The sequence below is a fragment of the Cetorhinus maximus genome, chromosome 4 (genome assembly GCF_964194155.1).
Source record: "Cetorhinus maximus chromosome 4, sCetMax3.hap1.1, whole genome shotgun sequence".
Classification (NCBI taxonomy): domain Eukaryota; kingdom Metazoa; phylum Chordata; class Chondrichthyes; order Lamniformes; family Cetorhinidae; genus Cetorhinus; species Cetorhinus maximus.
The window spans coordinates 158,753,192-158,889,804 of NC_135882.1; the positions used below are offsets into that span (position 1 = coordinate 158,753,192).

Consider the following 136,613-nt stretch of genomic DNA (forward strand, 5'->3'; position numbering starts at 1 on the left):
ACAGGGTTTAGTGAGAGGGAGGAAATGAAAGAAATCAGTATTAGTAGGGAAATGGTGTTGGGGAAATTGATGGGATTGAAGGCCGATAAGTCCCCAGGGCCTGATAATCTACATCCCAGAGTACTTAAGAAAGTGGCCCTAGAAATAGTGGATGCATTGGTGGTCATCTTCCGAGATTCTATAGACTCTGGAACAGTTCCTACAGATTGGAGGGTAGCTAATGTAACCCCACTATTTAAAAAGGGAGGCAGAGAGAAAACAGGGAATTATAGACCAGTCAGCCTGACGTTGGTAGTGGGGAAAATTCTAGAGTCCATTATAAAAGATTTAATAGCTGAGCACGTGGAAAACAGTGGCAGAATCGGACAGAGTCAGCATGGATTTATGAAAGGGAAATCATGCTTGACAAATCTACTGGAATTTTTCAAGGATGTAACTAGTAGAGTTGATGAGGGGGAGCCAGTGGATGTGGTTTATTTGGACTTTCAGAAGGCTTCCAACAAAGTCCCACATAAGAGATTGGCGTGTAAAATTAAAGCGCATGGGGTTGGGGGTAGTGTATTGAGATGGAAAGAAAACTGGTTGGCAGACAGGAAACAAAGAGTAGGAATAAACGGGTTTTTTTCCTAACGGCAGGCAGTGACTAGTGGGGTACCGCAGGGATCAGTGCTGGGACCCCAGTTATTCACAATATATATTAATGATTTAGATGAGGGAATTAAATGTGATATCTCCAAATTTGCAGATGACACAAAGCTGGGTGGGAGGGTGAGCTGTGAGGAGGATGCAGAGATGCTTCAGTGTGATTTAGATAAGCTGAGTGAGTGGGCAAATGCATGGCAGATGCAGTATAATGTGGATAAATGTGAGGTTATCCATTTTGGTAGCAAAAACAGGAAGGCAGATTATTATCTGAATGGCTATAAATTGAGAGAAGGGAATGTGCAACGAGATCTGGGTGTCCTTGTACACCAGTCGCTGAAGGTAAGCATGCAGGTGCAGCAGGCAGTAAAGAAGGCAAATGGTATGTTGGCCTTCATAGCCAGAAGATTCGAGTACAGGAACAGGGATGTCTTGCTGCAATTGTACAGGGCCTTGGTGAAACCACACCTAGAATATTGTATGCCGTTTTGGTCTCCTTATCTGAGGAAGGATGTTCTTGCTATAGAGGGAGTGCAGCAAAGGTTTACCCAACTGATTCCTGGGATGGCGGGACTGATATATGAGGAGAGATTGAGTCAATTAGGATTATATTTGCTGGAGTTCAGAAGAATGAGGGGGGATCTCATAGAAACCTATAAAATTCTAACAGGACTAGACAGGGTAGATGCAGGAAGGATGTTCCTGATGGTGATATGATGCCCTGGATCTTACGTAGGCAACGCTGGTGAAAGACATCCACCTTACGTGACACCTTTGCTGTTCTCTTCCACGTGTCCCTGACATAGATTATGCCGGAGTAATTAAATACTAAACAAAACAACTCTGCCTCTGTATAAACCTTGGCCAGTTGGCCAGTAATCATCAACCTTATTGTGTTCAGTTGTGATCTCCTGTCATGGTGATGCTAAAGAGGCTGGCAAAGGTTCACAGGGTCACTAAGCTTGTTCCTATTAGAAAGGCCATGGTTTTCACAGTAGACTTAGAGAGCTCAGGTTTTTGTCTCTGGAAAAGTGCACACTCTAAGGAGATTTCTTTGAGGTTTCGGAAAATAATAGCTCAAATATTCCGTTCAGGGTCAGAACCCATATTCTTGAGTCTGATCAGACAAAAATATAGACCCTTACCTTCCTCTGATTTTTCTGGGCAATCTTCCAATGGAGGATCCTTCCAAACTGACTCAGTGCAGGAAACCTCGGAGACATCATTGAAGGGAATCCCTGTAGAAGCCATGCCCCCCACCCCATTTTTTTACAGCACTAGCTGCTGTATTCTGGTAAGTAGAGGGTTTAAATGCCCCAAAGCTGCTTTGAAAAGCTACGGAGAGAAGGTAAGTGGGTGAGGGGGTAGGGCAGATAAGGTAAGTGGATAAGTTGGTAGAATGGGTAAGGGGGTAGGGTGGAAGCTGGGTAGGTTGGGAGGAGGGTAGGGCGGTGAGATCAGAACGGGGGAGTTGGGGGGTCAGCGGGCAGTCGGGGGATCGAGTGTGTAGTCCAGTGGGTCGGGGGGAGTCCGGTGGTGGGGGATAGTCAGGTCAGGTTAAGGGGGAGTCAGGGCCCAGGTGGGCAGTCATTGGGTCGGGGAGGGCATAGTTGGGCCATGCGCATTAGTCAGGTTGGGTCAGAGGGTAAAAGCAAAATACTGTGGATGCTGGAAATCTGAAACAAAAAGCAGAAAATGCTGGAAAAACTCAGCAGGTCTAACAGCATCTGTGGAGAAAAAAAAACAAGAGTTAACGTTTTGAGTCCTTATGGCTCTTCTTCAGCTCTGAGTGAGTCAGAGGTTGGTGGAGGGTGAGGAGTGGAGTCAGGTATTGGGGGCTAGTCAGGTTGGATCGAGAAGAGGATTGGGGGGAGTCGGGTGATGAGGTCACATCAGATCAGTTAGAGGGAGTCGGAGGAGGGGGTCGGGTGGTCAGGTCGGATCAAGGGTGGAGTCAGGGTGTTAGGGTGTTGGGGAGGAGTTGGGAGGGTATCAGGAGGGGTTTGGGATGTTGAGGATAGCGTCAGTGTGAGTGATTGAGGAGACAGTTATGTAATTACCCAGGAGTTAGACTAGGTTTTAATCTGTCTAACATTTCCTGAGTAACTATCCAGGTAATTCAGAGCTGTTTGAAGTCTCTGACTCTAACTCAGAGTTGGAGACTTTTTGGATGGTCCTGGGAAAATGAGCAATTGCCCATCGGTAGTTCAAACTTCCCAGGCAATTCCCACAGAATCATTGCATTGGAATTCCGACAGGTCCCGTAGCGCATCTTCCAAGTGTACATTCAATCTCTGACTATCCGGAGACAGGAAGATCTGAGCCATTATAATGATTAAACATAATAACATAATAATTTGAGTCAGCCTATATGGATAGGCTACTCAAGCAAGATTGTTTAGAGAGAACTGGGGATCTAACTGTAAATGTTAGATGTTAGGAGATAGCTTCTTTCACAGAGGCATTGACCTCAAGATCAAGTTGAGGGCTCAAGCATTAAACTGTACGAGTTCCTTTAAGTAGCCAACATAACTGCAGACAGAAGGTAGGTGGGTCACTGAAGGATATGAAACACTTCCTCCGTGGTTTCCTGCAATTGTTTGTTCCTAAAATTTCCTGAGGTTTCTCTGCCTCCTCAGGTGATTGCATAACTGGTGACACTAGGGTGGGGGAGAGAAGGAGTTTGGAAGGGATGATACTGTACAGATGTTACGCCATGACAGTATAGGACAGGCTTGATGAACCAGCTGGCCTTTACCTGCCCTTTATGATAGGTCTGTAGGCTGCAATTATGGAGTCAGAGTGGGTCCTTCAGGACCACTTTGTGCATTGAGACTCCCTAATGAGGTAAGAATGCTCCTGCAAAGCAGAACAAGACCTAAGAAAGTGGAAATGATAATTAATGTGAGACTGGCACTTCATTCTCCTGAATTGTTTTAATTCTTCATTCTACATGATTGCTGGCCCAATATTTCATAATGGGAAATCATGAAATAAAGTTCCTATTAATAACTTGTAATTCTGCTTCTTTATATAATGGCTTTGTTGCAGTCCAATTAGTTTTAGTAGCAGAGCAGATTACTTTCATTAGTGATTATGGAAGCAAATCCAGTCATTAAGTGATACTTCACTCACCCGAGACTATTCGCCCTGGTTCAGAACCAACTTATGGTGAAATGAGCCCATTGTTCTGAGGGTTAAATATCACCCTGACAAATAGCAGGAGTCAGGCACAGCTGGTACAGCAAATACTGCAGCAGGAGGTTTCAGAGCCGATAACTTACTGGGCCTGTACAGTGATGTTGAAAAGTTCACCAGCGCTCACAGCCGGAGGGGAAACAGTAGTCCAGAACAGGAAGCAAACCATGTATTATTGTACTGAGGGAAATGTCATTTAGTTTAACAATTCCATATTTCCAGTATATTGAAACAGGCTTTTATTACCATTAATCACAAGCAGCTAATTAAATACAACCACAATATAATTACTGCTTGAAGCACCTTTAATTATTTAAATGCACAATTCAGCGGGCTGTTCTGACGGTCTACTGGGTAAAAGATCCTGAGCCTTATAGACCAGGCATATTTGTGCTAAGTCAGCTGAGGTGGCAGTAGAGACATTAGAATTGGTTTCAATGAGGCTGAAGTCACATCTTGTGATATTAGTAACAAGTGCATTAACACAATCATGATATATTTAAACCAAATTAACTTCTTTGATATGAAACACCCCACGCATGGACTTTCAAAGTGTGGGAATATTAGTAGGATGATAGACTGTTACTGATAATCTAGTTTCAAGGATTATGTACACAATGTTATCAGTCACAGGGCCAGGGAAGAGAGATCCCTTCTTGGTTTAGTTCTGTTGCTTGCTATAACAAAGAACAGGGATAGTGGAAATGATACACTGTACATTGAAATTATTTAGAAACAGGAAAATGCCATTATGTCCAACAAGCTGACACTTGACAGATTAACCTGACTGACGTGTCCCCTCACCATATTCCTCAGTCCTTTCTTTGAGAGGAATACATCACTCAGTAAGAATTTAAGAAGCAAGAGGTACTAATAACACTGTTGTCAATGATAAGTCTTCATCTTGATATCAAGCTGATATTCTAACATGTTTTCATTAAAATTCATTAAATAGTGCTGCTTTTTAAGTAGCAGTAACTGCAATGCTTCACCCATAATATAAAAGCAATTTAAGGTGACAGGTGCTAATAGTTCATTTCATTACAAATATTAAGGTTACTACCTGATAGCTCAGTTGACAAATTCACAACATTATGTAGTACATTTTTTCTTCATTTGTGGGGCGTGGGTGTTGCTGGCTAGGCCAGCATTTATTGCCCATCCCTAATTGCCCTTGAGGAGGTGGTGGTGAGCTGCCTTCTCAAACCGCTGCAGGCCATGCGGTGTAGGTACACCCACAGTGCTGTTGGCGAGGGAGTTCCAGGATTTTGATTCGGGGCAGTGGAGAACGGTGATGTTGTTCCAAGTCAGGATGGTATGTGGCTTGGAGGGGAACTGCAGGTGATGGTGTTCCCATGCGCCTGCTGCCCTTGTTCTTCCACGTAGTAGAGGTTGTAGATTTGGAAGGTGCTGTTAAATCAGTCTTGGTGAGTTGCTGCAGTGTATCTTGCAGGTGATACAAACTGCTGCCACTATGCACTGGTGATGGAGGGAGTGAATGTTTAAGGTGCTAGATGAGGTGCCAACCTGGAAGTCCGTGGTATATTCTTTTGGTCTCATGGGATCATACAGCACAGAAGGAAGCCATTGGGCCCATCATGCCAGTGTCTGGTTTATACTGAGTTAACTAACCCCAGCTAGGAACAATGGCACTACAATAGTTTCAGTGTTCCAGCAGAGATGGGGAAAAGTTCGGCCCAATCTGCTATCAGTGGTGGAGAGTTTGTAATCGTGACCACCGAGTGTGGATGGGATTAGATTAGGGGTGGGATTTTCCAGCCCCATTCAGCGCTGGGATGGTCCGGTTGAGCCAAATGGACTTTTGGCTAGGCAGCTGAATCTCCTGGTGCTATGACGGAGCCGGAAAATCCCAGCCTTGGTCTTGTGACCATCCCTCCCAAAATGAATTTGTCGCCTAAAGGAGAGAAGTGGAAGAAAGTGGGAAAACGCAAATATTCACATGCTATTTTTAATCACAATTATTATTTTATTAAGACATTGCATAATAAAACCTCCATTTGAAGAAAGGCTTGAGAAATTTTGGCTGTTTTTGTTGGAACAGAAGATAATGGGACGATTTGAAATTTGAAAGGATGGGACAGAGTAGATAGGAATAGGCTGTGTTCAGTGATTGAGGGATCTAGAATTGAGGGGATAATGATATACGGTGAAATGTAAGGATTATGATCGGGCGCATGAGAAAGCTTTTTACACAAAGAGTTGTGGGACTGCAGAATGCATTACTAGGGTTACTGATTGAAACAGGTACCATGAAAACATTTAAGAATAATTTAGATAGGTGGTTAAGGGAAAGGGAACTAAAGAGATAAAGGAAGAGGGTGGGCAGCTGGGAATAGGGTTCCTGCTCCTGCAGAGGCTAAATGCCAACACAAGCTAGTTGGGATGAATGGCATGTTTCAGTTTTGTTAAATTATATGCAATGCGACGTAAAAGGGCGTAATGCTGAGCATCCAATATGTTCCCAAAATGTACAATCTCAGACTAAACAAATGTAACCCTAAATAGATTAAGAAACAAATTAAAAGTGAGACCCAGAGAACCCGCACGGAGAAAAGAGAAGGGGCTGATTGGGGTGAAGGCAGGAAAATGCTGAGTGACTTGGGGGAAAAGAAGCACAGCAGCTCAGGCCATGCGTAATATTAAAAAGCTCTTTCAACACCCACAACCACAAGAAGGCAGTCAGAGAAGTGGTGAAAACCATAAAAGATGCAAACGGATTTGAAACTGAAGATGAACATAAGTGTTCTCAAGGGAAACGTGAGAAGCATACCCTCTCCAAGCTGTTATATTGCAAGTGAAATCAATGTCTTAAATGTAAATGAGATGAATGGTAAGAAACAGAGACGACATTCATACACTGGAGTCAGTGCAGAAAAGAGAATGAAAGCTGATCCCCAGTGTCACAGGTCTGGAACTCTGAGGAAGAGCTGGGGAAACTTGAGTTTTTCAACTGGGAAAGGAAGGAACGGAGAGATTAACTTAGAAAGGTTGTGAATATTGTTCATGGTATAAAGCTAATGGATTTAAATTGTGCAATTAGAAACAGGGGACATAAATTCAAGCCAGTAAAAGGTAACATGAGGATTGATAGTAGGGAATTCTTCTTCACACAAAGATCAATTTGTGGAATAAACTTCCAGCTAGAGTAGAGGAGGCTTAAAAACCTGGAATTATTTAAGAAATAATTAGACGTTGTAAAGCGGTTTTTTATAAAGAAATTCCTTAACGAGACAGGTTATTAAGTATTTGGAATAATTTTTTTTTCAACAACAAGCACATAGCTAGCTAGAATATCTGTGCAGTGCAATTACTGGCCCCTATTTGGACCAATTTGTTCAAGGCACTCTGCTGACTTCTGGATCTGATCGGAACAGGCCATTCGTTGTATTATTTTAAGCAGCTGCTTGACATCGCTGGCTGAACAGGACTTCCACCACGGTTGGGTCTATGAGGGTGGAAATATCCCCCAAATCTTTCTCATTGCAAGCAATACGCCTCAGGATGCGCCTCATTATTTTACCTTTGGAGAAGAAAGAAATCATTGATTAAAAATTTGTTCTGTTGTTAGCTGGACGCTTTTTACAACTGGTCATAGTTTCACATGCTGCAGTCTCAATACTTCATGGTGACGCATGGTTTACCTGAACGGGTTTTTGGGAGCCCAGGTGCATTTTGTATGAAGTCAGGCGTTGCTATTGGTCCAATCTTTTGTCGTACTACAAATTTAAAAAGAGATAATAAGAGATTTTAGTAAGTTTAACAACATTATTTTCTAGTGATTTTGTTTTGTTGTTTGTCTAGGTGAAGAGCATCAAATGAGTTCGGGCATCAAATGCTTCCAGAGCAGATGCAATACCATTTTTTTTATAGCAAAAAAATCGTGAAGGTCATAAAGTGCCACCCAATGTACCAGTGCAAAGTTTCCTTTCTCACATCTGCATCCTTGTGGCATGACTAATAAGTGCCACAAAGTGGGTAACTGAGACTTAGTTGGTAGCACTCTCGCCTCTGAGTTAGAAGGTTGAGAGGCCCAGCTCCAGAGCCCAGAGCACAAGAAGTAGGCTGATCCTCCAGTGCAATACTGAGAGTGTCAGGGGCGCTGTCTTTCAAATGAGACATTAAACCAAGCAGATTAGCTGAGCATTATCTCATTGCTGTTTGTGGGACCTTGCTTTGTGCAAATTGGTTGTGTTTTCTACATTTTTTTATTCATTCTTTCATGGCATGCGGGCTTCGTTGGCTAGGCCAGCATTTATTGCCCATCCCTAATTGCCCTTAAGAAGTTGGTGGTGAGCTGCCTTCTTGAACTGTTGCAACCCACGTGGTGTAGCTACACTCAGGAGTTTCAGGATTTTGACCCAGCGACAGGGAAGGAACAGTGATGTAGTTCCAAGTCCGGACGGTGTGTTCCTTGGAGGGGAACTTGCACATGGTGGTGTTCCCATACACCTGTTGCCCTTGTCCTTCTAAATGGTAAAGGTTCACATTTGGAAGATGCTGTCAAAGGAGCCTTGGTGAGTTGCTGCAGTGCATCTTATAGATGGTACACACTGCTGCTACTGTGTGTCGGTGGTGGAGGGAGTGAACGTTTGTGGATGGGGTTCCAATCAAGCAGGCTGCTTTGTCATGGCCAGTGTCAAACTTCTTGAGTGTTGTTGGAGCTGCAATCATCCTGGAAAGTGGAAAGTATTCCAACACACTCCTGACCTGTGCTTTATAGATGATGGGTAGGCTTTGGGGAGTCAGAAGGTGAGTTACATGCCACAGAATTCCCAGCCTCTGATCTGCTCTTGTAGCCATTGTATTTACATGGCTAGCCATGATATTTTTGGTCAATAGTGACCCTCAGGATAAAAACAGAAATACCTGGAAAAACTCAGCAGGTCTGGCAGCATCGGCGGAGAAGAGCAAAGTTGACGTTTCGAGTCCTCATGACCCTTCAACAGAACGAAGTAGAAATAGGAAAGGGTTGAAATACCCGCCCCCCCCCCCCCCCAACCCCCCTTCTTCTCTCCCCCCCCCCCTTAAACCAGCTTATATTTCACCCCTTTCCTGTTTCTACTTAGGTCTGTTGAAAGGTCATGAGGACTCGAAACATCAACTTTGCTTTTCTCCACCGATGCTGCCAGACCTGCTGAGTTTTTCCAGGTATTTCTGTTTTTGTTTTGGATTTCCAGCATCCGCAGTTTTTTGTTTTTATCTCTGTGGCCCTCAGGATGCTGAATGGTTGGGATTCAGTAATGATAATGCCATTGAACATCAAGGGGAGATGGTTAGATTCTTTCTTGTTGGAGATAGTCATTGCCTGGCATGAACCTTACTTGCCACTTATCAACCCAAAACTGATGTTGTCCAGGTCTTGCTTTATATGGACACGGTCTGCTTCAGTATCTCAGGAGTTGTGAATGGTGAACATTTTGCGAACATCCCCACTTCTGACCTTGCGTTGGAGGGCAAGTCATTGATGAAGCAGCTGAAGATGATTGGGCCCAGGGTACTACCCTGAGGTACTTCTGCAGCAATGCCCTGGGACTGAGATGAATGACCTCCAATATCCACAACCATCTTCCTTTGTGCCCGGTATAACTCCAACTAGTGAAGAGTTTTCCCCTGATTTCCATTGACTCCAGTTTTGCTAGGGCTCCTTGATGCCACACTGGGTCGAATGCAGCCTCGATGTCAAGGGCAGTCACTCTCACCTCACCTCTTGAGTTTAGCTCTTATATCCATGTTTGGACCAAGGCTGTAATGAAGTCAAGAGCTGAGTGACCCTGGCGGTATCCAACCCAAGCATCCATGAGCAGGTTATTGCTGAGTTAGTGCCACTTGATAGCACTGTCGACGGCACCTTCCATCACTTTTCTGACGATCGAGAGTAGGCTGATGGGGTGGTAATTGGCCAGGTTGGATTTGTCCTGCTTTTTATGGACATTACAACAATGGCTACAGTTCAAAAGTACTGTACTTCATTGACTGTAAAGTGCTTTGGGATGTCCTGAGTTCATGAACTGTGCTATATGTACTTTCTTTGTTTTTTTTTTCAGTACTTAGCTGAGTTTAAGTAGCAGATCTGAACAGCTCGTCACATGAAGCAGACAACATTCATAGTCTCAAGACCTTAGGAGTTATCCAGTCTTGGAACATGTCACAGATCCATTGCTGCCATGAATGGTATCAGGAACTTACAGCTAGGAATTTTAAATCAGTGAAGAAGAAACCTAATCACAGAAAATACTGGACATAACTGGCGCAGTCTGTCAGCAATTAGAAAAGTTCATCACAACACCCAGTGATCTCTCTTTCAGCTGATGGCTGACCTGCTGCATATTTCATGATTCAACGGCCTTTCTTTTAATTTAGCGGAATTTTAATTTCCGCTCACAAATTTTCAGCAGCAGATTCAGTTTTCCTTTCCCATTTGTCAGCACTTTCTCTCTGCCTGGTGATGCACTGCGGTCTCATTGTGAGTCTGCTGTTATTTATTTCCATTCCTCACTTCCACCCCACTCTTAATGGCATTGACAGCAGCTCCTTGATTTGTAGATGACATTAACCAGCATTAAGTGGCAGTTTCACAGCACAAACGTGCTGCACTCAACGCTTTCAGCAAAAGCACTGTAATTCAAGAGGGAAACATCAGAGAACGTGTTGCAAGGGGAGTGGAAGTAGAAGTGAAAGCTCCACTCCATGGTGGAGGGGGGTTCTCTGGCCCCGCCCATCGCCAGGATCGTCCAGTCCCATTGAAAGTCAATGGGCTTTTGGCTGAGCATCTGAATCTCCAGCGGCGGGTCCCGCCATGACGGGGCCCAAAAATCCCGGCCCATGACTCAGTGATCCCCAGGCTTTGCTGAATCAGCATGTTGCAGTGAGAGAGACCTCCAGCTCTCCTGGACTATGAAACACATCAGCCACAGCTTCTGCTCCTGATCACTCTCTAGTAGCTCTTGATGTAAAGTGTACACATGTGACTGAAGTTTATGGGCAGAATTGGCTCAGCCGTAAGGACGCTATGGCCTAATAGCCCACCAGCGGGCAATGCCCAGGTTCAGTTATGAAGAATGGCTAATTGTGCACCAATATGAGCTTGAACCTGTAGGTCGGGGTGGGGGGGTGGAGGAAAGGGGGAAAAATGGATAAACAGAGACATTTGAAAAGACAAAGCTTCCACTGGCACTGCACTAAAAGCAACTCATTGTATGAAATGCTTCCAAGTTATATCATGGCTTATCACATTGAAACAGATACAAGCTTTTTGTTGACATATGTTTAGAGGTCTGCCTCATCAAATTTCCTCCCCCTTCATGACTAATTTATCAGAGTTCATTCAGGAAGTAACAAGCAACGTGGATAAAGGGGAACCTGTGGATTTGGTATACTTAGATTTCCAGAAAGCATTTGACAAGATGCCACATCAAAGATTACTACACAAAATAAGAGGTCAAGGGTGTAGGGGGTAACATATTAGCCTGGATAGAGGGTTGGCTAACTAACAGGAAATAAAGAGCAGGCATAAATGGGTCGTTGTCACATTGGTAAGATGTGACAAGTGGAGTGCCACAGGGATCAGTGTTGGGCCTTCAATTACTTACAATCTATATTTATGATTTGGGTGGAGGGACTAAATGTGTGGTCATGAAATTTGCTGATGACATAAAGATAGGCAGGAAAGTAAGTTGTCAAGAGATTGCAGAACTCTGCTGTACAGAGGAGTCTGGATGTCCTGGTACATGAGTCATAAAAAGTTAATATACAAGTACAGCAAGTAATTAGGAAGGCAAATGGATTGTTGGAATATAAAAATAGAGAAGTTTTGCTATAGTTGTATAGGGCATTGGTGAGACCGCATCTAGAATACTGTATACAGCTTTGGTCTCCTTATTTAAAAAAGGACATAATTGTATTAGAAGCAGTGCAAAGAAGATTCCTGGAATTAAGGGGTTGTCTTATGAAGAAAGGTTGGACAAGTTGGGCTTGTACCCATTGGAGTTGAGGAGAATGAGAGCTGACCTTATTGAAACATATAAGATCCTGGAGGGTCATGACAATGTGGATGCTGAGAGGATGCTTCCCCTTTGGGAGAGACTAGAACTAGGGGACACAGTATAAAAATAAGGGGTCTCCCATTGATGACGGAGATGGCGAGAATTTTTTTCTCTCAGGGGGTCATTAATCTGTGGATTTCTCTTCGCCAGAGAGTGGTGGAGGCAGGGTCATTGAATATTTTTAAGGCTGAGTTACACAGACTCTGGGAGTCAAGGGGTATAGGGTGTAGACAGGAAGCAGAGGCCACAATCAAATAAGCCATGATCTTATCAAATGGTGGAGCAGGCTCAAGAGGCCTAATGGCCTACTGCTGCTCATAATTCATATGTTCATGCTCAAATTTTCAGGCAGAAAGCCTCTTCACCACTGAAAGCTTAGTAAGTGTATTAGTAAAATCAGATAGAAAAACAAAGATTCTCCATCACAGGAATATAAGGAGCTTAATGACATATTACCAGCTTTTGTACACACACTTAGGAGGGGGAAACTAGATCATCTCGTAGCGACTTGTAAAGCTGAAGGTAGCTGAGCAAGAGGGAGGCAAAGGAGGAATAACAGTTTAAGAAGCAGAATAGATATGAGAACAACACCAAGATGTTGACTGTTCTCAAGGACCATGAAAGCTGGAGAGCCATGATTGCAGACTTTGTCAAACATGGCACCTGAAAAAGAGAAGAACCAGCTTAAAAGAAAAGGACAAGTTTGTTAAATGGTGTAAAAGATCATCTCAGTCATGAAGGTATTACAGAGAGCCATACAGCTGAACCCTGGGCTCCCATCTTGTGGCTCCTGCTCGTTCTCCATCTACCTGAGCCGTGCTCACCTTTCCCAGTGGGGCAGCCAGCAGGCCCTTCCTACGGCCCCTTTGATTGGCCCTCCCTCGTCCATGTGCCGCCATCCATCCCTAATTCAATGGCGAACACAGAGGCAGCGTGCTAACTGGCTCCCTCCTGTAAAGTAAAGCCGACAGAATGCATGGGTGTCGGACCCTGATTTGGTCCCCACCACGGGGCCCCCAGAAAATTCAACCCATTGTCACTGACTCCCCAGCTATAGTGGAAGTAGCCCCATTCTGCCAAGCCTCTATTCGTTACTATTGTTTCCGATCCCTGCCATCATCCTGATGCAACATTCAAACACATTGGGCTGTCAGCCATGATTTTATCCACCCAAGGATCCTTAAGGAAGTGGGAAGTGCTTTGTGAGGCTCTTACCCATATCTGAAGCCAGGACTTTTCCTTGGACTTCAAGGAAGCTAACATAATTGCAATTTTTAAAAAGGATGATAGGCCCATTAGCTTGACATGAATAATAGGTAAGTTACTTGTAGAAATTATTAGGGTTGATAGAGAAAGCCTTATCAGAGACATTCAGCGCAAGTGGCAGAATAGTAGGTCATGTTTTATGACCTTTATGTTTTCTATCCTTCCCCCCCCAGCCCCCCACCCCACCCCCACAAGGGCCATCTGTTACTTGTTCATGTTGTTCTTTCACAGAGTGCTGACCCCTGTTCTGCTATTACCACATTCTGCTTTCTTATCTTTATGCCACCATCAGCACCTTTTTTAGCCCTTACCACTACCATTAATGCTCCCTTTGTCTTTTTGCCCATGACATCTTTGTCAATCTCTCCTTTGCCCCCACCTATCACTAGCCTTCTATCCAGCTTCACCTGCTCCATCCCCCTTAAACAGTATACATTTAATCACATTTCTACTTCTCTTTAGCTCTGAAGAAGGATCATACAAACTCGAAATGTCAACTCTGTTTCTCTCTCTACAGATGCTGTTAGACCTGCTGAGTTTTTCCAGCATTTTCTGTTTTTGTTTCAGATTTCCAGAAACTGCAGTATTTTGCTTTTATTGTCATGTTTTGTGAACTTGATTGAATTTTCTGAAGGGATCTCCAGGTTAGTGGATGAGGATAAGCCAGCAGATGTTATTTGCCTGGTCCTTTGGGAAGATTTTGACAAGGTGCCTCACAAGAGGCTTCTCTATCTGAGGTTGACTCTTGTGGAAGCAACGGCAACCTCTTGCCGAGGACTGAGAATTGGCTGAATTCTCTTCAGCAGAAAATTACAACCAATGCATTTGGTTCCGCTCAAAGACTGATTACCAGTGGTGTTCCCCAGGTATTGGTGCAGAATCTCTACTATTCACTATTTTTATGAACAATCTCAATGTTGGCATTGGTGGAATGATCCACAAGTTTGCAGATTATACCAATGTGCACATGATGGGGCAGTAGAGGATGTTTAAATACTTTAAGCAGATCTTTATGTATTGAAAGAAGGAGTCCAGATTTGGCAAATGATGTTTAAGCCTGGAAACCATAGTGTTGTGCTTGTAGGCAGATCAAAAATGTTAGGGATCAGGGCTCACACTAACAAAGTTATGCAAGGCCAGAACTAGGTTGGATGCTCAGCTGCCCTTCTTTTCTAAGAGAATAGTGACTTGTGGGACAGGTTGCCAGCTCAATCAGTGAATGCTGACTTGCTGTCTTTTTCTAGATCTGTTTCTGGCTTTGGGGGAGGCCACATTGTACAAGAGGTTGGTATCCCTATAATATAAATGATACGTATATGTGATCTCCTGGACCTGATTTGATTGCCTAATGGGATCAGAGAAAAATATTCCATATTTGTTTTTTCCTACTTATCTGGTTTGCTGCCTCACCCAGGAGATTATATGGCCCCAGGTGGGTGGGGAATGTCCATATTGTCAAGTATTACAATTAGATGAAAGAAGTTATATAGGCCAATGGATCTTTCCCTGTCCTTATGTCCTGTTGTCTTCTGCTACCCCTATGAGCAGCATCTCTTTTCCGTTGCCTCTGCTCCATCTCTCTCTGATGCTGCAGCCCAAAGGTGAACTGTAACTATGGCCCCCATGACCCGGAGTGCATGCTGTACCCAGAAGCCTTATGTCCAGCACTCCTCCCTGCAGACTTTACCAAACTCTGAGCTCTTCCAATGACCCAGTACTCTGCAAACTCTGCAAAGTGCTGGTTAATAGTAATAAGCAACTAGTTGGATGGATCCCTTTAAATAGCACAGATGAGCAACCTGTCATGCAGCCGAACACAAGTTCAGCTGTGTATGTGTTAACTAGAGCAGCAAGTTTGAAAATGGTAGTGCTGGTTCAAATCAGCATTAGACTGCGACAGACAAAGCAATTTGCCTACTCTGCATTCTTCTTAACACCACACTATCTCTTGCAGCAGTGTGCGCAACCCACCACTCCACTATTTTTCATTTCAACTGGCACCAGTAGCACCAAAACCGCTCCCGTTATGGTGCTGCATTTTCTGTCCTATGTATTTTCAGTCTCAAGTTTCTCCACACTCTTCACCTCTTTCCATTGAGTGTAGATTCCCATTCCTTGCTTTTTCACCCTAAACACATCAACACTTCAGGAAGGACTGAAAAATATTAATAGGTAAGCAACTATATGACTAGAATCAGGAAAACAGGCGGAGGGGTGGGAAAAAAACATGGATTAGACAAGCGTAAGATCATTTAGATATCTAAGACAGTCACAGGCCTATCAAAGAATACAGTCCAAAAGATGGGAATGTTAGGAAAAGTTTACACTTGTTAATCTAAAATGAAACATGAGCTCTGGGAGCACACAAAGGACAACAAATCAACAACAGAGGTGTAGAGCCAGCCTCCTCCCTGCCACCATCGCCCCACCCCCCCAACTCAACATGCACTATGCTCTGTCAAGGAAACTATACCCAGAATATCAGCTTGTCTCCCCTGACACATCACTTAAGACGGAGATGTGGAGTGATTTCTTCCCTCAGAGAGCCATCAGAGCCTGGAATTCTCTTCCCCAGAGAGCAGTGGGGGCTGGGTCATTGAATATATTCAAGGGTAAATTAGACAGATTTTTGATCAACAAGGGTTATGGGTTAAGAGTTATGGTGGTGGGGGTAGGCAGGAAAGTGAGTCAAGGCCACAATCAAATCAACCATGATCTTATTGAATTGTGGAGCAGGCTTGAGGGGCCAAACTGCCTACTCCTCATATTCCTTATGTTCTTATGTCCAGCAGGCCCACCCCTATCAAAACCTCCCTCAACGTAAAGAAAATGTTGGATAAAGCTACAGGTTCTAAGTTTATATTGAAGTGTGTTTTTGCTACTGGGTTCCCCCATTTGGAGCCTCATGTCCAGTGCAACCTAAGCCCTGTCCTGCTAGGCAAAGTTACCTTTGTTTTTCAGTTCATCTGTAATGGCCTGAGTCAATTCTCTTCCATCCTTTAGGGTGACAAAGCAGTAGATACATTCTCCCTTCACAGGGTGTGGGTGGCTCACCACGGCAACTTCTGCTACCGCATTGTGCTCTGCCAGGGCTGATTCCACCTCAGCGCTGCTCAGCAGGTGACCTGTTGGTGCAGAAACAAAGATGTCAAAACACACATTGATGTGGTGAGTAGGACAAGTCATTTGCCGCAGCAAGATGATGTCCCCGACAACCTTCCCTGGGACCCGGTTTCGAAACCCACCACAGCAGATGGCGAAATTTGAATTCAATAAAAGTCTGGAACTAAAAGTCTGATGATGACCACAAAACCATTGGCCATCTGGTTCACCAATGTCCTTTAGGGAAGGAAATCTGCCGCCCTTACCTGGTCTGGCCTACATGTGACTCCAGGCCCACAGCTTTGTGGCTGACTCTTAAATGCGCTCTGAACAAGGGCAATTAGGGATGGGCAATAAATGCTGGCCTTGCCAGCGAAACCCACATCCCATGAATGAATAAAAACAAACGAGCACTACTTTAACTGGGATCCTAGCAGAGAAGCCTTCCCGCCAACTAAACTCCAGTCAGAGGAAGAGAAACAGAAAATGCCGGAAAAACTCAGCAGGTCTGACAGCATCTGTGGAGAGAAAATAAGAGTCGAGTCCATATGATCCTTCTTCAGAGTTTTTCCAGCACTTTCTGTTTTTCTTTCAGATTTCCCAGCATCCGCAGTATTTTGCTTTTATCCAGTTGGAGGAAGATCTGAAGCGGAAGAGGCAATTCAGATTACGCTTTTTACTGTCCTTTGTGGATCCTGTTAGGGCCTCTCAAGGAGGTTTTAGGTCTCTCCTACCTCGAACATCTGCTCCCCTCACTTCTCTAACAGGAGACGCCCTCCTGGAGTCATACACTTATCTGAGTGCAAGAGGGAAGCCAATGGTCACCAAAATATGGAGCATGTTAATGAGGTTTAGGGGTTAACATTGCTATAGGTCCAATCTGACATGGGCAGAGAAGCAGGAAGCCAGTGGGTTTCCTTTGAAAATCCATTGGTTGTTAAAGTCTGGTAATTGCTTAAGCATTCTTCAATATAATTTTTACTTAATCATTTTTCAGAATGTGTGCATACCTGGCCAGGCCAACATTTGTTGCCCATTCCCTATTGCCCTTGAGAAGGTAGTGGTGAGCTACCTTGTTGAACCATTGCAGTCTGTGTGGTGTAGGTACACCCACAGTGCTGTTATGGGGGTGGGGGGGACAGTCCAGTGAAGGAACGGTGATATAATTCCAAGTCCAGATGGTGTGTTGCTTGGAGGAAACTTGCAAGTTATGGTGTCCCCATTCAACTGCTGCACTTCTCCCTCCATGGAGGTTCTGCCAATGAAGCTTTGGCAACTTGCCACAACACATCCTGTAGATGGTAAACAGTGCAGCTATGGCACACTGGTGGCAGAGTGGGTGAATGTTTTAATTTCTGAATGCAATGTCAAGTTCCCTTTCAAGTCACGTGCCATCCTGACTTTATGATATTGTTGTTGGATTGTCCCCATCCAGGCAAGTGCAGGGTATATCATCATATTCCTGACATGTGCCATGTAGATGATGGAAAGGCTTTGAGGCATTGTCACAGAATTCCCAGCCTCTAGTCTGTTTTAACAGGCACAGTAATTATGTAGCTGTTGCAGTCAAGTTTCTGGTCAATGTTGATGGTGGGGGGATTTGGCAATGATAATGCCACTGAACGTCAAGAGGAGGTGGTTAAGTTCACTCTCATTGGAGATGGCCATTGTCTGGCAATTGCATGGGACCAAACATTACTTGCAATTATCAGCCCAAGCCTGAATGCTGTCCCTTCTTGCTGAGGAGTTACAAAAGAGGCTGAACACTGCAATCATGCAATGGTTTTATGATTGTGGGAGGATCATTAGGAAGCAGTTGAAGATAGTAGGACACATTCAGTCATGTGATGAGAGAGCTGGGAGTTAGCCAATGAGAGTTCACAAAGTTTATTCTTGTCTGTGTCACTATTGTTTTGGTTACGTAGCCATGGTGTCCTCACATCTTCCCTCTCTTCCAGCCTGACCCTCCTCCGCAGGGTGGGGTATTGTGAAGTTGGCGAAGGCCATGCATCACTAACTATGGCTGCCAGATAATCAATAATAATAATCAATCAATACACTTTAATTGTCCTAATGTGCTTACAATAGTTTATACATAACCAAAATAAAAAGAGTGAATTACATCAGCAATACAACACCCCATGCCGCCGCAGTGCAGCACCAACATCACAGCCAAAAAATGGAATAAAGAGAGGGGCAAATAGGGAAAGAGTCTGAGATCTTCATACTCCCTTCCCGGCACAGATACAATGGATACGAATGTGGCAATTTCCTCCTAAATTGCTCCTGCATAAGGTATTGGTGGTGCATTGGGAATGGAGATGAGGCAAAATGCAGAGTTTTGGGAAGCTCTCCCATCCCAGGTGGACACAGTTGTCAACAAACGCTTGGCCAACCTTGAAATCCTGATATTCCACTGTTCTGAAAAGCTCCAAGCCAAAGAGACTGCCCACTTTAGCTGGCCCAGCCCACCCTTGTACAGAGGAGTTCTGGCCCAAAAGCCCCCTGTTGAGCAGCAATGTGCCAGCACAGCAACATTCATCTCCCAGTCCACGCAGTCGCAGATCTAGTGCTGACCGAAGAGCTGAACCATAGAAGTGGGGGTGGGTAGGTGACCAATGCACTGGACACCTGAGTTACAGCTGATATAGCTACACTGAGCCAGGCCACTCCCGCGCTACGAATCACTGCCCCAGGGGCTTCATCTCCCAGCCCACGTGGAGCCTTCTCTCAACCCACCACCACTTTAAAAACGTTCCAGAAAAAAACATGATGCATGATGCAGGGAATAGGAAAAGAAACTGCCATACCAGTAGATTGCAGCCCCTGTGGCCCTTGTGGTATCCAGAATTAACAGGTATCTTTAATCCAAAGACCTAAATCCTAGAAATATGGCATAATATTGGAATATTACATTCAAAAAGACTTCCTAAATGGACAGGACACAAGTGCAGTCCACACTATCCACAGGCAATAAGTGATGAATTTCAACGACATTCTCTGGGATACACAGTGACTGCATGCTGTAATGTAGGAAGAAATCCATGGAAATAACATTTCAGCAGCTATCAGGCGTGACTCAGTGGTAATACTCTGGCCGCTGAGTCAGAAGCTTATGGGTTTGTGTCTTGCCCCAGAAACTTGAGTACGTAATCTAGGCTGACAATGCAGTGCAGTACAGAGGGAGTGATGCAGTATCAGGGGTACCGTCTTTTGGATGAGATGTTAAACTGATATTCTGTCTGCCCTCTCGAGTGTAAAAGACCCCATGGCACTATTTGAAGAAGAGCATGGGAGTTCCCTCCAGCGTCCTGGCCAAAATGTATCTCTCAACCAACATCACTCAAGCAGATTATCTGGCCATATCACCTGCTATTTGTAGGAGCTTGTTGTGTTGCGTTTGCCATATTATAACAGTGACTACACTTTGAAAGTGCTTCATTGGCTGTAAAGCACTTTGGAATATTCTAAAGTTGTGAAAGGCACTATCTAAATGAACATTTTTTTCAATATGTATACACACACAGATATTCCTATGCTGGTCAGAAATAACATTTGGCTGTTTTTGTTTCAATTACAACCAAGTCTGAACAAACTGATAACCTAGTTATGAAAGGCTATTAAAATTTCTACCTGAGACATTCAGCATATCATCTATCCGTCCAGTGATCCAGTAATAGCCATCTCCATCTCGCCTGCAACCTGGACAATAAATCTTTCTGTGAGAAACAGTGACAGTCACTTAGCTGCAAAAGATGCTCTTTAATTATTTATCCATGTCAGCTGACAGATTGTAAAAAAAACTATAAGGAATATATTTAAATGTCACTTTAAGTCACATTCATGCTTCACAAATGAATCACACCGGATGCTGTTGCTGCTCTTTAAATCAGTCTGAAACATTATTTCAGTTCAATCTGATTCATTAATAACACTTAAAGAAAAGCCAGGAATATACCTTTGACCCCCACCCACTAGGTGTTCCCCCACCAGCTCCTCACACAGTAAGGGAAAGCAAAGTCTGGAAAATTCCACTCCAACCCCCTCAGACAATCAAATTCAGGTACTTGAATTCAATCCAGGGGATCACAATGACCATGTGTATGTTAACTTTGAAACCAGTTACCTTCTACACGATGTGACCTCTGTCCGAGCTGGGAACCAACACTGCACAATCCAGCAATGCATTCCAGAGGCTCACTACTCTCTCGGGAAAAGGAATACCATCTGATATGTAAGTTTTTCCTACCATGTTTTAAATTCATGCCCTGCTCCTCCCCAATCTGTCCAATTAAACTACTTCAATACCTATGCAATCCAGTCTTCCCATTACTTTGTATAACTCTATCAAGTCTCCATATTGCTATAAAGTAAATAGGCCCAACTCTTCAAACATTCTTGCAGCCCTCCTCTGAACCTTTTCTAAGGCCATTACGTCACATATTGGGGTACCAAAACTGAGCCAATAAGATGTGGTCCAACCAAGGATCTGTTTAAGGACAGAATTACACTTCACAAATGACTTGTATTGAATGGCTCAAACTAAATTTGCATGGTGCATTCTGGGTGCCCTCTTCCAACTATTTTATCCCTTTGAGCCTATTTCCCTGCAGCCAGAGTGCACCTCCTGTTTGCGAGTTTTTGACTGCCTTTAAGTAGCATCAATCAAGTGTGGCTTCCTATCCCCATAAACAGATGCAGCTAAAATAAGCAGCGCAGGGAGTGCGGGTTGACTCATTGTAATGATCTGGCAGCATGTGGTCCCTGGTCCAGCCCCCCTCTCAGGCACAGTCGAATTTCCAGATCTATATCTTGTCCTCTGCTTATCTTCTCCCTGCTTTAAAGTCTGTTGAATGCTTTTAAAGGCCAATAATTGTAAGCAAGGCATTGTGTAGCCCAGGTTTTGAACTTTCATATCCACCATTAAATTATACTTGAATACATTAGTTATTGTCAATCTTGCTTGCTTTTATTATTGGGGAAGAAAAAAATTTTAAAATAAAAATTTAAAACAATTCCCTAAAGGTAAACTGGTCATTCAAATCAGAACATAAGTCCAAACATGCATCATTGAACACTGATGCCTTACACTGGCATATGTTGTACCAGCAGAATACATCCCAGTATTGACGCCAAAATTTCTTCAGGATTGTGATTTCTTGATATTAAGGAATTGGAAAAAGCATTTTCAGACACTCAGCTTTGAACTGAACACCTGTCACCCACCCAACAAATACGGGCTCAGCAAAACATAAGTTCATTCAGCTTCACACAGAAACGAAGGCCTACGTTTAATGTTAAAAGTCATTGAAAGTGAAATAGTCATTTACTGTCTCCAGTCAGGTAAAACCCTGGGAACTGCTTGAAGTACGTCGTCTCAAAGCGCTCATTGTCTCCATACACAGTACGCAGTATGGACGGCCAAGGTTGTTTGAACACCTGAAACAAAGATGAAACAGGATGATCACAGCAGTTAAAGAAAATTATCTTCATAGCCCTCCAGGAGCATTGACACATTGCGCAGTGTGTTTCTTGCTTACATTATTATTCTTATAACTGTATTACATCACTGCATCAGTACAGTATCAGCCCATGACTCAGTTGATAGCACTCTTGTCTCTGAAGGTTGTGTGTTCAAGTCCCACCCCAGAGACTTGAAGACAAAAATCTACCATGACGCAGTGCTGAGGGAATGCTGCACCATCGGAGATTCCATCTTTCACATGAGACAGGTCTCAGACTATCAACATCCTGGCGCTTACTATTGACCAGAAACTGAACTGGACTAGCCATATAAATACTGTGGGTGGAATCGTCCCAGATTTGCACCGAGTGCGGTAGGGGGCGGGAAAAAGAACGTTCTTCCCGCCGGCTGCAATGGCGGGTTTTCACGCCGTGTCATTCCAATCCCGCAGCGTTAATTATGCATTCCTGGGAAATATGCCGTTTCCATGGCGTGTGGGCTCTCATCCACTCACCACGCCACCACCTTGCCACTTCATCACGCTGGACACCATATTTAAAGTGCAGCCGCGCGCACACCTTTCAGTGCTTCCAGCCCAAGACTGCTGCACAGAAGACATGACCCCGAAAGGCAAGAAGACTGCAGCCTGCCCTGGTTTAATGACTTATCCCTCAAGCACCCTTTGGACACAGTGGAGGCCCACCGTGATGTCTTTTACCCCTGCTCTGGCCACAGGAGGGGCAGCGACATCATTAATCCAGCATGGGAGGCAGTGGCAGCGGTGGTCAGCGCCAATGCCCTGCAAAAGAGAACAGTCACTCTGGGCTGCAATGGGATGAATGGTCTCATCCGTTCTGCCACGGTAAGTCACTCTTCCCTTCATTCACAACTCATAAACTCACAAACTCAGGTGAATATTTTGCTAAAATTTCTATACTTATTTCAGTGCATACCATTGTTTATTCCCAAGTGTTTTTTTTTTGTTGCAATTGACCAATTAATTTCTTCCTTTATTTGGAATAAGAAAACACCTAGAATTCGTAAAGTTTTTCTACAAAGTTCCAAGCCTTTGGGTGGTTTGGCACTGCCAAATTTTCAGTTTTATCATTGGTCTGCTAATATCAGTAATATTTCTTTTTGGCTTCATTCAGACTCGACTAGTTTAGCATGGGTGCAATTGGAGGCAGCTTCCTGCCAATCCACATCTCTGCCTGCTCTGTTGTGCTCCTCCATTCCTTTCTCAACCAGTCACTTTTCTTCAAACCCCATCGTTAGACAGTCACTTAAGATTTGGACCCTGTTCAGAACACACTTTGGGCTGCAATCTCTCTCTTTATACAGCCCTATTAACGCAAATCATTTATTCCCACCTTCATTAGGAGATTCTGCCTTTCAAGTCTGGCACGCAAGAGGTGTTAAAACCCTTGCTAACTTGATAATATTTTTGTTTCTTTTGACTCTCTGTCTCTCAGAAATATGATCTGACCCACACGCACTTCTTTCACTATTTACACATCAGGTTTTGCGCACAAAAAAATCGCCCAGTTTCCCTTATTGCTCCCTAAATCACCGACAGATATTATGTTAGAATTAAATCCTTTTGTTAGGGGGGGTTCAGTTCCAAATCGTATTCTCTAATTTTTTTCACTACACTGCCCTTTGCTTTCTACCTTAAAAACTCTTTGGGAGCAAGATTTTGACTCAGGCTTATCAGAAGATAACTGGAAGCCTATTCTCTCTCTCCTCATCTGTATGTGCAAGACATGGGCTGCTGCAATTTAAAACCTAATATCGTATCCATCTATCCAAGGTGAAATTATCTAAGATTTATCCAGATTTTGACCCAACCTGTGATAAATGTCATACTGTCCCAGCCTCTCTAATTCATATGTACTGGTTGTGTCCTAAATTGGCTTTGTTTTGGACAAAGATTTTTAGAGCTCTCCCACATATTTTCAGTAGTGACATTGAGCCTTCTCTTATTACATCACTCTCTGGAGTGGAACCAAATGACATCCCTCTTACAAAAATTCAGACTGATGCACTCGCCTTTTCAACTTTATTGGCGAGACACATCATTCTATTAAATTGACCCCAGCCTGCCCCACCTTCATTTACTAATTGGATACGTGATCTTATGCAGAATCTTAAACTGAGGAAAATAAAGTATACTATAAAGAGGTTCCTCTGGTGGATTTTATGTAGCTTGGCAACCTTTCTTAGATTACTTTGGGGAACTGCAGCTCTCTACTTTCAGATTACTGACCCTAATTAGGTTGTTATGTATTATATCAGGTGAAACTATACCTGACCTATGATTGTTGTTGATTTTACTATTTAGTTTTTGGGGAGTTGGGGAGGGTTTTTTTTTTTTGCTTTCGTCCTTTATCTTCGTCTTCCTCCTACTTCTCTATTCCTTAAAAAAGTCACTCACAAACCCATCACACATCCACAGGGATCTTACATCTGAAGGGATAACACCACTAACTCTCTCACACACCCTTAAATCTCCATCAGACTCATGTCCTTTGGAGCTCGCGTCCTCACTCCGCCCATGGCTCCACTCACCACACAAACATTCCACACAGGGCCATGTGTCCTGCTCACACTCTCTCCATCTGTTTTCATGCAGGAGAAGCTGGCTCACAACAGCAGGGAGAGGTCCCAGATAAGGGATGGAGTGGCCCACATTAGGCCCCTCACTTACTTTGAGGAGCGTGCCATCGCGCTGACTGATGAGGATGTGGACAATGCCTATGATAACAACGAGGTCAGCAGCGAACAACCACGTGAGGATCCTGCACCACATCATCCCTCTCTCAACGCAACTGTGAGTGCTCTCGCTCCTGTTTTTTGACTCTGCTGCCATGCACTACTTATCACTACTTTTGTTCACAGGGAGCTCTGCCAAGCGACTGACACCCTCAGCCAGCCAGTCCCTCAGCTCCATCCAAGTCCTCACCTCCAGCCAAGAGGATTCCTCATCCATTGAAGAGCTGGAAATAAGCAGCTTGGAAGACCCATCACAGCGCTTACCCACACCCTCCACCAGCGCAGAGACACACACCTCGGTGGGACCCAGATCTAGAGCAGGCTCAGGTTCACAATCTGGTGGTCACTGAACAGACATGTGTCTGCAGCAGGAGGAGGCAGGTTCAGCCAAGCTCCCTGGCACTCAGAGGACTGCTGGGAAAGAGGCGTCTGTGAGGGCCAAGTCAGCCTCTGGATTTGGCCTGTCAATTCACCCTGGAGAGCCAGCAAAAGGTAGAAGAACATCACGCAGAGCTGTTGGACGCCCTCAAAAGAGTGGCACACGAGCCAGAGGAGTGTGCCTGCCCGCTCTCTGGGGAAGTGGTGCCCACATGTGTATGCATGGAGGTCTCCATGGGAAGGATGGTGGACGCCATGGAGACCCTGGCCCAGCAGAACGCAGATTTGCACGCAGACTTGGAGTGGCAACCCAAGAGGGAAATGGGGCACCTCAATGTCCCTCCAGCTGCTCCTTCCCCTCAAGGAGTCAGGCCGGGGCCCTCAAGCACCGGAAGGGAGGAGGAGCAGCAGCTGGACACCCCTGGGTCAGCCACACAGTAATCTCAGAGGCTGTCCTCTCCCTCCGAGTCCCCTTTGCCTGTGACACGGTCAACCTCACCCTCTGTCACTACAGAGGGAGCAGCTGGCCCATAGGAGGACAGCCAAAGCAAGCCAGGCCCCCAAGGCCTCGGCTCTCCAGAGGATCCAAACCAAAGGCATCAGAGGTAACGGGGACAACCAATGCACAAGCTGTCTCCACCCCTGCTGCGGATGTCAGAGCAGCAACTAGAAGTCTAAGGCATTCAAAAGTTAAGAAATTCTGATCACAGTTGGTTGCATGGGTGAACACATTTTGTCACTTTATAATCTGGAAATATATTCACTTTCACTGAATAATGTGTAATGTTGTCTTTCAGCTTCATTGACAGGCTTCATGAGTCCTCCCCCTACATCCCCTCCACACCCCACCCCCCACTAGCAGCTCACCTGCACGCTGAGTGATTCTGGAGGGAGAAGTGTGTGTGTGGCAGGGCCTTTTGGAGCCTTGTGCAAGCACTCTCTCCCATACACGCGGATCCTTCCTCCATCACACTCATCTCACCGTCCTGAGCATTTTCAATACTGCCTGCTGGGGTTCTCTTTCAGTTGTCCATCTGAGCTGACCTGCATCTCCACCCACCCACTGATCACACTCCCATGCAGCACCTGATGTTGCTCACCGCGACCCTCATTTCACTTTCGATTTGGACACCATGGTGCATCTAACATTTTTCTTCAGGTCTCCTGTCCTTTCTCCTCCCACAGTCACCCATTTCCTTTCCCCCATCACTGTCGACTCCACCCCTGGCATCACCTTCCACCTCCCCTCCGTGACCTACCAGCCACAACACTTGTCTTTCGGGGATGTCCAGGTGAATGTGCACGTTCCCTTCCTTCCCGAAAATCCCACCCCCATCCACATTCACCTCCCTGACCTCCTCCTTTCCACCCCAGGGTCCGTGTCTGCCTCCGAGTCCCCACCAACCACCCTCACTATCCCTTCTACTGATACCGCCACATCCTCACCCTCCCACACTACCGCCTCACTCTGCCCTCCGGCATTCTCACCATTCCCTCGTACCACACCCAGCCTCAGTTCGCTCCCCAGGAGGCAATCATGGATTCATCAGACCCCTCCCTAGCACATTCAACTGGACATTTCCCCCTCCGGACTCCTTCCCCACTTGGAACTCCTTCCCCACTTGGAACTCCTTCCCCCCCAGGACTACCCCCTGACCCTCAGAACCTTTCCTGCCCCCAAAGTCCAACCCCCTTAATCTTTCCCGACGCCCCCTCCAAGCTCCCCCACCCACAGACTCCTCCTCCTCTTAGTCCTTCCCCCTTCTGACTCCTTCAGACACCCTTACTTCTTCCTCCAGCCTTACCCCTTCCCCCTTCCTGACTCCTTCTTCCACCCTCACTTCTTCCTATACCCTTACTCCTTCCTCCTCCCAGACTCCATCCTCCCCAGAGACTCCTTCCTCCTCCCGAACTCCATCCTCCCTGCAGACTCCTTCCTTCCCCCAGACTCCTCCCTCCCCCCAGATTTCTTCCTCCCCCCAGACTCCTTCCCTTACACCTTCCATTCCCCTTACACCTATCTTCCCAGTTGCCGTCTTCTCCCCGTTACTCCTTTCTCCCCCATAGTCCCTCCCACTTCCCAAACTCCCCCCTGACGCCTTCATTTCCCCCCTCCAACTCCACACCCCCCAACACCTTCATTCCTCCACGTTCCTCTACGTCTCCACCACCCACCGGCACCTCTTCCTCTCCCAGTCGATTCCTAGACCTTCCTCTCCCACCCCCAGATACACCTTCTTCTCCCAAACACAGCTGGACCTTCCTCTCCACCCCCTCGACCATCATCTGTTGTGAACAGACCCTCAACAGTGACTTTCCATCTTCTGTGAGCTGCTTTGCAGTGGAGCCATGTCCATGACATGGACATTCCTCCTTCAACAGCACCTTCCAAACCCACGACTACAACCATCTAGAAGGACAAGGGCAGCAGATAGATGGGATCACCACCACCTGGAAGTTCCCCTCCAAGCCACTCACCATCCTGACTTGGAAATATATCGCCGTTCCTTCACTGTCATTGGGTCAAAATCCTGGAACTCCCTTCCTAACAGCTCTGTGGGTGTACCTACACCACATGGACTGCAGCGGTTCAAGAAGGAAGTATTACAGGGTGTATAAATACATTGCACCAGCAGAATATGCCCAATATTGACACCAAAATTTCTTCAGGATTGTGATTTCTTGGTGTAAAACAAATGGGAAAAGCATTTTCAGTCACTCAGTTTTGACCTTCTCAAGTGCAATTAGGGATGGGCAATAAATGCCAGCGACACCCACATCCCATGAACAAACAAGAGAAAAACATAACTATTTTGAAGGATAGTGGATTCTCTCTGGTGAATACTTATTCCTCAATCAACATTACTCAAAAAAAATATTTATTTCTATTCTTTCATGGGATGTGGCCATCACAGGCTGGGCCAGCATTTATTGCCCATCTCTAACTGCCCTTGAGAAGGTGATGGTGAGCTGCCTTCTTGAACTGCTGCAGTCCATGTGGTGTAGGTGCACCCACAGTGCTGTTAGGAAGGGAGTTCTAGGATTTTGACCCAGCGACAGTGAAGGAACGGCGATATATTTCCAAGTCAGGATGGCGAGTTATTTGGAGGAGAACTTCCAGGCGGTGGTGTTCCCATCTATCTGCTGCCTTTGTTCTTCCAGTTGGTCGAGGTTGCAGGTTTGGAAGGTGGCCATCAAATTCGACCCCATGGGTGCTGGAAATCTGAAATAAAAACAGAAAATGCAGGCAGCATCTGCAGTGAGGGAAACATTTCAGGTTGATGACCTTTCATCAGAAACTGAAACATTGCGCTGGATTTTCGCAGAATCAGGGAGACACTGGGGACCGTTGAAAATGGCAGCCGGGACCCGATTCCTGGCACCCACAATTTTCGGCAGCGCGGGCTAAGGGTGCGGTCTGGTGCAGGTCGCACGTCTGTACCGAGTACTTCAACCTGGCTGCCCCATCACGGGGATAGGCATCCCCTAGCCCTCCGCAAATCTCATGGAGTTGGGCCAGCTTTTCGATGAGCCATGATTCACGGTGCTTCAGAGGTGTCGGGAACCAGAGGGCGGAATCGTCCCAGATTGGCCCAAAGTGCGATAGCGGGCGGGAAAAAAGTTGTTTTACCCGCCGCCCGCAATGGCAGGTTTTCACGCCGTATCGTCCCACTCCCACCTCAGTGATTATACAGCCGCAGGAAACACGTTGTCTCGCTGGCGGGTGGCCTCTGATTTCCCGCCACTCCGTTATCGTGCCACTTCCTCACGCAGGGCACCACATTTAAACTGCAGCCGCACGTACACTTCTCAATCCCTGCAGCACAGAACTGCGCTGGTGAAGACATGGCCCCAGAAGCCAAGAAGAGTGCACCCCCCCCGCCCCGATTCAGTGAAGCATCCCTGGAACACCTTCTGGATGCTGTGGAGGTCCACTGCGATGTCCTCTATCCCCAATCTGACCACAGGAGGCCCATCAGTCTCACCACTCTGGTTTGGGAGGAGGTGGTCAGTACCAATGCTGCACACAAGAGGTCGGCCATCCAGTGCAGAAAACAGATGAATGATCTCATCTGTGCTGCCAGGGTAAGGCAACCATCTCATCACTTTAAATTCGCACATTCACAAGTCCATCACACATTCACTGGCATCTCAGTCACTGTCAGCTCAAGAGGCATCACCTCTCACTCTCTCACACGTACCCTCACATCTCCATCTGGCCTCATCTCTCCTGGAGACTGCCTCCTCAGCCCTCACCATCTTGAGGCCACTTGCAAAGATCAACTTGTACCCCCCACACACACCCTGGGATACCCCCCTTCCCCAGTACAGCCCTTGCCCTGCAGCCTCTTCCCTTGCCTGAGGTCACTTCTCCCCGTTCCCCAAGCAAGCCCTAGTCCTGAAGCTGATGAAAATCCACCCCTGCCTTATGGCTGGCCCGGTAGGTAAGGACCTGCCGGTGAGCCCCTGTAGAAGTGATGTGGTGCTGCCTGTGAAGCCTGGCGCTGATGACCGTGAGTGCTGCCCAGAGCAAGGTAGGCAAACAAACCTCAAAGTCCTACGTACATACGTACAAGTTAGGAACAGGAGTAGGCCATTTGGCCCCTCGAGCCTGCTCTGCTGTTCAATAAGATCATGGCTAATCTGAATGTAACCTCAACCTCACATTCCTGCCTACCCCCAATAACCTTTCACTCCCTTGTTTATCAAGAATCTATCTAGTTCTGCCTTAAAAATATTCAAAGATTCTGCTTCCACTACCTTTTGAGGACAAGAGTTCCAAAGGCCACAACCCTCTGAGAGAAAACATTTTCCTTATCTCTGACTTAAATGAGTGACCCCTTATTTTTAAATAGTGACCCCTAGTTTTAGATTCTCCCACAAGAGGAAACATCCTCTCCACATCCACACTGTCAAGTCCCCTCAAGATCTTAAAGGTTTCAATTAAGTCACCTTTTACTCTGCTAAACTCCAGTCCTGAGCAAAGTGCAGCTTGTCAGGCGTACATCGCTTAAGTACATTTGTGAAACATGTCGGTGTGCATTCACGCTGACATGCCCCGATGATCCAGTGTGGGTGGGGGGGGGGGGATGATTCCGGTGAACAGGGCTTATAATGAGATGCTAAAATATTGAAATTAGGCTCCCGGCGTGTGGCGGCAGGAAATGCAGCCCCGCCATTGACGGGTGGAGTGGGCGATCGCAAACTGGTTCCACGATGGCGGAAGACCGATTTTTGGCCTACTCGGCATGTTGTCATTCCACCCCCCCCCGCCCCCCCCCGCCCCCCCCGCCCGCCATGACGCCCAACGCCAACAGGGCCGGAAGGTTCTGGCCATAGTCTAGATGAGGGAACCTTCTGAAAGTTAAGTTGAAAAGCTCTTACCCATACCCTCCATGCCAACTTATGCCCCTCCACCCACCCCAATAGCCACTCATTCCCCCCCCCACATGCAAACCTAGAGAAAGCTGTCAATCAAGAGGTCTGTTGAAACAGCTGCGCCCAAAGGAAAACATTGCTCGATTGACAGCTTCCTGTCTTAGATCTATTTCTAAATTGCTCAATCTTTATTTACACAGGATAAAGAGCTGTCAAGTGTTTGCAGTTTCTGCTCTTTATACTTTAAGTTTGGTTGATTGACACTTTTGTAGGGCAATCGTAAAAGGAGCTTTTTGTAAGAAAAGTAAGAATGAATGACTGTATTTTTAAAGCTTTTTCACATATGCTATTGTTACTATAGGGTTCTTTGCTTCTGTACAGAGTGCATACTGGGTACATGGGCATTGAAGCGCCATAGGTTGGCATGGAGGGTATGAGGGGTCATTGGGGGTGGGTGGAGGGGCACAGGTTTGCCTGAAGTGTATGAGGGGCCATTGGGGGGGTGGGTGGGGGGCATGGAGAGGGCATGGAGAGGGCATGGTAATGGGGCTTTAGGGGTGAGGGCTAGAGCGGTTTTCTGTTTTATTGTTTTTACTGTTACTGGGATGAAGTCCCAGAGCGCTGAGGCAGGCCTTTTAAACAGCCCTTGTGGCTGCCTCTGCGCTGTTTCCGGGTACGGCCAAGCCCGATTCCAGTTAGCACCCACCCTCCCCCCTCCCCCGGGAATGAAAATCCCAGCTTTGCGGGCACTTCCTCCTGAGGCGGGCGCACCGAGCCAGGGAATTTCCCGACTCCCATTACCCACCTCTAGGATGATAACCCAGCCCATTAACTCTGTTTCTCCCTGTACAGAGGCTGACTGACCTGCTGAGTATTTCCAGCATTTTGTTTTTTATTTTATACTAACATGAAAAAGATGTAACCCTACATACGCAGCACACTATCAGCAGCAAAGGATTTCGTGCAACTTGTAGATCTTTTTCCAAGTGCGTTAAGAATCGTGATTTCTCTTGTGTACAGAACTATCTTGAACCTTACTGTTGTGCAATATGTTTTGCAATCAGTTCACAGGTTTAAGGAAGTCCTGGCTGAGATGAACTGAGCACCTACCAAGTAACCTTCAGCTTCTCCTTCCAGCTCCTCGCCATGTTCATTGAGAATTGCAGGGAGGACCCCAAAGAATGGAAATGTCTGGAGGAAAAAGAAACAAATGCAATTGATAGAATGCGTTTGTGCAGGAAGAAGGTGGCTCACACCATGTGAAGGAAAAGATTGAGGCAATTCATTGAGATAAAGCTTACAGTCGATCCCGGTTTCAATGGTGTAGCACCTGGCAAAGGAGACATCATTGGGCCACCCTGTACAGAAATACGAGACAATAAAGGCTCAGATCAGAGTTCGTTTAGCAACATTCTGATCATTGGACTTATGTTCAATGCTAAACCCTAGAATAGAGACGTTCTCAGCTGGTCAACACCATTCATCAGTGCTATTCCACGCTCAATCTACCTATGGGATACTCAAAGCCTTAAGAGACTGTGATGATTTAGAGACGAGAGGGCACACCTTTCTATGTTCAATATCTAAGCAGCAGTTTACTGATGTAGCAGTGCAGTGACCTCATCAGAAATGCTGTTTTAACAGGTGCTGCAGCATCAACTTGTGGTGGCAAAAGCAGTGAATGCTGGGTTTGCACCTAGTGTTATCCACACACGGAATGCCTAACCTTGGCCTAGCTACTGCAGGAGGCAGGGAGGTAAATTAATGTACACACTGATGGAGGGGGGTGTTTATCGCTCGATCTCATACAAGTCCAACTTCAAAGTAGCAAAGTCCCTCAACCTCTCCAAGTGCTGGTTGATTTTTTTCACCTAATTATTGTTTTTAATTCCTTACTCTGATGTTAAACTAACTGACCTGTAGTTACTAGGAACGCCTTAACACCCTTTTCTTGAATAAGGATGTCCCATTTTCCACCTTCCAATCTTTTGGCATGCTTTGCTTAACTAGGGAAGATTGAAAGATTGTGACAAGCCCTTCCACTATCTCCAAAACCTGGGAACAAAGTCAGCTTTATAATTATGTGAAAGATGGGAAATAAATACTTTAGAAGCTGAAAAATCTTTTTCACTATTTCCACACTTTATGTTCTGTGTATTATGCATCAACCCTCCAATTTTCTCCATGTGGCTTCAGAAAAGCCTGATCCTTTCAAAGAAATAAACACTAGTCACTCTCCACTGCCTCACCAATCAAGAGTCCGGTGCCATCACACCAAGCCAGCTGTAACGTCCCATCTTTACAACAATCACTTTACATCACTTAATAGCAAGCCTCCAACCAAGGAATCCCAGGTAAATTGCCCCTCCCCACCTTAAGGTGCCAAAGGCTAGTGCACTCAAAATACGTAAGCTCGCTCAGTGTAGACCAGGAATCAAACTTGGATCTTGCTTGTCTTCTTAGCTCAGTGCCAGACTGAGTGCAGACCGAAGAAGACTTTTGAAGAGGTAATATTCTGACAATGAATTGTGTCTAATCTATTTCTTGTATTGTACTTTGGGATCCTCAAAAGGAGCATCAACCCCCCAATGACAACCTTTAAATATTGGCGATGTACCAGGAACCTGATGCTACCCACATTAATTCATTGCCAATGAGCCAGGAAGTCCAGCCCACTAAGTCAACTTAATCCACAACAGTTTCAAATTCAGAATACGTAATCATGTTATAAAGAAGTATCCTGGCCTTCCTTGTATGTCACATCACTGGGATGAAAATACCATGCCACTCTCTTGAGTTCTTTCCCTCTTAAAGAAAACTCTGAGGGTGCTTCTTTAATAGGAATATTTACCGTTTCAGTCTGCCAAAAGGTATCCACAATGGGACACTGCCCGTTACCGACGATGTTATAATACCATGTCCAAGCTTCTGGGTTAATGGGCTCTCCAGCACAGCCCAGAATCCTCAAAGACTTGAGATTGAACCTGAAGCAGTCAAGTGAAAAAGGTCATCTGACGGGGTGGGAAAGGAGGATTTTTAAATCACATACAACACCCAAAATGATAAGTTGCAATATAACAGAAATTTGGTATTGAGAAGAGAAGAAAAAAAAATCGCTTAAGCTGGGAACTAAAATAAAACGTGAAAATGTCGGTAATCCAAAGGTCCATCTGAAACTGAAAGAGAAAAGACAAGTTAATGATTTAAGTTCCCTTTCACCAGCTATTTAGATATTTTTGAAATATTTGCAATAGAGAGAAAAGAAGATATTGGGCATTAAACACAGAGAATTCTCGGAATGCATAGTAAGCCAGTTAGCCAGTGTTGAAATGGAAAGGTACTATTCACTTTTTAGCTGTAACTTCTCAGCAAAACTTTTACAATTATTTTAATGTGACAGAATGGTTATTTTTTTAAACGTACTTCACAAATAATAAATATTAGGCACTAAACTTTATGTACTACTGATCTTAGTATTATACAAAATCACTATGGGCAGAGTCAAACAAGTTTTTGATGTCAGAGTTTGTTAACAAATGGAAATTATGATAAAACAGAATTGCAGTATAAGTGTTACAAAATTATCTTTCTGCTTCCTGGAACGTCTTTATCCTCTCTTGTACACAAACTGCACATGTTGTGAAATTGTTAGCCAGTGACAGCCTGACGAAAAACATTGTTGAAGAATTTCTCATGGGTTGACAGAAGGACTCTCACAGCTCATTACCATCCAGCGATTTCTGCTGGGAAAATGCGTGTATGGACATTTGTGTGAGTTCACTGAGTTGCCCTCTTAGTGGGGCAGCCTGTTGACACTCACGGTCTCAGCTCACTTGGATGAGCTGCTGGTGAGTTGCTGGCAACCATAGTATCACTGCGAGGAGAGGGAGGAGAAAGATTGGGGGGAAAGGGAGGAAGAGTAGGCAAAAAGGAGGAAAAGATGAAGAGTAGCTAAAAGAAGAGAGGACGATTGAAAAGAGCAGCAACTTTTCTTAATTGCAGACAAATAATTGAGAAAGAAATAGAGACAGTCACTACAATAGAGACTGTAAATGGGAGCACAGATGTAGACCTTGTTATGACCTGACATGACTCCAGCTTGTTCTCAGAAAGTGTCACTGTTCTCGAACCACCCCCACCCCTTATGGAAACTGCAATGGTTATTTAAATTAAATGTAATTTAAAGGTTTTAGAATAAGCTAGTCTGTTTCAGGGATCCAATGCAAACATCCAACTTTGAATAACACAGAAATTACAACATTGAAACTGGATGTTTGGTTCAGCCAGCCCGTCTTAGTGTTTATCCTCCATGCAAGCGGTAAAGGGAGAGTACAAAGCCCTTCACTTCATTTGGTCAGTCCACAAAATGCTCTAAAACATTAAAATTGCAATAACTAAGGGCATGGTTCCTTAGCACGTTTTAGCCCGATGACACTTCATATCCTTGGATACTTCATTTTACTGTTCATAGTAAATGTATCATATATTCAAATGGATACGTCAAATCCCATTCCTAACTTTCTTACTTTCTCACAGGTTCCTCTCCAAACTTCATCAACATCCTAATGACTGTGGGCGCTGTGTAAAGCTTTGTCACTCTGTATTTTTCAATCATTTCATACAGTCTCCCAACGTGTGGATACAGCAGCAGGCCTTCAAACTAAAATGGAGAGAAATTTACTGAAAATGTATCCATTGGAAAATCATCCAATTCGTGCACGTGCATTGTTATCTTTCTCAAATCTGGCAGCTCTGTCCTTGGGTTTTGTCGCTAGGCCTCTGGCATAACTCTAGCCTCTAGGCTGTGAGGGCGATCCTGTGATTTGGTGAGTTGAGAATTTCAGCCATACCATGTGGCAATGTACCAATCAGCAACCTCAGGTACCCTCACGGGTTTGGAGGGAAAACTGTAGTTGAGTCACCACCTCCCTTTACCAGCACATCTTCTCACATAGCTCTGTATGGGGCTTTGGAAGATGATTTGCAAAACACTGGGATCAGGCTGGCTGCCTGCTCTCTCTCTCTGTCTCTTAAACAATCGGGCCTGGCACAGGAAGATCCAAGGAGGGGAAAAAATACTACACTGTTACTGACTCTTTTATTTGGCTATATGTTCTTGTCTAATGTAAACAAAAAGTGCTGGAAAAAATCAGCAGGTCTGACAGCATCTGTGGAGAGAGAAAAACAGAGTTGACATTTCGAGTCAATGATTATATTCACTGGAGTTCAGAAGAATGAGGGGGGGATCTCATAGAAACCTATAAAATTCTAACAGGACTAGACAAGATGGATACAGGAAGGATGTTCCCGATGGTGGGGAGTCCAGGGGTCACAGTCTGAGGATACGGGGTAGACCATTTAGGACTGAGATGAGGAGAAATTTCTTTACCCAGAGAGTGGTGAGCCTGTGGAATTCTCTACCACAGAAAGTAGTTGAAGCCAAAACATTGTATGTTTTCAAGAAGGAGTTAGATATAGCTTTTGGGGCGAAAGGGATCAAAGTATACAGGGAGAAAATGGGAGCAGGTTATTGAGTTGGATGATCAGCAATGATCATGATGAATGGCGGAGCAGGCTTGAAGGGCCGAATGGATTACCCCTGCTCCTAGTTTCTATGTTTCTCTGTCCAATATGACCCTGCTTCAGAACCAGAGAAGTCATATTCGACTTGAGATGTTATCTCTGTTTCTCTCCACAGATGCTTCCAGACCTACTGAGTTTTTCCAGCACTTTCTGTTTTTATTTCAGATCTCCAGCATCTGCAGTATTTTGCTTTTATATTATGTATTCTTATACGTTCCCCTGTTTCTTTTTGTTTTAAGGTAGGAAGGTGCAAAAAGGTGGTTAATGAATCTGTTTCTATTATTTAAAAAAGCTAAGGCATTTTTTTTTACAAAACATAGAAATAAATTTAGAGGATACAACACTCATTGAGGATGTTGCCTCAGACCTCCCCAGCAGTACATCTGAATTGTGGGGGGCGTTTTCAATCTCACCTGAAACACAGGCAGCCAGCAGTTGAAAACTGGGGGTTGGGGGAAGGGTACCTTGGCTGCTCCCATTTACGTCCAGGGCCCACTGGTTGCACTTTTCGGGCAGCCTTAGAAGTAGCCTGTGCATGCTTGGCACCAGATGTCATGCACCTCTTTACAAACTGCTGGAGGACACTTGGGGAATAAAAGGGAAAACTTGGTACCAGTAATACTTGTCCAAACTGGTCTTGCATACCTGAAAATGGGACTCCAGTTGTACTGGTGCCAGTGGTACTGGTTTTTAGCAGTCGAAGAAGTTTTTAGTTTTATTTTTATGGGATCGGTAGAGGCAGAGTGCTACCTCCTTCTCTGCTTTAACATTCTATAATTCTACAAGTCTATGAGCTGCGCAATGATCACCAGAGCGCAAGGGGGCAATTTAACTGACCCCAATTACAATTCTGTTATTGTGGGGCTGTCTCAGGATACATTGGCTTCTTACTCCAGAAGAGATCTTGCTGGAGGAAGTGGTCTTTCATTCAAAACTCCTTTATTTACAAGGTTATAGAACATCACGACAGAGCTACAGCTCCTTTCAAATGTGCTTCTCACTCATCGTCTCTCAGTGAGTGACATCACTATGACATATCGTTATGCACATGCTCAGTAGCTATTATTAGAGTTTAACCCTTTCCAACAACCACCTCCAAAAGCTTACCACTCCATTCCTGCCTGGCACCACTTTATCTGGGCCCTTTGTTTAGGCAGCTGCAGCATTCTTTCAAGGGATGCGGGTGTCACTGGCAAGGCCAGCATTTGTTGCCCGTCCCTAATTGCCCTTGAGCTGAGCAGCTTGCTAGGGCCATTTCAGAGGGTAGTTGAGAATCAACCACATTGCCGTGGGTCTGGGGTCACATGTGGGCCAGACTGGGTAATGACAGCAGATTTCCTTCCCTAAAGAACACTGGTGAACCAGATGAGTTTTTACAACAACTGATAGTAGCTGTCATGGTCACCATTAGCTTTTTATTCCAGATTTATTAATTGAATTTAAATTCCACCAGCTGCTGTGGTGGGATTTGAACCCATGTCCCCAGAGCATTCAGCTGGGTCACTGGATTAGTAGTCCAGTGACACTGCTACTGTCTCCCCCATATGATCCATTACGACTTGAAAGGTATTGTAATTGACAATTGAGGGGCTGCCTTTAAACATTTAAACTCATTTTTTTGGGCCAGGAGTAAAAGTAGAGCTCCTCTGAGCCCCACGAGGAAAGTCTGGGCCTCAGCACTGTCAGGATACCCCCTTCCCACCCCCACCCCCACCCCCACTGACCCAATCCGGCAGCCCCATTTTATAAGAAGCTGCTAAATACCCTCATTAAATATTCCACAAATTCTGAATCAGTGAGGCCATCAGTAATGGCCCAAGTGAAGATACCACCAATGTACCATAGTGCCCCTGTCAGTCTGCCCCAGCCTCCTCTCATGCACCTTACAGCATAGCTGATAAATGTATATTTTTTAAATTGTGTAAGTTCAAGTACATGCAATTGTAAAGCTAAAGCCATAGAGAAGTAACAGTGCTGTAATAATTTGAATAGTTTACAGAGCTATGCAGAGGAAATCATATTTAACCAGTTTATTGGAGTTCTTTGAAGGAATCACATGTGCTGTAGATAAGGGGGAACCAGTGGATGTACTGTACTTAGATTTCCAGAAGGCATTTGATAAGGTGCCATATCAATTGCGGAAAGTAAAAGCTCGTGGTGTAGGGGGTAACATATTGGCATGGAGAGGAGATTGGCTTGCTAACAGGAAACAGATTTGCTGATGCAACAAAGATAGGTAGGAAAGTAAATTGTGAAGAGGACATAAGGACACTACAAAGTGACATAGATAGGTTAAGTGAGTGGGCAAAGATCTGGCAAATGGAGTATATTGTGGGAAAATGTGAAATTGTCCATTTTGGCAGGAAGAATAAAGAAGAAGCATATCATCTAAATGGTGAGAGATTGCAGAGCTCTGAGATTCAGAAGGATCTGGGTGTCCTAGTACATGAATGACAAAAGGCTAGTATGCAGGGACAACAAGTAATTGGGAAAGCTAGTAGAATGTTATTGTTTATTGCGAGGGGATTTGAATATAAAAGTAAAGAGGCTATGCTTCAGTTGTACGGGATACCAGTGAAACCACAGCTCTGTACTGTGTACAGTATTGGTCTCCATATTTAAGGAAGGATGTAAATGTTTTGGAAGCAGTTCAGAGAAGGTTTACTAGACTAATACCAGCAATGGATGGTTTGTCTTATGAGGAAAGGTTGGACAGTTTAGCGTTCTAAACATGGAGTTTAGAAGAATAAGAGGTGACTTGATTGAAACCTTTAAGGTTCTGACGGATCTTGACAGAGTGGATGTGGAGAAGATGTTTCCTGTTGTGAGAAAATCTAGAACTAGGGGTCACTGTTTAAAAATAAGAGGTCAACCTTATGAGGAGAATTTTTTTCTCTCAGAGGGTAGTTAATCTTTGGAATTCCCTTACTCAAAAAGCAGTGGAAGCAGTGTCTTTGAATATTTTTAAGGCAAAGGTAAACAGATTCTTGATAAACAAGGAGGTGAAAGATTATTGGGAGCAGGCGAGAGGATACAATCAGATCAGCCATGATCTTATTGAAAGGTGGAGCAGGCTCGAAGAGCCGAATGGCCTACTCCTGCTCCTAATTCCTGTGTTTATATGTAGCTATGGGGAAAGAGCAGGGGAGTGGGACTAACTGAATAGCTCTTTCATGATAGGCCGAATGGACTTCTTCTGTGCTCCATAATTCTAGGATTTTCCCAAGGAATTCGTGACCTCAACATTGGGACCAAATGGGGGTCCTGAGTCCACGGCTGCTGGGAGCCAAACTAGCAAGAGTTACTTTCCCAGAGGGACCCTTCTATTTCACTGTTCTGTTAAAGCCAGTGGATGGACTCCTGATGCTGCTGGTCCAACCATAGGGCTGGCATCTCTAGAGTCTATAGCCCCAGCAAGAGGGGTGGGCACTGCTGAGGCAGATCTGAGAACGTGAGGGCACCTGAAAGTGGAGATAACCTCAGAGGGATAAAAAAAAATTAAATATTTTAGACGGGGGGGTTAAGGCAGGGGCCCAAAGAATTGAGTGAAAAGACCTCCAAGGGGATTATCGGAGCAACAGGTTTGGCACTTCCCTCTTGCAACCCCGTCAATGGGGCATGGAATCTCTGACTCCAATGCCCCCTTGCTAGTGTGCCGCAGGGAGGCCGTTTACATTGAGCTGGTGGCCTACCCATACACCAGAGGTGTGGTTTGGTGTGGTGGGGAGCTACCCTACCACTAGCAAAAATACAGGTGAACGCCAATCATCCTTAACTGGGGCCTTAGTTAATTAAATTGGCTGCCCGCCTCTATTGATTGGACAGCTGATCCGTATCCTGGTTCCCCCCAACCCAGAAAACATGCCCGACAGCAGGAATGCATCGGGGATCCCTCCAAACCCATCCCCTCCACCCCCGCAGACTCAGCTGCTTCTAACCCCATCTCCACAGAGCCAGGAAAAAGCTGGCCCATGACTCTGACTCCCCAGTTGTATCACCTTACACTTTTAGTGCTGCTTACATCCCTAAATAAATTAAATAATACCGCAGGCATGACATTGGCTAGAGGCCTGGGAGTGAATTGCCTCTTAGGTCAGAATGGGACAATATCATCGAGACCCTCAAATGGAAAACATTACCTTTACAAGATGCAGACTTTTAGCTTCTATACATGAACTAAATTTGTTTAGAATATTTTTCCTGCTCCAGAAGGTGAACAGAATACTGTCTCTACTCACTAGAACGCATGTCGCACCATTTGCCAGTGGACCATAGATAACATATGAGTGTCCAGTAATCCATCCGATATCAGCCGTGCACCAGTACACATCATCATCATGGTAGTCAAAAACGTATTTAAAACTGATTGCAGTGTAAATCAGATAGCCCGCAACAGTGTGCAGCACGCCCTAGAGTAAAAACAAAAATAAAAGCAAATGTCAGTAACGTTCGCCTTGTGGTGACTTGATGAGTAATAATCATGTTATTGCCCTGTGGCAAGCTGTGAATTATCACTGGTTCCATGTGTAGTCAGTCATTCTTCACTATGGAGACTATAGCTCAATCGCTGCAGGAATTGATGCAAGCATGGCAAAATGACAGTAAATATGCCAGATCACAAGCCTCCCAAACCCCACCTTCCTGTGTTTACCTTGTTTGGCAACCTCTCGGAATTGAGTCTGAGGGTTTAGTTACAGACTGCAACAATTTGACATCTTTGCAATTCACAAACATCAGCTTAAATGTTGCGTTGATCTAAATAAGGTACTTACTCTCATTGAGGTAATTTAGGTACAGAAGAAGAAGAAAACTGCAAATGTATAAATCATTTAGTACATTTATTTATTAAAACATATTAAATTGCACTAACAGAAGCACTTTACTGACAAACTGTTTTTATTCATTCGCAGAATGTGAGCGTCATTGGCCGGGCCAGTATTTAATGCCCACGCTTAATTGCCCTTACGAAGGTGGTGGTGAGCCTGCTTGGTCAACCACATTGTTGTTGGTCTGAAGCCACATGTAGCCCAGACCAGGTAAGGATGGCAGATTTCCTTCCCTAAGTGACATTAGTGAACTCTTTGATTTTTTATGATAATCCAATAGTTACATGTGGTTGCCATTACTGATATTGGCCTTTTATTGCAGATTTATTTGATTAGTTTAAGTTCCCCAGCTGAGGTGGTGGGTTTTAAACTCATGCCCTCCAGCTCATTAGTCCAGGCCTCAGGATTATTAATCCAGTAATAGAACCACCAGACTACTATTCCCATACAAGGGCTAAGGATTGCAACACAGGGAACCACCATGGTGAAAATGAGCAGTGAAAAAGAGGTAAATTAGGAAGTAGTGATAAGGTGAATTAGATTTTAAAAGCTTGTAGGAGGAATGAAAGTCTGACGAAGTAAAAAATTCGACTATTGTGAGGCTGTGGGAAAGAATGCGTTAAATTAAGAGATGCTATACAGTAATCAGTCTTGATTTCAGTATAGTGACAATGCAAGAGAAAGGTTAGATGTTGTTGATTGGCATCCTGTAGCCCCCAGTGGGGAAAGGTCACATGCAGATAGAAGGCTTGCCTTGGGTTTCCCAGTAGACCCACTTGTATAGAGGATGAAAAGTGGATGTTCAGCATCAACCCATTCTGGCTCACACTGCTCACTGGCATCCTTCATTAGCACATCCCAGCATATATCAGTGTCACAGTTCCAGAATAACTATGAGGAAACCACAAAGAATAAGAGCATTAACATATTTCAGAACTTACCATTTTGTTGCTAGCTAAAATGCAGAATGAGAATTGTCATTTTATCTATCAAGCCCATTTCTTAACCCCTGGGCATTAAGCACCACCTGGGCAAAGCACAGACAGGAAAATCCGACAGGGAGGAGTGCACACCCTTTATTGATCCTGCAAGACTTTCCTTCCATTAATTTCAGTAATCAGGCAGGCACTGAATTCTTCTCAAACTTCACGAGGGCTCCTCCAAAACTAGGAGGTTAAGGAATGTCATTCAAGACTCTGCAATGTTCCCTCTTTAGTGCTGTGAATACATGATGCCTCAGTGTGACAACACAGCTAAGAGTGGTAAATAGCCATGCAGGGAAGTCACCTCCTCACACTCTGTCTGTTGGTGCTCCTTGAGTGCTGGTTGATCCTATGAGATGTGCGTGAACACACAGCTGAAACGTGTGTTCTGCCCTCAGTAAAAATGGTGCAGCTATAAAAAGGAATTAGCAAGAAGGACTTAAGCTCATTCCCCCATGTGTGCCAGGTTAACTGATCACCATAACACAATGATTGGACTCCAGGATTAGAAATGGGGAATTTGATCTGAATACCTACTCCTCATCATAATACAATAAAATTTCCTCCCAATTGTGTACTGTAGAGGCCAGTCAAGAGCAGGATCAGATGTGGTTACAACACCCTGCAACAGTTGGATAACCAAGGCCTGAATTTTTGCAGAGATGGAAAGGGTCTCTGGTTTAGCCAAAATGGTGCCACAGGCCTGATTCTGGGAGTCCCAACCCAACTTGAACCATGCTGGGGCCAGTGTCCTGGCAAACCCAATAACTAGGGCTGTAGAGAGGGCTTTAAATTAAATAGAGGAGGGGGAGGGTTCTGGAAAGTGGATACGTAGACTTACAAAGCAAAAGGTCCTGACAGCCTGAAGGGCAGTTATTTAGGTAATGATACCCAGATTGTCACAGGAAGGGACAGAGTGTACAAACATAAAAAAAGGCAGCAAATAGGGTCAAAGGGGGAAAAAATGGGAAAAAGGCAAAATTAATGGCCCTTTACTTAAATGCATGTAGCATTCGGAACAAAATAAATGAATTAACGGCACAAATAGAGGTTAATGGGCATAATCTTATGGCCATTACGGAGACGTGGTTACAAGGAGATCAAAGCTGGGAACTAAATATTCAGGGGTATGTGACCTTTCAAAAGGACAAGCAGGAAGGAAAGGGTGGTGGGGTAGCTTTGTTAGTACAAGATGGAATAAGTACGATAGCAAGAAATTATCTTGGATTGGAAGATGTAGAATCCATATGGGTGGAGGTTAGAAATAACAAGGGGAAGAAGACACTGGTGGGAATAGCCTATAGGCCCCCTGACAGTAACTATACTGTTAAACAGAGAATAAATCAGGAGATAATGAGGGCATGTAAAAAAGGCAGTATATTAATCATGGGTGACTTTAATCTTCATGTAGATTGGGAAAATCAAATTGGCAGAGGTAGCCACGAGCAACAATTCATAGAGTGTATTCTGGACAGTTTCCTAGAACAATATATTGTGAATCCAACCAGGGATCAGGCTATTTTGGATCTGGTAATGTGTAGTGAGGCAGGTTTAATAAATGATCTCAGAGTAAAGGATCCCCTAGGAAACAGTGACCATGATATGATAGAATTTAGCATTCATTTTGAGAGTGAGAAACTTGGGTCGGAAACAACTAAACTAAACTTAAATAAGGGTGATTACAAAGGAATGAGGGCAGAGTTGGCTGGAGTGGAAAGCAGTTTAGCAGAAAAGACAGTTGAGGAACAATGGCAGACATTTAAGAAAATAGTTCATGACTCACAACAAAGATATATCCCTGTGAGGAAGAAGGATTCAAGGAAGAGGATAAACCAACCATGGTTAACCAAGGAAGTTAAGGATATTATCAAATTGAAAGAAAAAACATAGAATGTGGCAAAGATTAGTGGTAAACCAGGGGATTGGGAAAGTTTTAAAAACCAACAAAAGATGACCAAAAAAATAAAGAGAGAGAAAATAAACTTTGAGGGTAAACTAGCAAGTAATATAGAATTGGACAGTAAGAGCTTCTTTAAATATACAAAAAGGAAGAGAGAGGCCAAAGTGAACATAGGCCCCTTAGAGAATGAGGCTGGGGAAATACTAATGGGGAACCAGGAAATAGCGAAGGACTTGAATAAATACTTTGCTTGAGTCTTCATGATAGAAGATACTAACAGCATTCCAAAAATACTAAATAATAGGGGGAAAAAGGAGGGGGGGAAATAAATACAATAACTATCACTAGAAACAAAGTACTAGGGAAACTAATGAGGCTAAAGGCCGGTAAGTCCCCTAGATCTGATAGGTTGCACCCTAGGATATTAAAGGGAATAGCTACAGGGATAGTGGATGCACAGGTAGTAATCTTCCAAGAATCCTTAGATTCTGGAAAAGTCCCAGAGGATTGGAGAACAGCCAATGTAACACCTTTATTCAAAAAGGGAAGGAGACAAAACAGATAACAGTAGCCAGTTAGCTTAACACCTGTCACTGGGAAAATGTTGGAATCTATTATAAAGGATGTAATAGCAGAGCATTTAGAAATACATAATCTAATCAGAGTCAGCATGGCTTCATGAAGGGGAAATCATGCCTAACAAGTTTATCAGAATTCTTTGAGGGGGTAACAAGCAGGATAGATAAAGAGAACTTGGATTTCAAAAAGGCATTCGATAAGGTACCACACATAAGGCTAGTTAATAAGAAAAGAGCCCATATGTTGGGGGTAGTATATTAGCATGGATAGAGGATTGGCTAACTAACAGAAGACAGAGAATTGGGATAAGGGGGGCATTTTCAGGATGGCAACCTGTAACTAGTGGAGTGCTACAGGGATCAGTGCTGGGGCCTCAATTATTTACAATATATATTAATTACTTAGATGAGGGAAGTGAATATACTATCAACAAGTTTGCAGATGACGCAAAAATAGGTGGGAAGGCAAGTGGTGAGGATAACACAAAGAGTCTACAGAGGGATATAGACAGGTTAAGTGAGTGGGAAAAACTTGGCAGATGGAATATAATGTGGGAAAATGTGAGGGTATGCACTTTGGCAGGAAAAATAGAGGAGATGAATATTATTTAAATAGAGAAAGACTGCAGAAGGCTGTAGCACAAGGGATTTGGGAGTCCTTGCATATGAATCCCAAAAAGTGAACATACAAGTTCAACAGGTAATAGGTAAGGCAAATGGAATGTTGGCCATTATTTCAAAGGGAATGGAGCATAAAAATAGGGAAGTTTTGCTAAAACTATATAAGGCACTAGTTAGACCACACCTAGAATACTGTGAGTAATTTTGGTCCCCTTATCTAAGGAAAGATGTGCTAGCGTTGGAGGCAGTCCAGAGAAGGTTCAATAGGTTGATCCCGGGTATGGAGGGATTTTCTTATGAGGAGAAGTTGAGTAGATTGGGCCTGTACTCATTGGAGTTTAGAAGAATGAGAGGAGACCTTATTGAAACATACAAAATTCTTAGGGGGCTTGACAGGGTAGATGCTGAGAGGTTGTTTCCCTTTGTGGGAAGTCGAGGACCAGAGGGCATAATCTCAGAGTAAGGGGGTGCCCATTTAAAACAGAGATGAGGAGGAATTTCTTCTCTCAGAGGGTAGTGAATCTGTGGAATTCTTTACCAGAGAGGGCTGTAGAAGCTGAATCAGTAAGTATTTTCAAGGCTGAGATAGACAGATTTTTAATCAGTAAGGGAATCAAGGGTTATGGGGAAAAGGCAGGAAAGTGGAGTTGAGGATTATCAGATCAGCCTTGATCTCATTGAATAATGGTGCAGACTTGATGAGCCGAATGGCCAACTTCTGCTCCTACGTCTTATGGTCTAATGGGGGGTTGGAGACGGGTGGATGCGGTGGTGAGTATGTCAGGGAAACGTGTGTTGAGTGTGTCAGGGAAATGTGGTGCACCCTTTTTCCATCTCGCTTCCATGTCCTGTAGCATTCACTTCTCTAAATCCCTGAGGAAGGTTCCTACTTGGATGCCTTCCTGAAGATGGCACCAGAAACCCTGTCAAGCGTGTGTCCTAGCTTTCAACCAGGCAATGACTTTGCCTCCACTGAGTTTGCTGTCCTCTAAACCAGTGATGTTCGATGTGTCTTATATGTGCCCCCAAGCTCTCCTCACCCAATTTTGGCAAGTGGGCTGTCTGAAACACAACTTGTGCACTTTAGACCTATCAGGATAAAGTCTCAGTTAGTTAGCGAAGTTCCTTGGAGAGGTAGGGCACTCTTTTGGATAGGTCAAGGAACATCTTTGGAGAGGTCAGGTACCCTTTGGAGGAGATAAGTTGCCCTTTAGGACTGTTAAAATTAGATATGAATGTGCGTAAAAAGTGCATAAACTCAGTGGAATTGTCAAGCTCATTGTAACTGTCAAAGGGCCTGTCAAGCTGTCAAAGGAACTGTCAAAGCTCATTGGAGCTGTCAAGTTGTCAAGGGATTTAAATCTCCTGGCCTTTTTTTTAAAAAAAAAAGCAGTTTAGAAGTTTTTAAAAATCAGTGCTTGCTATTTCACTCTGCTTGTTGACATTAACCTGAGGGTTATCGTTATAGGATTTGTGCTACAAAACTGATTTCACAACCTATCATTATCACATAGGGTGCTTGTCAGTTCACAGTTTGACTGACAGCTCCAAATGCTGATAAAGTTTTTGAAGTGGGACTATGAATACAAATGCTTGTTGTTAAAAGAGACTAGGTTGAAAACATTTAAATATAGCTAAATGGTTTTTATCAGGGTGTTTTTTTTTTGTTAAATAGTGAATTCATCAATAGACACATAAAACTTTATTTTATTTTCTCTCAGAATGAGTCCCTAGGTCTGCCCATGGTGTATGGAGGGTAAGGGCAAAGGGTGGTTGCTAAGTGTATGGATTGGCATGAGTTGGCACTAAGTTGGTATAGAGGCTATAATGGACCATAATAGGTTGGCAGAGAGGTATATGTTGGCATGGAGGGTCTGAGGATCCATGACGGTAGGTAGAGAGGCATAGGTTGGCACAGAAGATACGAGAGGCCATGGGGGGGGGGGGGGGGGAGGAGGGGTATAGGTTGGCATGGAGGGTATAAGAGACCATGGGGTGGGTGTGGGGCATGAGGTGGCATGGGTTGGCATGGATGGGGCATGTAAAGTGTGTGGGGCTGAGGTGGTACACAAGTAAATGCCAGCCACTAAAGCCACTAGCAACTATCAGCTATGAAATCATACTCCAGTAACAGAATCAACAACTTCCAGAGAAATGGGGACTGGAGAAAAGTGAATAGAAAAATAATAATTCTGGGTCTGAGTGGGCAAAAGAAATAAAACTGGTTATTCATTGACCTGGAATCCAGATCAAAGACGACAAAAATATTCACTGTTCTGTAGGATTTCAAAAGGTAGTACAGGTGGATTGGAGTCTTGAATGGGGGGGGAGAGCATGAAGGGTGGGGTTGTTTACAAACAAACATGGTCATACATAACTGTGGGTTGGGCAAACTTGAGGGACCAAATGATATTTTTCGCTATCCAAGATTCCCTGTATTATTATTCAGCATATCAACCATTAGTCATCACATAGTTTTTTTTATTTATTTCAGCATTTACCTGCAGGATGTTACAGCAAATTTGTCCATGGTTGTTTTTCACCTTGTCACCAAGGTGTTGTACCACAACACACTTTTTCATAACAAAATCCTCTCTGAAATAAATTACAAATCAAATTGTAAAGAGTGTTCCATTTTTTAAAAAATAGTTATAAGTGCAATATATTCTACTCATAGCAGGACTTCCTTTTCATATTATGAGATAATGCCCCTCGAATACCATATTTTGGTTGGTGGGGGTGGATTTTTTTTTAACTGCCCCTTTTTATTTAATAGTTATTTTGATTTTTGTCAGAATCACTGCTTTTCCCACAGTGCCACCATTGGCACTCTCTTTACTGGCCATGATTTCAATGTTATATTCCTTTCCCCATCATCTCCCAATGATGTGGACATGTTGTCTCCTTTTGATTTCTCTCCATCTCTGATCTTTTCCCAGTTTGTCAGCACAACTGCGTAAGCATTATTCATTTAAATTGGAAAGCATCAAACATAAATACCCTGTCACACAAGCTGATCAGAACAAGACAGCCAGTGTAACTCACACAGTAACGTTCAAGAGTGAATGTGATAAATGTGCAGGAGGAGACATAAGACCATAAAATCATAAGAAATAGCAGAAGGAGTAGGCTATTCAGACCATCAAGCCTGCTCCACCATTCCATAAGATCAAGGTTGATCTGATTGTGGCCTTAACTCCACTTTCCTGTCTGCCCCTCATAACCCTTGACTTCCATGTAGATCATGTAGATCAAAAATCTGTCTTAACAAACATGATGACTACATTAACAGGGAGTGATGTGCAGAAGTCACCATGGCTCACTGCATGATGCAGTGAAATACACAGAATTTGACATGATACAAATTTAATGCCAGTCATAAAGCAACTGCACAATCAAATCCATTTCATATGCAGCATCTTCATCTATCACAGAGTTCTTCTCTGTAATGGAAGTTACATTACGAACAACCAGAAGTATTTGCCCTTCTTTTGAATAAAAAAAAGGGGAGAGAAGGATTTGGGGAGAAGCTTTTCCTCAAAGTAACCTTGCAATTTATAAAATAAAGTGTTAAGATTTTATGTTAGAATTTAAGACAATTTTTGTTCACAATGTGTTAAACATACAAAATGGACTAGAACGTTAAGAAATTCTTGAACTGAATGTTTATTCCATTTGAGGAGATCTGTTTAACTCCATGGCTCATGTTTGGAGCCTCCTACATGCATGAAATTCAATATTCAATAATGCCCTCTGTAATATCCTCTCTTCATCAGTCACAATTCAGTATGGACTGAGTGTGGGGGTCTTACAGAACGTTGTCTCCCTCAAAAAAGTAATTTGACATGCTTAGGCATAAAAAGATGCTATGGCAGAAATCTCACTTGTCTTTGCACTTTTCCAAAGCATCGTCTGCAATCATCTTTAGGTTTACAAGCTTTTCTCCTCTGTAGAAACCATCTGAATGACAGAAAAATCAGAAGGGTGAAGTATCACGACTTTCTAATACTGATTCTCAAAGCTTTCTGGCATGACAGGTACAGCTACTCACTACAATAAGTCACAGCACACCGTGAATTACTATACAGGAATGACAGGGTCCTTACCTGCAGTAATCAGTAATATACATTGGGAGTCTAATATTCTCTCACATAGAGACTCAGCTGAGAAACCTGCAAACTAAATGATAAACACATAAAACAGCTGTAATGACTTCCATTGTTTAATCAGCACAAGGGACAAAGTGTTTTGTTGAGTACATTGCCCATGGTAGCCATTGAGCATAAATAGTGTGGCTGAGGCTATGTCTGAATTCATATCTTCTGGTTTAAGGTCTTTGCCCTGATTTGTTAACTGTTTCTCTTGCCACAGATGCTACCAAACCTGCAGAGTATTCCCTGAGATTAGGGAATGTGTTAAATGGGAGCCCATTTATTTTTCCCCTCACTTCATAACATTTTGTAAAATTTCTATAAGATGCGTGCTCCACAGTGCACAACTGAATAGCCAATTAGAACATCACAGCAGCAATGCTAAATCGCTTGTTAAGCTATTAACCATGCACTTCCTGAGATTAAAGCTATAAGACCTAACTCTTGTATTAGCGCATTACATGCACAACACAGCTGCAAATCCAGAATTCATGTCAGAAAATAGTTCTTCACTGTTAAGAAGAATTTATAGCACCCTTCATAACCTCAAGATGTCCTGAGCAGGAACATTATTTTTCTTTCAGGATCCCCATGTTAAAGGTTGAATTCAGATTCCAATAATTTATTAGACTAAGTACTGTAGAATTAATTTGGTACCAATTTCACAGGTGTAAGATCATGAAAACCATGTTTGCAATAGGTAATTTTAGAATAGTTGACAATATAATCAAGGATCAGCTATTATCACTGAATGGGCGCCCTGGACCTGCTCACAACCCCTGACCAGCTCATGACCCCTGACTGGCTCTTAATGACCCCTGACTGGTTCATGATCCCATGAAATTGCATTGGCTGCAAAGGTCACTGGGTCACAAAATGCTTTGCAGTCAATGAAATACATAGCTAAATGTAGTCAGCCATATCAGTTTCCATAAAAAAATCATTGAGTTGAATGACCAGATAATCTGTTTTTAGCGGTGTTGTTTGAGGATTAAATGTTAACCAGGACATCAGGAGAGCTTTTGTCATGAGCTCATTTATGTCAACCTGATTGGGTGCATGGGGCTTCACTTCACAATTCCCTGCCTTCCATGTTTCATATGCTCCTTGACTTCCCTTCCACTATTTTAACCTTGGTGGCGTATCTTACAATGGTTCTTGGCCCTGCACCGGGGTTTATTTATTTAAAAACAAAGTGCTCATCAAGCAGTTGGATATTCCATACGTACCACCACTGAGTGTACTGCTCCTATTCTCGCACACGCCAGCATTGCATATATCAGCTCTGGGATCACTGGCAAGTATATGGCAACCCTGTCTCCTTTCTGCACCCCTATAAAGAGAATAAGATGTTCTGCAGTTTATTTAGGATTGACTGAAAGATTTTGGATGTCAAATATTTGGAATTAAATCGAAAAGGCATAAGAAACTTGTCAAGAGTTCTGCCCATCAGTCAGCTTCCTGAATGACTGTCCCAAGCAGTAGAAAATTCTGTCTCTGTGTTCTGGCGTGGCAGATGATGTGTGCCAGGTGGATCAAATCCACGAGGGAAACTTAATCGCGCAGTCACAACTGTTTTGCAATTTGTATTTTATTTTGAGATGCGTGCCCTGAATTCAAAAGTGATAAGACTACCACTACATCAGAGGTTTTTAAAAAACTAAATTAAACATTTATTAACAAAAGAAAAGATTTCAAGCACATGCATAGGTCTACAAATTCTATATATTAATACAAATTACTACTATAATAACTCCTAAAACCCCTAATTAATCTGGCTTCCAGTTACACCCCCGTTAAGGCAACAGTGAAAACAAATAGATTTAAATAGACCCGGGCAAAGCAACACAATACCCTGGAAGGAGAATTCAAAGTGAGTTTTCTCAGTTTTAGTTCCTGTGGACAGCAACTTGATGCACAGAGGCTGGAGGCTTTTCGTTCTTGTTAGATTTTAGAATGACACACAGCCTCACCTCCTTTATACATATTTCTCACTTTTTAATGCAAATTCCCTTGATCTGATATGCCTTTGGAACTTTACCTTTTTCATAATATAAATCTGTTCATAGTATTCATATCATCAGTAACCTTTGGGAAAAATAAACACTGTTTGGCTTAGCTCCTTCTAACTAGGTGTAACATCTTTCCATCTATTTGAAATACAAACTACCCTAATTTATCTAAAAATGCAAATTTTCCTCACACCTCACAATAATATTATGAGCATTATTATCTTTTCATAACACTCTGTCTTTTTGTTCCATTTATGGCCATTCCACCAGGAATTTCTAGTTTATTTTCTCTCCAAATACATAAATACTTAGATTTACGCAAGGCGATTGTTGTGTAGGAGGTACAGTGCAGAAACAGGTCATTTGATACATCTGGTCATTCCAGTGTTTACATTTCACATGAGCCTCCTCTCACCCATTTCATCTAACCCCATTAATATCCCTTTTCCCTCACGTATATATCTAGTTTCCTCCTTAAAATACATACATGTCATCCTCCTCAACTGCTCCTTGTGGTAGCAACTTTCACATTCTCACCATTCTCTAGATAAAGAGGTGACAGCAACCCATTTGAGTGCCATCAATGGCTTCACCACCAGCCATCAGCTTTTCAAGCTGACCAACAGCTTTTAGGCCCATGTGGCAACTTGTCGGTTCTCACAAGGAAAGAACTGCCTTTTTCCCTCTAGCAAGATCAACAGCAACAAGAACCTATTGTGTAGAAAAGTATCCCAAAGCACCTCACAGAGACATACTGAGATAAATAGGAACACAGAGGCAAAGGGGACGTAAGGAGGGGTGACCAAAAGTTTGGTCAAAGAGGTTTTTAAGAATAACCTTATAGGAGGAGGCGTAGAGACAGGGAGAGAACCTTAAGATTTATGCCAATGCAGGGACGAGGAACAGGAGAAAGCCCAAATGTTCAGAGTCAAGGAAAGTTCAAGAAAGGGCTGGAGGCAGTTATAGAGATCCGGAGGGAGCGAGGCCACAAATGAATTTAAGCATAAAGATGAGAATGTTAAATTTGAGAGTTGGGGGACAGGATGACAATGACTGAATCTTACAGAGCGTGGAGGATACAGGGCCAGCTGGACAAGCATTGCAACAGTCTTGAGGCCATAAAGACATAGATGAGGTTGTCAGCAGCAGATGTGCTGAGGCAAGGGCAGCGATAGCACAGAGATACATGTAGACTATCTTTGTGATATTAAGTGCACAGGGTCAGAAACCCAGCTTGGTTTTGAATTGGTTATCAAGCATGCAAACAGCCTGACTCAACAACAACATCAACTTGTATTTATATAGTGCCTTTAACATAGTAAAACAACTCAAGGTGCTTCACATGAGTGTTATGAAACAATATTTGATATTGAGCAATTTAGGAGACATTAGGGTATGTAACCAGGGGCTTGGAAAAAGAGTTAGGTTCTAAGGAGGAGAGGCAGCTGGTGGGGTGCAAAGGTTTAAGGAGGAAACATCAGAGCTGAGGGCCCAAGTCAATGGCCTGGGAGGGGGATGGAATTGGTGAAGAGGGTTCAGAGTTTCTAACGTGGCATAATCAACCAATCAGATCATGAGCTGTTCAACTGGAATAGACCATATGGCCCCTCAAGGTGCTCCACTATTCAATATTCAACTCCACTTTCTCACCCACACCCCAAATTCCTCAGTTCCCTGACAGACCAAAAATCTGTCTATCTCAGCCTTCAATATATTCAATGATGGAGCATCCACCATCATCTGGGACAGAGAATACCAAAGATTCACAGCCCTCTGAGTGAAGAAATTTCTCCCCATCTCAGTCCTAAACTGTTTATCCTAAGACTGCGTTCCCATGTTCTAGGTTCCCAGCCAGGGGAAAACAACCCTGTTAAGACCCTTCAGAATCTCAGAAATGGAAGGGGATGGGCACTAGAAATAGCACCAGCAGCCTGCCATCCCACTCCATCCCACACCTGAACCATTCCCCCGGAAGTGGGAGGGCGAGGCAGTGGCAGGATGACCCTCCTGCACACGATGGGTAGTCAATCAGGCTCGTCAAAAAGCACTTAAGGCCAATTGAAGGAGTTCAAATGGGATTATCTATTCAGCCTCCTGACAATGAAACCTTCAGAACTTCCAGTTTCAGATGCAGAGAACAGTATCCTTCCCCTGATTATATTGTCCTCTATCGCTACCACATTCCTTTTCATTCCCCCCACTTGACTGGCATCCTGCACCGTGGTCCTCAGGTCAATTTATACAACAACGCTGTAGACCTTGTTCTCATCCACATAGGTAGCAAATACCTTGTACCTGTTCATCAAAGTTAAGGCCTGAAGCTCCTTCATCACTACATTTTAATTATTCTTTCATGGGATATGAGTGCTGCTGGCAAGGCCAGCATTTGTTGCCCATCCCTACTTGCCCTTGAACTGAGTGGCTTGCTCAGCCATTTCAGAGGGGAGTTAAGAGTCAACCACATTGATGTGGATCTAGAGTCACATGTAGGCTAGACCAGGAAATCACCAAAGCTCCTTAGACAGCATCTTCCAAACCCATGACCACTACCATCTAGAAGGACAAGGGCAGCAGATAGATGGGAACATCACCACCTGGAAGTTCCCCTCCAAGTCACTCACCCCCCTGACTTGGAAATATATTGCTGTTCCTTCACTGTCGCTGGGTCAAAATCCTGGAACTCCCTCCCTAACAGCACTGTGAGTGTACCTACACCACATAGGCTGCAGCAGTTTAAGGAGGCAGCTCACAACCACCTTCTCAAGGGCAACTAGGAATAGACAATAAATGCTGGCCCAGCTAGCGAAGCCCACATCCCATGAATGAATTTTTAAAAAGTTAGGGATGGCAGGTTTCCTTCCCTAAAGGACATTATTGAACCAAATGGGTTTTTATGACAATCGGCGATAGTTTCATGGTCACCATTACTGAGATTAACTTTCAATTCCAAATCTATTAATTGACTTTAAATGCCATCAACTACCATGGTGGCATGTTGGATCCCGATATCTGCCTGATTCGCAGCCACACTCCCATCCCTGACCATTTACCAACTTGAAAGTTCTATTAAGCTATGAAGTATGACTGCCTCTCAGAACAAAATGTCCAGAATTTAGTGAATAAGGGAGTTCGGTTTAGTAGGGGAAGAGGGAAGCAGGTATCTGACTGTTGGTGAGTATTTTGCTCATTTATCTTTCAAAACTCAGGTAATTTATCAGTAATTGTAAGGTTTTTTAGTATTCGTAAAGTTTACGCAGTATTAGAGGCCATTAAGAATAGTAAGGTTTATTAATTATAAATTAATTAAAACATAATAAAGATGGCAAGATAAGTGATATGTTGCAACTGAAGAATGTGGGAGCTCCTTACTACCAGTATGATCAGGGGAAAATAAGTCTGTAGTAAGTGTCAGCTGCTTGAGGAACTTTGGCTCAAAGTCATTGATCTGAAGGCTGAGCTGCAGACACTGTGGTACATCAGGAAGAGGCAAGGTTACCTGGTATGTAAGATCCTGAACTGTCTTGACAAGGTGGATGTGGAAAGGATGTTTCCTCTTGTGGATGAGTCCAGAACTAGGGGGGCACTGTTTTAAAATTAGGGGTCACCCTTTTAGGTCAGAGATTCAAAGAATTTTTTCTGTCAGAGGGTTGTGCGACTTTGGAACTCCCTGCCTCAGAAGGGGTCATTAAATATTTTAAAGGCAGAGGTAGATAGATTCTTGTTAGGCAAGGGAATCAAAGGTTATCAGGGGTGGATGGGAATGTGGAATTTGTAACACAAACAGATCAGCCATGATCTTATTGAGTGGCAAAGCAGACTCGAGGGGCTGAATGGCCTACTTCTGTTCCTATTTTGTATGTTCGTATGACTTTGTTCAGGGGGCAGTCACACTCCTTAGGTTAGGGTCTTCTGATTTGGTCAGTGGTCAGGGACAGCCAGGGTTTCACTGCCAGTGAAGAAAGTAGGGGGATTAAAAAGATGGATGTGGAGGACCCTCAGACCTTGCAAATGTCCAACAGGTTGAGGTCCTTGCAGCTTGTGGGGACAAAAGCAGGAGCTGCAGGGTGGATGAGCAAACTGACCACAGCACCTTAGTACTGGAAGCCATTCAAGTAAATAGGAAAGTAGTGGGAGTAAGGGACAGTATAGTGAGAGGAATTAACAGATTTCTCTGCAATCAAGAGCGAGAGGCAAAAGACAGCTGCTTTGCTTGCCCGGTGCCAGGGTTTGGGACATCTGCTCGAGGCTGGAGAGGAACTTGCAGTGGGAATGGGAGGATCCAGTGGTCGTGGTCCATGTAGGGACCAACAACATAGAGGTGAGGTGAGAGTGACTGCCCTTGACATCAAGGCAGCATTTGACAGAATGTGGCATCAAGGAACTCTAGCAAAACTGGAGTCAATGGGAATCAGGGGGAAAACTCTCCGCTGGTTGGAGTCATACCTAGCACAAAGGAAGACGGTTGTAATTGTTGGAAGTCAATCATCTCAGTTCCACGGCATCACTGCAAGAGTTCCTCAGGGTAGTGTCCTCGGCCCAACCATCTTCAGCTGCTTCATCAATGACCTTCCTTCCATCATAAGGTCAGAAGTGGGGGTGTTCGCTGATGATTGCATAATGTTCAGCACCACTCGTGACTCCTCAGACACTGAAGCAGTCCATGTCCAAATGCAGTAAGACCTGGACAATATCCAGGCTTGGGCTGACAAGCGGCAAGTAACATTCGAGCCACACAAATGTCAGGCAATGACCACCTTCAACAAGAGAGAATCCAATCATCTCCCCTTGATGTTCAATGGCATTACCATCACTGAATTCTCCACTATCAACATCCTGGGGGTTACCATTGACCAGAAACCGAACTGGACTAGCTAAATAAGTACTGTGGCTACAAGAGCAGCTCAGAGATTAGGAATCGTGCGACGAGTAGCTCAACTCCTGACTCCCCAAAGCCTGTCCACCATCTACAAGGCACAAGTCAGGAGTGTGATGGAATACTCTCCATTTGCCTGAATGAGTGCAGCTCCAACAACACTCAAGAAGCTCGACACCGTCTGGGAAAAAGCAGCCCTTTTGATTGACAACACATTCACAAACATTCAATCCCTCCTGCAGCGAAGCACAATAGCAGCAGTGTGTACTATCTACAGGATGGCACTGCAGGAACCACCAAGGCTCATTCAACAGCACCTTCCAAACCTACGACCATTAATTACCATCTAGAAGGACAAGGGCAGCAGATAGATGGGAGCACCACCACCTGCAAGTTCCCCTCCAAGTCACTCACCATCCTGTCTTGGAAATATATCACCGTTCCTTCACTGTCGCTGGGTCAAAATTCTGGAACACCCTTCCTAACAGCACTGTGGGTGTACCTACACCACATGGACTTCAAGAAGGCAGCTCACTACCACCTTCTCAAGGGCAACTAGGGAGGGACAATAAATGCTGGCCCAGCCAGCGAAGCCCACATTCCGTGAATGAATTAAAAAAGAGTTCCAAGTTAACTCTGTTTCTCTCCACAGATGCTGCCATAACCTACTGAGTGTTTCTAGCATTTTCTGTTTTTATTTCTGGCCTCCTCCTAACTCTGATGGGGTATATAGGAGAGATCTCCAGCGTACACAATCACAGATGAGATTATGTCAAATCTGCAATGTGATAAATAACAATTAAATTGCTAATATACAGATTAAATTTTATTTTCTTTGGCAGAATTTTCTGGGGCATGAATAGCTGTTGATTTTTACAAAGTTTTTATTTTGTCTTGTACACATAAGTTCAACTGCTTTCTTGAGATGGGGTGACTTTTTAAAAATCACATATGAGATATTGGCATCAAGACCAGCATTTGTCATGCTTGACAAGATGGTGATGAGTCATCTTCTTGAACCACTGCAGTCCCTGTGACATGGTTACATTCACAGTGCTGTCAGGCATCCGGAGGACAGCTTTCTCCTCAGTCTCGGAATTCAATTTTGCGAGCTCTTCCTTTTGGTCAGATGTTGCCTTGATGTCAAGGGCAGTCACTCTCACCTCACCCCTGGAATTCAGCTCTTTTGTCCATGTTTGGAACAGGGCTGTAAATGGGTCTGGAACTGAGTGAAGTGGAGCAGGAAGGAGCTACTTGGCAGCACTGTCAACGATATCTTCCGTCGTTTTGCTGATGATCGAGAGTAGGCTGGTGGGGCTGTAATTGGCAGGATTGGATTTGCTTTCTGTGGACAGGACATGGGCAATTTTCCGCTTTGCTGGGATGGTGCCAGTGTTATAGCTTTACTGGAACAGCTTGGCTAGAGACATGGCTAGCTCTGGCTCACCACTTCAGCACCACCACCGGGACGGTGTTGGGGCCCATGCTCTTTGATGCACTTGGGCCGTTTCTTGATACCATGTGGAGTTAACCAAATTGGCTGAGGACTGGAATCTGTGATACTGTGGACCTCAGGAGGAGGCTGAGCAGGTCAGTCTGGTTTTATTTTTATTATCGTTTTCCGTAGCGGTTTGATACAACACCAGTTGCTTGCTGGGACCATTTCAGAGCACAATGAAAGTCTGACATCACAGAAAAGCAGATTTCCTTCCCTAAAGGACGTGAGTGAACCAGCTGTGTTTTCATGACAATCCAGTCGTTTTATGGTCAACATAGCTTTTTATCCCAGGTTCATTTAATTGAATTTAAATTCCCCCAGCTTCTATGGGGGGATTTGAACCCATGGGGCAGAATGTTATGTTCTCCTGCTGGCGGCTTTGCAGGCAGGGAGGATCTGTAAAATTCCCCAGGTGGCCCTCCCACCTGCCCCGGCCTGCCCTAGTTACACGGTGCCCACTCACCCCCGCCCCAACTGAGGCCCTTAAATGACTTATTATTGACCACTTAAGGGCCAGCTCCAACCTGACCTCAAGTTTGAGGCTGGCAAGAGGAGATCAGGGGCCGGAGGTCGGGGGTGGGGTGGGGAGGTGGGGGTGGTAAGCTCGGCAGGTCACCCTGTTCGGGTCTTAAGCAGGAAAAGTGGAGGCACCTCCCTCAAGGGCCCCTTTCCACATCAGGTACCCCACCACCACCACAACAACAAAGTCTGCCCTGCAGGTGCACCCTTCCCACTCTGAACTCTCTGTCAAAACACCCCACCACCCCGCCCCCTCTCCTTAACACCACAAGCCTCACCTCTCCTGCCTGCCGTGTGACCCTCCGCACTCATCTGGTCCTGGATGCTGGAATTTAGAATCTGCGGACTGGCTGTAATCCCAGGCCTGGCGACTGCTGTCACTGGAGCTGCCGGCCAATCAGATTGACTGGCAGCTCTCTGAGGCAGGACCTCCGCCCGAGTGACAGGCACAAGTCCCGTCTCCAGCCAAGTAACATTCCTCATAGCGTCAAATGGCTGCAAAGCTGCCCTGGTCGGCAGGGATGCATCCCTCACCGACTCCCTCTGGAGCATTAATCCAGGCCCTCGGATTATTAGTCCAGTAACATAACCACCAAGCTACTGTACCATCTCCATTAAGTGTAACCCGATATAGAACCATAGAAACATAGAGAAGTTACGGCCCATTGTGTCTGCACCTGCCTAAATTGAAAAAATAATTTAAAAAACTAGCTGCCCATTTTAATCCCACCTTCCAGCACCTGGTCCATAGCCTTGCAGGTTACAGCACTTTAAGTGCAGATGCCTTTTAAATGAGTTGTGGGTTTCTGCCTCCATCACCAAACCAGGTTTATCAGATTTAATTTGACAAATTTTGTCACTACAGAGAATTATTATGAAATAAAACTGGGAATGAGTTAGTGATAATCATATTACTTTCTCCTCCTCCACCTGGCACCATGCCCTAAAGTGATGGAAGGGGTCATCAACAGTGCTATCAAGCGGCACTTGCTTAGCAGTAACCTGTTCACTGCTGCTCAGTTTGAATTCTGCCAGGGTCACCCAGCTTCTGACCTCATTACAGCCTTGGTTCAAACATGGACAAAAGAGCTGAACTCCCGAGGTGAGGTGAGAGTGACTGCCCTTGACTTCAAGGCAGCCTTTGACCAAGTGTGGCATCAAGGAGCCCTAGCAAAACCGGAGTCAATGGGAATCAGGGGAAAAACTCTCCACTGGTTGGAGTCATACCTAGCACAAAGGAAGATGGTTGTGATTGTTGGAGGTCAGTTATCTCTGTTCTAGGACATCACTGCAGGAGTTTCTCAGGGTAGTATCCTAGGCACAACCATCTTCAGCTGCTTCACCAATAAGCTTCCTTCCATCCTAAGGTGAGAAGTGGGGATGTTCGCTGATGATTGCATAATGTTCAGCACCATTCACAACTCCTCAGATACTGAAGCAGTCCATGTCCAAATACAGCAAGACCTGGACAATATCCAGGCTTGGGCTGACAAGTGGTGAGTAACATTCACACCACACAAGTGCCAGGCAATGACCATCTCCAACAAGGGAGAATCTAACCATCTCCCCTTGACATTCAATGGCATTACTGTCGCTGAATCCCCCCTGTCAACATCCTGTAGGTTACCATTGACCATAAACTGAATTGGACTAGCCATATAATTACTGTGGCTACAAGAGCAGGTCAGAGGCTAGGAATCATGTGGCGAGTAACTCACCTCCTTACTCTCTAAAGCCTGTCCACCATCTACAAGGCACAAGTCCGGAGTGTGATGGAATACTCTCCACTTGCCTGGATGAGTGCAGCTCCGACAACACTCAAGAACCTTGACATCATTCAGGACAAAGCAGTCCGCTTGATTAGCACACCTTCCACAAACATTCACTACCTTTATCACCGACGCACTGTGGCAACAGTGTGTACCATCTACAATATGCACTGCAGGAACTCACCAAGGCTCCTTAGACAGCATCTTTTAAACCAACTACCGCTACCATCTAGAAGGAGAGCGCAGCAGACACCTGGTAACACCATCACCTGAAAGTTCCCCTCCAAGCCACTCACCATCCTGACTTCGAAATATATCACCGTTCCTTCACTGTTGCTGGGTCAAAATCCTGGAACTCACTGCCTAACAGTACTATGGGTATACCTACACCACAGGGAATGCAACAGTTTAAGAAGGCAGCTCGCCACCACCTTCTCAAGGGCAATTAGGGATGGGCAATAAATGCTGGCCTAGCCAGCGATGCCCACATCCCATAAATGAATAAAAAAAGGGTCTTGGCTGTTGATGTATGGCTTTAAGGGAAACTAGAAGGATGTGTGTCATGCAATCCAATCTTAGTTTCACTTTTGCCTTTGAGCAGAGCACACACACACACACAGCTCTGCTGCTGATGTCTTCAAGCTTTATACCTGTGTATAAATGTTCTCATGTGCCTATTCTAAATAAATGAACCCACAATGTATTTACACAATCCCTTATGAGCAATTGGTGTTTATACCATTACAACAACATAACATGGTGCTCAGTGGCGGTCAAACAGCCTGGCAGCAAGATTAAGTAGAGGTATGACATGGTGAGCAGTCTTAGATCATGCTACTTGGCATGAGACAACCTTCAATGTTCTGGTCAGACCATAACGAAGTTGCACTGCCAGAGAGTGTTGAAACCACAGCGTGGTGACTGCACAGAAAAACTTTGAAGACACAGTGCTGAGATAGTGCTCAAATAAAGAGCTGGTAAGCAAATGGATCATTCACAGTGAGATTGCAGCGCATAACCTGCCAGTTCAGTGAGTGGGACAGCACGTCAAGAGGACCAGCAATGGGTTAGCTCAGTCAGGACAGGCAAGTGACCAGGGTGATATCAAGTGTGGGAGAGTCAAACAAAACAAAACCAAAAGCAAAGGTCATAAAAATTGGGCCAGAGAATGTTGCAACTATAGTGGGTGGAGCTTTGGAAAAGCACGTGGGAGAGGCTACTGAGACACTCATCCCAGAAGGGATATTCTCAAAATGTCTACAAAATTCCCCAGTTACAGTTGAGATGCAGCTGACCTGCTATCCAAATTCAAAATATTTAAACAACCTACAGAGCAATGGTTTCTTGATTCAGGTGTGTCTGAGCCAGACAAGCAAGCCACAAAAATTTACCAAGCAATTGGGAATGAAGGTGTACCTGTACACATCAGGATTAACAGCAGAAGAGCTAAAGGATCCCCAAAAGATATGGACAACATTGGAACACTGGTTCAGAACAGCCTATAGAATCCATAGACCACTTCATCAGAAGGTGCAGAGAAAAGGCTTTGTAATTTTTAAAAATGCAGAACTAACAAACAGTTGAGTTGGTGATCACATCCACTCTCATGGAAGCATTCCAGCAAGATCTGCTACACAAGCCCAAAACATATTGCATCGAAGAATTACTCAAGGATGGACGTAAGATCAAATTGATCCTCGCAGGTTGTTGAAGCTTACAGGTCCCAAGTATCACCCAAATTGTTGGCGTACTCACTAGCACACCCAAACCTAACAAGACATGTGGAAGGTGCGGACCTTCTACATGCACCAAGGAAATGCCCAGCTTTCCAGCAATTCTGCAAAGCCTGTGGCAGAAAGGGCCATTGGCAGTGGCAGTGCACTAGAGCAAACGCTGATGCAGCTACAAAGAGCCGTGCACTGATCCAAACAGACTGTACACAACAGGTACCTTCAAGCAATAACAATGACCATCTGGTGTCCTTTCAGAAACTTATACATGATGTGGTTGACAAACGAGAGAATTACAATGATGTGCACGACGGGACAGAGTGGTGAACACACGTTTCACACCATCAATCTCATGGAAAACATAGATGCCATCACACCACCCCAATTGTTTGCCAAGATTCGAATTACCTGTCCTAAAAAAGTTGGTAGCTTTTCGCTGTTGGCCAAGATTGACACAGAGGCAACTGCCAACACACTACCTCTGCGGATTCTAAAAGACCTGTATCCACAGACATGGAAGGCCATGGTGAAACTTACTACTGTGAAACTAATTCCATGTGCAGGATCCATAGTCCTGGAGTCCAAGTACAGTCAATCCTCCTGGGTGTCACATATGTTCTACATCATAGAGAATAAAAGCCCAGCAATCACAGGTCTACTGTGACCTTGCACTAGTAACAATCCATAGAATCAGTCAGGCCTCATATGGCAGATCAACCTCAGAAACTACTCCTATCACCTCAGTTCATGACCTAACATCAAAATATCCTAATATCCAGAATGTTTCAACAAAATTTGGCAACCATGGACTTCCACTGGATTGCACCATGATTATGCTTAACAAAGTGCTGCAGTGGTTTTCCATTGCCTTCTGCAGTATGGATGACCAGGAAACTCGCCCACTCTTACAGTCTGCCATCAGGTGTATTGGAAGGATTGGCCACATTATGAACATACCTTCCATGGCCATCAAGTCCTGAAGTGGGTCTTGAACGTAGAGCTCCTGGCCCAGAGGTAGAGACTCTATTGCTACACCACAAAACCTCCTCTGTGTTTCTTCACTAAACTAAAATAGGCATTCAGAATTACAATTCAAAAATGTCCATCTCTTCACCAAATCATGCCACCAGTACTCACATGCCCCTTGACTCATTTCTGAACTATCACCACTGCTAACTCAGCATGTGTGAACTGCAACAAAAGTGATAAAATGTTGGGTATATCTGCATGGTATGTTATGCCAAGCCTTAACTCCTTGTATTCTACTACCTACATCAATATAGATCTGTCAGAGTTGTAACCAAGGATTGGTATCTTCAGTGATAGCTTCTCTATAATTGCCCTTGAAAAGTTTAACATTTTCTGTTCTTGATTATGGTTTTGATGTCTGATGTTGTGACCTTACTCCTGAAGTGGTGCATGTTTATTTCAATGGCACCAGATTGATAAAAATAGCAACAAGGAAGTGAATGCTGCTAGTTGTGGGAGAATTCAAAACATAGGGGCCATAAATACAAGATAGATACTAATAAATCCAATTAGGAAATCAGGAGCAATTCCTTTACTTAGAGAGTCATTAAAATGTGGAAACCCCTATCAGAGACAGTAAATGAGTAAATAGCTTACATGCTTTCAAAAGGAAGCTAGACGAGTACAAGAGGGAAAAGAGAATAGAAAGATATACTGAAAGCCTGTAATGATGCAGATGGAATGCGAGGAGACTTGGTTCTTCTGTTTCTGTTTTCGTTGTGTCGGCATCACAGACTAACATCCGTATTCTGCCAACATCCGTATGGTTTGCATTAGCTACATCGAGCATGATCTGGCGAAGGAAGAAATCTAGACGTAACCCTGCAGTTGCTGCCCGGTTTGGCGCAAACACGCGACCGGTATGTTCTTATTCTTGCTTTGAGGCCTCCACAGGGTGTTTATGAAACTTTCCCACCCACTCTGCCGCCTCCATTACCCTCCTTGAGATTGAAAACAGCGCAAGTAGAGAGACAGTCGGGGGATTGAAAACAGCGTGAGAGGAGAGGCAGTTGGGAGATTGATAGTATTGCGAGAGGAGAGGCAGTCTTACCTTTCGGTTGCGAGCGGAGTCAGACCTGCATGGGAGCACCCTTCCTGAGCTGCTAGGTGGATTTGAAAAAAGGTGTGAGAGTGACATCACAGGAAAGTTGTGAGTTGATTGGTTCTTGAGCAGTTGCTGTTTGGGACTGTGTTTCAACCTCAGTAATTTTGAAAAATGTAAATTTCTAAACTAGCACAGGGAAAGTAAGAATTTATAGGGACAGGAGTGGGAGCTGATTTGTGAGCAAGGGCGAAGAATTTCTACTTTCTACTGATCTCCAATTTATAGTTAATAGTACAAGAGTATGTTAAAGCAAGTTAAAATAATTAAAGGTAACTAAAAGTTAAAGTAAACTAAGTGATTTAAAAGTTTAAGATTAAGGCATGGCAGGACAGCTCAACCAAGCAGAATGCCCATCCTGTGGTATGTGGGAAGTCGTGGACACTTCTGGTGACCCTGGTGAGCCCATGTGCAGAAAGTGTCACCGGCTGCATAAGCTTGAGCCCCACGTTTCAGAGCTTGAGCAGTGGCTGGAGTCACTGAGGTGCATCCGAGAGGCAGAGAACTATGTGGATAGCACGTTCAGAAAGGTGGTCACACTGCAAGTTGGGGGCAAGCAGGCAGATAGGGAATGGGTGACCGCCAGGCAATCCAAGAGAATCAGGCAGGTAGGTAAGGAGTCCCCACTAACTAGTTTTCCATTCTGGACATCGATGAGGGCAATGAATCCTTGGAATAGTGCAGCAAGAGCCAAGCCCGTGGCAGCAGGGGTGGCTCAGCTGTACAGGAGGGGAGGAAGAAGAGTGGAAGGGCAGTACTGATATGCGATTCTTTAGTTAGGGGATCGGACAGGCGTTTCTGTGGCCATCAATGTGACTCCAGGATGGTTTGTTGCCTCCCTGGTTCTGGGGAGGCAGGGAGGCTGCAGAAGGATTTAGACAGGTTAGGAGAATGGGCAAAGAAGTGGCAGATGGAATACAACGTGGGGAAGTGTAAGGTCATGCACTTTGGTAGGAAGAATAGAGGCATGGACTATTTTCTAAATGGAGAGAGAATTCAGAAGTCTGGAGTGCAAAGGGACTTGGGAGTCCTAGTCCAGGATTCTCTTAAGGTTAACTTGCAGGTTGAGTCGGTAGTTAGGAAGGCAAATGCAATGTTGGCATTTATTTCGAGAGGACTAGAATATAAAAGCAGGGATGTGCTGCTGAGGCTTTACAAGGCTCTGGTCAGACCACATTTAGAATATTGTGAGCAATTTTGGACCCTGTATCTCAGGAAGGATGTCCTGGCCCTGGAGAGGGTCCAGTGGAGGTTCACGAGAATGATCCCAGGAATGAAAGGCTTAACATATGAGGAACGTTTGAGGACTCTGGGTCTATACTCGATGGAGTTTAGAAGGCTGAGGGAGGATCTAATTGAAACTTACAGAATACTGAAAGGCCTGGAGAGAGTGGACGTGTGGAAGATGTTTCCATTAGTAGGAGAGACTAGGACCCGAGGGCACAGCCTCACAGTAAAGGGAAGACCTTTTAGAACAGAGATGAGGAGAAACTTCTTTAGCCAGAGAGTGGTGAACCTATGGAATTCATTGCCACAGAAGACTGTGGAGGCCAGGTCATTGAGTGTATTTAAGACCGAGATAGATAGGTTCTTGATTGGTAAGGGGATCAAAGGTTACGGGGAGAAGGCGGGAGAATGGGGTTGAGAAACTTATCAGCCATGATTGAATGGCAGAGCAGACTCGATGGGCCAAATGGCCTAATTTCTGCTCCTATGTCTTATGGTCTTATGGGGTCAAGGATGTCACAGAACGGCTACAGGACATTCTTGTGGGGGGCAAACAGCCAGAGGTCATGGTCCACATTGGTACTAACGATATAGGGAGGAAAGGGGATGTGGTCCTGCAATCTAAATTTAGGGTGCTAGGTAGAAAATTAGCAAGCAGCACCTCTAAAGTAGTACTCTACGGATCACTCCCAATGCCACGTGCAAGTGAGTACAGAAATAGGAAGATAAGACAGATGAATGTGTGGCTGGAAAGATGGTGCAGGAAGGGGGGCTTTAGATTCCTGGGACACTGGGACTGAATTTGGGGAAGATGGCACATGTACAAGCCGGACGGGTTGCATCTGAACAGAGCTGGGACTGATATAAAAACAAAAAAACTGCGGATGCTGGAAATCCAAAACAAAAACAGAATTACCTGGAAAAACTCTGTTGAAGGGTCATGAGGACTCGAAACGTCAACTCTTTTCTTCTCCGCCAATGCTGCCAGACCTGCTGAGTTTTTCCAGGTAATTCTGTTTTTGTTTGTGGAGCTGGGACTGAGTTCCTTTTGGCGCATTTTGCTAGTGCTGTTGGGGAGGGTTTAAACTAACTCAGCAGAGGTGTGGGAACCAGGAGAGAATATCAGAAAGTAATACCAGGGTGCGTGGAATGCTGGGAGAGGCAGAGAGCACTAAGATAGAGAATAGTAAGGTAATAGATGGAGTCGGAGTAAGGGAGATAGTAATGAAGTCTAAATCAGGATTACACTTCATGTATGTGAATGCACAGAGTATAGTTAATAAAATTGGGGAGTTACAGGCACAGATTGCCTGTTGGGATTATGATGTTATGGTAATAACGGAGACCTGGGGCAGGATTTTCCCCCCGTCCGGGGTGAAGTTTAAGTGCGAGCACGCGGAGGCGGGCCTCCAATCGGCACCCCCAATTGGGGGCGCACCACCATTTTACGCCTTAATTGGTCCGCCCAGCGTGACGTCCGCACGGAAGCACTATGCGCTCACTGTGCGGGCAGGGGGGAATCCCTAAACCTGAGAGTGCGCACGAAAGAATGCATTCATCTCCCAGAGGCTAAGTGCTGCCTCAAGGGGATCGTCTCTACAATAAAAAAATTTTAAAAATAGAAAACAAAAAATTCCCTGACGTGTCCCCTCATGTGACACTGTCACATGAGTTGGGACATGTCCATAACTTTTTTTAAAACTTTAACTAAATTTTTAAAAACCTACATGAAACCTCATCCCGCCCGTGGATGAGGTTTCATGCTTTTTTTAATTCCTGCCTGGACTCCTGGCCTGCCCGCCAACCTTAAGGCTGGACGGGCAGGTCCATTAATTAGCTAAATGACTCTGTCAATGGCCTCAATTGGCCATTGACAGGTCGGCGGGCGCACAGCTGATTTTGCTGCGCCCCACCTACCGGAAAATTTAAATGGGGCGCGGTGACACCGCGTGCCATTTTACGCATCGGCGAGCAGGCCCCGCCCCCCCCGCTCGCTGACAGGAAAATCCTGCCCCTGGTTTGAGGAAGGCCAGGTCTGACTGTTAAATATTCTTGATTACAAAATGTTCGGAAAAGACAAGAAAGGGAAAAAAGGAGGAGGGCGGCATTTTTGGTTAAGGGGAGTATTGCAGTACTGGAGAAAGAGGGTGTGTCAGAGGATTTAAGGACAGAATTGATTTGGCTAGAGCTAAAGAATAAGAAGGGTGCAATTACATTGCTCGGTGTAATATACAGACTACCAGCTAGTGGGAAGGATGTAGAGGAACAAATCTGCAAGGAAATTACAGAGAGGTGTAAACATCATAGAGTAGTTATAATAGGGGACTTTAATTACCCATATATAGACTGGGATAGTGGTAGTGTAAGGGGCAGTGAGGGACAAGCGTTCCTAGATTGTGTTCAGGAGAATTTTCTAGAGCAGTATGTGTCCAGTCCAACAAGAAAGGAGGCACTGCTAGGTTTTTGGGGATGAGGTGGGTCAAGTAGATCAAGTGACAGTGGGGGAACATTTAGGGGACAGAGATGATTGTATCATAAGGTTTAGGGTGATGATGGAAAATTACATTAGCAATACAGAGTAAGAATAATCAACTGGCGGAGAGCTGACTTCATTAGGGCAAGAACGGAGCTGGGCCGGATGACTGGAACCGAAGGTTGGCGGGAAAAACAGTAGCTGAACAATGGGCTACCTTCAAAGAGGAGATGGTTTGGGCACAGTCAAGGTGTGATCCCTCAAAATGGAAGGGTAGGACAAACAAATCTAGAGCTCCCTGGATGACAAAGGAGATAGAAATTAAGTTAAAGAAGAAAAAGTGTGCTTACGACAGGAGTCAGGTAGCAAATACAATTGAGCATCAAGCTGAATACAGAAGGTTCAGAAGGGATGTGAAAAAGCAAATACGAGAAGCAAAGAGGGATTACGAAAACAGACTGGCAACTAACAGGAAAGGAAGTCCCAAAGTATTCTATAAGCACATCAATAGTAAAAGGGTGGTAAAAGGAGGAGTAGGGTAGATTAAGGACCAAAAAGCGGATTTACACATAGAGGCAAGAGGCATGGCAGAGGTGTTAATGCATCTGCCTTTACCTACAAGGCAGATTCTGGCCATGATGACAGAGGAAGAAACTCAGTCACTAGAACGGTTTAAAATTGATAAGGAGGAGGGTTTCTTTTATTATTCATTGGATGTGGGTATTGCTGGCTAGGCTAGCATTTATTGCCCATCACTAATTGCCCTTGTTTAGGGGGCATTTTAGAGCCAACCACATTGCTGTGGGTCTGGAGTCACATGTAGGCTAGATGATTTCCTTCCCTAAAGAGCATTAGTGAACCAGATGGGTTTTTACAACAATCGGCAATGGTTTCATGGTCATCATTAGACTTTTAATTCCAGATTTTCATTGAATTCAAATTCCACCATGGCAGGATTCAAACCTGGGTTCCCAGAGTATTGCCCTGGGTCTCTGGATTACTAGTCCAATGACAATACCACTATGCCATTGCCTCCCTGGTACTTAAAGTTGATAAGGCACCAGGACCAAATGAGATGCATCCAAGAATATTGAAGGAAGTGAGAGTGGAAATTGCAGAAGCACTTGAATCTTTCAATGTTCCCTGGATTCGGGGGAGGTGCCGGAGAACTGGAGAATTGCAAACATTACGCCTTTGTTCAAAAAAGGTTGTAAAGATCTGCCTTGCAATTACAGACCAGTCAGTTTAACTTCGGTGGTGGGGAAACTTCTAGAAATAATTATTCGAGATAGAATAATAGTCACATGGAAAAATGTGGGTTGATTCGTAAGAGTCAGCATGCATTTGTTAAAGGAAAATTTTGTCTCTCACTAACTTGCTGGAGTTTTTTGAAGAGGTAACAGAGATGGTTGATGAGGGCAAGGTCGTTGATGTAGTGCATTTGGGCTTCCAAAAGGCGTTCAATACAGTGCCAACAGACTTGTGAGGAAAGTTATAGGTTATGGAATAAAAGGGACAGTAGCAACATGGATATAAAATTGGCTGAGGGGTAGGAAACGGAGAGTAATGGTTAATGGGTATTTTTCAGGCTGGAAGAAGGTTTGTAGTGGAATTCCCCAGAGGTTGGCATTGGGACCCTTGCTTTTCCTGATATATATAAACGATCTAAATCTTGGTGTGCAGGGGACAATTTCAAAGTTTGCGGACGAGACAAAACTTGGGAGAATTGTAAACTGTGAGGTAGACAGTGTAGAACTTCCAAAGGACATTGACACATTGGTGGAGTGGGCAGATAGGTGGCAGTGTGGAGAAGTGTACGGTGATACATTTTGGTACAAAGAACATGAAGAGACTATATAAAATAAAGGGTACAATTCTAAAGGGTGTGCAGGAGCAGAGAGACCTGGGTGTATATGTACATAAGTCATTAAAGATGGCAGGACAGGTAGAGAGAGCTGTTTCTAAAGCATACAGTATTCTAGGCTTCATTAATAGGGGCATAGAGTACAAGAGCGGGGAGGCTATGATGAACTTATATAAGACACTGGTTAGACCTCAGCTAGAGTATTGTGTACAGTTCTAGGCGCCACACTATAGGAAGGATGTGAACGCATTGGAGAGAGTGCAGAAGAGGTTTACGAGAATGGTTCCAGGATGAGACACTTCAATTATGAGGAAAGATTGGAGAAGCTGGGACTGTTTTCCTTGGAGAGGAGGAGACTAAGAGGAGACTTGATAGAAGTTTTCAAAATCATGAGGGGTCTGGAGAGAGTAAATAGGGAGAAACTGTTCCTGTTCATAAATGGATCTAGAACCAGAGGGCACAGTTTTAAAGTGTTTTGCAAAAGAAGAAAAAGCGAGGTGAGAAAAAACTTTTTCACACAGTGAGTTTGGAATTCGCTGCCTGGAATTGTGGTGGAGGCAGGTTCAATTGAAACATTCAAGAGGGCATTGGATGATTATTTAAATAGAAACAATGTGCAGGGTTACGGGGAAAAGGCAGAAGATTGGCACTAAGTTAAAATGCTCAGAGCCAGTACAGACACGATGGGCCGAATGGCCTCCTTCTGCACCGTAACAATTCTGTGATTCTGTGATGATCTGCCACTATAGTAGTCCTGATAATGAAAACCTTGTGCAGTGTAAACACCAGCACAGACTAGATGGAATGAATGGCCTGTATATGTGCTGTATATTCTACCTAATTCTATGTAAGGAAAATCCACACAAAAAAGGTTTAACATAGACACCATAAACAGTACATTTTAATTACTTTGACTTAATGTAAGATGAAAGTGAAAATTTTCTATTTCATATTGCAAACACTGTCGAATATTTTTTTTTAAAATTCAAGTTGGGTTGTTTTTCCCTCCCTCTTTAGGACCCTGAATTCTTTCAGGAAACTATTATCAATCACTTGGAGCTGTATAGTAGCAAGCCAACTTTGATTTTCTCCTTTTTCTTCCCTTCATTTCTGTTCCTGTGAGAAATATTTCCCGATTCCCTCACATGGCCTGGTTCAAGCCAGAAACAGACTGTGGAGAACTGTGGTCTCAGATACATCCTGCCAACACATTGCATATACAGTCACTAGCTGGAACTACAGAGCTCGCTCTTCACTAAATACCAGAGCTCTATTGAAATAACAGAGCTCTACTCACTGGAACAACTGAACTCTCTTCCCACTAAAATAACAGAGCTCTCTTCCCACAGGAGTAACAGAGTTCTCTTCTCACTGAAATGACAGAAATTTACTTACAAGGTTGAGGAAACTTTACTCAGTGGATTAACGGAGCTCCCTACTCACTGCTCCCTATACATGGCACCCAGGACGAACACCCCATCCACCACCTCAGACATTCATTCCCTCCATCACCGTCACAGAGTGGCAGGAGTGTGTACCATATACAAGATGCACTGCAGCAACTCACCAAGGCTTCTTCAACAGCACATTCCAAACCCATGGCCTCTACCATCTTAAAGGACAAGGGCAGCAGATAGATGGGAACATCACCACCTGCAAGTTCCCCTCCAAGTCACACACCATCCTGACTTGGAAATATATCACCGTTCCTTCACTGTCGTTGGGTCAAAATCAAAAAACAGCACTGTGGGTGTACATGCAACACATAGACTGTAGCAGTTCAAGAAAGTGGCTCACCACCACCTTCTCAAGGGCAATTAGGGATGGGCAATAAATGCTGGCCTTGCCAGCAATGATCACACCCATTAATACATAAAAAAATAAACAAATAACAATGATTTACTCCCTGGAATAACACAGTGCTCTACTCACTGGATTAACAGAGCTCTCTACTTACATGGACAAGATAAGAGCTCTCTACTGCTGCCTGGAAAAAGGAATTATTCACCTAAAGTCCGTAGGACATTGGCAAACTTGCAGACTTCCTTTAAGAGCTGAGAGTAGGTGATGGTGGTGCTGTCATCGGGCTCATTCCCTTCCCTGAAAAAGAAGTCAAAAATCATCCTGATTAAGAAAAAAAGTTACACCTCCAATATCATCCATCCATCTCTGTCCTGAATTCAACTAAATGCTTCAATTTATTATTTTTACTTCAATTCTCTGCATAGATTTTCTTCCCGCGCCGCCTTCCTTTAAGTTAGTGATCCAATCTCATTATGTGCGCTTGGCTGAGAGCCCAGGCCGCTATTAGAATACAAGAACACCTGCTCTCCAGTGGAACTATTGTTTGATTGACAGCTCAGGCTCTCTGATCCCTACTGTCAATTTCACAATGTTTGTTGACACAAGTATTTTCAAGGGTTTGTGGTTTGTGGTGCCAAAGGGTCTGGATGATTGTCACTTGTATTAGCTTGCTGTCCAGGCTATTTTTTTCAAGCATAGGAGAAAATTATCATTGGATTACATTTGCTCAAAGCTGTTTTTTTTACACATTCCACCATACACTATGGTGTTCATTGGCTCTAGAAGTGTACAATGGGATAATGGGCATGGATGTGCCAGAGCTTGGCATAGGGGGCATGAGGGGATATAGGGGGTGGTGGAAGGGCAGAGCTTGGCATAGGGAGCCTGAGGGACATGGGGGGGTGCATGGAGGGGCAGAGTTTGACATAGTGGGCAGGAGGAGCCTGATAGGGTGGGTGAAGGGACATAGCGTCACATGGTGGGGGACATAGGGAGCATGAGAGGCCTAGGGGGGGTGGATGGAGGGGCAAAGCTTGGCATAGGGGGCATGAGGGGCCCAAAGGGAAGGGGTGGAGGCATGAGGTGGTATGGATGGGGCACAGGGAGTGTTTGGAGGATGAAGGGGATGAGGGCTAGGAGGCCTTTGTATTTTTATTTTAACTGGGATAATGTCCCACTCCACCAGGATGCACCTTTTAAACAGCTTGGCACACGGCAGCCCCTGTGGCTTCTGCCGCACTTCTTCCCAGGTCGGCTGGCACAACTCCAGTCCCCAGCAATGAAGATCCCATCTTTGTGGGCACTTCCTCCCAAAGTGAGAGACTTGGATATTGGAACACAGGGTAAAACTTCAAAATTTGTGATGATACCAAAGTTGGAGGGATGGCAGACAATAAGGATGACACCAATTGATTACAAGAGGACTTTGATAGGCTAACAGAATGGGCAGACAAGTGGCAGATGGAATCTAATACAGAGGAGGGTGAGGTGATGCATTTTTGCAGAAAGGATATGGAGAGACAATATAAACTTAATGGCACAGTTCTAGGTTGTGCAGGGACATAGGGACCTGGGGTTTCGCATGCATAGACCTTTGAAGGTGGCAGGACATATTGAGAGATTAAGTACCAAAGAATATGGGGTCTTGTGCTTCCTAAATAGAGCTATTGAGTACAAAAGCAGGGAAGTGGCCACAGCTGAAGTATTGTGCCCTGTTCTGGAGAAAGGATGTGAAGGTCCTTATGAGGAGATTTACCAAAATGGTTCCAGGGGTGAGGTATTTTAACTAAAAAGTTAGTTTGGTGAAGATTACAGCCTTGGTCAAAACATGAACAAAAGAACTGAACTCAAGAGGTGAGGTGAGAGTGACTGCCCTTGATCAAGTGTGGCATCAAGAAGTCCTAACAAAATGGGAATCAGTGGGAATCTGGGAGAAAACTCTTCACTGGCTGGAGTCATACCTAGCACAAAGGAAGATGGTCGGTGGTTGCTAGAGGTCAATGTCTCAGTCCCAGGGTAGCGTCCTAGGCCCAACCATCTTCAGCTGCTTCATCGATGACCTTCCCTCCAATCTAAGGTCAGGAGTGGGGATGTTTGCTGATGATTGCACATTGCTGATGATTGCACAATGTTCAGCACCATTGGCGACCCCTCAGATACTGAAGCAGCTGTGTCCACATGCAGCAAGATCTGGACAATATCCAGGCTTGGGCTTGAAAAGCCAAATCAGGATGCATAATGGGATTACCTAGGCTTGGCCAAGTTGCGAATATAGGTTTTAAGTGTTTGCAGTTTAGAAAAAAACTCAAACGTATATGATTTTTTGGCCAGACCGGAAGCTGATGACTAGCCTATGAGTCAGTCCATGATAAAGCTAAAGGAATCTGACCTTTGGGTCAGGATAGAATAGGGTGATGAATGGTCTATGAATTATACTGGAATAAACTGACCTCAAGGTCAACCTGGGATATGCAGACGAATTGGCACAGCAGCAAAATACGGGATAGATAAGCAAAGGTTATGTTTTGGAGTGAACTATGAACATCGTTTGTGCTAAAGGTCAGGTCATTCCATGATTGTTTTACAAATTCCACCTGAACTGAGAGGTGATAAACAGGTCACTCCATGTTTATGTTGTAAACTCATTTGTAGTTAAGGATATAGAGAAGGAGGAACTTAGAACAATCACTATCACTAGAGAAAAAGTACTGAGCAAACTATTGGGATTAAAGGGTGACAAGTCCCCAGGACCTGATGACTTACATCCCAGGGTCTTAAAGGAAGTGGCAGTGGAGATAGTGGATGCATTGGCTATAATATTCCAAAATTCCCTGGATTCTGGAAAGGTTCCAGTGGATTGGAAAAATGCTCATATAAGGCCCTTATTCAAAAAGGAGGGGAGGCAGAAGGTAGGAAAGTATAGACCAGTTAGTTTAACATCTGTCGTTGGGAAATTGTTGGAATTCATTATTAAGGAAGCAGTAATGGGACATTTGGAAAGTCAAAATGCAATCCATCAGAGTCAGCATGGTTTTATGAAGAGTAAATCGTGTTTGACTAATTCGCTAGAGTTCTTTGAAGATGTGACAAGAGAAGTGGATAATGGGGATCCTGTAGTTGTAATATATCTGGACTTCCAGAAGGCCGCACAAAAGATTAATACACAAGATAAGATCACACGGAGTTACGGGTAATATATTAGCTTGGATAGAGGATTGGCTAACCAAGAAAAAGCAGAGAGTCGGGATAAATGGGTATTTTTCTGGATGGCAAGCTGTAACTAGTGGGGTGCCACAGGGTTCGGTCCTTGGGCCCCAACTATTTACAATCTATATTAATGACTTGGATTCAGGGGTAGAAGGTACTGTAGCTAAATTTGCAGATGACACCAAAATAGATGGGAAAGTAAATTGCAAGGAAGAAATAATAAATTTACAAATTGATATGGACAGGTTAGGTGAATGGGTCAAAATTTGGCAGATGGAGTTTAACGTGGATAAGTGTGAGGTTATCCATTTTGGTTGGAAGAATAAAAAGGCGACTTATTACTTAAATGGAGAGAAACTTCAGAATGCTTCAGTGCAGAGGGATCTGGGTGTCCTCGTGCATGAATTGCTGAAAGCTAGTATGCAGGTACAGCAGGTAATAAGGAAGGCAAATGGAATTTTGGCATTTATTGCTAAAGGAGTAGAGTATAAAAATAGGGAAGTGTTGTTGCAACTGTACAAGGCATTGGTGAGACTGCAGCTGGAGTACTGTGCACAGTTTTGGTCCCCTTACTTAAGGAAGGATGTAGTTGCACTGGATGCGGTTCAGAGGAGGTTCACTGGATTGATTCCTGAGATGCGAGGAGAGATTGAGCAGTTTAGGCCTAAACTCACTAGAGTTTAGAAGGATGAGAGGAGATCTAATTGAGGTATATAAGATGCTAAAGGGGATAGACAAAGAAGACGTGGAGCGGACATTTCCCCTTCTGGAGCATTCTAGAATGAGAGGCCATAGTTTTAGGCTAAGGAGTGGTAGATTTAAATCAGAGATGAGGAGGAATTACTTTTCTCAAAGGGTCGTGAATCTGTGCAATTCATTAACTCAGAGTGCAGTGAATGCTGAATAAAGTTAAGGAGGAGATAGACAAATTTTTAATTAGTAATGGGTTGAAAGGTTATGGGGAGAGGGCAGGAAATTGGAGTTGTGGCCAAAATGAGATCAACTATGATTGTAATCAATGGCGGGGCAGGCTCGAGGGGCTGAATTGCCTACTCCTGTTCCTAGGTCTTATGTTCTTCTGTAACAATTAGACATGCAAGATAAGAACATTGCGAGTTAATGATGAGTTATCCTGAAGATGATAAGTATAATCAATAGAAGCTGCGTAACTTCAACTTGCCTTATAGAGCATTCTCAAAGAGCATTTCCCATGTGTGCATACGTACTGAATAAAGAAATAGTGCTCAATCAACCTATAGTCGACTCTGTCAAGTGTCTTTTAGACTCCGCAACAGGCTGATAAGTGGCAAGTCACATTCATGCCACACAAGTGTCAGGCAATTACCATCTCCAACAAGAGAGAATCTAACCATCTCCCCTTGACATTCAATGGCATTACGATCACTGGATCCTCCACTATCAACATCCTTTGGGTTACCATTAAATGGAAACTGAACTGGACCAGCCATATGAATACTGTGACTACAAGAGCAGGTCAGAAGCTGGAAATTCGGCAGAAAATTATTCACCTCCTGACTTCCCAAAGCCTGCCCACCATCTACAAGGTACAAGTCCAGAGTGTGATGGAACACTTTCCACTTGCCTGGATGAGTGCAGCTCCGTCAACAATCAGGAAACTCGACATCATCCAGGACAAAGCACCCCAGCCAATACCTTATATATTCACTCCCTTCACCACCAATGCACAGTGGCAGCAGTGTGTACCATTTACAAGATGCACTGCAGCAACTCACCAAGGCTCTTTCGACAGCACCTTCCAAACCTGTGACCTCTATCACCTAGAAGGACATGGGCAGCAGACGCATGGAACACCGCCATCTGCAAGTTCAAGCCACATACTATATATGGAACTACATGGAACTATATATTTTCTTTTATTCATTCTCGGGATGTGGGCTTCACTGGCTGGGCCAGCATTTATTGCCCATTCCTACTTGCCCTTGAGAAGTTGGTGGTGAGCTGCCTTCTTGAACTGCTGCAGTCCATGTGGTGCAGGTACACCCACAGTGCTGTTAGGAAGGGAGTTCCAGAGTTTTGACCTAGCGACAGTGAAGGAACGGTGACATATTTCCAAGCCAGGATGGTGAGTGACTTGGAGGGGAATTTCCAGGTGGTGGTTTTCCCATCTATCTGCTGCCCTTGTCCTTCTAGATGGTAGTGGTCGTGGGTTTGGAAGGTGCAATCGAAGGAGCTTTGGTGAATTCCTGCAGTACATCTTGTAGATGGTACACACTGCTGCTACTGCGTGTCAGTGGTGGAGAGAGTGAATGTTTGTGAATGGGGTGCCAATCAAGTGGGCTGCTTTGTCTTGAATGGTGTCAAGCTTCTTGAGTGCTGTGAGAGCTGCACTCATCCAGGCAATTGAGGAATATTCCATCACATTCCTGACTTGTGCCTTGTAAATGGTGGAAAGGCTTTGGGGAGTCAGGAGGTGAGTTACTCGTCGCATGATTCCTAGCCTCTGACCTGCTCTTGTAGCCATAGTATTTATATGGCTAGTCCAGTTCAGTTACTGGTCAATGGTAATCCCCAGGATGTTGGATGTTGATAGTGGAAGATTCAGTGATGGTAATGCCATTGAACATCAAGCGGCAATGGTCTGACTCTCTTGTTGGGAGATGGTCATTGCCTGACACTTGTGTGGCACGAATGTTACTTGCCACTTGGCAGCTCAAGCCTGGATGTTGTCCAGGTCTTGCTGAAGTTTGACATGGACTGCTTCAGTATTTGAGGAGTCGTGAATGGTGCTGAACATTGTGCAATCATCAGTGAACATCCCCACTTCTAACCTATGATGGAAGGAAGGTCATTGATGAGGCGGCTGAAGATGGTTGTGCCGAGGACACTACCCTGTGGAACTCCTGCAGTGATGTCCTGGAGCTGAGATGACTGACCTCCAACAACCACAACCATCTTTTTCTCTGCTAGGTATGACTCCAACCAGTGGAGGGTTTTCCTCCGACTCCCAGTGAGTCCAGTTTTGCTAGGGTTCCTTGATGCCACACCTGGTCAAATGCAGCCTTGATATCAAGGGCAGTCACTCTCACCTCACCTCGGGAGTTCAGCTCTTCTGTCCATATCCATGCGTGTCAGTGAGCAAGTTATTGCCAAGCAAGTGCCACTTGGTAGCACTGTTAATGATACCTTCCATTACTTTACTGATGATCAAGAGTAGACTGATGGGGTGGTAATTGGCCAGTTTGGATTTGTCTTGCTTTTTGTGTACAGGACATAGCTGGGCAATTTTCCACATAGCCGGGTAGATGCCAGTGTTGTAGCTGTACTGGAACAGCTTGGCTAGGGGCGTGGCAAGTTCTGGAGCACAAGTCTTCAGTACTATTGCTGGAATATTGTCAGGGCCCATAGCCTTTGCACTATCCAGTGCCTTCAGCCATTTCTTGATATCACGTGGAGTGAATTGAATTGGCTGAAGACTCGCATCTGCGATGCTGGGGACCTCCAAAGGAGGCCGAGATGGATCATCGACTCGGCACTTCTGGCTGAAGATTGTAGCAAATGCTTCAGCCTTATCTTTTGCACTGATGTGCTGGGCTCCTCCATCACTGAGGATGGGGATATTTGTGGAGCTTCCTCTTCCAGTGAGTTGTTTAGTTATCCACCAATATTCACGACTGGATGTGGCAGGACTGCAGAGCTTAGATCTGATCCATTGGTTATGGGATCACTTAGCTCTGTCTATCATTTACTGCTTATGCTGTTTGGCACACAAGTAGTCCTGTGTTATAGCTTCACCAGGTTGACACCTCATTTTTAGCTGTGCCTGGTGCTGCTCCTGGCATGTCCTCCTGCACTCTTCATTGAACCAGGATTGATCTCCTCACTTGGTGGTAATGGTAGAGTGGGGGATATGCCGGGCCATGAGGTTACAGATTGTGTTCGAGTACAATTCTGCTGCTGCTAATGGCCCACAGCACCTCATGGATGCCCAGTCTTGAGTTGCTAGATCTGTCTGAAATCTATCCCATTTAGCATCATGGTAGTGCCACACAACACGATGGAATGCATCCTCAATATGAAGGCGGGACTTCGTCTCCACAACGATTGTGCAATGGTCACTCCTACTGAAAATCGGGCAAAGTCAGCATGGTTTCATCAAGGGCAGGTTATGCCTGACAAATCTGTTAGAATTCTTTGAGGAGGTAACGAGTAGGTTAGACAAAGGAGAGCCAATGGATGTTATCTACTTGGACTTCCAGAAGGCCTTTGACAAGGTGCCGCACAGGAGGCTGCTCAGTAAGATAAGAGCCCATGGTGTTAGAGGTAAGGTACTAGCATGGATAGAAGATTGGCTGTCTGGCAGGAGGCAGACAGTGGGGATAAGGGGTCCTTCTCAGGATGGCGGCCGGTGACTAGTGGAGTTCCGCAGGGGTCAGTGTTGGGACCACAACTTTTCACTTCAAACATTAATGATCTAGATGAAGGAACTGAGGGCATCCTGGCTAAGTTTGCAGATGATACAAAGATAGGTGGAGGGACAGGTAGTATTGAGGAGGCGGGGAGGCTGCAGAAGGATTTGGACAGGTTAGGAGAATGGGCAAAGTAGTGGCAGATGGAATACAACGTGGGGAAGTGTGAGGTCATGCACTTTGGTAGGAAGAATAGAGGCATAGACTATTTTCTAAATGGGGAGAGAATTCAGAAATCTGGAGTGCAAAGGGACTTGGGAGTCCTAGTCCAGGATTCTCTTAAGGTTAACTTGCAGATTGAGTCGGTAGTTAGGAAGGCAAATGCAATGTTGGCATTTATTTCAAGAGGACTAGAGTATAAAAGCAGGGATGTGCTGCTGAGGCTTTATAAGGCTCTGGTCAGACCACATTTAGAATATTGTGAGCAATTTTGGGCCCCGTATCTCAGGAAGGATGTGCTGGCCCTGGAGATGGTCCAGAGGAGGTTCACGAGAACGATCACAGGAATGAAAGGCTTAACATATGAGGAACGTTTGAGGACTCTGAGTCTATACTCGATGGAGTTTAGAAGGATGAGGGGGGATCTGATTGAAACTTACAGAATATTGAAAGGCCTGGATAGAGTGGACGTGGGGAAGATGTTTCCATTAGTAGGAGAGACTAGGACCCGAGGGCACAGCCTCACAGTAAAGGGAAGACCTTTTAGAACAGAGATGAGGAGAAACTTCTTTAGCCAGAGAGTGGTGAATCTATGGAATCCAATGCCACAGAAGGCTGTGGAGGCCAGGTCATTGAGTGTATTTAAGACCGAGATAGATAGGTTCTTGACTGGTAAGGGGATCAAAGGTTACGGGGAGAAGGCGGGAGAATGGTGTTGAGAAACTTATCAGCCATGATTGAATGGCAGAACAGACTCGATGGGCCGAATGGCCTAATTTCTGCTCCTATGTCTTATGGTCTTATGGTCTGATACTGTCATGGACAGATGCATCTGCGGCAGGCAGGTTGGTGAGGATGAGATCAAGTATGTTTTCCCCTCTTGTTGGTTCCCTCAGCACTTGCCACAGACCCTGTCTAGCAGCTATGTCCCTTAGGACCCAGCCAGCTCAGTCAGTAGTGGTGCTGCCGAGCCACTCTTGGTGATGAACATTGAAGTCCCCAACCCAGATTACATTCTGCACCCTTGCCACCCTCAGTGCTTCCTTCGAGTGGTGTTCAACATGGAGGAGCACTGATTCATCAGCTGAGGGAGGTTAGTACGTGGTAATTAGCAGGAGGTTTCCTTCCCCATGTTTGACCTGATGACATGAGATTTCATGGGGTCCGGAGTCAAAGTTGAGGACTCCCAGAGCAACTCCCTCCTGACTGTATACCATTGCTGGCTCTGTCCTGCTGGTGGGACAGGACATATGGTGGTGGTGGTGTCTGGGACATTATCTGCAAAGTATGAATGCATGAGGATGACTATGTCAGGCTGTTGCTTGACGAGTCAATGAGACAGCTCTCCCAATTTTGGAACCCTTATGTTAGTAAGGAGGACTTTGCAGGGTCGGCACGGCTGAGAGTGCCGTTGTCGTTTCTGGCACCTAGGTCAGTGCCAGGTGGCCCGTCCAATTACATTCATTTTTTGTTACAACTGAGTAGGCCATTTCAGAGTCAACCACATTGCTGTGGGTCTGGAGTCACTTGTAGGCCAGACCAGCAGATTTCCTTCCCTAAAGGACATTAGTGAATGAGATGGGTTTTTACAACAATCGACAATGTTTCATGGTCATCGTTAGACTTTTAATTCCAGATTCTCATTGAATTTAAATTCCACCATCTGCCATGGCAGTATTTGAACACGGGTCCCCCTGGGTCTCTGGGTTACTAGTCCAGCGACAGTACCACTATGCCTGTGTTACCCCTCCTTCTGTATGTAATGTCTCTGTGACTCTATGAATTCACTCAGACACTCAGTAAATCCGTCTTGATGGTTTTCTTTGCATAAAATTCGAAGCAGACAAGTAAATTGATAGTCCAGTGTGTAGGTGAATTTACTGCATGCTGCTCAACATTGTAGACATTCATTTTGTGATCAAAATTGTTATAAACATGATATAGAATAAAATGCCAAGACTGAAACATCTAGTTTGGCTGTTAACGGTTGAAAATATCTTTTACAATGAAAGACCTTGATTAGCTCACGTTATCAAGGACTTGCTGAAACCGTAAAAGTGATACAGTTCTTTGTTCAATAACAACGGATAAAGCCCATCAGTGATCAACGGCCAGTTTGCAGTAAGGGTTCTGCATTGTTGTATTTTATCTGGCTCTTCAGCTAAGTTTCCAAGGTCTTATAGTTCAAGCACAGCGTACTAGTCTCAAATGACTTCAAATGCATTAATCGTGTTGTAGAAGATGATCCATTTTCAAACTTGTTTTCAAATTAATAATTGTTTATCAATTTTAGTGAAGGTTGATTGTTTCTGTAGGTTCTAGCATACTGCATGGTTCTAGAAAATATATAGATTTGTGAATGGTAGCACAGTGTATTGAAAACTGATTATGTCATTCCTTGATAGTGTAGGGCTTAGATCAAGTCAGGGAGTTCACTAGACATGAAGATTAGTTCAGGAAGAGGCTCAAGGAGCATTAATGTGGAGAGTGAAGAGTTGGATCCCTTCCATTAGAGTGGAAATAGCTCTGGCGGGGTCAGTCACGGATCACAAACCATTCCATGTGCACCACAAGCAGACAATTGAAGGGTGTAGATGAGGCTTGTCCAGCCAATGGCCCACGGGCTGCCTGTGGTCCATGAAGCCCCTCTATGTGGCCGCTGGAGCCACTGATCGAAATGTCAGGAAGACAGGTAAGTAAAATTCAAGATTTTGCAAGGGGCTGTGCACTATTGAGCCTAACAGTGGCAAATGAGGGAGAGAAACAGCCTCTGATTGGAGAAGCAATGAACACCAGTGGCTGTGAGTGTGCTGAGGGCAGCCAGAGCCCGTGGAGAACAAAGGTGCAGCGAGTCCAGGGCGGGGAGAAGGTGCAGCAGGCCTGGGGAGGGAAAGGTGCAACGGGCTCAGGGGAGCAAAGGTGTGTAGTTTTGTAAGAAACCTATAAACTCTGTTGTCTTATTACTACTGAATTCTAGGCACGCATCTCGGAATAAATACAAATTGTAAAATAGTTGTGGCAGTTGTTTCAAGTTTCCCTCTGGGATTTGAACAGCTCAGCATTTACCATCCGCTATGCCATAACAAAATTGGGGGCTCTTTGGGGGATAAATTTGATGTTCCTTGATTAGTTTGGAGTTGGTGAATCCTAAGGTTACGAGCACGAGGAGCACTTTGAATTCATGAGTTTGTGAGAGGTTTTTTTTTTAAGCGGTGAGACTGCAATATGGCTTTGGCAGTTGCTCAGACTTGGCTGGGAGTTGAAGTTATAACTTCGGTTGGGTTACAAAAGGCAAATAAAACGAAGTTAATGGAATTGGCAGATAAGTTACAATTAGTGTTACCTGCAGGTGTAAAGAAGTCAGACATAATTGAAGATATGACGCAGCATTTGAAATTGGAAGGAACCCGAGAGACTGAGTTCTCCAAGGGGTGGTTAATTGGAATGGGCTCAAATTCAGTTGCAAATGAAAAAATTGGAACTGGAAGCAGCAGAAAAAGAAAGGGCAGAGAAAGAAAAGGAAAGAGAAAGGGCATTCCAAAGGGAACGGGCAGAAAGGCAGGAGAGAGAAAGAAAACAGGAAAGGGAATTAGAAATGGCGAGATCAGAAAAGGCGGAAAGAGAAAAAGAGAGCGAGAGAGAGAATTCCAGCTTAAACTGCTGACAGTTAAAAAAAGCTCTAGCAGGTGCGAAAGGACTTAATTCCAGACCAGAACACAGTGGGGAGATGTTTAAATTTGTACAAGCTCTTCCAAAGATTGAGGAAAGAGATGTTGAAGCATTCTTCATTTTATTTGAGAAGATAGCTAAACAGATGAAATGGCCACAGGAAAACTGGACATTGTTGTTACAACTAAGTTTGTGGGTAGAGCATATGAGGCTTATGTTTCATTGTCAGAAGAAATGTTGGTGAACTATGATGTGGTAAAAACGGCTATTTTGAGTGCACATGAGTTGGTTGCTGAGGCACACAGGCAGAAATTTAGGAATATGAGAAAACAGCCTGGGCTTACTTATATTGAGTTTGAAAGAGTAAAACAAAGTAAGTTGACTGGTGGATATTAAGTTTAAAGATAGAGATGACATATGCAGCTCTTAGAGAAGTAATTTTTTTTGGAAGAATTTAAAGATTCTTTAATAGATAGACTTGGGTTGTTTTCATTGGAGCAGAAAAGATTGAGGGCCGACCTGATCGAGGTGTACAAGATTATGAGGGGCATGGACAGGGTGGATGGGGAGCAGCTGTTCCACTTAGTTGAAGGGTCAGCCACAAGGGAACATAAGTTCAAGGTGAGGGGCAGGAGGTTTAGGGGGGATGTGAGGAAAAACATTTTTACCCAGAGGGTGGTGACAGTCTGGAATGTACTGCCTGGGAGGGTAGTGGAGGTGGGTTGCCTCACATCCTTTAAAAAGTACCTGGATGAGCACTTGGCACATCATAACATTCAAGGCTATGGGCCAAGTGCTGGTAAATAGGATTAGGTAGGTATGTCAGGTGTTTCTCACATGTCGGTGCAGACTCGATGGGCCAAAGGGCCTCTTCTGCACTGAGAGATTCTGTGATTCAGTGATTCTGTGGCAGGCCCAGGGAGGAGAAGGTGCAGGGGGCCCAAGGGAGCAAAGGTGCAGCGGGCCCAGGAGGGAGGAAGTGTGACGGGCCCGAGGAAAAGGAGAAGCTGCGAGGCCTGGGGAGAGAAGGTGCCACAGTGAGTGTGTGTGAGCACGAGTGTGTGCGTGTAAGAGAATGAGTGTATGTATGTGTGTGTGTGTTTGTGTGCGCGCGCACACATGTGTGTGTGTGTGTGTGTGTGGAAGAGAGGAAGTGTGTGTCAAGGGGGGAAGAGAGTGTGTGTGTGTGTGTGTGTGTATCTGTGTGTGTCTGGCTCACTCCCAGTCTCAGGATTCTCAGTTATCCTCATCCCCGCACACCAACACATACTCTCACCCACTTTCAGAGTGTGTGAGTGTGAATAAGCACTTTGAGACTGGGAGTGAGATGGACACACACACATTCTCACCCTCTTAAAGTCTAATGGTTATTTTTATCAAGTTTTTTTTAAAATATCAATTTATTGCTTTATTTTTGCTCAGCAAGTCGTTTATTTTCTTCATACTCAACTTTTTATGAAATTATATGTTCGTTCCAAAATCTGCTCATTGGCCCCTTGAGTAAGTCAAAAATGGAAATGTGGCCTCCCCCCCACACAAAAAGGTAGGATAAGGGACAAGCCTTGTGTAGATCTTCCGTTCACTCGCTATCATTGGGTGTAAAGTCTAACCCAAATCCTAATCTAGTCACACTCGCCAAGATGATGCTCATCAACTAAACACTGGACCAGTTTGTTTCTTAATATTCATATCTTCCTGCAGTTCTCTTCCTTTATTCCTTCTTGTCTACCGATAACTACAGTATCAGATGCACAGCTACTTAAATGACCATGTTCAACCAAATATGCCAGCATTGTTACATTCAATTCTGTCTTCACTATTTCCAACAGGGTCAATTGGATAGTTTTATGAGCAGAAACATTTCTAATGTTCTTATGTTCTTTCTTATGAGTAGTGCCCAGTTATTTCAGCGAGTGAGTTCTGTCATTTCAGTGAGTAGAGTTCCATTATTCCAATAAATATAGCTGTTACCTCAATGAGTCGAGCTCTATTATTCCAGTGACTAGAATTCTGTTATTGTGCTGAGTAGAGCTCTGTAATTCCAGTGACTACAGTTCTGTAGTTCAAACCAATAGAGTTATATCCTTCGAGTTAAAGTAATACTGTTATTCCAGTGAATAGAGCTCTGTTATTCCAGTGAATAGAGAGTTCTGGTATTCCAGTGAATAGAGTTCTGTTATTCCACTGAGCAGAGAACCCTGTTATTCGAATTGTCCTGATGCGTGCAAGACAAACAGCTTTGACATGTATTTTTTTATCAGCAGGACTCAAGTTCTGTACTACAAAACAACGATTTGAATAGTCTGTTAGGGCAATGAGTACAGAGTTCTGTTATTCCAGTGAGCAGGGAGTTCCGTTATGGCAGTGAGTAGAGAGTTCTGTCATTCCAGTACGCAGAGAGTTCTGTTATTCCAGTGAGTAGAGAGTTCTGTTATTGCAATGAGAAGAGCGCTCTGATATTCCAGTGAGTAGAGAGCTCTGATATTCCAGTGAGTAGAGAGCTCTGATATTCCAGTGAGTAGAGAGTTCTGTTAGTCCAGTGAGAAGGGAGTTTGGTTATTCCAGTGAGTAGAGAGCTGTTAGTCCAGCAACTTGAGAGCTCTGCCATACTAGTGAGTAGAGAGCTCTGTCCTCCAGTGAGTAGAGAGTTCTGTTATTCCAATGAGTAACAAGTTCTGTAGTTCAAACCAATAGAGTTATATCCTTCCAGTTAAAGTAACACTGTTATTCCAGTGAATAGATCTTTGTTATTCCAGTGAATAGAGAGTTCTGGTATTCCAGTGAATAGAGTTCTGTTATTCCACTGAGCAGAGAACCCTGTTATTAGAATTGTCCTGATGCGTGCAAGACAAACAGCTTTGACATGTATTTTTTTATCAGCAGGACTCAAGTTCTGTACTACAAAACAACGATTTGAATAGTCTGTTATGGCAGTGAGTACAGAGTTCTGTTATTCCAGTGAGCAGGGAGTTTTGTTATTCCAATGAGCTGAGAGTTCTGTTATTCCAGTGAGCAGTGAGTTCTGTTATTCCAATACGCAGAGAGTTCTGTTATTCCAGTACGCAGAGAGTTCCGTTATTCCAGTGAACAAAAAGTTCTGTCATTACAGTGAGTAGAGAGTTCTGTTGTTCCAGTGAGTATAGAGCTGTGTTATTCCAGTGAGTAGAGAGTTCTATTATTCCAGTGAGTATAGAGCTCTGTTATTCCAGTGAGTAGAGAGTTCTGTTGTTCCAGTGAGTAGAGAGTTCTATTATTCCAGTGAGTAGAGAGCTCTGTTGTTCCAGTGAGTAGAGAGTTCTATTATTCCAGTGAGTATAGAGCTGTGTTATTCCAGTGAGTAGAGAGTTCTGTTATTCCACTGAGCAGAGCACCCTGTTATTCGAATTGTCCTGATGCATGCAAGACAAACAGCTTTGACATGTATTTTTTTATCAGCAGGACTCAAGTTCTGTACTACAAAACAACGATTTGAATAGTCTGTTATGGCAGTGAGTACAGAGTTCTGTTATTCCAGTGAGCAGAGAGTTCTCTTATTCCAGTGAGCAGAGAGTTCTGTTATTCCAGTGAATTGAAAGTTCTGTTATTCCAGTGAGCAGGGAGTTTGGTTATTCCAGTGAGTAGTGAGCTCTGTTAGTCCAGCAACTAGAGAGTGCTGCCATACTAGTGAGCAGAGAGTTCTGTCATTCCAGTGAGTAGAGCTCTGTTATTCCAGTGAGTAGAGAGTTCTGTCATTCCAGTGAGTAGAGAGTTCTGTTTTTCAATGAGTAGGGAGTTCTATTATTCCAGTGACTACAGAGCAGTGAATAGAGAGTTCTGTTATTCCAGTGAACAGAGAGTTCTGTCATCCAGTGATTAGAGAGTTCTGTCATTCCAGTGAGTAAAGAGTTCTGCTATTCCAGTGAATAGAGCTCTGTTATTCCAGTGAGTAGAGAGTTCTGTTATTCAGTGAGTAGAGAGTTCTATTATTCCAGTGAGGTCAGAGTAGTGTTATTCCAGTGACTAGAGAGTTCTGTTATTCCAGTGAACAAAGAGTTCTGTTATTCCAGTGAATAGAGAGCTCTGTTAGTCCAGCAACTCGAGAGCTCTGTTATTCCAGTGAGTAGAAATTTCTGCTATTCCAGTGAGCAGACAGTTCTGTTATTCCAATGAATAGAGAGTTCTGGCACCCCGATGAATAGAGAACTCTGATATTCCAGTGAGTAGAGAGTTCTGTTATTTCAGTGAACAGAGAGTTCTGTAATTCCAGTGAGTAGAGGGTACTGTTGTTCCAGTGAATAGAGAGCTCTTTTATTCCAGTGAGTGGACAGCTCTGTTATTCCAATGAATGGAGAGCTCTGTCATTCCTGTGAGTGGAGTTCTGTTATTCCAGTGAACAGAGAGTTCTTTCATTCCAGTGAGCAAAGAGTTCTGCTACTCCAGTGAAAAGAGAGTTCTGTCATTCCAGTGAGTAGAGTTCTGTTATTCCAGTGTGTAGAAAGTTCTGTTATTCAGTCAGTAGAGAGTTCTATTATTCCAGTGAGTTCAGAGCAGTGTTATTCCAGTGAGTAGAGAGCTCTGTGATTCCAGTGAACAAAGAGTTCTGTTATTCCAATGACTAGAGAGCTCTGTCATTCCTGTGAATTGAGCACTCTGACATTCCAGTGAGTAGAGAGTTCTGTTATTTTAATGAATAGAGGGTTCTGACACTCCAGTGAGTAGAGGAATCTGACATACCAGTGAGCAGAGAGCTCTGTTATTCCAATGAATAGAGAGCTCTGTCATTCCTGTGAGTAGGGTGTTCTGTTATTCCAGTGAATAGAGTTCTGTTATTCCACTGAGCAGTGAACCCTGTTATTTGAATGCATGCAAGACAAAAAGCTTTGACATGTATTTTTTTTATCAGCACAACTAAAGTTCTGTACTACAAAACAACTATTTGAATACTCTGTTATGGCAGTGAGAAGAGTTCTGTTATTCCAGTGAGCAGAGAGTTCTATTATTCCAGTGAGTAGAGAGTTTGGTTATTCAGTGAGTAGAGAGTTCTATTATTCCAGTGAGTTCAGGGCAGTGTTATTCCAGTAAGTAGAGAGTTCTGTTATTCCAGTGAACAAAGAGTTCTGTTACTCCAGTGAATAGAGAGCTCTGTTAGTCCCACAACTAGAGAGCTGTTATTCCAGTGAGTAGAAATTTCTGTTTTTCCACTGAGCAGAGAGTTCTGTTATTCCAATGGATAGAGAATTCTGACATTCCAGTGAATAGAGAGTTCTATTATTCCAGTGAGTAGAGAGCTCTGTTATTCCAATGAATAGAGAGCTCTGTCATTTCTGTGAGTAGGGAGTTCCATTATTCCAGAGAACAGAGGGTTCTGTCATTCCAGTGAGTAGAGAGTTCTATTATTCCAGTGAGTACAACACTGTGTTATTCCAATGAGTCGAGAGTTCTGTTATTCCATTGAGCAGAGAATGATGCGTGCAAGACAAAAAGCTTTGACGTGTATTTTTTTTATCAGCAGGACTCAATTTCTGTACTACAAAACAACTATTTGAATGCTGATTATTCCACTGAATAGTTGTGAAGCCTAATTAGAGCCTGAATAGGTGTTGATTACTATTTGAAGCTTAAATACTGTGAGTCATATCAGCTCACTTCAGCCTATTTAAGAAAGGGTCAATTAGAAGCACACTATCAGTGTGCTTGCACATGAGCAGGGGAGAGACCTCATCCTGAGTGAGACACAGCCAGAGTGAGTGTGCGTATTGGCAATTTGGTGAACAGTGGGAATATGGTGCAGAGGGGAAGAGGTGTTCTTTGCATTTTTCCTTTGCTATCCAAATTCTTAAATCTTCAGAGAGCGGTCTTGTCCTGCTGCAGAAGTAGAGGCTATAAGGGAGAGGAATGACTAGTAAGTAGTGGGTAAGATTGGGTAAGTATTTACTACTTTTATCGCTTATAGTTTAAGATCTTTTTGTGGTTTATAGTTTGTATATTCTGTAGTAACGAGGATCATGAAAGAAGGGCCCTAGAGTAATTGATTTAAAAGGTTTAATTTAAAGGGATAAGTCATGGCAGGAGAGCTCAAAGCCATGGGGTGGTCCTCGTGCTCCATTTGGGAACATTTCCAGTGCCCGGGGTCAGCATGTGTGCAGGAAGTGTGTCCAGCTGCAGCTCATGGAAGCTCGGGTTTCAGAGCTGGAGCGGCGGCTGGGGACACTGTGGAGCATCCGCGAGTCTGAGAGCATCGTGGATAGCACGTTTAGAGAGGTGGTCACACCGCAGCTGAAGGGACTTGAGGAAGGAAGGGAATGGGTAACCACCAGGCAGTCCAAGAGAAACAGGCAGGTAGTTCAGGAGTCCCCTGGGGTCCCACTCACAAATCGGTATTCCATTTTGGCGGCTGATGCGGGCGTTGTTTTCTCCTGGGAATGCGGACAGAGCCAGGCTTCTGGCACCACAAGCAGCCTGTCTGTATAGGAGGGGAGGAAGGGAGGAAGACGAATAGTAATAAGGGATTCTATAGTCAGGGGTACAGATAGGCGCTACTATGGCCATCAACGTGACTCCAGGATGGTGTGTTGCCTCCCTGATGCCAGGGTCCGGGATGTCACTGAACGGCTGAAGGGCATCCTGAAGGGGGAGGGTGATAAGGCAGAGGTCATGGTACATGTTGGTACCAATGACATAGGTAGAAAGAGGGATGAGGTCTTGCATCAAGAATTCTGGGAGTTAGGTAGTGGACTAAAAAGCAGGACCTCTTAGGTTAGTGATCTCTGGATTACACCCAGTGCCACGTGCTAGTGAGCACAGAAATAGGAGAATAGCGCAGATGAATATGTGGCTTAAGAGTTGGTGCAGGACAGAGGGTTTTAGACTCCTGGATCACTGGGACCATTTCTGGGGAAGGTGGAACCTGTACAAGCGGGACAGTCTACATCTGAACCAGAGCGGGACTAATATCCTTGGGGGCGGGTTTGCTAGTGCTGTTGAGAGGAGGTTAAACTAATTCGGCAGGGGGAGGGGACACAGAATGTTAGCAGAATAGGGACACATCATAATACAGTAAAACAATCAAGTCAGAGGGAGTACAGCTGCATTAAGTTTCAAGGGAGTAAGGCAAGGCTGGATGGCCTCTACTTTAATGCCAGGAGTAATTCAGGTAAAACGGATGAGTTAAGGGTGAGGATTGACACATGGAATTGTGATATAGTAGCCATCACAGCGACGTGGCTGAGGAAGGGGCAGGATTGGCAGCACAACATTCCAGGATATAGAATCTTCAGGCGAGACAGGGGAGGGGGTAAAAGAGGAGGAGGCATTGCATTATTAGTTAAGGAGTCAGTTACTGCAGTAGGGAGAGATGATATCTTGGAGGGGGCATCAAATGAAGCTTTGTGGGCAGAGCTTAGGAATAAAAAAGGGGCAGCCACATTGTTAGGTGTTTATTATAGACCCCCAGATAGTCAGCAGGAAATTGAGGAGCAAATCTGTGCACAATTTGCAGAGGTGTGTAAAATCAATAACAATAGGGTAATTATATTAGGTGATTTCAACTTTCCCAACATTAATTGGGATAGACATAGTGTTAAGGGCTTGGATGGAGTGGATTTCTTGAAATGTGTACAGGAGAACTTTTTAGGTAAATCTGTAGAGGGTCCAAAAAAGAACAGCGCAGTGCTGGACCTAATTCTGGGGAATGAAGCCAGACAGGTGGCTGAGGTGGTGGTGGGGGAGCATTTTAGTGATAGCGACCACAACATGGTACAATTTAAGTTTGTTATGGACAAAGAAATAGACAAGTTGCAAAAAAATGTTTTGGATTGGGGAAGAGCGGATTTTAGTAAAATAAGGCAGGATCTGGCCAAGGTAGACTGGGAACAGCTACTTGTGGGGAAACCTACAGAGGAACAGTGGGGGGGGGCGTTCAAAAAGGAAATGGGGAGGGTACAGGCTCAACATGTTCCCTCTCGGGTGATAGGAAGGATTAACAAGCCCAGAGAACCATGGATGACCAGAGATATTCAGGTTACGATGAGAAGGAAAAGAGAGGCTTTTAGCAGGTACAAGGGAAGGAAATCAGTGGAGGCATTAGTGGAGTACAGAAAGTGCAGGGTGGAGCTTAAGAAAGCAATTAGGAGAGCAAAGAGGGGATATGAGAAAGCTCTGGCTGGTAAAAGTAGGGAAAATCCCAAGATATTCTATAAGTATATCAATGGGAAGAGGATAACCAGGGAAAGAGTAGGGCCCATTAGGTCCTCTGGGTGGAGTCAGAGGACATCGGTAGAGTGTTGAACGAATACTTCACATCCGTCTTCACCCAAGAGAACGAGGATGAAGGTATGGAACTCAGGGAGAGAGACTGCGAAGTTCTTGAGCAAATTGATATAGGGAGTGACAATGTATTGGGGGTGTTGGAAGGCTTAAAAGTGGACAAATCTCCAGGTCTGGATGATTTGTGTCCCAGACTGCTGAGGGAGGCAAGGGAGGAGATCGCAGGGGCTCTGACCCAAATTCTTAATTCCTCTCTGGCCACGGGGAAGGTGCCAGAGGACTGGCGAACAGCTAATGTGGTTCCGCTATTTAAGAAGGGTTGTAGAGATAAGCCAGGGAACTACAGACCAGCAAATCTCACGTCAGTGGTAGGGTAACTATTGGAGAAAATTCTGAAGGAGAGAATCTATCTCCACTTGGAGAGGCAAGGTTTGATCAGGGATAGTCAGCATGGCTTTGTCAGAGGGAGGTCATGACTAACAAATTTGATTGAATTTTTTGAGGAGGTGACCAGGTGTGAAGATGAGGGTAGTGCAGTTGATGTAATTTATATGGATTTCAGCAAAGCTTTTGACAAGGTCCCACATGGGAGACTTATAAGGAAGGCAAATGCACATGGGGCACAGGGTAATTTGATAAGGTGGATTCAAAATTGGCTTAGTTGTAGGAGACAGAGGGTGATGACAGAAGGCTGCTTTTATGACTGGAAGCCAGTGCCCAGTGATCTGTGCTGGGTCCATAGGGACCTGTGCTGGGTCCCCTATTATTCGTCATTTTTGTAAATGACATAGATGATTATGTGGGGAGTAGGATTAGTAAGTTTACAGATAACACAAAGATTGGCTGGGTGGTTAACAGTGAGGTTGAGTGTCTTGGGCTACAGGAAGATATGGACAGGATGGTCAAATGGACAGATAAGTGGCAGATGGAATTTAACCCTGAAAAGTGTGAGGTGATACACTTTGGAAAGAGTAATTTGACAAGGAAGTATTCAATGAACAGCATGACACTAGGAAGTTCTGAGGAACAAAGGGACCTTGGCATGTGTGTCCATAGATCTCTGAAGGTGGAGGGACATGTTAGTGGGGTGGTGAAAAAGACATATGGGACACTTGCCTTTATCAATCGAGGCATAGATTACCAAATTAGGGAGGTCATGTTGGAGTTGTATGGGACCTTGGTGAGGCCACAGCTGGAGTACTGTGTGCAGTTCTGGTCACCACATTATAGGAAGGATGTGATTGCACTGGAGGGGGTGCAGAGGAAATTCACCAGGATGTTGCCTGGGATGAAACATTTAAATTATGAAGAGAGGTTAGATAGGCTTGAGTTGCTTTCGTTGGAGCAGGGAAGACTGAGGGGTGACCTGATCGAGGTGTACAAGATTATGAGGGGCATGGACAGGGTGGATCGGGAGCAGCTGTTCCCCTTAGTTGAAGGGTCAGTCACGAGGGTACACAAGTTCAAGGCGAGTGTCAGGAGGTTTAGGGGGGATGTGAGGAAAACCTTTTTCACCCAGAGGGTGGTGACGGTCTGGAATGCGCTGCCTGGGAGGGTGGTGGAGGCAGGTTGCCTCACATCCTTTAAAAAGTACATGGATAAGCACTTGGCACATCATAAAATTAAAGGCTATGGGCCAAGTGCTGGTAAATGGGATTAGGTAGCTAGGTCAGGTATTTCTCACGTGTCGCTGCAGACTCGATGGGCCGTAGGGCCTCTTCTGCACTGTGTAATTCTGTGAATACTCTGTTATGGCAGTGAGTCGAGAGTCCTATTATTCCAGTGAGTAGAGAGCTCTGATATTCCAGTTAGCAGAGAGCTCTGTTATTCCAGTGAGTCGAGAGTTCTGTTATTCCAGTGAGTGGAGAATTCTGTTATTCAGTGAGTAGGGAGTTCTATTATTCCAGTGAGCACAGAGCAGCGTTATTCCAGTGAACAAAGATTTCTGTTATTCCAGTGAATAAAGAGTTCTGCTATTCCAGTGAGTAGAGTTCTGTTATTCCAGTGAGTAAAGAGTTCTCTTATTCCAGTGAGTAGAGTTCTCTTATTCCAGATGGTAGAGAGCTCTGTAATTCCAGTGAGTAGAGAACTCTCTTATTCCAGTGAATAAAGACCTATGCCATTCCAGTGAGTAGAGTGTTTGGTTATTTGAATGAACAGATAGTTCTGTCATTCCAGTGAGTAGAGCGATCTGCTTTTCCAGTGAACAGAGAGTTCAGTTATTCCAGTGAGTCAAGAGTTCTATTATTCCAGTGAGTACAAAACTGTGTTATTCCAGTGAGTAGAGTTCTGTTATTCCAGTGAACAGAGTTCTGTTATTCCAGTGAATAGAGAGCGCTTTTAGTCCAGCAAGAGAGAGAGAGAGCTCTGTTATTCCAATGAGATGAAATTTCTGTTATTCTATAGAGCAGAGAGTTCTGTTATTCCAATGAATGGAGAGTTCTGACACTCCAGTGAGTAGAGAGTCCTGCTATTTCAGTGAGTCGAGAGTTCTATTATTCCAATGAATAGAGAGCTTTGTCACTCCTGTGAGTAGAGCGTTCTATTATTCAGTGAGTAGAGAGTAATGTTATTCCAGTGAGTAGAGAGCTCTGTTATTCCAATGAATAGAGAGCACTGTCACTCCTGTGTGTAGGGAGATCTGTTATTCCAGTGAACAGAGAGTTGTGTAGTTCCAGTGAGTAGAGAGCTCTGTTATTGCAGTGAGTAGATAATTATATTATTCAGTGAGTAGAGAGCTCTCTTATTCCAATGAATAAAGACTTCTGTCATTCCAGTGAGTAGCGTGTTCAGTTATTCCAGTGAACAGAGAGTTCTGTCATTCCAGTGAGCAGAGAGTTCTGCTATTCCAGTGAACAGAGTTCAGTTATTCCAGTGAGTAGCGTGTTCTGTTATTTAGTGAGTAGAGTGTTCTATTATTCCAGTGAGTACAGAGCTGTGTTATTCCAGTGAGCAGAGATATCTGTTATTCCAGTGAAGAAAGAGTTCTGTTATCCAGTGAATAGAGAGCCCTGTTAGTCCAGCAAGAGAGCTCTGTTTTTCCAGTGAGTAGAGAGCTCTATTGTTCCAATGAATAGACAGTTCTGTCAGTCCAGTGAGTAGAGAGTTATATTATTCAGTGAGTAGAGAGCTCTATTATTCCAGTCAGCACAGAGCAGTGTTATTCCAGTGAGTAGAGAGCTCTGTAATTCCAGTGAGTAGAGAGCTCTCTTATGCCAATGAATAAAGACCTCTGTCATTCCAGTGAGTAGAGTGTTCGGTTATTCCACTGAAGAGAGAGTTCTGGTATTCCAGTGAACAAAGAGTTCTGTTATTCCAATGAATAGAGAGCTCTGTTAGTCCAGCAACTAGAGAGCTCTGTTGTTCCAGTGAGTAGAAAGCTCTCTTATTCCAGTGAGTACAGAGCTATGTTATTCCAGTGAATAGAGTTCTGTTATTCCACTGAGCAGAGAACCCTATTATTCGAATTGTCCTGATGCGTGAAAGACAAACAGCTTTGACATGTATTTTTTTTATCAGCAGGACTCAAGTTCTGTACTACAAAACAACTATTTGAATAGTCTGTTATGGCAGTGAGTACAGAGTTCTGTTATTCCAGTGAGTAGAGAGCTCTGTCATTCCTGTGAATAAAGAGTTCTGTTATTCCAGTGAGTAGAGTCCTGTTATTCCAATGAATGGAGAGTTCTGTTATTCAGTGAGTAGGGAGTTCTGTTATTCCAGTGAGTAGATCCTGTTATTCCAATGAATGGAGAGTTCTGTTATTCCAGCGAGTAGGGAGTTCTGTTATTTCAGGGAGCACAGAGCAGTATTGTTCCAGTGAGTAGAGAGCTCTGTTATTGCAGTGAACAAAGAGTTTTGTTATTCCAGTGGATAGAGAGCTCTATTAGACACCTGAGGTCAGTGCCTGTGTGAGGGCTTGCAGGTCCAAGCCCCACTCCAGGAACCCCTGATTCTGTTCCTGTGGCAGCCTCTCCATGAGAGTCACCACTCTCTCAATGGAGGTGGCAGTGTTCTCAGCCATGAGGGTCAATGCAGTGCTCATGCTCCACATGGACTCCTCCACGACGGAGATCATGGCACATATACCCTCGTGGATCTCCGCCAGATCCTCCCACAGAGTTCGCTGGACATCCAGCATCTGCTGCCTAATGGACGACTCCAGAGGCCCATTATCAGCCTTCGACTGAGTATCGTCCTGGTCTCCAGCAGTTTTCCAGCTGCCAGCGCCCTGGGCACTCTCTGCCTCCACCTGCACCTCAAACGAGTGTGAAGTGCCCTCACCAATGTGCACCATGATACCAGCCACCGAACTAATGTCCACTGAGGTGCTGGTATCTGCACTGGTGCCTGCTTCAGAGAGTGGGTGTGATGCAGGTGCTTCTGGAGCATGGTGGTCCTCCAGTGTCAGGGGTGGATCCTGGAGGTCCTCACATTGGCTGCTTGGTGGCAAATCTAGGGGAGAACAACGACACGTTATTAGTTAAAGTCATCACACTGTCACTGTGTATGCCAGGCACCCTGGTGAGACAATGGAGATCTTCATCATGGTCCTAGCGTCTTTTAATGATCAATGAGAAATCCGGGCTGGAGGCTCCCGTTAATGATGAGACTACGCAAGAATGTTTGCACCATCCGAAACTCTCACCTCCGAGCACTGCACTCTTACCTTCGTCTGACACCCCAGCCTCTCCACTGCCGGTTGAACAAGGTGCATGGTGCCTCTCAGGCTCCAAGGCATCCTGCTCGAATCTGGAGAGGATGAGGAGGTGTAGGGGGTCCTCCGCCTGTCCGCAACCTCTCAATGTTGTTATGGGATGTCTTCTCCTGAGAGGATAGAGGAGCTTTGATTATTCCACTCTCTACCTGCAGCGCCATTGCAGCCTGGCCAACCCCACCTGAGGAGCACCTTGCAGTGCGTATCTGAATCATGGCCCTCGAGGTGCAAGGCACTCAGTCCAAGCAGCCAGGGCTCACCCCCTTGGCCAGCTCCGGTGTCATTGCCAGTTGCACTCAGACTCTAACACCCCTGAGCTCCACGGGGGGATGGCCAGCCCAAATCAATTGAACACACTGGCCCATGCCAACATGGTATGGCCTTCCTATGCGCAGCAGGTCACTGAAGTGCTTCCAGCACTGCACCCATGTGCGCCGCACCATGTCATGGCTGCTGACCCAGGCTGCCACCTCCTCCCATGCCTTCTTTGTGAGGTGTAGTGGCCTGCTCCTCCCACCTCTGGGGACAAGAGTGTCCCTTCTGGTAGCCACTGCCTCCAGGAGGACAGCGAGGTGCTCACTGGAAAAGCAGGGTGCCGAGTGTGCAACCGACCTCACCTCCCGCCTGGTGTCTACATCTTCATTTGCAACCATGTGGTTCCAGCAACTCCGACACGTGCAGCCTCCCTGGGACGGCCTGCTCCGGTTTTGAACTGGCTGCCGGGTCACCATTGGACCCGGTGGCAAACAGGAGCCCGCTCCCGCCCACCCCTTCTCAGATGTTCTGCAGCCGGGCATTCATGCTGGGTGGACCTCAATTGGCCCCCCAGTGTGATATCACGGTTACGGCCTGATCGCAGATAGCGACCGGCTTACCAACCAGCCCAGCCCACCTCCTCCACGCAACCCCCTCCCGAAGAGGGCAAAATTCTGCCCATATAGACACAGATAACACTATTTTACAATAAATTCCAATAATGTTATTATATCTTCCCCATAGAGTGGAGAGTTCTGTTATTCCTGTGAGTAAGGAGATCTGTTTTTCCATTGAATAGAGAGTTCTGTTATTCCAGTAAATAGAGAGTTCTGTTATTCCAGTGAGTAGAGATTTCTGTTATTCCAGTGAGTAGGGGGCTTGTTTTTCCAGTGAATAGAGAGTTCTATTATTCCAGTGAGTAGGGAGCTCTGTTATCCCAGTGAGTGAGGAGCTCTGTTATTTGAGTGAATAGGGTTCTGTTATTCCAGTGAGTAGGCAGCATTGCTTCCAGTGAGTGGGGAGATCTGTTACTCCAGTGAGTAGAGAGATCTTTTCTTCCAGTGACAAGAGAGCTCTGTTATTTCAATGAATAGTGAGCTCTGTTATTCCAGTGAGTGGGAAGCTGTCATTTCAGTTCATAAGAAACTGTTGTTCCAGTGAGTAGGATGCTCTGTTAATCCAGTGAGTAGAGAGTTATGTTATTCGAGTGAGTACAGAACTCTGTTAGTCCAGTTATTAGGGAGCTCCGATATTCCAGTGAGTAGGGAGCTCTGTTATTCCAGTGAGTGTAGAGCTCTGTTAATCCAGTGAATAGAGAGTTCTGTTATTCCAGTGAGCTGAGAGCTCTGCTACTCCAGTGAGTTGGGAGCTCTGTAATTCCAGCCAGTGGAGAGCTCTGTTATTCAAGTTAGGAGGAAGCTGTTGTTCCAGTGAGTAGGGAGCTTTGTTATTCCAGTGAGTTCAGAGCTCTGTTATTCCAGTGAGTAGAGAGCTCTGTTATTCCAGTGAGTTGTTATGGCACAGCTGATGGTAAATGCTGAGTTGTTCAAATCCCAAAGGGAAACATAAAACAACTGCCACAACCTGTTTTGCAATGTGTATAAATTTCGAGATGTGTGCCTTGATTGCAGTAGTAATAAGACCACCAAATCTTAAATATTTTTACAAAACTAGATTAAACATTTATTAAAAGGACAAATGATTTTAAGCACATGCATACTTCTACAAATTACGACTATAATAACTTCTAAATCCCTGAATTAATTTGACTCCCAGTTACACTTTCATTAAGGCAACAGTAAGACACATAGGGCAGAATATTACTTTTGGCTTGCGAGCACACGCCCGATGCTCCAGAACATTAAATGACACACGATGACGTCGGGCGTGTGCCCCGATATCATCGCGAAGTCGCGCGATATTTCATTCGGCGGGTGCACGCCAGATTCGGCTGTTCAACCGCTGATAATTGATAAGCCTATTAAGGCCATTAACCAGGTAATTAACCTGAATTTTATGCTGCCTGGACAACCTTATGGTTGGCAGGCAGGTGAAATGGCCAAGCAGCCTTTACGTTTTTTTAGGAAACCTCATTCACGAGCGAGATGAGGTTTCCTAAAGCTAATACTAATTGAATAAAAACATTCTTTGAAAAATAAAAACTTGTCCCATCTCATGTGACACAGTCACATGAGGGGACATGTTTCATTAAATTTTTAATATATTTTTTTTTTATAAAGCGCTTCAATCTCCCAGAGGCACAGAGCTGCCTCAGGGAGATTTAAGCACTCTTTTGCATGTGAAATTGCGGTGTGGAGCTAATAGTGGGTGGTGGTTGGCTCCATGACCGCCCCCACCCACTCGTGTCGAGCCCGCCCGACAAATGGAAAGTCCTGGCCACAAATTTTAAAAGACTCAGGCAAGGTGGCGCACGATACCCTGAACCAATTGAATTCAAAGTGAGTTTTCTTAACTTCAGTCCTTTGAAAACTGCAGCTTGAGGCATGGATGTTGAAGGCTTTTCACACTAGTTAGAGTTAAAATGCCTACCCTTACCAACGCTCCTTTATACATATGTTCTCCTTTGAATGCAAATTCCCATTGTTTCACTATGTCTTTGGACTTTACCTTTCTGATAAAAAAATTTCTCATAGTACTAAGTTATACCAGTAATCTTTGAGAAAAATAAACAGGCAGTTCCTGAACTTCACCTGGCTAAGTGATACATTTCACTCCCTCTTTTCAAAACAATCTAGCCTAGTTTATTTAAAATGCAAATGCTTCCTTTACCTCTGTATTTACCTACTTAACATTTCAGCCCGTGCTTCTCTTCTAATACATCAAAGCCTTCAGACCAGCTGCCTTTAATCCATTAAGGCACACACGCACATACGCACACATATATAGACACAGGTACCACTATTTTACAATAAATTTCAATAACATTACTACATCTTCCTGACAGAGTAGTCTGTTATTCCAGTGAGTAGAGAATTCTGTTACTCCAGTGAGTAGAGAGTTCTGTTATTCCAGTGAGTAGGAAGATCTGTTATTCCAGTGAGTAGAGAGTTCTGTTATTCCAGTGAGTAGAGAGTTCTGTTATTCCAGTGAATAAACATTTCTGTTATTCCAGTGAGTAGAAAGATCTGTTGGTCCAGTGAGTAGAGAGCTCTGGTATTCCAGTGAATAGACAGCTCTGTTATGCCAGTGAGTAGAGAGCTCTGTTATTCCAGTGAGCAGAGACTTCTGTTATTCCAGTGAGTAGAGACTTCTGTTATTCCAGTGAGTAGAGAGCTCTGTTACTCCAGTGAATAGAGAGTACTGTTAGTCCAGTGAGTAGAGAGCTCTGTTAGTCCAGTGAGTAGAGAGCTCTGTAATTCCAGTTAGTAGGAAGCTGTTGTTCCAGTGAGTGGGGACCTTCATTATTCCCGTGAGTGGAGAGCTCCATTATTCCAGTGAATAGGGAGCTTTGTTCTTCCAGTGAGTTCAGAGCTCTGTTATTCTAGTGAGCGGGAAGCTCTGTTCTTCCAGCCAGTAGATAGCTCCACTATTCCAGTGAGTAGGGAGCTGTGTTATTACAGCCAGTAGAGATCTCTGTTATTCCAGCGAGTTCAGAGCTGTGTTATTCAACTGAGTAGGCAGCTCTGTTATTCCAGTGCAAAGAGAGCTCTGTTAGTCCAGTGAGTAGGGAGCTCTGTTATTCCAGTGAGTACAGAGCTCTGTATTCCAGTAAGCAGAGAGTTCAGTTATTCCAGTAAGCAGAGAGTTCTGTTATTCCATTGAGTAGAGAGCTCTGTTATTCCAATAAGAAGAGAGTTCTGATATTCCAGCGAGCAGAGAGTTCTGTTATTCCAATAAGCAGAGAGTTCTGTTATTCCAGTGAGCAGAGAGTTCTAGTATTCCAGTGAGTACAGAGTTCTATTATTCCAATAAGAGAGTTCTGTTATTCCAGTGAGCAGAGTGTTCTGTTATTCCAATAAGCAGAGAGTTCTGTTATTCCAGTGAGCAGAGAGTTCTAGTATTCCAGTGAGTACAGAGTTCTGTTATTCCAATAAGCAGAGAGTTCTGTTATTCCAGTGAGTAGAGAGTTCTAGTATTCCAGTGAGCACAGAGTTCTGTTATTCTAATAAGCAGAAAGTTCTGTTATTCCAGTGAGTTGAGAATTCTGGTATTCCAGTGAGCACAGAGTTCTGTTATTCCAATAAGCAGAAAGTGCTGTTATTCCAGTGAGTAGAGAGTTCGGTTATTCCAGTGAGCAGAGAGTTCTGTTATTCCAATAAGCAGAAAGTTCTGTTATTCCAGTGAGCAGAGAGTTCTGGTATTCCAGTGAGTAGAGAGTTCGGTTATTCCAGTGAGCAGAGAGTTCTGTTATTCCAATAAGCAGACAGTTCTGTTATTCCAGTGAGTTCAGAGCTGTGTTATTCAACTGAGTAGGGAGCTCTGTTATTCCAGTGCAAAGAGAGCTCTGTTAGTCCAGTGAGTAGGGAGCTCTGTTATTCCAGTAAGCAAAGACTTCTGTTATTCTAGTAAGCAGAGAGTTCAGTTATTCCAATAAGCAGAAAGTTCTGTTATTCCAGTGAGTATAGAGTTGTCTTATTCCAATAAGCAGAGAGTTCTGTTATTTCAGTGAGCAGAGAGTTCTGTTTTTCCAGTGAGTTCAGAGCTGTGTTATTCAACTGAGTAGGGAGCTCTGTTAGTCCAGTGAGCAGAGAGTTCAGTTATTCCAGCGAGCAGAGAGTTCAGTTATTACATTAAGCAGAGAGTTCGGTTATTCCAGTGAGTAGAGAGTTCTGTTATTCCAGTGAGCAGAGAGTTCTGTTATTCCAGTAAGCAGAGAGTTCAGTTCTTCCAGTGAGTAGAGAGTTCAGGTATTCCAATAAGCAGAGAGCTCGGTTTTTCCAGTGAGTAGAGAGTTCTGTTATTCCAGTAAGCAGAGGGTTCGGTTATTCCAGTAAGCAGAGAGTTTGGTTATTCCAGTGAGTAGAGAGTTCGGTTATTCCAATAAGCAGACAGTTCTGTTATTCCAGTGAATAGAGAGTTCGGTTATTCCAGTGAGTTGAGAGTTCTGGTATTCCAGTGAGCAGGGAGTTCTGTTATTCCAATTAGCAGAAAGTTCTGTTATTCCAGTGAGCAGAGAGTTCGGTTATTCCAGTGAGCAGAGAGTTCTGGTATTCCAGTGAGCACAGAGTTCTGTTATTCCAATAAGCAGAAAGTTCTGTTATTCCAGTGAGTTGAGAGTTCTGGTATTCCAGTGAGTACAGAGTTCTGTTATTCCAATAAGCAGAAAGTTCTGTTATTCCAGTGAGTAGAGAGTTCAGTTATTCCAGTGAGTTGAGAGTTCTGGTATTCCAGTGAGCAGGGAGTTCTGTTATTCCAATTAGCAGAAAGTTCTGTTATTCCAGTGAGCAGAGAGTTTGGTTATTCCAGTGAGCAGAGTTCTGTTAATCCAATAAGCAGAGAGTTCGGTTATTCCAGTGGGCAGAGTTTGGTTATTCCAGTGAGCAGAGAGTTCTGTTATTCCAATAAGCAGAAACTTCTGTTATTCCAGTGAGTATAGAGTTGTGTTATTCCAATAAGCAGAGAGTTCTGTTATTCCAGTGAGCAGAGAGTTTTGTTATTCCAGTGAGTAGAGAGTTTTGTTATTCCAGTGTGTAGAGAGCTCTGTTATTCCAGTGAGTAGAGAGTTTTGTTATTCCAGTGAGTAGGGAGCTCTGTTATTCCAGTGAGTAGAGAGCTCTGTTATTCCAGTGAGTAGAGAGTACTGGTATTCCATGAGTAGGGAGTTCTGGGATTCCAGTGAGTAGAGAGTTCTGGAGTCCCAGTGAGTATAGAGCTCTGTTATTCCAGTGAGTAGAGGGCTCTGTTATTCCAATGAATAGAGCATTCTGTTATTCCAATGAGTAGAGAGCTCTGTTATTCCAGTGCGCAGTGAGCTCTGTCATTCCAGCAAGTAGGGGACTCTGTCTTTGTAGTGAGTAGAGAGCTCTGTTATTCCAGTGAGCAGAGAGTTCTGGTATTCCAACTATTCTAGTGAGTAGGGAGCTCTGTTATTCCATTGAGTAGGGATCTCTGTCAGTCCAGTAACTAGAGAGCCCTGTTATTCCTGTGATAGAGAGTTCAGTTATTCCAGTGAGTAAATCTGTTATTCCAGTGGTAGGGAGCTCTATTAATTCAGTGGGGAGTTTGGATTATATAGGTGGATGAAGGAAAAGCATTTGATGGTATATGGGAATATTATGAGTAAAAATGAAATGCAGGAAGCAGACCTGGCTCAATAGCCCGCATGATCTACTTCTACTATTTCTGTTTTTATGTTATTATGGAACATATATGGGGGACAAAGTGGGGAACTGAGAAGGAAATGGGTAGGAATTAGTAATAAGAGTAGGTTTGGATGTTGGCTTGAAGTCCTTACAGGTGATGCGGTCCTGGTGACTTGGGTTTGGCACTTGAGTGCACTTAGTGATAGTTTGCTGCGCTAGGTGGAAAGCGACATCTGGGACTATCCAGCACATGGAGATGGAGGAAGGTGTAGTGAAAGTATGTCATCACCCATAAAGAAAGGTCAGATAAGTGTTGAAGTTTAAGCACTAGATCATTCAGACTGAGGCATCCAGAGAAATACAAGTAGAGGTCCCTTTACTTCACTTCATTTGACAGTATTAACCCCAGAAAGAACATCAACTCAAATCTTCAGCTGTTCAGAGCTAATGTGATGTCCATTAATGATGGTACTCAAAAATTCAAGAGAATTTGCAGTTCATTTTATTCATGTTACTGTGAAATGCAGATTTTATTACCTTTAATACAACCCTTATTTTCAACATATTTTCCTGCAATGAAAAAAATGGAATTGTTTCAGTTTGCGCTTTGTGTTACTGGTGACTTTCCCCATTGCTCAGAGTTACAGAATTCTGATATCTTGCCTGTTTAGGAAGAACAAAGTTGAACCAATTGAAAAATGTGGCACTAATGCCTGGCAATGACAGGCCAGAAACACGTGCTCTCATTTATTTGATTGGATCTTCCATGTCTTTCTCATGGATATATTGGGGGGAAGAACTTGATCACGCTGAAAAATGGGCCTATGAGCGTTTCAGAGAACAACCTTTGTATGGATAGATTTGGGCACTGCTGATATTTGGATCCAAGCCTCATTTTCAGTGCAGAATGAGTGTCCCCAGATTGGTAAAGAAGCCTCAAAGACCTGGCCTCAGGCAAGAGGACCAGAGGAAGGGACATTCAGAAAACAGGCAACCAAGAGGAGATTGATTGGCAGTGAGGGTACTAGTAGCTGGGACCAGGAGGATGGCAGTGCCCAGGATCTGGAAAGGTAGAGGCGGCAAGGTGGGGAGGTGGTGATGATGATCAGATTGGTCAGGGTTGCAAGCAGAGTGGGGTGTGAGCAGTGGCCATCATCAGCTCACGTAGCATTAATGCGGAGTTAAAATGGACACTCCTGCGCTTCTCAGCTCCACACCAAGGTAAGTATTTTTAACAAGCTTGCCTCTTCTGTGCAAAGAGCTATATGCGATCATATACTGCAAAATGGCACATTCCAAGGTCCGGGACTTCATACTGAGCAACTCGCTAAAGCTTGGAACAGCCGCCGCAAAGGCTCAATGGGGATAGGCCACTGAGCCTCTCCCGCCATGTAAAACTACTCAGGCTGTATGCAGCAGAGAATGTTTTGACATGAAATGTAAATGTACATAGTAAAAATAGCATGTAATTTTAAGTGTAGTGAGGAAGCTCAGAGTGCCACATACTTTGATGAAAGAAACTGAACTGCATTGCATTTTAAGTAATATCAAATTTGAACCGTTATCTGATATATTTTTACACATTTTACAAAAAACATGTACATGAAAATCAAGGGTGCATAGGGCGTATTAGGCTGCATTGGAACCTGATTTACCTGAATGCAGCTGGTGTCAGTGCAGGCTGCCTCAGGGCAAAGCATTTCCATAGAGGGAACCTCAGATAGTCACTGTATCACATCATTAATATTCAGAGGACCTAACACCTATAGTGCCTAGACCCAACATGGTGGAGGGTGCAATTCCAGTCCATAAAGAGTGTGCAATTTCTACCTGTTGTATTAGGTGTCGGTTAGTAGCAAAACGATGTTGCACCATTGAATTTCAAATCTCTGTTTGTTACAATGGGTGTGCTGTGGAATGTGATGTGCAAGGTATTATTATAAAGGTCACTATTTTACAATGCTGCTGAATAAGTTTACTAATTTCATATGGATCTGATTTCCTGATTCAGTCCCTATTTCCTGGGAAAATCAGCGGCCCGGATTTTTTAGGCCTGCCCAGCGTGAAACGCGAGCGGCAGCGCTCAGTACTGCCTGTGCAGGCGGGGGTGGTGGTGGGGGGGGTGGGTGGGGGAGTGGGGAGTGCAAGCCAGGCAAGTGCACCCTTTGTGCATGAATGCAAGTGCGAGCTTCATAATCTCCCTGAGGCACAGAGCTGCTTCAGGGAGATCATTTGTTTTAAAAAGAAATTTTTTTAACGTCATTAAACATGTCCCCTCATGTGGCTCTGCCACATGAACAGGGGCATGTTATTAATTAAGTTTTAAAATTTTTATTTTATTTTTATTTGCTTTAGGAAACCTCATCCCGCCTGCGGTTGAGGTTTCCTAAAAAGCGCAAAGGCCGCTTGGCCTTTTCACCTGCCCACCAACCGTAAGGTTGGACAGGCAGCTAAAAATTCTATTTGACTGATCATTTAATGGCCTTGATAGGCCTTTTAATTGTCAGCAGGCACACTGCCAACTCTGGCGCGTGCCCGCTGAACGAAATATCGCCCGACTATGCGTTGACGTCGGGATGCACGCCCAACGTCAATGCGCGTCATTTTATGCTCGAGCGGGTCGGGTGTGCCCACCCGCCCGAGCTAAAAATTTTACCCTGCTTGTCCTCTGTTTGTCTGTGAGTGTGTATGTGTGTGTGCTGGGGGAATTCTTTAGGAAGAGACAGATAGTTATACGTGCTGATTACAATTGTGTGTTAACCAGTACTTGCGACTTATTAAAAGAAGTTCTGTTTTAAAATAAATTAATCATTCTGAGTTTTTGAAAGAAGCCTGGTCAGAGTCTCTTTTCTTCTGGGTGATACAGGTATGGGTACACAATTGGCCATTTTGGTGAGAAAATTAAACATTTAAATTAATAGTACGGCCTGTGGCGTATTGGGGCTTGATAATTCGCGCACTCCTCCCATCCCAGTCATAACAAAACATCTAAACCTGCGTGCCTCACATTAAATATAACTCCATTACTCATGTGCAATGCAGGGGCCGTTGCATGACCTGTTAGCACAATCCAATAAAAAGTAATGAAACCAGAAACAAATAATTTGTATGGGGTGAAATGTCAGGCAAATGCTGAAAAGAAGTAAAAATAATATAAATGCAGATAGCTCAATCTAAATTCTTAGTTACTTGCACATGAGTGATTGAGAGGAGGTCACATGCATGTAGCACAATAAAAATTCATGAGATGGTAGAAAATCAATTTCAAGGGTCCGGTGCAGGCCACAGGGCACAGAATGAAAAAGTAAAATAATCACCAAATGAACAGTGCGCACCCTAACGCTTTCACCAATATGGCATCCGGTGCGATTCACCCCACAATTGTGTGCCCCAGAGGTGGCACTAATGCGCCCAACTTTTCATCCAATGTGATTAATCAAATTTGAAGGGGCCAGACAAGGGTCAGAATATGGAATCCCTTTTTACCCTTCCATCGTTTTTCTACTAGTCCATATCACCCACTACCAGGCTCACACATGCTTGTTGTAGCTGTGATGTCATCTAGATAACGCATTCCCCTGCTTCAACAAGAACCATACAAGGGAAATAGTAATACCAGGCAATCCAGTAGCCACCCTCAGATACTTTTCCCTTCTCCAGATACATAGAGTCATTGAAAATCTAGATATTACTTCAAGGAGGCCATTTAGCCCATTCACCTGATGCTGATGCTAACTCTCCAAATTAAACCATTTACTTTAGTTCCATTTCTCTGCATTTATCCTCCATTTCTTTTTCTATCACATTATTCTTTTGTGAGTTACCATCGGGTAGCTAGCTGCAATAGTGTCATACTCCAATATTAGCCAGTGTCTTTAACAGAAAACTGGAGTTTTCACCTTCTTGGGGAATTTCCTGGATCGATAAAGTGACCACTTTGTCTAAAAAGTCTTGTTGAGCTATAAGCAAAAGTTACGTTTAGAACATTTATCATCTACTGGATCCGAAGATATTTTTGACAAGTATTTTTTTAAAATGAAACAATATCTATAAAGAACAAAAATATAAAGTCTTGATTACCAGTAATAAGCTATTTTCTCTCCCTGGCCATTCTCTTGTATGTTTCTGTCCAGGAGGTTGTAACAGATATTTGTGGTTGCTCCTTCCATGAACTTCACATACACGTTCCCCTTTGTCAGATCAAAATTGTAATCTAGAATTGTTCCTGTCGGAGGGCTGTTCCAGTAAAACTCTTTAGCAAGTTCACCCCAGAATTCTGTTCAGAAAAAGATTGGATTATGTGAATCTCTAAATAATAAAACAGACTTTTACAAAAAGGCTGAAACATACAAGCATGATCGTTTCCCAGTAATTCATCACAGGTTAAAATCCTTTTATCCTTGACTAGTCATGAAGATATTGATAACTATTACAACTTTCTCTTCATTCATCCGGAGGATATGAGCTTTACCAGCATGGTGAGCATTCACTCTCCATTCCTCATTGCTTTTGAGATGGTGATGGTTTCTTGAACCGCTGCATTATTTTGTGAAAGAACTCCCACAGTGTTGTTAGCTAGAAAATTTTAGGATTTTGATCCAGCAACAATGAGGGAATAGCAATTCAGGTTCAAGACAGGATGGTGTGTGCCTCGGAGAGAAACTTGGAGAAGATGATATTCCTACGCACCTTCCAAACCCACGACCACTACCACCTAGGACAGATGCATGGGAACACCACCATGTTCCCCTCCAAGCCACTTACCATCCTGACTTGGAAATATATCACCGTTCCTTCACTGTCGCTGGATCAAAATCCTGGAACTCCCTCCCAAACAGCGCTGCTGGTGTGCCAACACTACATGGACTGCAGCGGTTCAAGAAGGCGGCTCACTGCCCCCTTCTCAAGGGCAATTGGGGTGGGCAATAAATACTAGCCTGGCCATCGATGCCCACATCTCATAGGAACATAGGAGCAAGAGTAGGCCAATCAGCCCATCGAGCCTGCTCCGCCATTCAATGTGATCATGACTGATCATCCACTTCAATGACTTTTTCCCACATTATCCCCATATCCCTTTATATCATTGACAGATTTCTAAATGCCAATCTCTACTTTAAACATATGTGATGACTGAGCTTCCTCAGCCCTCTGGGGTAGAGAATTCCAAAGATTCACAACCCCCTGAGTAAAAAGATTTTTTCCTCATCTCGGTCGTATGTGGCTTCCCCCTTATTTTGAAATAGTGTCCTCTGGTTCTAGACTCCCCAGCCAGGGGAAACATCTCACCTGCATTTACCCTGTCTATCCCTTTAAGTATTTTGTAGGTTTCAATGAGATCACCTCTCATTCTTCAAAACGCTAGAGAATACAGGCCCAGTTACCCCAATCTCTCTTCATAGGACAGTCCCGCTATTCCAGGAACAAGTCTGGTGAACTTTCGTTGCACTCTCTCTATGGCAATAATTTCCTTCCTGAGGTAAGAGGACACAGTATTCCAGGTGCGGTCTGACCAAGGTCCTATGCTGTTGAAGCAAGACTTCGCTACTCCTGTACTCAAAATCCTCTTGCAATAAAGGCCAACTCGGCATCAAGAGGTGTACAGGAGGGAGGAACTTAAAACAATTGCCATCGCCAGGGAAAAGGTGCTGGGAAAACTACTAGGCCAGAAGGCTGACAAGTCCCCAGAACCAGATGGCCTGCATCCTAGGGTATTAAAAGAATTGACTGCAGAGATAGTAGATGCATTGGTTATAATCATCCAAAATTCCTTAGGGTGGAATCATCCCAGATTTGTACTAAATGTGGTAGTGGGTATGAAAAATGATGTTTTACCCACTGGCCACAATGGCGATTTTTCACGCCATATTGTCCCCTTCCCAACGCATCCTGCCTCATTAATAATTCATTCATGGGAAACACACTGGCGGCAGGGCTCAGATTTGCCCACCATGCCATGACCTCAGCGCTTCCTCCCTCCGGGCACCATATTTAAAGCACAGCAGAGCTCAGCCTACTTCATGTCTTCAGACCAGGACTGCTCCAGACCAAGACTGATGGCCCCAAAAGCAAAGAAGACAGCAGCTCCCAAATTTAGTGACACCTCTCTGGGGCACCTGCTGGACACAGTGGACCATCTTCCATCCCCGCAGAGTTACCAATCCAGCCTGCGAGGTGGTGGCAGCAATGGTCAGCACCACTGGAGACAGAGAAGGTCAGCAGTCCAGTGCAGGAAGAGGGTGAATGCTCTCATCCACTCCACCAGGGTTAGTCAACCACCTCATCACTCTCAACTCACACACTCACAAACCCACAGGGATCTCATACCTCAAGGGACAACGCCACTAACTCTCACACACACACACTCACATCTCCATCAGGCTCATTACATCTGGAACTCATGTCCTCATCCCGCCCATGGCTCCAGTCACCACACAAACATTCCATGCAGTGCCATGCGTCCTGCTCACACTCTCCCCATCATGCAGGAGAAGCCTATTCACAACAGCAGGGAGAGGTCCCAGACCAGTGATGGGGGAGGGGGGATGGGTGTGGAGTGGCCCACATTAGGCCCCACTTTGAGGGGCATGCCATCGCACTGATACGTGAGAACGTGGACTGTGCCTGCGGCGACAGTGAGGTCGGCAGCAGACACCCACATGAGGATCCAGCAACACGTCATCGTTCTCTCAATGCAACTATGAGTGCTCTCTCTCCTGCTTTTTGACTCTGCTGCCATGCACTAATTATCTCTACTTTGGTTCACAGGGAGTCTGCCAAGTGACCGACAACCTCAGCTCCATCCAGACCCTCACCTCCAGCCAAGAGGACACCTCCTCCATTGAAGAACTCGAAATAAGCAGCCGGGAATACCCCTCACAGCACTTATCCACACCCTCCACCAGAGCACAGAGACACATACCTTGGTGGGACTTAGTCCTTGAGCAGGCTCAAATTCACAATCTGGTAATGTAACACCCTTATTCAAAAAGGGAGGGAGACAAAAAACTGGTAACTATAGGCCAGTTAGCTTAACATCTCTCATTGGGAATATGTTGGAGTCTGTTATAAAGGATGTAACAGCAGAGCATTTAGAAATACATAAGAACATACATAAGAACATAAGAACTAGGAGCAGGAGTAGGCAATTCAGCCCCTCAAGCCTGCCCCGCCATTCATTACGATCATGGCTGATCTCATTTCAGCCTCAACTCCAATTTCCCGCCCTCTCCCCATAACCTTTCAACCCATTACTAATTAAAAATCTATCTCCTCCTTAAATTTATTCAGCGTCCCGTCATCCACTACACTCTGAGGTAGTGAATTCCACAGATTCACGACCCTTTGAGAAAAGTAATTCCTCCTCATCTCTGATTTAAATCTACCACCCCGTAGCCTAAAACAATGGCCTCTCATTCTAGAATGCCCCAGAAGGGGAAACATCTGCTCCACGTCTACTTTGTCTATCCCCTTTAGCATCTTATATACCTCAATTAGATCTCCTCTCATCCTTCTAAACTCTAGCGAATATAGGCCTAAACTGCTCAATCTCTCCTCATAAGACAAGCCCTGCATCTCTGGAATCAATCAAGTGAACCTCCTCTGAACCACCTCCAGTGCAACTACATCCTCCCTTAAGTAAGGGGACCAAAACTGTGCACAGTACTCCAGATGCGGTCTCACCAATGCCTTGTACAGTTGCACCAACACTTCCCTATTTTTATACTCTACTCCTTTAGCAATAAATGGCAAAATTCCATTTGCCTTCCTTATTACCTGCTGTACCTGCAAACTAGCTTTCAGCAATTCATGCACAAGGACACCCAGATCCCTCTGCACTGAAGCATTCTGAAGTTTCTCTCCATTTAAATAATAAGTCACCTTTTTATTCTTCCGACCAAAATGGATAACTTGACACTAATCCACGTTAAACTCCATCTGCCAAATTTGGGCCCATTCACCTAACCTGTCCATATCCATTTGTAAATTTCTTATTTCTTCATTGCTATGAAGAAATTTACTTTCCCACCTATTTTGCTGTCATCTGCAAATTTAGCTAGAATCTAATCAAGCAGAGTCAGCATGGCTTCATGAAGGGGAAATCATGCCTGACAAATTTATTAGAATTATTTAAGGAGGTAACAAGCAAGATAGATAAAGGGGAATCAGTATATGTAATATATTTGGATTTCCAAAAGGCATTCGATAAGGTACCACACATAAGGCTACTTAATAAGATAAGAGCCCATGGTGTTTGGGGTAGAATATTAGCATGGATAGAGGACTTGCTAATTAATAGATGACAGAGTGTTGGGATACAGTGGGGGCATTTTCAGGATGGAAACCTGTAACTAGTGGAGTGCCACAAGGATCAGTGCTGGGGCCACAATTACTTACAATATATATTAATGACTTGGATGTGGGAAATGGATGTACCATCGAGAAATTTGCAGATGACAAAAACAAGTGTGAAGGCAAGTGGTGACGATGACACAGAGTCTACAGAGGGATATAGACAGGTTAAGTGAGTGGGCAAAAATGTGGCAGATGGAATATAATGTGAGAAAGTGTGAGGTTATGCACTTTGGCAGGAAGAATAGAGGAGCTGAATATTATTTAAATGGGGAAAGACTGAAGAAAGCTGCAGCACAGAGAGATTTGGGATTCCTCGTGCATGAATCACAAAAAGCTAACATACAGGTTCAACAGGTAATAGGTAAAGTAAATGGAATGTTGGCCTTTATTTTAAAGGGAATTAAGAATAAAAATAGGGAAGTCTTGCTAAAACTATATAAGGCACCAATTAGACCACATCTAGAATATTGTGAACAGTTTTGATCCCTTTATCTAAGATATACTGGCATTGAAGGCAGTCCAGAGAAGGTTCATTAGGTTGGTCCTGGGGATGGAGGGATTTTCTTTTGAGGAGAGGTTGAGTAGGTTGGGCCTGTACTCACTGGAGTTTAGAAGAATGAGAGGCTACCTTATAGAAACATGTAAGATTCTTAGGGGGCTTGACAGGGTAGATGCTGAGAGGTTGTTCCCCTTGAGGGAGAGTCTAGGAGCAGAGGGAATAATCTCAGAGTAAGGGGGCGCCCATTTAGAACAGAGATGAGGAGCAATTTCTTCTCTCAGAGGGTAGTCAATCTGTGGAATTCTTTACCGCCGAGGGCTGTAGAGGCTTGGTCATTAAGTATATTCAAGGCTGAGATAGGCAGATTTTTAATCAGTAAGGGAATCAAGGGTTATGGGGAAAAGGCAGGAAAGTGGAGTTGAGGATTATCACATCAGCCATGATCTTATTGAATGGCAGAGCAGACTCGATGGGCCGAATGGCCTACTTCTGCTCCTATGTCTTATGGTCTTATGGTGGTCACCATACAGGCACCTGTCCGCAGCAGGAGGGGGCAGGTTCAGCCAATCTCCCCAGCACTTGGAGGATTGCTGGGGAAGAGGCATCCGTGAGGTCTGGATTTGGCCTTCCAACTCATCGTGGACAGTTAGCAGAAGGTGGAGGAGCATCACACAGAGTGGCACATGAGTCAGAGGTGTGTGTCTGCCTAATCTCTATTGAAATCATGCCCACATGTGCATGTATGGAGGTCTCCATGAAAAGAATAGCGCACATCATGGAGACCCTGGTCTAGCAGAACGTGGAGATGCACGCAGACCTGCACTTCATCACGGTAACAGTGGCAACACGAGAGGGAAATGGGGCACCTTGACGTCCCTCCAGGTGCTCCTTCCACTCAAGGCCAGGGCCCTCAGGCACCCAAAGGGAAAGGAGCGGCAGTTGGACACCCCTGGGTCATCCACTCAGGAATCTCAGACGCTGTCCGCTCCCTCCGAGACCCCTTTGCCTCTGACACCATCGTCCTCTGTCAACACGGAGGGAATAGCTGCCTCACAGAAGCTTCGACTCTCCAGAGTTCACACACTGAAGTCATCAGAGGCAACAGGGCGTACCATTGCACAGTCTGTCTCCATCCCTGCTGCAGATGTCAGGGCAGCACCTAGCAGAAGTTGTCGGCCTAGAAAAGTTAAACATTTCTGATCACAAGTGGTTGCATGGGTGAACACATTGTATCACTTTATAATCTGAAAATATATTCACTTTCACTGAATAATGTGTAATGTTGTCTTTCAGCTTCATTGACAGGCTTTGCGAGTCCTCCCACTGTGTCAACCACCCCCAACCCAACCCAACCCAACTAGCAGTTCAGTCGGACGCAGCCAGAGCATGAGTGATTCTGGAGGGAGAAGTGTGTGTGTGACAGGGCCTTTCGGAGTCTTGTGCAAGCACTCTCCCATACACACGGAGCCTTCATCCATCTCACTTATCTCACTGTCCCGAGCATTTTCAATGCTGCCTGCTGGGGTTCTCTTTCAGTTGTCCATCTGAGCTGACCTGCATCTCCGCCCACCCACTGATCACACTCCCATGCAGCACCTGTACCCGTCCAACAAGAGGCTCCACTCACTTATGATTTCAACAACCATGGTCATGGTCAAGTATGTCAGCTCCCCCATCCTTTCCCCTCCACCACTCATCCATGCTCTTTCCCCCATCACTGTCAAACCCCCTGGCAACACCTTCCACCTCCCCACCGTCACTCACCAACCCAAAACCCTTGTCGTTCCAGAATGTCCAGGTGAAAGTGCACATTCCCTACCTTCCTGAAAATCCCATCTCCATCCACATTAACCTCCCCAACCTCCTCCTTCCCCGCCCACCCCGCCAGGATCCGTGTCTGCTGCTATCTCTTCTACCATTACTGATGCACCTTCACCCTCCCACCCTACCGGCTCCCTCTGTCCCCTCTCACGCTCACTATTCCCTCCTACCATGCCCGCCCTCGGTATGCTCACCAGGAGGCAGTCATTGACTCTACAGACCCCTCCCTTGCACGTTCACCCAAACATCCCCCCTTACTCCCTCTTCCCCCCAAACACCTTCCCCTCTCCGCACTCCCTCCCTTACACCTACCTCCCCAGTTGCAGCATTCTCCCCGTTACACCCTCCTTCCCCCATACTCCCTCCTCTCCCTTCCAACCTCACCCCCCGACAACTTCGTCCTGCCCCTCCCAACCTCAACATCCCCATCGCCAACCCCACCACCCCCCCTGCCCCCGGTACACCTTCCTCTCCACACCGCCCCCACCGACGATCATCCAAAGCAGCCCATGGCCAAGATCAGGATGTTCTGAAGCAGACCCAAAGCATCGATGGAGACCTCCACCTTCCGTGTGCTTCTTCGCGGCAGTGCCATGTCCATGAAAATCTACCCAACATATGATGCATGTATTTCTCCAGGGTCCGGTAGCTGTAGGGCTCCAGCATCTTCTGCTCCCAGATGCCACGATCTGAGCAAGGTCCTTCTTCTCCACATCTCACTTGTCCAGACATGTTCTGGGCCAACATGTTTTTCCATTGTCATAACGGTAAATTGGGCAGGGGGGGATGATTCCGGTCAGGCCTCACTATGCAATCCATTGCCATGATTTGAATCTGGTTCATGCCAGCCTCCAGCGGGATTCGTGTTCTCCATGGCGGACACCATCGGATGATCCCGGTGTGGTTTCACACCAATGTGAAACCGACTTCTGCCCCCACCACTACCATGACACCCGCTGCCAATGGAACCGGACAATTCTGCCCTTAGATCCTGGAAGGGTACCAGTGGATTTGAAAATAGCTAATGTAACACCTTTATTCAAGATAGGAGAGGTACGGAAAGCAGGAAACTACAGGCAAGTTAGCCTAATGATCTGTCATAGGGAAATTGCTAGAATCCATTATTAAAGAGGTTATAGCTGGACACTTAGAAAATTATAATGTGATCAGGCAGAGTCAACATGGCTTTGTGAAAGGGAAATTGTGGTTGACTAATTTATTAGAGTTTCTTAAAAAAGTGACAAGCAAGGTGATAAAGGGGAACCTGTAGATATGGTGTACCTGGATTTCCAGAAAGCATTTGATAAGATGCCACATCAAAAGTTACTACACAAGATAAGATTTCATGGTGTAGGCGGTAACATATTAGCATGGATAAAGGGTTGGTTAGCCAACAAGAAGCAGGAGGTAGGAAAGATGGGTCTTTTTCAGGTTGGCAAGCTGTAACAAGTGGAGTGCCACAGGGATCAGTGCTGGGCCCTCAGCTATTTACAATCTACATCAGTTATTTGGATGAAAGGAATGAATGTATGGTAGCCAAATTTGCCAGTGACACCAAGATAAGTAGGAAAGCAAGTTGTCACGAAGAGGTATAGAATCTGCAAAAGGATATAGACAGGTTAAGTGAGTGGGCAAAAATTTGGCAGGTGGAGTATAATGTGGGAAAATGTGAACTTGTCCACTTTGACAGGAAGAATAGAAAAGCAGTATACTATTTAACCAGAGAGAGATTGCAAAATTTGGTGTTACAGAGAGATCTGGGTGTCCTGGTACATGAACCATAAAAAGTTAGCATGCTGGTCCAGCAAGTTATTAGGAAGGCAAATGCATGGGGAAGTTTTGCTGCAGCTGTACAGGGCCTTGGTGAGACCACATCCGAAAAACAGTTTTGGTCTCCTTATTTGAAAAAAGATATAATTGCTTTAGAAGCAGTTCAGAGAAAGCTCGCTCAACTCATTCATGGGCTGAGGGGTTTATCTTATCAGGGAAAGTTGAACAGGTTGGGTCTGTACCCATTGGAGTTTAATAGAATGAGAAGTGATCTTATTGAAACATAAAAGATCCTGAGGGGACTTGTTAAGGGTAGATACCAGGAAGGTGTTTCCACTTGTGGGAGAGACTAGAACTAGGGGACACAGTTTAAGATCTACCATTTAAGATGGCGATGAGGAGAATTTTTTTCTCTCAGAGGGTCTTAATTCTCTTCCCCAGAAAGCAGTGCAGGCTGGGTCATTGAATTTCTTCACGGTAGAGTTAAACAGATTTTTGATAGACAAGGGAGTCAAGGGCTATGAGGGGCAGATGGCAAAGTGGAGCTGAGACCACAGCAGATAAGCCATGATCTTATTGAATGGCAGAGTAGGCTCGAAGGGCTGAATGGCCTACTCTTGCTCCTAAGTTCTACGTTCCTATGCAGCTGGCCTAGTTTAACTAACTCAGGTCAGATCAGGGATTGAAATTGACTCTACAGACATATGTACCACACTGAGCTCATTTTTACCCACTTAGCTATCATGGAGATTTTACCATTATCCCACATCTAATAACTGTGTAGTTGCTTCATATTGAATTATAATTTAAAGATCAGTAAAGTTGTACTGATTACATCACAATCATTTATCCTTAAATCAGAATGTCATCAGAGTGCAGCTCAAAAATTACAGAATGAATTGGACAAAATAGCATAGACAAGCACTAAGGGAAACAAAAAATGAGCAACACTTATTCTATAAATCTTGAACTAGCTCAAGGTTGAAGTTCAAACAAACCTAGAGGGAGAAATTCAACTTTTTCCAGTTTCCAGAACAAAATCAGTAGCACAATTCCAATGCACACCTGAAGACTTTAGGAAAATTGGGTCCGGAAAAAATTGGGCCTCGAGCTTTGTTTGCAATGAATCAGTGATTTTCTGACACCAACTGGGCATCCCTATGTAGCTCACTATTGGAGCCAGGCCAATCTGACTGGTTCTGATGATGAGCAAGAACACAGGTAGGGCCTGGAGGAGAAAAAGTGGAAGGGATGGGTTATCAGTAGCTGACAGTATTTTTTTGGAACCAGGAGGGGCAATGCTACTTTTTGGAGTGGCCTCCAACAGTTCCTTTGAGGACTTCTGACTAGGCCGCTGAAGCTGGAGGTAGCATGCATAGCACAAACTCCAATCATCTGCTGACCAGTTTTGATTGGATTCCTACAACTTACATTAGGACCATCAATTGAATATCTGGAGTGCCTAACACCTGTTTCAGGTGGGTACTCTTTACACCTCAAAGTCATAGAGATTGGGTAATGATCCAAAATTAGTTCCCTCCCTGTGGTGATTTAATGCCCATAAAAGCAGACACAGAGAGGGTCAATTTCTCCCTACTCAAGTCTTAATAGATTCTACACTAAATATGTCCAGTCAATAAGAAGCTTCAATCAAAGCTAATACAATGTTAATCAACATAGTTAAAAGGGTAGAATACAAGTCAGAGGATTCTTGATCACACCCACCTTTAGTACAGTGTATAGTTCTAAGCTATTAACCACAAAGGAGGCATTCAATATTTGAAGGCAGTGTGAATAAGAACTGAGACAGATCCTTAATGTCAAGATTCTGAGTTATGAGAAAAAAACTAGAACAACCTAGGCTTTTTGCTCTTGAAATGGGGCATCTGGGAGGTGATATTGCAAAAGTAAATAAAATTGAAGGTGATATGGAAAATATAAATCAGAAATTATGTTAAAATAAACTGCATGGGTAGAATAAGAAGACATAAGCCGGAATTTTCCATGCCCATTGACATTGAGCATGTTCGAAGGCGTGAGCGGACAATATGGCACGATTGGTTTCACAACAGCATAAAACCAGTTTGCAATCGTCCGCTCAGCCCACCAGACACCTGGGAAGCCCCTGGCTCTGCCTGCTGTGGATCAGAAAGTGCATTGTGCTCACCAGATTGTGACCCCGAGGCTATTCTAAAGCTAAGGCTCACTGAGCTGTGTGTCTCTGCGCTGGTGGAGGATGTGGGTGAGTGCTGTGATGGGACTTCAAGCAGGGTGCCTTCAGGTTCCTCTTCAGGGGTTTCTTTCGGGTTTGATTGGAGGCCTTGGGTCCTGTCGGCTGTTTCCCAAATGTGCCTGCAGAAGCAAGGGGAGATAATTAGTGCATGGCAGTGGCCTATGAAACAGGACACATCAGTCACAGCATGGTTGTCTGATGGATGTTGCACTGCTGGACCCTCACTTGGTTGAGCTCTGTTGACCTCACCGTCAGCACAGGACCAGTCCAGATCATTGCCGGCCAGCTGAATGGCTCTGTTTTCAAAGTCTGTGAGGACCTTGATTTCAGGCATTCCTCCACCGATCTGTGACCCCTCCCTCTTGTTGTGTGTCAGCTTGTCCTGCATGAAGAGAGATGGAGAGAGTGTAAGCAGGATGCCTACCAGGCCAGGTGGTAAGTGTGCATGGCATGTGTGGGCAGTCCCATGGATGGGATGAGGACAATGAAGGTGTGTGTGAGAGAGTGAATGGTGATGTCCCTTGAACTGTTGGTGAGTGAGACCCCTATGAATGTGTGATGGGTTTGTGAGTGTGAGAGTTAAGAGTGAGAAGAGTGACTTACCCCAGTGGAATGGAGGAGATCATTCATCCTCTTGTGGTGCTGGGTGGCTGTCGTCTTTTGAAGGGCGTTGGCACTGACCACAGCTACCACCGCCTCCCAAGCCTGGTTGGTCATGCCGCTGCCTATCCTGCAGCTTGAATGGGGGTAGAAGACATCCCAGTGGGACTCCACGGCATCCAAAAGTGACGCGTTGCTAAACCTGGGGGCTGCAGTCTTTTTGCCTTTTGTGGACATCTTCCCTGCAGCGGTTATGGCCTGGAAACACTGAGATGTATGCGCACGGCTGGATTTTAAATATGGTGCCCAGCGTGATGATGAAGCGGCGAGGTGATGGCATGGCGGGCGAATCAGAGCCCGCCCGCCATGGAAACAATGTGTTTCCCGAGAATGCATAAGTAATGTGGCGGGTTTAGCATGATACAGCTTGAAAACCTGCCATCGTGGCCGGAGGGTAAAACATCGTTTTACCCACCCACTACCACCCTTAGTGCAAATCTGGGATGATTCTGCCCATAGATTCTAACCAATAAAAAGCGAAATTAAAGGAAAAACATTGCAACCTTTTGTGACCTCAAGGTATCCCAAAGTGCTTCACAGCCAATGAAGTACTTTTGAAATATAGTTACTGCTATCATTTAGAGAAAATCAACACTCAATTTGTGCATAGCAAGCTCTTACAAACAGCAATGAGATACATGTCCAAATAATTTGTTTTAAATTATATTAATTGATGGATAAATATTGGCCAGGACACCCAGAAGAGCTCTGATTTGCTTGAAACCAGTGTCACGGGATCTATTACATTCACCTGACAGGGTCAGTAGGTCCGAATCAGAAATATGGCATCGTCAACAGTGCAGCACTCCATTTAAGTTTCAGCCTGGGTTATAGGGTCAAGTCTGGAGTAAGATTTGAACCCACAATTTTCTGTCTTAGGGTGAGGTGGCTACCACTGAACCAAGGGAGAGAACATTTTGGCACTAATTCAACTTTATACAATGAGTGATCAATACTTGGATTAAATTCCCAGATGGAGTCGTAGAGGCAAAAATTCTGCAAGAGTTAAGAAAGGATTTATGTGGGTTAATTAAGGAAAGCCAACTTGGATTTGTTATCAGCAAATCATGTTTAATTAACTTGCTGGAGCTTTTTGATGTGATAACAGAGAAAGTTGATGAGGGTGACACTGATTATGTGGTAGATGGGCTTCCAAAAGGTATTTGATAAAGTGCCGCAAAACAGACTTGTGAGCAAAGTTAGAGCTCATGGAATAAAAGGGACAGTAGCAACAATACAAAATTGGCTGAGTGACAGGCAACAGAGGTTAGTGGTGAGCAAAAACAGAAAATGCTGGAAAAACACAGCAGGTCTAACAGCATCTGTGAAGAGAAAAACAGAGTTAACATTTCGAGTCCGTATGATGCTTCTTCAGAGCTAAAGAGAATTAAAAATGTGAAGCAAGTTATACTTTTTAAGAGGGTTGGAGTAGGTGAAGCTGGATAGAAGGCCAATGATAAGGGGGGAAAAGGAGAGATTGACAAAGATGTCATGAACAAAAGGACAAAGGGAGCGTTAATGGTAAGCAGTTGTTTTTCGGACTGGGGGAAGGTCTGGAGTGGAGTTCCCCAGGGACTGGTGTTTGGGCCCCTGCTCTTCCTGATATATATTAATGACCTAGACCTTGGCACACAGGGAACAATTTCAAAATCTGCAGATGATGCAAATCTTGAAAGTATTGTTAACCATGTGTGGATAGTGTAGAACTTCAAAAGGACCATGGGCCGTTTGGTGGAATGGGCAGACAAGTGGCAAATGAAATTTAATGCAGAGAAGTGTGAAGTGATTCGTTTTGGTAGAATGCGTCGAGACAATATAAAATAAAGAGTATAATTCTAAAAGGGGTGCAGGAGCAGAGGGACCTGGGTGTAGATGCACTTAAACCATTGAAGGTGATGGGACCAGTTGAGAGCACAGTTAGCAAAGCACACAGCATCCTGAGCTTGGTCATTAGGAGCACAGAGTACAAAAGCAAGGAGGGCATGTTAAACCTACATAAAACACAGATTCACCCTCAACTGGAGTATTGTGTCCAATTCTGAGCATCACACTTTAGGAAAGATGTGGAGGAGAGGGTGCAGAAAAGATTCAGGAGAATGGTTCCAGGGATGAGGAACATCAGTTAGATAGATTGGAGAAGCTGGGGTTGTTCTCCTAAGAGAAGGTTGAGATGAGATTTGATTATTCAAAATTTGATTATTCATATTCAAGATTATGAGGGGTCTGGACAGAACAGATAGGGAGAAACTACTCCCATTGGTGGAAGGATCGAGAACTAGGGGGCACAGATAAGGTAATTGGCAAAAGAAGCAATGAGGAAATACTTTTTCACACAGCAAATGGAATGCACTGCCTGAGAGTGTGACGAATGCAGTCGATTGAGGCTATCAAAAGGGAATTGGATCATTATCTGAAAAGGAAAAAATTGCAAGGTTACTGGGAAAAGGCAAGGGGAATGGCACTAGGAAAATTGCTCCTTCAGAGGGCCGGCACAGACAAGACAGGCTGAATGGCCTCCTTCTATGCTGTAATCATTGTATGATTCTATGGATTGGATCCTGCAACAGGGGAGGGGAATTTAAGGCCACTCTGAATGGCTGAATGAATGTGGTCTGAATGGTCTTCATCATCTGTAACTACCCAGTGACGTTGCATAGAATGACATTGATCAGAAATGTCATTCCTGAGGTTAAATGGCAAAAAGACAGCCGCCAAATACTATAACAACTTGCATTTATATGGCACCTTTAATGTAAGGTGGCAGGACAGATTGAGAGCGTGGTTAATAAAGCATATACGGCATCCTGGGCTTTATCAATAGGGGCCCAGAGTACAAAAGCAAAGGAGGGTATGTTAAACCTGCACTGAACACAGATTCACCCTCAACTCATATGTCTCAATGTGGCTTTACGGCAAGTGTTAAAATAAATTTGATGAAAAGCCAGTTGATGAAAAGCTTAGTGAAAGAGGTTTGAGGTAGGTTTTGAGAAGCATTTTACAGGAGGAAAGCGACAAAGGAGTTTGGGAAGGGAATTCCGGAGCTTCCAGGATTCCTGGCAGCTGAAAGCATTAAGAAGATGTTGCAAGAAAGTCATTGAGAAAATTGCTTTGCCTGTTGACCCCAGCGCAGAATTTCGTCTGTGTAAAAGAGTCGCACCCTGCGCGGAGTAATGAACTAACTGAAGTTTGAACCAAGTTTGTTTATTTATACCACAAACAGAACACAAAAACATCAACCGCAATAGCCGAAGTTAACAAACACCTCAGTGTTATGGTAGATAGATAGTTAAATATTTATGCCCAGATTGGATTTCGTCAGCTCGTTTTTCTGAATTCTTAAAAATACTATACCTTCTGGATTTTCAACAGATTTCTTGTGCAGCTTTGTGTACGTTTCAAAGTCTGGCACATGAGCATTTGGTGGAATGATTCGGTCGGGGTGGTACACCAACTTTCTCACAGAAACTCTTTCGGAAGTCATGATGATCTCCTGAAAGTGAACCACTCCAGCAGAGATTGCACTCAGCACGACTGAGAGTAAAATACCCGAAACCTCCGCCAGGCTCCGCCCCCATGTACCTGCCACAGGCTAGCCCACCCCCCTGGCAATGTCAAAGGGTTGGTTTATATTGAAACATAAGGTCTGTCGAATTACACAGATGCATAGATGATATCTTCAGATACATTTTAATGCAGGTATCGCAATGCGTAATACTGCTAAATGCAAAATAAGTACACGCCAGCCCCTTGACTTTCTGGTTACGTTGGTAGTGCTCCCAATGCCTTCTCTGGGGTGTGTTGGTGCCACCCACCATGCAGTTATAAGGTGATGTGGTCGGAAGATTGGGCTATCCAATCGCAAACTTACAAAGCCTCACCTCTTGCTGTTAAGCAATCAAATTGCAATATCGGGGAAACAAGGACATGAGCATGTTGGCTTTATTTATCTTTGGCACTGGGAGTAGCTCTAGGCAGGTTTCTTCTGTCATTTCCAAGTAGGCGTGTCTTGACTTGTACACACGGTTAATTCCGATATAATTGCCTAAAACTTGTAGATGCTTATGTTTTGGGCGGCTCCTGTCCCAGAATCTTCATTATTATTATTGGTTGGTGAGATGTGGGTTTCACTGGCCAGACCAGCATTTATTGCCCATCCCTTGTTGCCCTAGTTCAGAGGGCATGTAAGAGTAAACCACATTGCTATGGGTCTGGAGTCACATGTAGGCCAGACTAGGTAAGGGCAGCATATTTCCTTCCCTAAAGGACATTAGTGAACCAGATGGGTTTTTATGACAATGGTCGTCATTAGACTTTTAATTCCAGATTTTTATTTAATTCAAATTCCACCATCTGCCATGGTGGGGGGCGGTGGGGGTGGGGGGTGGGGGGGGGTTCAAACCCAGGTCCCCAGAGCATTACCCTGGGTCTCTGGGTTATTAGTCCAGTGACTATACCATTGCATTCACGCAAAGGGGGAAGGGGCGACAGCTCTCTCTGACAAAACATGCAGAGACAAAAGATTAGTTACAACTTTAAGAGGTGAAGGAAGGTCAATGTTTAAGAAACAGAATGAGAGCAGCAAAGAAACGCGGATACTGATGGAAACAATCACCACAGTTGCTTGCAACAAATAACATTAAAAAAAGATGGGTCCAAGTTAAAGGAAAGGAATTTAAATTCTTCATGTTCAGCAACAACAGATAGTGGGCTCCATCAGAAGAAATATCTTAATTGCTATGAGGGGAAATATATGGATTTATTCAGGAGCGAGAAGACATTGAGACGGTAGGAGTTGTAGTGACTTAAAAATCAATTAATTTTTACCATATTAATCTTATTTTAAATAGTCGTTTGGTAGTATAAAACTTGAGTATCGCTAAAAAAAAAACATTTTGTTGAAACTTTTCATCTTGCATTCAACAGGACAATCGCAAGAATACCAATGTCAGGGGAAGCAACAACTTTATACTGTATGAGAAGAAAGTGCTGATTGATTAGCAAGTGGAATCTGATTGGTAGAGGTGTGACAATTCCACAGCATACCATGATAGAACTTGACAACCAATTTAAGATGGTCAGTCAGGCTTGCAGTGTGGTGCATTTGCATGTACTGGCAGCTACATATATTAATACACAGGGCCCTGTTCTTTGCAGACAGAAAGAGCATGGACACACATTGTGCTTGTTTCAGCTAAGTAAAATTAGTGACAGCTATTTGCTGGTTTATTCCTCAGGGCAATGCCTTGACCAATCAGATACAAGCTGCCTGGTTTAAATTTCAAACAATGCTTGGCAGCTAACTGTCAGTCACCATTATCTGGTGCAATCTCCATGGCAACACTTCTACCAATCAGAGTCCACTTGTCAACCAATCAGCACTCTCTTCTCATACAGTATAAATTTGTTGCTTCCCCTGACATTGGTATTCTTGCGATTGTGCTGATGAGTGCAAGACAAAAAGCTTTGACAAAATGTCTTTTTTCAGCAAAACTTAATCTTATTTTCCAAGATTCACAGAATATGGTGCATTACTTTTTTAAAGAAAATTTATTCTCAATAAGTGGTCAACATTGGCATGGCCATATTTATTGTTCATTCATAATTTCCCTAATTAACAATTGTTTTTACAAATTGCAAGGCCACTTCAGAGGGTTTAAAGAGTCAACTACTTGTTGTGGGGTTGGAATCACAGGTGGACTAGACCAGATAAGTGTGGAAAGTTGCGTTGTTATGATAATTTGGCAGTTATCGTTTTTTTCTCTGGAGCTAGCCCACAAAGTGATACATTGATCGTGTTCAATTCCACAGCATACCAGGATGGAACTCGAACTCAACCTCTCTGAGTTGCTAAACCAGTCTTAACCACTACTGTTTCCTGCTAATTATCTCATTCCCCATCTTCTGACCTGAAGCATTCAGTGCTTACACATTTATAGTTCCAAGAGTATCAGTTACCCTCTGATGCATTTTCATCCAAGTAATAATTTTTGCTGTGAACCCAGAGGATTAATTGCAGAGGTTATCACTGCCAAACTCAATCCTGTTCTAACCTAACATCCGTACACATGCATTTCCAGGAGGAAGCCTTGGAGCTCCCTACTGCTTGAAGTCCTTACGCAGTATTGGACTAAGTGCAGACAATAGTGCTTCGGGAGGGAAAGAATTACTTGAGAAATGTTATTTTTGAACAGCTTTAATAAAAATGAGCCTTTGCAAAAATTTGCACTCAGCTCTAGTGGTACCTCAGCCTGATAGGACCCATGGGCATGAGAACAAATCTAGCACCTCAGCTGAGTGATGTGTGAGCCTAGACTATTCAATTTGGGAGAGGCTTCAAGGTTAAGCCCAACCTTGTTTTGACCGATATCAACATTCATATTTACAGTAGACAAACAGACGCACAGTTCGTCCATCTAGTTCATGGAAAGGAAGACACATTTAGTCCTCATAGGTTTTGCTGATTTTGACCTAGGCCATGCAGGTGGTATGATTGCTGTGGGTAAGTTGAGCTTCTGCTCTCATGGTTTTACTAGCAAGTGTCACTGGGGTGGGATCATTTTATATTTTCACTCCTTAATCCAGATTGTTCATAAGATCAGAAGTAGGAGCAAGAGTAAACCATTCAGCCTCTGATCCTTCTCCACCTTTCATGACTGATTTGATTGTGGCCTTAACTCCATTTTCCTGTCTGCCCCATTAGCCTTCACTCCCTTGTAGGTCCATCTAACTCAGCCTTGAATGTATTCAATGACCCAGCCTCCACTACTCTCTGAAGAAGAGAATTCCAAAGATTAACGACCCTCTGAGAGAAGAAATTCCTCCTCATCTTCATCTTAAATGTGAGACCCCTTATTTTTAAACTGTGCCCCCTAGTTCTAGATTCCTCTATGAGAGAAAACATCCTCTCAGCATCTACCCTGTCAAGCACCCTCAGAATCTTATATGTTTCAATAAGATCACCTCTCATTAATAAGTACAGGCCCAACCTGTTCACCTTTCCCCATAGGACAACTCTTTCATCCTAGGAATCAGCCTAGTGAACTTTCTCTGAACTGCCTGCAATGCAAGTATATCCCTGCTTAAGTGAGGAGACCAAAACTGCGCACATTACATTACATGCAATTTTGAGCTTAATTGTTGCTTTTGCAATGCTGTCTTTTTTTAATTCATTTATGGGGCCTGGGCATCGTTGGCTAGGCCAACATTTATTGCCCATCCATAATTGCCCTTGAGAAGGTCGTGATGAGCTGCCTTTTTGAACCGCTGCAGTCCATGTGATGTAGTTATACCCACAATGCTGTTTGGCAGAGAGTTCCAGGATGTTGACCCAGCAACAGTGAAGGAACAACGATATAGTTTCAAGCCAGGGTGGCATGTGGCTTGGAGGGGAACTTGGAGTGGTGGAGTTCCCATGCATCTGCTGCCCTTTTTTTTATTCATTCACAGGATGTGGGCTTTGCTGGCTGGGCCAGCATTTATTGCCCATCCCTTGTCCTTCTAGATGGTGGAGGTCTTGGGTTTAAAGGAGCCTTGGTGAGTTGCTGCAATGCATCTTGTAGTTGGCACACCTTGCTGCCACTGTGCGTCAGTGGTGGAGATAGTGGATGTTGGAGGTGGTGGATGAGGTGCCAATCAAGCAGGCTGCTTTGTCCTTTATGGTGTCAAGCTTCTTGAATATTGATGGACCTTTGTCCTGGATGGTGTCGAGCTTCTTAAGTGTTGATGAAGCTGCACTCATCCAGGCAAGTGGAGAGTATTCCATCACATTCCTGACTGGTGCCTTGTAGATGGTGGATAGGCTTTGGGGAGTTAGGAGGTGAGTTACTCACCACAGAATTCCTAGCCTCTGACCTGCTCTTGTAGCCACAGTATTTATATGGCTGATCTAATTCAGGTTCTGGTCAATGGTAATCCCCCCAAGGATGTTGATCGTGAGGGATTTGGTGATGGTAATGCCATTGAATGTCAAGGCGAGATGATTAGATTCTCTTTTGTTGGAGATGGTCATTGCCTGACACTTGTGTGGCATGGATTTAGCAGCCTAAGCCTGTATGTTTTCCAGGTCTTGCTGCATATGGGCACGGGCAGCTTCAGTGTCTGAGGAGTCACTGAACATTGTGCAATAGAACCAGAGAACCATAGAAAAGTTACAGCGCAGAAAAAGATCATTCAGCCCATTGTGTCTGCACCAGTCAAAAGAATACTAGCTGCTCATTTTAAGACCATATTCTAGCGCCTGGTCCATAACCTTGCAGGTTACAGCAGTTCAGGTGCAGATCCAGGTACCTCTTAAGTGAGTTGAGTGCTTCAGCCTCAACCACCAATTCAAGGCAATGAATTCCAGATGCCCACCGCCCTCTGGGAGTAAAACGTTTTTCCTCATGTCCCCACTAATCCTTCTACCAATCATCTTAAATCTATGCCCCTTGGTAATTGACCCCTCATTTAGGGGAAGCAGGTCTTTTCTGTCTACCCTATCTAGGCCCCTCATAATTTTGCACAGCTCAGTTATGTCACCCCTCAGCCTCCTCTGTTCAAAGGAAAACAACCCTAGCCAATCCAATCTTTCCTCAAAGCTGCAATTTTCAAGCCCTGGCAATATTCTTGTAAATCTCCTCTGTAGTCTCTCCAGAGCAATTATGACCTTCCTGATTTGTGGTGACCAGAACTGTGCACAAAATACCTTGTCCAATAAAGGAAAGCATTCCATATGCTTCCTTTACCATCTTATCCACCTGTCCTGCCACATTCAGGGACCTGTGAACATGCACTCCAAGGTCTCTCACTTCCTCAACCCCTCTCATTTATTGAGTATTCTCTTGCTTTGTTTGCCCTCCCCAAATGCATTACCTCACATTTTTTTCTGGATTGAATTCCATTTGCCACTTTTCTGCCTACTCAACCAAACCAATGATATAATTCTGGAGACAATAGCTATCCTCTTCACTATCAACAATACGGCCAATTTTTGTGTCATCTGCAAATTTCCCAATCATGCCTCCAACATTTAACTCCAAATCATTTATATATATGACAAGGGCCCCAACACCGAGCCCTGTGGAACACCACTGGAAACTACTTTCTATTCACAAAAAACATCCATTGAACATTACCCTTTGTTCCCCGTCCTGAGCATTTTTGGATCCAAATCAACACCTTTCCTTTATCCCATGGGATCTCACTTTTCTGACCAGACTACCATGTGGGACCTTGTCAAATGCCTTACCAAAATCCATGTAGACAACATCCACTGCACTATTCTCATCAATACTCCTTGTTACTTCCTAAAAAAATTCAATTAAGTTAGTAAAACACGATATTCCCCTAACAAAATCATTGTGACTATCCCTGATCAATCCATATCTTTCTAAGTGAGTTTTTTTCTGTCTCTCAGAATTGATTCCTATAATTTGCCCACTACCGAAGTAAGACTGACTGGCCTGTAATTTTCTGGCTTATCCCTCAAATCCTTTTTAAATAATGATACAACATTCACAGACCTCAATCCTCTGGTACCTCGCCTGTACCTAGTGAAGATTGGAAAATGATTGTCAGAGCATCTGCTATTTCCTCCCTGCCTTCCTTTAACAGCCTGGGGTACAATCCATCTGGCCCTGGTGATTTATCCACTTTCAAGGATGCCTATCCCTCCAGTACTTCCTCTCTCATTATGTTCATTGTATCTAATGTTTCACACTCCTCCTCTTTAACTAGAATGTCTGCATCATCACTCTCCTTAGCGAAGACAGAGACAAAGTACTCATTGAGAACCCTGCCCACATCTTCAGTATCAACGCACAAGTTACCATGGACATCTCTGATAGGCCCTACCCTTTCCTTAGTTATTTTCTTGCTCTTATTGTACTGCTAAAATATCTTTGGATTTTTTATTTATTTTACCTGCCAAGATTTTGTCGTATCCTCTATTTGCTTTCTTAATTTCCTTTTTTTACTTCGCCCCACAGTATTAAGTTTTTTGTGACTGTCAGAAGCTTTCTTTTTCTGCTTTATCTTACCCTGTATGCTTCTGGATTTGGCAGAACCACCCTTTTTCTTTGTGGGGACATGTCTACACTGTGCCCGTAAAATCTCGCTTTAGAATGCCTCCCACTGATTTGACACCGTTTACCCTTCTAGTAGGTGTATCCAGTCCACTATCGCCAGTTCACCTCTCAGCTTTGTAACATTTGTCTTCCCCCAATTAGAACTTTTACTCCAGTTCTATCTTCACCCTTTTCCATAATGATGCTAAATCTAACTGTATTATGGTCACTATCTCCAAAATGGTGCCTCATTGCTACTTCATCCAATTGCCCAGCTTCATTTCCTAAGACTAAATCTAGAATTGTACCTTCTCTAGTTCAGCTTGTTACATGCTGGCTGAAAAAGTTCTCTTGAATCATCCGCAAACACCCCCACTTCTTACCTTTTGATGGAGGGAAGGTTATTGATGAAACAGCTGAAGATGGTTGGGCCTAGGACATTAACTACCCTGAGAAACTCTTACAATGATGTCCTGGGACTGAGATAATTGACTTCCAACATTCACAACCATCTTCCTTTGATGCTAGATATGACTCCAACCAGTGGAGAGTTTCCCTGATTCCCATTGACTCTAGTTTTACTAGGGCACCTTAATGCCACACTTGGTCAAATGTGGCCTTGATGTCAAGGACAGTCACTCTCACCTCACCTCTTGAGTTCAGCTCTTTTTCCCATGTTTGAACTAAGGCTGCATTGAGGTCAGGAGCTGAGTGGTCCTGGCGGTATCCAAACAGTGTGAGCAGATTTTTTTCTGAGTAAGTGCCACTTAATAGAATTGTTGACAACCCCTTCCATCACTTTACTGATGATTGAGAGTACACTGATGGGATGATAATTGGCTGGGTTGTATTTGTCCTGCTTTTTGTGAATAGGACACACCTGGGCAATTTTCCACATTGCTGGGTAGATACCAGTGTTGTAGCTGTACTGGCTAAGGGCGCAGCTAGTTCTGGAGCACAAGCCTTCAGTACTATTGCCGGAATGTTGTCAGGGCCCATAGCCTTTGCGATACCCAGTGCCTTCAGCCATTTCTTGATATCAGAAGACTGGCATCTGTGATGCTGGGGGCCTCAGGAAGAGGCTGAGATCCACTCAGCACATCTGGCTGAAGATTGTTGCCTTGTCGTTTGCACTGATGTGCTGAGCTTCTCCAACATGGGGATGTCAGGACTCAGAGTTGGTTGTGGAATTGCTTAGCTCTGACTTTCGCGTGCTGCTTTCGCTGTTTGACAGCAAGTAGTCCTGTACCTTCACCAAGTTTCCACCTTATTTTCAGGTGTGCCTGGTGCTGGTGCTGCTCCTGGAAACCCTCCTGCAATCTTCATTGAACCAGTGTTAATCCCCTGGATTGATGGTAATGGTAGAGTGGGGGAAACATAGGTTACAGATTATGGTTGTGTACAATTTTGCTGCTGCTGCAGTCTGGAACCACGTGTAGGGGCCAGGTCAGATAAGGACAGCAGAATTCCTTCCCTAAAGGGCATAGGTGAACCAGGTGGGTTTTTATGACAATCGACAATGGTTTTGTGGTTACTATTACCAAGTCTAGGTTTTTACTTCCAGATTTATTAACTGATTTTAAATCCCACCCGCTGCCATAATGGGATTTAAACCTGTGTCCCCAGAACATTAGCCTGGGTCTCTGGATTACTAGCCCAGTGATATTACCACTATGCCACTGCCTCTCCTCAACTAAAGTCTGTTAATAAAGCACAGATGTGGGATCAAACTTGGGACCTTGCTGGCGTGTGCAACTTTGTAGCATACAAGTGATCTATGTGCCTACGGAGGAATTGGGAGAGCTGCTTTACTGGACTTAAGAAAATATTCTTCATTGTTTTGCAAACAAATCAAGAACGACGAGGACATTCTATTTAGTCTATTTAAAAGAGCAGTATCACAAAAATCTGTGCTTAAAATTTATTGCTAGCACTCATTGCTCCTCAAGATATGTTGCCAGTAATGCTTAAATGCAATTTAAAATATTATTGTAGCAAGAGCTCTATTAGGACAAGTCTCTCTGACATCTGTGTATTCAAGGCCAGTTACAGTTGTGGATGGGATAATGATTCAGTAGTGCCTCTTCACATACGACTTAGTAGCATGGAAATGAGAGTTGGAAACAAGGGTCAGAAATGTACAGTTGTTCACACTCTCTGAACAGCCAAATGGTCAGAATGGTAAGAGCATCAAGGCAGTTCCAACAATATGTATTATTCCACCTTAACAAGGCAAGCGATGATGAGTTTTCACATTGAAAATGTAATATATGAACCATCCCTACATTGACTTAGTTGCTATATATTCCCCATTGTGGAACACCTCAGGAAAACCCAGTTCGAACCTCTGGCTTGTACAGAGTTTTAACTGACCTCAGCTTGGACCCACAGTTAAGATCAGTACTTCCGGGGAGAGTGGAAGGGTGGTAATCAGTCAGGTTTCCCGTTCCTGATTGTTGTCCAGTAACCACGTCTGGTAAGCAACATAGGCAGGCTTTGGTGCGGCAAGATTGGGCTCAACTGTGATGCTCTCACAGTTAAATAACTTCCTGGCACTCATTTGTATGGGCTTTCATATGATTTATGGAAGTTTTAGCAAGGTGCTGACTGGAGCACAAAATGTGTCCATGGCACTTCATCCCTGAAAAGGGAGGGGAAGATAAATTATAAGCAACATTGCTTATAGTAGCTGCCACTATTACTGTAAAAATGTATTACTATAACATTACAGTTCCTCTGGTTATTTTTGCCTCTTCCTTTCAGCTTTTTAATCTGCATTTCCAATTTTGTCAACAGGGGACACTAGAGACTGCTTCCTAATTTGAGATGCTAAATTGAAAGATTTTCTGTTTGAAAAAAACAAAAGTGCTTCTTTTCATTAAAAATATTTCATTTGTTTCTTTTATAAATATTTAAACCTCATTACTTGGCCAATGGGTTGAATATTACTGAAGAACATGTTAACAAGGTTTGTTAAAATCCTTTTGTCTGCAAATTTATCAAGAGAGAGCCCATTTATTTTGAACCCTCAGCAAATAGCCTGCCTGCCAGCATTCATTGTGATTGACTCCGTCAGCAGAATTCTGAATTGCTTTGTTTTTTTCTAAATTTTAAAGGAATTTCATACAACTACAGTACTGCACTTGTTATCTGATATCCAGCACTAGATGAGCATAAATTTCCTCCAATTAAATATTGGGAAGTCTGAAGTAATTGTTTTTGGTCCCTGCTCCAAACTCTTTCCCCAGCTACCAGCTCCATCCATCTCTCTGGAAACAATCTGAGATTAAACGAGTCTGTTCATAACCTTGGTGTCACATTTGAACCATGTCAAATTTGCAGCACATGTTCTGACTCACACCAAGTCTCGTTCACCCTGTACTCGCTAATCTACATTGGTTTCCTGTCAAGCAACGCCATGATTTTAAAATTCTCATCCCTGTTTTCAAATCTTTCCATGGCCTCACCCTTCCCTATCTCTGTAATCTCCTCCAGCCCCACAGCCCTCTGCCATATCTGAGCTTCTCTGATTCAGGTCCCGTGAGCATCTCTGATTTTAAAGGTTCCACTATTGGAACCCTCAGTTGCCTAAGGCCTAAGCTCTGGAATACTCTCCCTGCACCTCTCCACCTCTCTAACCTCACCTTTCTTCTTTAAAAACATTCCTTAAACCTTTCTCTTTAACTAAGCTTTTGGTCACCTGACCTAATATCTCCTTATGTGTCTTGGTGTAACATTTTGTTTTATACCGCTCCTGTGAAGTGCCTTGGGATGTTTTATTATGTTAAAGGTGCTATAGTTGTTGTTGGTAGTAATATTGCACTGCACCATTTCACAAAAGTTTGTTGCTACTGCTGACTAGTTTCAGAAACTCAGCTGGACTGCTGGGAAGAGGAAGAGTAAGAATGAAAGATTTATTTAACACCTTTCTTGACCTTATCACGCCCCAAATGTTTGAAGTGGCTTCACAGTTGTTTTGTAGGCTAACATAGCAGCCAGTCAACAAATAGTAAGGTATGATCAATGAATATTTAATGTGTTGTTTAGTGTTGGTAAAAGATGAATGTAGACCAGGACAGAAGGAAAATTCTCTGCACTCTTAAAGAGTGCTTTCATGTTCAACTGAACAGACAACAGAATCCCACAATTGTTATATTCCATAAGGCCATTTGATAAAGGATAAAACGGGAGCCAACCTTTATACGTTTTCATAAATATTTATTGGCAGAGTTACATGTTACAAGCTTATACCTCCTAACCCAATCACCACAGTTTCAGTCTGTTTCTATTTACAGGATTCAAGTGATTCGCCAGCTAATGAACACCACCTGAATAAAATTAAACACAATCACTAAACAATTAACAAGAATATTTCATATGGTAAAAAGCCACTTACAACAACAGCACTCCCTCAAAACTGAAGTATCAATCTAGTTATGTATTCAACTTCTGACATGACCATCAACCTACAACCACTGAGCCAAGCTGACATGTAGTACAATAGTAGTTCAATAGGGAACAATCTAATTGAGCACATGCTGATTATAGAGATGTAGGTGTCAAATAGTGTCCAAATACTTTTAAACCAGCGACCTCCTGTGCATTTAGGCATGGCTACTTAGCTTAAGAGCACCTGAAATTTGAGTACTTTTAAAGGTATGATGCATAATTTAATAGAAGTTTCTGCACAGACCCTTAGCATTAGTAAAGTTACCCCCCAACAGGTCATAAAGGCGTTTCAATGGCACTAACCATAACAATTAAAAGGAAAATATCTTAAGGAATAACAATCTCTGAAGGTTCACTCTTGAGATCTGATGCTAACCTAGCTATGTCACCTGAGATGACTCAATTACTGAATCTAAAATTACTCACTCACCCTCAAAAATCTAATTCTGTCTGCCCTTGTTAAGCTCCTGCAATTTACTCTCTAAGTTCATAACTACTTCTTTAAGCAGACCCGCATTAGGAATTCTTGGGATCCTGGATACCCAGAATGTTCTTCATTCATCAAACTCCACCACCCCCCCACCCCCCACCCCACCCCGCCCGCCGCCACCCACCCCACAACCCTGGCTCCCGGTCACACCACCACCACTATACAAACTTCCCCCACTGTCATCATTGAACATTTCAGCAACATCAGAATCACATTTGAGAAACTGGCTAGGTGAGGAATTCCATTCATTGTTGTGATGGCCACTATTGTTGTCTTCATCAGCTGTCATTTTCACAGTGTTAGTGAAGCATGAACTATGAGTTGTGAAGGAGACACCATGGTCACCTTCCTCACTGAGAGACACTGCTGGGAGTATGATCAGCCTCCATTGTACCGGGTTAGGGAGTCCTCGGAGGTGACTAACTAACTGTGACTATATGGGTATTGTTGAAGTGCTGATAAGTTTTACTTAATTTAATTGCTCATGTGAAGTGACTTGAAACGTTTTAGTACATTAAAGGTGCTATACAAAAACAAGTTGCTTATTTACAAAATGACAGTGTGATTCTCTCAATCATAAAAGGCCTCAAAAATGCCAGAAGATCTACCAAATTACATGTAAAAATAAATTCAGATAGTGTAATATGTGCACAGATCAGGTTCTAGAAAATAGATCTTGTGTCACCAGTACTCACATCCTCCTTCAAATAAGGTCCAAATCCATCTCTGCTGCAAACTCTGTATTAAAAGTTAGTGCAGCATAAGTTATGTAAAGCCTATATCCTTATTTATTACCATTCCTAGGTGCCCTTGAGAAGAGAGTAGTGGGCCGCCTTTTTCAGCCACCACAGTGCGCCACAGTACCGTTAGGAAGTTTCAGAAGTTTCAGGATTTTGACCCACCAACACTGAAGTCACATTGATATATTTCCAAGACTTATTGTATGTGATTTGGAGGGGAACTTGCATATACTTGTTGCCCAATGTTCTTCTAGGTGGTGGAGGTCACAGGTTTGGGAGGTGCTGCCAAAGAAACTTGCTGCAGTGCACCCAGTAGACAGCAGCCACAGTACACCGGTGGTAGATCAAGTGGATGTTTAAGCTGGTGGCTGCACTGTTGATTGAGATTACTGGTTTGTCCTAGATTGTGTTGAGCTTCTTGAGTGCAGTTGCATTAATCCAGAAAAATTGAGAGGGCTTTCAGCCCAACAGGTTTATGTTGATGTTTATGCTTCAACTGCCTTATTGCATCTCACTCTGTCAGTGTGTCCTTCTGTTCTTTCCTCCTTTTTGTACTTACCTAGCTTCCCCTTAAATACACCTATTCAATTCACCTCTCCATGTGAATTCCACATTCTTCACTTGCAGGTAGTGATGGTGGTGGAGAGGCTTTGGAGAGTCAGGAGGTGAGCCACTTGCTGCAGAATAGCCTCTAACTTGCGCTAGTAGCTCTCTACATAACGTCATATGAAAATATATATTTATAAATATTTTTGATATGGCTATATCAACATGCAATGCAATATATATTTATATAAGTAGACAGTTTATTAAATGCTGTTTTACATAGTACATGTATACCAGATGCAGCTAACTATACATTAAATACATGGGTTGGTTGTATAAGCCAGTATATCAGATACAGCTAGTACATTAAAAGTATGGACTGGCTTTCGAAGTCAGTATAAACCAGTATATCAGATGCAGCTAGTTAGTGATAGATTAAATGTATGGACTGGCTGTATAAGCTAATTTGTCAGACACAGAATTACAGAAATGTTACAGTGCAGAAGGAGGCCATTCAGCCCATCGTGTTTGCACTGGACATATATCTAGTTATAGATTAAATGCATTGATTGGCTGTAGAAATGAGTATAAAACAGTATATCAGATACAGCTAGTTAGTTATAGATTAAATATATGAAATAGCTGTAAGCTAATATAGTAGAAACAGTTAGTTACAGATTAAACGTATGGACTGGCTGTAAATACTAATATATCAGATACAACTAGTTATGTATAAAATCTATGGACTGGCTGTATAAACTAATATATCAGATACAGCTAGCTATAAATAAAATGTATGGGCTGGCTGTATAAGCTGATATATCAGGTACAATTAGTTATAGATAAAATTTATGGATTGGTTGTATAAACTAAGATATCAGATATAGCTCTAGGTTAAATGTATGGGCTGTAGAAAGCAGTATATCAGATACAGATGGTTAGCTATAGATGAAATGCATGGGCTGACTTTAGAAGTCAGTAATATATATAAACCAGTATATCATAAGACCATAAGACATAGGAGCAGAAATTAGGCCATTCGGCCCATCGAGTCTGCTCCGCCATTCAATCATTGCTGATAGGTTTCTCAACCCCATTCTCCCGCCTTCTCCCCGTAACCTTTGATCCCCTTACCAATCAAGAACCTATCTATCTCGGTCTTAAATACATTCAATGACCTGGCCTCCATAGCCTTCTGTGGCAATGAATTCCATAGGTTCACCACTCTCTGGCTAAAGAAGTTTCTCCTCATCTCTGTTCTAAAAGGTCTTCCCTTTACTCTGAGGCTGTGCCCTCGGGTCCTAGTCTCTCCTACTAATGGAAACATCTTCCCCACGTCCACTCTATCCAGGCCTTCAGTATTCTGTAAGTTTCAATCAGATCCCCCCTCATCCTTCTAAACTCCATCGAGTATAGACCCAGAGTCCTCAAACGTTCCTCATATGTTAAGCCTTTCATTCCTGGGGTCATTCTCGTGAACCTCCTCTGGATCCTCTCCAGGGCCAGCACATCCTTCCTGAGATACGGGGCCCAAAATTGCTCACAATATTCTAAATGTGGCCTGACCAGAGCCTTATAAAGCCTCAGCAGCACATCCCTGCTTTTATATTCTAGTCCTCTCAAAATAAATGCCAACATTGCATTTGCCTTCCTAACTACCGACTCAACCTGCAAGTTAACCTTAAGAGAATCCTGGACTAGGACTCCCAAGTCCCTTTGCACTCCAGATTTCTGAATTCTCTCCCCATTTAGAAAATAGTCTATGCCTCTATTCTTCCTGCCAAAGTGCATGACCTCACACTTCCCCACGTTGTATTCCATCTGCCACTTCTTTGCCCATTCTCCTAACCTGTCCAAATCCTTCTGCAGCCTCCCTGCCTCCTCATTACTACCTGTCCCTCCACCTATCTTTGTATCATCTGCAAACTTAGCCAGAATGCCCTCAGTTCCTTCATTAATGTATAAAGTGAAAAGTTGTGGTCCCAACACTGACCCCTGCGGAACTCCGGCCGCCATCCTGAGAAGAACCCCCTTATCCCCACTCTCTGCCTCCTGCCAGACAGCCAATCTTCTATCCATGCTAGTACCTTGCCTCTAACACCATGGGCTCTTATCTTACTGAGCAGTCTCCTGTGCGGCACCTTGTCAAAGGCCTTCTGGAAGTCCAAGTAGATAACATCCATTGGCTCTCCTTTGTCTAACCTACTCATTACCTCCTTAAAGAATTCTAACAGATTTGTCAGGCATGACCTCCCCTTGATGAAACCATGTTGACTTTGCCCTATTTTACCATGCACTTCCAAGTATTCTGAAATCTCATCCTTAATAATGGACTCTAAAATCTTACCAACGACCGAGGTCAGGCTAATCGGCCTGTAATTTCTTGTCTTTTGCCTCACTCCCTTCTTAAACAGGGGGGATACATTAGCGATTTTCCAGTCCTCTGGGACCCTCCCTGACTCCAGTGATTCCTGAAAGATCACCACTAACGCCTCCACTATCTCTTCAGCTATTTCCTTCAGAACTCTGGGGTGTAATCCATCTGGTCCAGGTGATTTATCCACCTTCAGACCTTTCAGTTTTCCTAGCACCTTCTCCTTGGTAATGGCCACCATATTCACCTCTGCCCCCCGACTCTCTTGAACTTTGGGATGTTACTCGTGTCTTCCACCCTGAAGACTGAAGCAAAGTACCTATTCAGTTCCTCCGCCATTTCTTTGCTCCCCACTACTACTTCTCCAGTGTCGTTTTCCAGTGGCCCAATGTCCACTTTTGCCTCTCTCTTACCTTTTATATATCTAAAAAAACTCTTTTATATTACTGGCTAGTTTACCCTCATATTTAATCTTCTCCCTCCTTATTTCTTTTTTAGTTGTCCTCTGTTGGTCTTTGTAGGCTTCCCAATCCCCTGGTTTCCCACTGCTCTTTGCCGCACTGTTTGCTTTCTCTTTAGCTTTTATGCTGTCCCTGACTTCCCTTGTCAGCCATGGTTGCCTTGTCCTCCCTTTAGAATGCTTCTTCTTCCTAGGGATGAATTTTTGCTGTGTCTCCCAAATTACTCCCAGAAACTCCTGCCATTGCTGTTCCACTGTCTTTCCTGCTAGGCTCATCTCCCAGTCAATTCTGGCCAGCTCCTCCCTCATGCCTCTGTAACTCTTTCAAGTTATCAACAGATCGCATGTAACTCTTTCGAGTACATTCACAGTTCTTGGTTTCCGGGAGTGGGACATGAACCCACAACCT

The 136,613-nt window shown here is 44.2% G+C and overlaps 1 protein-coding gene across 1 annotated transcript; it reads right to left on the bottom strand.

Annotated features, from left to right (window-relative positions):
• Nucleotides 1-5,797: 5,797 nt before the first annotated feature.
• acss2l (acyl-CoA synthetase short chain family member 2 like) lies at nucleotides 5,798-120,751 on the bottom strand. The gene is made up of 18 exons (XM_078541043.1): nucleotides 120,454-120,751; nucleotides 105,845-106,040; nucleotides 71,011-71,102; nucleotides 50,136-50,239; nucleotides 48,862-48,934; nucleotides 48,640-48,715; nucleotides 47,257-47,350; nucleotides 41,427-41,564; nucleotides 40,086-40,256; nucleotides 34,791-34,924; nucleotides 33,116-33,248; nucleotides 31,566-31,622; nucleotides 31,375-31,455; nucleotides 21,602-21,710; nucleotides 19,905-19,973; nucleotides 16,118-16,294; nucleotides 7,503-7,577; nucleotides 5,798-7,381 (listed from the first exon to the last, which is right to left on the bottom strand). The coding sequence occupies exons 1-18, from the start codon at nucleotides 120,581-120,583 to the stop codon at nucleotides 7,254-7,256; spliced, it is 2,037 nt and encodes a 678-aa protein (XP_078397169.1). The 5' UTR covers nucleotides 120,584-120,751; the 3' UTR covers nucleotides 5,798-7,253.
• Nucleotides 120,752-136,613: the final 15,862 nt, after the last annotated feature.

Bases quoted from the DNA above. Each gene is read 5' to 3' on its own strand.
- acss2l (XM_078541043.1), bottom strand. From the start codon at position 120,583: ATGACTTCCGAAAGAGTTTCTGTGAGAAAGTTGGTGTACCACCCCGAC. The intron at 47,351-48,639 runs GTGAGATTTCTG...AATTTATTTCAG, and splicing joins TTGGAAAAGTGCAAAGACAA to AGAGGATTTTGTTATGAAAA. The intron at 40,257-41,426 runs GCAAGCCTTCTA...TTTTTACTCTAG, and splicing joins GGTCTACTGGGAAACCCAAG to GGCGTGCTGCACACTGTTGC.